A 126,341-nucleotide genomic window follows, 5' to 3' on the forward strand; every position below is an offset into this window, starting at 1 on the left:
AGCGATGCTCCATCAGAGCCAAGGATGCAGCACAGGAGCATGGTCCATATCACTGCCTTCCGGTGGGGACGGTTTGAGGCACAGAAGGGAGGGTCAGGCTGAGGCTGCAGCCACTGCCTTGTGATCATGTTCATTCCGGAGCTCCAGTTTTCATTCTCACTTCCATCCTCACCCTTTTCCCCTGCAGGTCCCACACCAGCCTCGGATGAGGATGCGAGCAGCCCCTGTGGCAGATGCCCCATTGCTGCTGTGCAGTTCTGCTGAGCCCTGCTGCTGGGGAAGGGCTCCCCTCCCTCGCTGGTGAACGGGTCTGGGCTCTCACACACCTCTTCTCAAGAGCGTTTTGCAGCAGCCGGGGCTCAGGGTCTGGAAGCAGAGCAGGGAGCTGAGCATCCCACCATGCAGGAACTGGATCTTAGCACGTCCCCATGCCTCACTCACAGGAAGGGCACCAGCATCCAGCCTGCTCCTGGCTGTAACGACGGCAGCAGCACCTTTCAAGGCCACACAAACCATGGCACCACAGGCGGGTACCAGCGGGGCCGCTGGAGCAGCTGCACTGGATGCACATCACTCACTGCACTGGATGCACATCACTCCCGCACCCAGCAGCAGTCACTGGGGCTGCATTCCCCTCGCTCTGCTGCAGCCGCAGCCTCTGGTGCTGGGCAGATGCAGAACGTTCCCCCCGAGCTCCACAGGAGCAGGTTTCAGTAACACCGAACACCACCAGCGCTGCCCTCGCACCTCCCCAGGCTGCAGCCGCTGCCATGGCCGCTAAGGGGAAGCAGAGCCCTTGAAGGCTCGCAGGGCACCAGCATTGCCCAGCCCCGGCAGCAGCAAGGGGCTGCTCTGCACTCGTGTAATTCCACAGGGATCCGCAGCCAAACCCCGTGACTCGGAGCAGGAGCAGGGGGAATTCGCTGGCTCAGTACAGCAGCTTGGGATCCAGCTCAGCGGTGTGAGCCCAAAGGAAGGGCAGGATGGAGATGTACAAGCTCAGCCCTGCAGGGCACCGGTCCTGCTGCCTGGCTCACGCTGGGCAGTCAAGGTACAAAAGGGACTGTCCCAAGTTACCAGAGCAGCAGGACCAGCATCGGGCACCAAAGAGCCAGTTCCCACCTCCAGTGCTGCAGCCGGGGCTGTGCATATGGCAACGTGCCCTGTGCCAGGCGGAGGCCTCCAGGAAACACAAACATTTTGCAGCTGCTACCTTCATACTTTCCGTGGCCTGGACCCTGAGCTCCCAGACAATTCCCACTGCCTTCAACTCCATCCCCACAGCAGCCGTTCTATGCATAGGAATGACTTTGCAGTGAAAGAAGAGGTTGGAAGAATGAAAAAGGAGAGTTCAGATGTTACTTATGAGGGGCTCAACAAACAGGAGGCAACCCCCTGGAGCATTGGGGTTCACCAGAACAATGGCAGGCAGTAAAAGAAGACCCAGACCTACCTCCTACATCCAAGTCCACCTTATAGTTGATGAAATGGGTGTGTATCGTACCCAAAGTGTGCTCCCAAATCCTATTGCCGTATCGTAGGCCATCCCCATAGAAGAAGGAGGAGCTCGCGTACCCCGTGGCCTGGACCTTGCCTTCAATGGCCCCGTTCTGGTAGAAGACGAAGTCCCAGATGTAGTCGTAGTTGCCCACGGTCGCAATGGAGCGAAGGACCAGAGCGGAGTTGACCAGCCCCCCGTAGTACAGCGCCTGCAGGTTGGAGTAGTGGCGCCTGAGCGGGGACCCCACGTTCTGCTCGAAGATGCAGATGGCTCCTTTAGTGACTTGAGGCACCTGGGACTGAGCGAGGAAGTGCACATCCAGGTACGTTGCTAAATAGGGGCAGTCGACCCCTCGCACCAAGGGCGAGCTGTAGCGCCCGATGCCGAAGCTGCCGTCCATGTACCTGGTGGACATCCCTGCGGGGCAGTTGGAGCCGTACACGGACATGGCCTCTTGGATGCTGATTTCATAGGCAACCCTCTCCCCCTTGTGCCGCACGTCAAACAGGCGCAGGCCTGTGCTCACGCTCATCCCAAAGGCAAAGCTCCATGCCTGGTAGAGGACGTGGTTGTTCCTGACGCTGTAGCGGGGACCCTGCGGCTCATACTGCAAAGGGAACGGTGCGGCCGAAGGCGCTCGTGGCTTCATGGATGAGAAGTCCCCGTCCCGCGGCGCTCTCCTCACCTTCTGCACACTGATGCGGCCCTGCACGTAGCTGCTCTCCAGCTGCACCATGTCCCTGTAGTACTGCCCGTTGTAGAAGACCCTGCTCACCGCCCAGCGGGAGATGTCCAAGCTGCTGTGGTCAACCAGCACCTCCAGCCCCACCGGGTGCACGAAGAACCCGCTCACGTTCTGAAACAGGGCGAACCAGGTGATGCGATCTCCAGATCGGAAGCCGCGGGGAGCAGCCGTCAGGGCTGCGAGGCTGCCTCCATCATACTCCATCACTTGCCGCATGAAGGATGGAGCTGCAGGGAACACTTGGCTTTTTAAAAACCCAGCCAGCTGCTTGTATTCGACAGCCAGCGTCGGTCTGCGGTGGTACGGCACCTTCCCCCCGTACCTGCGCACCGTCACGTCCCGGTGATACACCGGTGTCGGCAGCGGCCCCACCACGTACTCGGTGACGTTGGGCTCTGCCTGGGCCCCAAAGTAGAGCACAGCCAGCGCCTCGCGGGGGGGACGAGCCCCTGCCCCGTCCAGGAACCGCAGCACCTCTGCCTTGGCTGGGACCTGCAGGGCCACGGAGGCAATGCAGTTGTCAGAGGGCTTTGCCCATGCAGCATCCACCAGCGGCAGCCCCAGGTGTCCCTGCAGGTACCGCACCACTTGGGCCAGCTCTGCGGGGGTCAGGTCTGCAAAGACCAGGCTCTGGCTGCTGTCAGCATCCTCCTGTGCCGGGGGCTGGTGCAGGCAGGCACCGGGGGCCCTGCCCCTGGTCAGCAGCACACAGACCAGCACCAATATAGTGGCTAAAGCCAGAGCGAGGAGCACGAGCGCGGTTCTCACGTTCATGGCTCTGCTGGTCCCTGTGCTCTCGCAGCAGTGGCGTTTCCAGCTGCTCCTCTGTCCGTTGAGGCTGCCCTGGATGGATGAGCAGGGTGAGCACGAACGACTGGGAGAGGCCAGGGGAGGAGATCTGAGCTTGGTGGTGACCAGAAGGGGCAGATCTCTCACTGCAGCCTCCTCTGTCCTCCCCAGGCTGTGTCTGAAGGCAGCAGTGGAGATGCAGGGTCAGTGACTCAGACAGGCTCCACAGAACTCCGGGACTTGTCCAGTCCAACCTCGCTTCCTGCGGCTGCCTGGAAAAGCGCAGCTCCTGTCGTCAGCCCGAGGTGGCTGCAACCTCTGAGGCTCTGACAAGCTGGGAATTGTTGCCATGCTGTACAATTCCACCTCTGCAACTCACGGTGTTTCCTCGTGTATGAGGCTGCTTCCTTGTAAACATTGTCCCAGGCTGGCAGTGCCTTTTTATTTAGTTTATCTGAAATCCTCCCCACGGAAGCCTTTGCAGAGAACACCTCACTTGTGTAGCGCTAGAGCAGCTCTGGCAGGCACAGGGAGATGTAGCTCAGGATGGGATCCAGGCACCAGTGCGCTGGGAACAACCGGCTCTCAGTCTGCACCTCCGAGCAGCCATGAACTCATTCATTCCACTGAATCAAGCCCTCGCAGCTTTGTCTCTGCTTCCAGTGCACAGGCAACTGAAGCACAGCTCCTGAGAAGTGGACAAAAGCCACCCCAACCTGTGGCATCCAGGGCTGGGGCTCAATCCTGCCATGCGGCAGAGGCTGGGGGTCAGACAGCTCCAATCCCTGCCTCTCCCCACTGGTGCTGGGAAGCAGAAGGCATCCAAGAGAGCCATGGCTGGAGATTCAACCCAACATTTCCACTCCTGCTGCCAGCCTCACCTCACCTCACCCTGGCCCTTCTCATCCTCCTCCCGACCGCTTCCCGGCCGTGCTCACCAGACACCACAGCCGCAGGCAGGAGGCCACATTGCCATAGGACACACTCCATTATCCTCACCACCACAGGCAGCCTCAGCCTTCTTTAGCCCAGGCTGCAGCTGGGCAGGGTAGGGACACGCATGCCTGTTCCCTGCCAGCAATGTGTCATTGCTGCCTCACAGCCCACTGCGCCAGCACCGGCAGAGCCATGGCTGTTGCTTCACGTGGCGGCAGTGCCAGAGGAGGGCATGGACACAAGGGACGGGGAGAGATGGGACACCAGAGGACAGAGCCTTGGCTACATGGGATGCTGCAGGTACAGGTATCAGAGGTACCCTGCTCTCCTCAACTGGCCTCTAGTGGCAGGATGGCTCTGAGCAGCCACGAATGAAGCAAAGATGCGCTGACGTCCAAGTCAACCTTTCAGTGGAGGATGTCAAGGCTTTGAGGATTACTTGAGGCTAGGCCTGAAAGAAGAATTCCCTTTTCATGTTAGCCTGCAACAGGGAATCTGTTTCACCCAGCATTCCACAAGTGCTCTGCACCAACACACACCTACAGAGCTGAGCCAAGAGGATGCACAAGCCCCTGAGGCCGCAGGCACAGCACTCACATTGACACCCCCCTGACACGCAGAGCAGAGCCTCCGGTTTTCACTTGTCCTCTTGGTTCTGCATCCCAAGTCCCTAAAGGTCAAGGCAGAGGCTGCAATTACAGACGGTCATTTTCTACTTTAAAGACCTGGACGAGCTCCACAGGCTTTAGTGCCCCACAAATCACAACTCAACCCTGCAGCTCGCCTGGGAGACGTCTGAAAATACAGTGTAGTAACAGCCCTGGTTCTGTGCATGGTGGGGTTTGGAAAAGAAAAAGAAACGCTGACCTGGAATGACATCCCCACGACAAACCAACGCTCAGCACACACCCAGGGCCGCAGGGTGTGTGCCGTGGGTGCGTGTCTGATACCACACTATCAAACACTGTCCACTTCTCAAGATGAGGACTTGCAAAGCTTCTGACAAGCAACACAAGAATCAGCCTGCACTTGCTGGGAGCAATGGTTAGGACAGAACAGCCCTAAATGCATCTACAGCTTGCTGTAGGAATTCCAGGAAGCAGAGTAACTAACGGAGCCTGCAGAGCCAGGAAACCCGTGTCAATACCTTCCTGATGGAAGCACTCCCGGGTCTTTAGGGGCCACATCACTGAGATGCTTGTGTACCTTCTCCTAAAGGAGCCTGAGCAGCTTAAGCCACGTCTCTCAAACAGCAGCATAACTTGTTCATGGCTTGTTTGGTTCATGGTGTTTGGTGCCCTTTGCCCTGACCCACACCTGATAGAGAGAATTCACATCCTCCTCCTGGTGTCTGTTTTGGCTCCCAGTTCTTTTGGACACTGCCCACCAGTGCCTCTGCTGAACTGCAGACATCTCCCAGACAAAGCAAGGAGAGAGTTTGCTGGGGTTTGCTCGCACAGAGATGTGGAGGGAGCAAACAACAGCCTCTCACAACTATAGACACCAAACCCAGAGACAGGGCAGACACCTGGGAGAGAAGAGCACAGGAAACCCTGTGCCAATGCTCCCGACACAGGCAAGGCTGAAGCATGCCCAGTCCAGACCTCAGCCTTTGGAAACCTCCCATTCCCTCACCTCACGGGGTCAGCTCCTGGACAACAGAACAGCAGGAATTGCCTGACCCTTCCCAACGGCGGCTGCGAATGGGAGCGTCTGCATCTGCACCCGACTGCTGTGTCTTTGTTCTCCACTCCCAGTTTAACAGTGCCCGGGTAGGGGCTGGGATGTCAACCGTGAAGGGCCCCAACAGTGCAGTGCCACCTGCAGAGCAGAGCACAAACCCCTGCACTGAGGAGTGAGGGTCATGGACAAGAAACCCTCCCCTGCTCCTGGCTTCCAGTCCAGCTCCTGTCTCTCAGGCCCCAGCAGGGCTCTCCCAGCCCCAGCAGCACAGGGAAGGCAGGAGCATGTCCTTGAGCCTCCCCCAGCACGAGACACAGAGGCCAGGGACAGCCCTTCCCTTGGCACCACTCACAGGGAGCAGGCAAGAGAGGAATGGAACACACACAGCAATGGATGCTGCAGTCTCGAGGAGACACCACACAAACCACACTTGGTGCCCGAGTCCCATGCACTGGGCTGAGGTGGGACAGAGCAGCTCAAACACAAAACCATGGGCTCAAAGGCAAGCTGCAGTAGAAACAACCTACAAAGCAGTGCAGAGCAGTTTACAACAGAGAGGAATGAGAACGCAGGGAAGGAGCAACTGGATGTGAGAAGGGCACAGCCACTGGCCCTGCGCAGCCTGGGAGCTCAGCATCACACACAAGGGGCTACCTTAGAAGAATTCCAAGTACCTCATTTTAATTTCTTGACATGGTCAAAGTTTACACACGTTCACCTGGCAAAGAGAGCCCAACAACTGAAAAGGAATCAATACAAACACAAGGGGAAGTGCTGCTCCCAGACAGCAGCCAGAATGCAGTTGGTTTGTTACTGAGCATTTATTAACGGGAAGACTAAGAGGTGACTTACTACAAACAGCAACAGAAGAGTCTATAGCGAGGGCCAGCAGCCCTCCACACTGGGGGCAAATCCCTGGGAAACCAGCAAGAGACACCATGGCTCTTAGAGGTGGAAGCAGAAGTAACAAAGAAACTAAGTAAAAAACAAAGGGAGGGAATTCATTCCATTTGTCACTGTTGTTACAATGGGGGGAACACAACTATTAAGGCTACTGCACAATGAGAATATACAGGTGTACCAGCGAGACCTGGGCAACAGTGAGGTTCCTGAAACAAATGATTTCACGTTCCCTGAAGAGGGGACTTAAGTAGAAATACTATAAATAAGAAAAATTTTGGAGCCTGCAGTGTTCTGGGCCCATTTGCCACACACAGAAACTGATGCAACACAACCAGTCATTCCCAAAGGGGTTTGTAATGGACCATGAAACGTTCCGGCGGAGTGCCCAGGCACACGAGCATGTCCTCTGCAGGGGAAGGACTACAGGGTCTGCCATGGAACCAGGGAGGTGGGCACCAGCCATCCTCACCCCAAGCACCAGCTGCACGGGAGCACTGCCAGGGGACAGTGGGGCTCAGCCTGAGCACATGTGGAGACTACCAGGAGTTAGTATCAGACCTTGGGCCCTCCCTCCTCTCATGCTGAAGGGGCAGCAGGATGCGTGTGAGTAACGTTGGGTTTAGCCAAGAAAGTGGCTCTAAGTCCAATCACAACCAGGGGCAGAAGCCACCCGTGCTCCTGACCAGCTGGGACAGTGACCAGCTGAGTTTCAAGCACCACCTTGTGCTGCTCTGCGCTGATCTAGCCAGAACTGACAAGGCAGAGGGACACGGGGCAGGTTCTGCTGAGTCAGGAAAGAGCCAGGAGTGCAGAGCAGGCAGCAGCACCAGGGCCAGGAGGGGCAGGCTCCCCTGTCCTTGCAGAGCACCAGCAGCAGAGGGACCCAGCAGCAAAGAGCCAGCTTCTCCCTCACAGCACCACCATCCCAGCATGCTCTGTCTGCCCCACTCCCAGAGACCCCAGCTAAGAGATGGGGCAGGACAGGGGCTTGGTCTCTAGTGTCGCTCCTACTCAGGTAGGAAGAAAGGCATGAAGGAATGTTCCTGCCTGGCTGGTGCTCTCACTCCGAAGTAGCTTCTAGGGCACCCCAAAGCAGTACAGCCTTCTCGGTACCAGTTACTAGAGGGAGGGAGAGCTCCTGAGACCTGAACAAAACCAATCACAAAACTAGGCAAGAGTTTCTTTAGAGTTTAACTAAGAATGCGATACTATTTCCAGCCAGTTTCCCATCTCGATAGTCACGTAACAAACCAAGGCAATGACGGTCTTTAGCTGACTGAACAGTTCTCAAGTTCAAACGTTGACACTTAATAGAGGGTCTCAGCATTGCTGCTCCGAGGCCTCTTGATCTTCTCGATGTTTTTAAGGATCATGTCATGCAAAGTGACCTGCAAAAAGGGAGAAGAGAAGGACTCAGAGAGGGTGAGGGGATGCAGCATTCAGCCTTCACAACGAGCCCTGGTTAAATCAGCCGCAGAGCTCACGCTGGCACTACCCTCATCCCTTGCATGCAAGCACACCCCTAGTTTAAGGTAGGGGCTTCCTGCAGCCAGACTGTGCAGAAGTCACTACATGTAACACAGAAATGTAACATCTCTAAGGACCCCAGGGATAGCTTGGACTGCAGGGAGAATCCAGGAGGCGGAAGGGGTATCCTGTACTAGACACCAGCACCCCCAGGAGAGGTGAGAGTCAGCTCCTCTCATCAGAGCCAGAGCAGAGCAGGGAGGAGGCAGGAGCGGGTGCACCCCAAGGGCAGGAGGGTCACTGGGGCTCTCTCCGGTTGGCAAGCTCCAGTTTTCCACTTACATATTGATTCCTCAGCTCTGAAATGATCAGGCGCAGACTAATGTACTCCTTCTCGTCGATCTCGGTCACGGTGCGGCGATAGTCCTCCTGCAGGGAGCAGAGGCTGAGCCCAGCGCTGCCTCCCCAGCACCAAGGGAACACCCCCTTCAGCTGCTCTCCTCTAATGCAGATGTCCTGCACATCCCTGCATGGTCCTTCCCTGACCCTCAAAACCCTCAGCCCAAAAAGGACAGTGAAGTGGCCCAAAGAGTCCCAGAAAGCAGCAGCATGTACCATGTACATCTCCACTTCCCCACTCACCACATGAGGGTACTTCGCTATTTTGGAAACCAATTTTGCTCTTGTGATATAATATCTGGTAAGAAAAAGGAGAGACTAAAGGTCAGATTAACAGCACCGACATCTTTTTGAGGCCCAAGGTGCCCCAGGGAAGCTGAGGGACCTTTCCCAAGCACCTCCCTTTCCCAAGGGGCTCCCACAGACGAGGCCTATCCTTGCATGCCTACCTAGAAATCTGGTCCAGGTAGGATGCTGCCTCACTCTCCACAGTTCGAAGCTCAGCAACTGTTTCCTCCTGCAGAGAAGAGGAGGAAGCCATTAGCTTCACGAGACTGCTCACTAGGGCTCTGCAAGCAGCAATACCATGTCAGGCTCAGGCTGGGCTTTTAAAACTTGAGTGAACACTATCAGATGAAAGATTCAGAGGAAACCAAGAGATCCGTGTCCCTGGAGCACAGCTCCTCCTGCAGCAGGGCAGTGAGTAGAGCCAGCAGTGCCTCACCTGAATAGAAACACCAAAGTTGTTTCCATCTTCTATCCTGGGAATGAGAAGCTGCACCCACATTTTGACCTGTGGTGGAGAGATGACAGCACTGATCACTAGCGACATCTCCACAGAGACCGTGCTCAAAAAGATGTGGAGAGGGACCAGGGAAGGGCCACGAAGATGATCCAAAGCTGAGAGCTGGGCTTGTTCAGTCTAGGGAAGAGAAGGCTCCAGAAAGGCCTTACCCCCACGTTCTGGTGTTTAAAGGGTGGCTACAAAGAAGAGTGAGACTCCCTTTTGCCAAGGACTCACATGGAGAAGAGGAGGGATGATGGGCACAAATTATTCCTGGGGAGATTCCAGCTGGACACAGGAAAGTTTTTCCCAATGGGAACTATCAGCTGCTGGGATAATCCCCCCAGGGAGGTGGATTCCTCACTACTGGACACTGTTAAGATTCAGCTGGTCAGAGTGCTGGGATATCTAGTGTAGGTCATGCTTTGCCTAGAAACATTGCACCAGATGATCCTTGAGGTCTCTTCCAAGCTGGGATTCTAGGACTATTTCCTTACACCCACCCCCAGCCACTGCAATACAAATCCTGCCTTTCCTCATCCACAGAGTACAGAGGGGTCGGCTCCTTCCACCCCGAGCAGCTTTGCCTCCATCCTCCTGCTTCCACTTGCTCCAGTGCTCATACCCACCGTATTACACTTCTCAATAAGCAGCCTGATTTCTGGTTTCACTTTCTCAATGATGTCCACCAGCTGCTGGTTGCTCTTCAGCATCCCATTGGGCATCACAAACACTTTGGTACCTACCAGCAGAGGAGAAAAACACCTCATCAGGACACCCAGGAAGAGCTGCACCAGCAGATCAGACCAAAGGTCCACCTGAGCATCTGATCTCCTGCAAAGGCTTGTGGACACTGAGTCAGGCTATAGCTAACTCGCATGGAAGGGAAGATCTGACAGGGGATGACAGCAGTTACCACAAGGGAAGGTGAGAGAATGGGGAGCTGAAGAGCTCCAGGCTGCTGAGCCTGGGCACAAGGGATTTCCTGCTCCCGTGTGTTTTCTGTGCCTCAGCTTAAGCCAAAGCCTGGTATCTTCCTCCAGACAAGGAGAGCCACAGAGAGATGAGCTGCCTCTGTCAGCAAGCGAAGCTCAAGCAAGTACTACTTGTGGCTATCAGAGAAGTCCTAATTATGCTTCTGAGAGCTGGAACCTGACTCCTCCTCAACAGAAGCTTGGAGAGGTCGTGGGGACAGGCCTGCATGAGCAGCAGCTGTTGTCAGGGCAGGGCAAGTGGGATTCATGCCATTTCATATCCCCAGGGCATGGCGAACTGGTTCAGGGTGCAAGCAGCAACACAAGGGACATGGGGACTCTTACCCTGAAAGGTCTCCTCGCGCTCCTCCAGCTTCCTCTTTTTCATATTTGGCTAAAACATACAAAATGTTTTACTCACAAACTACTCAGGAGCTACAGCAGCGTCCCAGAGGAACCAAGGAAAACTTCAGAGCCTCTGCTACACTCCTGGATCTAAGCATCCTTCTTTAAAAGCAAAGGAGGTCTGCAGAGCACAGGACAGCCTTCAGCAGACTCCCCAGGCTTGAGAGACCAGTTCCTAAAAGCCTTTGGGAGAGCCATAGCCTTTCACTGAGTGAGAATATACCCTACTCCAGCACAGGGCAAGCCATGCAGTTTTAATCAAGAGCAGCAGGGAGCCCAGCCAAGTGAGTAACCTTACCCCATCCAGTCCATCGTGGCTATTTGTGAGAAGAATTGGGTCAGGCACTGGGAGATTCATGTCCGAATGGATCTGAGTGAGATCATGAATATTCAGGATAGGATCCTGGAAAATAAAGCAGATTTGTTATTTAATGATGAGTGAAGAACTTCTGTCCCACCAAACACAATGAGAAGACAAAAGATTCAGCTCTCTCTCATATCCGACTATAAAATAAGGACAAATGAAACAGAAAGGGTCTAACAATAAGCCTGTGAGGAGCCCTCCCTCCACCCAGGAGCAGCGTGCCAGCTCCAGCCTGGATCAAAGCTATCAACTGCCTGCAGGGCTGGAGCCATGTGAGAGCACAGCACAGCCCCACATAGCAAAACATGTAAGAAAGATAAATGTGGTGATCGCACAAAGAAAACTGGAAGGGGAAGCACCCCCTCTAGAGCCAAGAGCACTCAAATGCATGCAAGCGACTGAGCTTCACCCCCCTGCAACACAGGGAAAGACACGAGAGGACAGAACCTGCCACGGGGCTACCAGCGCTCAGCTTGCACATGGAAAAGGAGAGGGAAAAACCTCACCTTGAGGAACCCATCGAGTTCTAACAGCTTCTTTGGGAAAAAGTTTGCCACCAGGTCTTCAGCCTGAGAGAGAGAGAACAGACAATGCTGTGAACAGCACTGAGAGGATCCCGCTGCTAGAGAACAGCAAGGAACCGACTGTCCGAAGGCAGGAGCAGCAGAGCACACGAGTGCGGTGGCTGCAGCCGCACCAAGGCAGGGTGCGAACGGGCCGGGAGAGCACGAGGCTCAAGGCCTTCGCCGTGGCTGATGGGCTGCAGAGCCCCCGGAGAGGCTCAGACCGCAGCGGGTCCCTCAGGCCGCAGCCGGGTCCCTCAGGCCGCACGGACCCGATGTGCTCCTCCCTGCGGCAGCAGGGTCGGTGCAGGGGGGGCCTCACCTCGCTCGTGATCCGCTCCCGGAAGGAATCCACCTGCGGAAGGAGACAAACCGGAGCTCAGTCACTGCCGCCGCACACCGGGCGCGCACCGGGGGCAGCCCGAGCCGCGCCTGCGCGGGCCGGGCCCGGCGGCCCATCCGTTAGCACGAGGGGAGCCCAGCACCGCGCAGCTTCCGCCCGGGCCGGCGGCGGCACCGGGCGCGGACGGGCACGTTCCAGGCCTCGCTGGGGCCCTCCCGGTGCAGCGGCCGGGCCGTGCTCAGGGATCCAACGGCGGCGGTGGAGGCAGCGGGTCCGCCCCGCCCCGAGGTCCGGGCCCTGAAGGGAGGGGGGGAGGCCGCGGGCGGGACGCGCACCTTGAGCTTCACCTCCGGGTCCACCTTGAGCAGCGAGGCCATGGCGGCGGCGCGCGGGGAGCTCCGGTCCGGGTGATGCCGCGGGGGCCGCTCCCGACACCGGCGTCGCCGCCACCACCGGAACTGACCTCACGCGGCGCGCCTGCCCTCCGCCGCGCGCACGCGCCGCCGCCCGAGGTCCTGGCCGCTCACGGGAAAAATGGCCGCCCCTTTCCGCACGCCTCACACACACACCCCCCCCTCCGTTACACCCCTGCCAGGACCCCGCCCCGCGCCTGCGCGGCGGCGGCGATGGCGCGGGGCTGAGCGGGCATGGAGGGCAGCCGCGCGGCCGGCACGGCGCAGGTCAGCTTCGTGTGCCAGCGCTGCGGACAGCCGCTCAAGCTCGACACCTCCTTCAAGATCCTGGACCGCCTCACCGTGCAGGAGCTCACCGGTACCGGGGCCGGGGCCGGGGGGGGGGGCGGGGGGACGGGCCCACACACGGGTAACGCCTCCTCTCCCGCAGCCCCGCTGCTGGCCGCAGCCCCTGCCCGGCCCGGGGACGCGCACGAAGAAGAGAGCGCCCTGACGGAGGTACGGGGGGGCGGGGGCAGCGGAGGGGGTGTCCGCTTACGGCTCCCCCCCAACGGCCGGTGACGGTGTCCGCTTGTCCCGCAGGAAGCGTTCGCGGAGAACCGGCAGGATGGAGTGTCCAGGCGGTTCATCCCACCGGCCAGGTACGGCCCCAGCTGTCCCTAGCGCAGCCGCGGGGAGGCCCCGGGAAACGGGGTCCCCTCCGCAGCGGGGCCCTGCACGTAGCAGCCAGAGCTGTGTGACCTCTGTTCCCCCGGCACTGCCTGGAGCTGCCCCTTCCCTGCGGGTGAACCCAACTACCGTCCCCTAGAGCTCACCCACAGTCCAGCTCCTCCTGGCCTGTGCTCCTCCCTTCTGCCTCTTAACCCAGCCGCAGGTTTAAGCCTGGCCCCTGAGCACTCAGCTCTCCATTAAATTCTTTCCAAGAATGATGTCGACAGAAAGTGCCAACAGCTTCACGCTGATCGGGGAGGCATCGGATGGCGGCACCATGGAAAACCTCAGCCGCAGGCTGAAGGCAAGTGTTGTGTGAGCTGGTAAGTGTGGGCACCTCCGAGCCACAGCAACGCTAGTTCAGGATGCCCTGGGAGATCCAACACGGGTCTCCTGCTGGTACTGGTGGTGAGTTTTGGGTGAGGAGCCAGCAGCAGCCGCAGCTTCACCCAACCTGATGGCAAATGCTTCCTGCAGGTCACCGGTGACCTCTTTGACATCATGTCCGGGCAGACAGATGTGGATCACCCTCTGTGTGAGGAGTGCACAGACACGCTGCTGGACCAGCTGGACACGCAGCTTAACATCACGGAGAATGAGTGCCAGAACTACAAGTGAGTGAAGTGAAGGCAACCCAGGACAAAGCAGCTGTAGGATGGGGAAAGCCCAGTGGCCATTGGGATATCCCTGACTTGAGCACTTGGAGTTTTCTTTGAATGACATGAAACCTTCACTTACAAGTGTCCTTTGGTAACAGCTTCTCCAGCTGAGGTCCGTGGCATTCCAGTGCAACACAGGGCTCCACAGAGACAGCTCCTGTCAGGCAGCAGCAGCTCTCAGTCACCATCTTGCTCCCCTGTTCTGTGTGTTCCTCACTCATGGTGCAGGATCAACACAGCTTGGGAATAACAAGAGTGGGAGATCCCAGTCCCCATCTGCAGTGCTGTGAGCAGAAGCCTCCCAGCATCCCTGGTTTGGTAATCCTGGTGCTCTCCTTTAGGAGGTGTCTAGAGATCCTGGAACAAATGAATGAGGATGATAAGGAAAAGCTGCAAATGGAACTGAAGGAACTTGCACTGGAAGAAGAGCAGCTGATCCAGGAGCTGGAGGATGTCGAGAAGAATCGCAAGGTTGTGGCTGAAGACTTCGAGAGAGTCCGGGCAGAGGCGGAGCGGCTGGAGCAGGAGGAAGCTCAGTGAGTGACCCACAGCTCAGCCTAGGGCAGGGATTTTAAGTAATAGATAAATGGGATTATAATGTAGAGGAAGCTGTAAGTAACAGTCAAATGCAGGTGGCTTGGTCTTTGTAGAACTGGAGCTGGCATGGCCAAATAAGCCCTGAAGTACCAGGAGAGCAATCGTTTGTCTGTAAAAGCACTTGACATTTGCCATCTTGCTCTTGTTCAAAGGTATCAGAAGGAATACTGTGAATTCAAGAGGCAACAGCTGGAGCTGGATGATGAGCTGAAGAGTGTGGAGAACCAGATGCGCTATGCCCAGATGCAACTGGATAAACTGAAGAAAACCAACGTGTTCAACGCCACCTTCCACATCTGGTACTGTGGGACTGCTCGGAGCAGGGACAGCACTAATGGGGTCACATGTACCTAAAGGAGGCTGCAGAGAGGCTGTTGATAAGGGCCTGTAGGGACAGGACAAGGGGAATAATGGTTTTAACCTGCCAGAAGGGAGACTGAGATGAGCTCTTAGGCAGAATCTCTTCCCTGTGAGGGTGCTGAGGCGCTGGCACAGGGTGCCCAGAGAAGCTGTGGTTGCTCCATCCCTGGCAGTGCTCAAGGCCAGGTTGGACACAGGGGCGTAGAGCAGGCTGCTCCAGTGGGAGGGGTCCCTGCTCGTGGCAGGGGTTTGGAACTGGATAAGCTTCAGGGTCCCTTCCAACACAAACTAGTCTGGGATTCCATAATAAACAGATAACAAGGGTTTGCTATTTACATACACTTTGTTATCAGAGCCCCAAACTCACTTTGCTGAGCTCCTTGTGCACCACAGCCATCACACTACTGCCAGAAGCTGTTCCTGCTCCAGCAGTTTATTTCTCATTCCTCCTATCACAGGCACAGTGGTCAGTTTGGCACAATAAATAACTTCAGACTTGGCCGTCTCCCCAGCGTTCCTGTAGAATGGAATGAGATCAACGCTGCCTGGGGGCAGACTGTGCTGCTGCTCCATGCCCTTGCAAACAAAATGGGCCTGAAGTTTCAAAGGTATGTGCCATATAACCTTTTGCTTCTGGCCCAGACAGAGGCAGTTGGGCTCATCTGCCTGTGAATCCTATCTCCTTTCAGATACCGTCTTGTACCTTATGGCAACCACTCATATTTAGAGTCCCTCACAGACAAATCAAAGGTAAGAGACCCCACACAAGTCACATTGACCTCGAATGCCACAGAGCCCTGGTCACAGAAGGCAAACTTAGCTTTTTATGAATCCATGGCACAGGACAACTGTGTGCTACAGCTTCTCGAACAAAGTAGCTAATGTAATAACTAGTATCTAATCTAGTAACTCCATATCTTGTATCAAGCTGCTCTTCCTGCCACCTGGTTAAAAACAACAGGACTCTGGAGCCAAACACTGGCCAGAGGAAGATGGTTTGGGCTGATTGTTGGTGATTAGGAACCCAAGCCTGCACATAACAGGCACCAACCACAAAACAAGTCACACTTGCTATGTGCCACAAACCATTTCTAAGGATCCCATCACAAATTTAAGTCTCACACTAAAGAGGACTAAAGAGCTGCAATGACTATACCCAAATGGGAATGCTTGGTGTGCTTGAAACCCACCTCTTTTCCAGGAGCTTCCCTTGTACTGTTCTGGAGGCCTGAGGTTCTTCTGGGACAATAAGTTTGACCATGCGATGGTGGCTTTCCTGGACTGCGTGCAGCAGTTTAAAGAGGAAGTGGAGAAAGGGGAAACCCGGTTTTGTTTGCCCTACAGGTGAGTACTGCTGTCTAACATAGCAAGTTTTCTCTTAGTTTAATTGGAACTTAAAGCCTGTTCCTCGGGTGAAGACCTAGGGCTTGCTAGATTTCAGTTAAAACCAAAGTATTCTTACATAAAATAACATAAATGTCAGGTTGAAATGTCACATGGAAATGAAATGCTCGCACTAGTAACATACTAATGAAGCTTTGTATGGTCTAGGATGGATGTGGAGAAAGGCAAGATTGAAGACACAGGTGGCAGTGGTGGCTCTTACTCTATTAAAACACAATTTAACTCTGAAGAGCAATGGACAAAAGCACTGAAATTCATGTTAACTAACCTGAAGTGGGGTCTTGCATGGGTCTCATCCCAGTTCTATAACAAGTAACCATGGGAAGAACTCGTCCTGGCAGCTGCAGGATGTCTGCGTCCCGTCAGAGAAAGTCGCATTAAGATGTCTCTTAATATTAACCAGTATAAAATGTTTACAATACCAAAAAACCACAAGACACTTTATTTAAAAGACCATTATTACAAGTAGTATATAGAAAAGCAATATGTAAAGTTGTGTCATGGAGCTGAACAGAATAAAAAGCTGTTAAATCAATGCTAAACTGGTACTTTGAGGTTTATAGATTGAAATTACTGCAGAACTTCAAACGGGTGAGTTCAGTACCACTCTTACAGCTGAACACAGGTTAGAGAAGTGAAATGCTACAAACACAGGAACATGGAGGAGCTCACGGTAGCTGCAGTCTGAAATAAAGGATTCTAAGTCATGTCAGTACTCTGTGCCACTCAATGTAGCAAGGTTTGACACTGCTTCAAGTACTGTTAGCTGGGATGATACTTCCTGCAGCCTGTTCTCACTGGAGGTGCACCCAGTAAATCATAAAACACTGTTGTACACAGAGAGCGCTTCCATGTGACATGGGCACAGCTCCCAGCGACAGGCTCAGCAAGCCCCTGCTATCGCAACAGTCACATCGCTTTCCAGACTGGGGGAGCTGTCCCTTTGACCACAGAGGTGGGCAACTGCCTGCTGGGGTGGGAGCAGAGGGGGGACACAGGAACATCCTGGCTGCCTGAGACAAGAGTTAGTTTTAAAGCAACAGCAAATAGAGAAAGCAAGTACAGCTCTGTTTGTAATGGGGTTGTGAGCTGCTCCTAGTGCCATTACCGCACCATGCGCCTCGCTGCCTTTTCAGCACATGACTCCTTAGAACTTTCTCCTTGTTCAAGGAAACTTCTATTCATAACTAAGCTGATGTAAGTCTCACAATACAGACTTTTTCTGCTCAAAGAGGTGCCTCCCTTCACAACACTGGGATGTTGCCTGAAAGGAGCTTTTCTAACTTAACACTGGTGTTCCAAACAAAAGCAAACCAACTTGCATGGGGTGCTCTGGGCAGTGCTTTGCTGCCCTGGGCCAGGCATCTCTACTGAAGAGGCCCAGTTCTGTGTTCCAGAGCTTTTGTTCCACAGCTCCTGTACCACTGCCTCGGAGTGGTGCTGCCAATGACCTGTTCCAGTACTGCGTAAGAAAAATCTTGTATGCTCTGTGAAGTGATGCCAGTGATACAGTTCAAATGCTCCACAACCTTAAAAAAAACCCAAGAGAGCTACTTACTAACAGTGCCTAAGAGATGTTCCTTTACAGACATACTTCTTAATCCTGCAAACCTAATGGGAATAACGGGAATAACTGCTCCATGGCCACTCTTCAACAAATGTGAAGCCTCTCAGTGTGTTTTCTATGTGGATGGAGGTTTGCTTGCTTGGGTTTGGGGGGTTTTATGTTTATTTTGCATTTTCCTTTTTAATCACTTCTACTGAAGAAGTGAAAAAGCTACAGGTTATGAAGTAGTCCCATGGGATTACTTCACCTGTATGGGGTTTTTTCTGGCTGCGGAGACGCTGAAGCACAAGGACATACACTAGTGCATGCAGGAGCCTTCCAACACCCTCACACATGCTTCCTGGTGCACTTCAACAACCCACGTAGAGCCAACACCTTTAGAAGTGACTGTACCTGCTTCCAGTGCCCACGGTTTAGTACGAACACGCTTGTGCTGATGATTCCTACAGCCAAGAGCATGAAATCTTCCTTCACTGTCAAAAACTTTGCTCTGCAGAAGTAAAAGTGTCTCCTGGTGTCATCAATGCCAGCTTTGCAGTTCAAAAGCACCTGCTTATGGCAGGGCTACAAAGCACATGTTCACTTACTCAGTCCAAACAGAGCCTGATGCTGTTGACTTCAATGGACAATAACAAAGCTGGGGGTTTATGATTACATTGAATATTTCCCTAGCTTACCCCTAAAGCACCTGTGTAGAAGCACATTTCTCTGAACATTAAGCTCAATAAATGCTGAAAACCCCCCAAAATTATTGTTTCTTAAAAATATACCCCCCAAAACTAACATCATGGGAATTATGCTACTATTTCTTAAGTGTTTTTTAGGGTTTTCATTTCAAATAGTCAAAGCATCAGGCAGGGAGCTACTCACACTTGCAGTTCGCTTGGTGTGGAGTTTTCGATGGCCATCTTCAACAGAGTGTCGTAGATAGCATCTCGTGCAAGGTAGGAGAAGTCAAGGAGCTCAATACACATCTGATGTAAGGGCTTGGTGGGAAGCAAGCAGCCGTTGTACCCTAGCACAGAGATCACACAGGATCAGCACCACATCCCAAGGCATGACACTGGATTAGAAAGAAGCTGTGAGCCACAGATTGAGATTCCTGGTGCCAACTGCCCCTTGTTTCTGAGTGCCACAGACTTTCTCAAGCTCACTATCATCTCACTGATAGCTAAATTCAGGTTGTTAGACCTTGGCTCTTGTAGAAAACATGTTCTTACATTAGGTTTTGGGGGTTTTAAGCTCTTCTACTGAACACATCATGTTCAACATGCTGTCCAACAGCACTCATCAGATTCCAGTAAGGACAAAGTTCTCACCCAAAAAGTACAGCCCTGCACAACGTGAATGCACCATATGCCAAAATCTGTAATAGGAGAAGTTCTGGTTCAAACCAGCAATGGCTCTATTCCACCTTTTGAAAATCCTTTTCCCATCCTCTCCTCTTAATCCTCTTACCCAGAACCTCCAGGAGCAATTCCACGTAAGCCAAAGGAGTCGAGACGTTGACCTGGAAGTGCAGAGTTTTTAGAACAGTAAGTTCTGACTCCAGCAGCTCCTGTTTGGTGTAAGAGTACTTCAGGGACTGCAGAAATTTTAAAGCTACGTCACTGGTAACTCTCTGAGGAGGAAAAAGGGGGAAAAAGACAAATGAGCTCCTGGGCAGTGGGGAGAAGCAAGCACCTCCTTGGTTTACTCCTCCCACTGGATTTCAGCCGCAGCCACTGCAGCTCCCATGGATCTCTAACCGTGTCTAGCTCCTCTATTGAGCTGGAATTAAAACTTCAGTTCAGACCTTCTCTCCCCAAGGTTTCCTCTACCCCATGATCTTTCCCCCTACAGACATACAGCTTTCGACAGCCACAGACTGACTTTTCCCCATTGCCTGCACTTTTCCCCCCAATATTGGGAATGTTTCCTGACAAACTGCTACTTGACAAGTGACAATTCATCTGCCCTACATGTTTAAACCTAAATTTAGATCTCCATTTCAATATACTTTGCATTTTAGGATCAGTAATGGCTTTCAAAGAGGAAATAATAGAATAGAAAATAAATGTGGGTTGGAAAGGACCTTAAGATCATCCAGTTCCATGGACAGGGACACGTCACACTAAACCATGTCACCCAAGGCTCTGTTCAGCCTGGCCTTGAACACTGCCAGGGATGGAGCATTCACCACTTCTCTGGGCAACCCATTCCAGTGCCTCAGCACCCTCACAGTAAACAACTTCTTTATATCTAACCTGAACTTTCCCTGTTTCAGTCTGAATCCATCACCCCTTGTCCTATCGCTCCAGTCCCTGATGCAGAGCCCCTCTCCAGCATCCTTGTAGCCCCCTTCAGACACTGGAAGCTGCTCTGAGGTCTCCATGCACCTTCTCTTCTCCAGGCTGAACAGCCCCAATGTTCTCAGCCTGGCTCCATACAGAAGGTGTTCCAGCCCCTGATTGCTCTCATGGCCCTCTTTCTTTCTAACTTATTTTTAAGAGACATAAATGTACCACACAGCTTACTACACTGCTAAAAACCACGACAAGATCAGGTCCATTGGCTTACGTTATAGTGCAGGGACAGTTTGCTCGCGAGCTGAACACATGACACGAGCCGCAGGACAAACGTGTTGTAGAGCTGATCCTCCAGAGAGCTGCAGCTGCTGCCTCCCCTCTGCTCACTGTGTTTAACACTCTTGCTAGAGGACTTAGAGATCTGTTCCACCTGCTTGATCATAAACCTACAAAACCCAAAAGTGCTCAGAAAACAGTTCTCTTCTGATAAGCAAAAGGAAAAGCAGCAGTTCTGAATGTAGTCAGCTCGAAATTGAGCTAAATGAACAAAGAGATAAAGAGAAAAGCCCATCACCGGTTGGTTGAGCGGGTGGTCCAGGGCACACCCAGCAGAACCACATGAGACAAGGCACACACTGAGCACTCGGGATGCTCGCTACCTTTCGAGTAACTCCACCGCCTGGTACCGCGCCGGCTGCTCCAGGCGCCACTCCTCAGCCAAGAGGAAGATGAACTCTGCAAGAGATGAGCAGCGTCAGCCCTGCCCCGGCCCTGCCCGGCACAGGCCGCGGGGCTGGGGCTCACCCACGATGCGCTCCTCCTTGAAGCACCCGGTGCCCTCCGGCAGCTCCCTCAGGTGCCACTCGTTCTCCGTGGCCAGGCGGATCAGCGTGTCCCCGATGACCTCCGGGCCCGCCCTGCCGAAGGCAGGCCCCGGCTCACGGTACCGGGACTCTGCTTGCGGCCCGGAGCCCATGGCCCGCTCCGGTGAACGGCACCGCCGCGGCCCCTCAGCGGGGCCACACCTCAGCACGCGCGCGGTCACGGGGCCCCGCTCCGCCAATCAGAGCCCACCCCCGGCTCCGGCCGGGCGCGCGCCCGTGCCGCAGCCAACCACTCGAAGCCCCTCTCCCAAAGCCACTTCCGATTGGACGCGTACCCCTTGCTGGATGTGACGTCAGCACGCCGTACGGAAGCGGCGGGGAAGATGGCGGCGCAGGAGCCGGGCCGGGAGGCGCCGTTCGCTCGGCGGATCGACCCCCGGCGGGAGCCGGGGCTGAGCCCGCAGCAGCGGCTGCACATGGAGCAGGTGGAGCGGACCCTGCGGAGCCGGCTCCGCGGCCGCAACGTGCTGCTGGCGTTGGGCATCGGCGCCGTCACGGCCGGCATCTGTATCCTGCGGGGCCGGGGCGGGGAGGGGCCGGGAGCGCTCCGCGCCCGCTCTTGTCCTTAACGCGGCCCGCAGACGCGTACACCTTCTACTCGGTGTCGCAGGAGCGGTTCCTGGACGATCTGGAGCAGGAGGCGGAGGCGGCGAGAGCCCGGGCCCGGGCACGGGCTGAGAGCGCCGGGAGCTGACCGCGGAGCGCCCGGCCCGGCCCCGCTGAACGGCGGCGGCTGCACCCCCCGGTGCGGTGCAGGGAGAGGCGCCCGGAGCAGCCCCGCAGGCGGCTGCCTTTGCCAGGGACCTGCTCCTGGGAAGGGCAGCGCTGCCCATCACTTCCACTAATAAACACCCGTCTGGAGCCTGCGTCGGTGCCTCCTGAAGTCGCTGCTGGTCAGAGTCCGGCTCCGGTGTCTGCTGAGATGGGGCAAGTTTCTGCTTTGCTCTTTATCATCTTAGCTCGGTTTGTGCTCTTACAGGAGCAAGGTCACGAGTGCCGCCAGACAGACACAACCAGACCCGCGCCGTGTTTGATTTGTATTTATGAAACACTTTCCAGGCATCAGTTCATAACTGGGTGCACCCGCTGCTGGTCCTGCTCACGTTACAGAGCCCAGGAAAGCTCCTTCTGGCTCCACTGTGCAGGATGAGCTGAGGGGGGCAGCAAGCAGGGCAGCCCGGGGGCCATGGGTCCAGCCCCACACATCATCCCACCCAGAGCAGGGCTGGCTCAGCCCCGGGGCAGAGCTGGGATGGACTGAGATCACTGGGGGAGAGGGTGGTTCTGCCTGCAGGGGTCCATGAGGGATGGCAGCGCCTTGCACATGTCCTGCAGCAGGGATTGGGCTGGAGAAACAGACTGGGAACGGCAGGGAGGGGCCCAGGGGGCACAAGGAAGGAGGAGATGGGAGGCAGATAGAGAGGGCTGGAGTGAGGGGCTGCAGGCACCCGGCTGGCTCGGTCCCACGGCGCTGGCTGCTCCTAGGGCTGATACTGCCCTCCCGGGGGCAGCAGGCACTTGGTTGAGGTAGTTCACAAGGTCGCTCCTGGCCGGGCGCTTACTGGGGAGAGAAGCAGCCGTGAGCAGCGGGAGCCCCGCGGGGCCGCCGGGGGCAGCACCAGCGCTGGGCTCTCACCACACGGCCGAAGTCATCGGCGAAGGTCACCCCTTTGCTGAGGCGCTGCTCCTGCGAGCCCGTGCTGCTGCCGCTCAGCGAGTTCCGGCGCATGATGCCTGCGGGGACACGGAACCCCTGAGCGCCCGAGCTCCCCCCCGCAGGCTCCGGGGCTGGAGGAGAGCAGGGGTCGGCACCTTGGGGCTGCGCCAGCTCCAGGCGCTGGAGGCTGTTGCGGCGCGAGGGGTTGAAGCTGCCCTTGGAGAGGCGGCGCTGGCGGCTGGAGAGCATGGCAGCAGGGGACACGATGCCCAGCGGCGGCTGCTTCCCCATGCGCAGGTACAGCTCCTCGATCTCCTTCTTCTGCGCGCTCTGCAGCAGCTGCACCTCGGCCAGGTGCCTGGGGAGGAGGCAGGAGCTGGCAGCCGAGCCCTGCATCGTGCCCGGCCAAGCTCAAGCAACCCCTGTGCTGCCTCCCAGCTGCAGCCCCCCCCAGCTCTGCTCACTTCTGGCGCAGGTTCTGCAGCTCCTCCCAGATCTCCTCATCCTCGCTCTCGGTGTCGTCGCTGCTCAGGTAGGACAAGCTGCGGGAGTAGCTCAGCCACACCTGGTTTATCACCGCCTGTGGCGCGCTCTCACCACCGTCCTCGCCAGGACCCTCCCGGTCACTCTCCGCTGCCGCTGCCGTGCCCTCCTCAGCCAGCACCTCCTCAGCCTCACGGTCCTGCTCCGCCATCTCCAGCACTGAGTCCGAGCTGCTGCTTGAGCTGCCCCTCGTGTCGGGGGCTGCAGGCAAGGGGGAGCCGCTGGCTCCCGGCTCTGTGCCGTGCTGCTCACCCTCACTGCTGCCCAGCACCGGAGATGTCACTGCCAGGTCCTTGGTTGGTGTCACCTGGAACCGGCCCAGGATCTGGGGCTTGGCCTCTGCTGGGGACAGGGGCAGTTGGTGGGGTTCAGGGCACGAGGGTTGTCGGGGGTCTCACAGTGCCCTGTGCAGCCTCGACCCTTCCCCACCTCACCTTCATTGATGGGTGAGAGCTGAGCCTTGGGCTCACCAGGGGCTGGTGACGCTGAGATGATGAGCGAGTGGCTGGGCCTGGGGGAGCCAGGCAGCACCTGCAGGCACTCAGACACTGTCAACCACCCCACCCGGGTCCCCCTGCATTTCCTGGCCCCCACTGCTGTTCCCATGCCCTGAGACCCACTGCCTGCTCAGCCCTCCCTGCATCCCAGGGGTCCCCACCCCATCCCAGGTCAGCATCTGCAGGGACAAGCCAGCCCCCTGGAGCTGAGCCCCACCTGAGGAGCCGTTGCCACCCCAGCACTCACCGCGCTGCCCTCCAGGCTCCCTGGTGTGGATGTGCTCAGCGATGGCAGGGGACTCCCCCCAGCACTGCTGCTTGTGGGGCGCAGTGGGGCTGGTGCCGGGGATGGGAATGGCACAGGCCCTCTGACAGGGGGGACGTCAGCCCCTGCTGACACCAGAGTCCCTCTGGAGGCTGGCGCCGGCTTGGCCATGCTGGTGGGGTCCGGGTAGACAAAGCGCGGGGGCCCCAGGACCAGGCTCTGTGGCCGTGGCAGTAGCGGTGGGTACACGTGCCCCCCGGAGCTGGCGATGGAGGAGACACTGGGCAGCAGTGTGTGCGCCACGCTCATCACTGCCAGAGAGAAGACATTGGCCAGAGAAAGGAAAGGGGTGGTGGGGGACCAGGGTGTGCTGGTCACAGGGGGGCTGAGGGGGCTGCTGGGCTCGCTGGGGACAGGGGATGTGGGGAGCAGCAGAGGGGACAGGAGGGGTTGGGGCAGGGTTGTGGGGATGGGCCCGCCTGGGGGGCTCTGTGGGAGCACCGGTGGTGCTGTCAGCCAGGAGGGAGCCACCGAGACAAGGGGCCAGGTCTGCACGGAGCCTGCAGAGAGAAGAGCATCAGGAGCACCCCGGCCCCCACAGGCCCCCTCCTGTCTCTGCCCTGACACCTTGGAGCCCTGAGCTGCTGAGGGCACCGGCCCAGGCGCCAGGATGGACGGGGCAGGTTGGTACCTGCAGGGGAGCCCAGCAGCGCTGGCTGCAGCTCACCAGCTGCCGGTGCCTCCATGGGGCTGCCGGGGTTGTTCTCTGATTGGGAGCTGCTCAGCAACGGTGGGACTGGGGACTGGAGTGAGAGGCTGGGGCTGGTGCAGCCCAGGTCTGCGGCACAGGGGTGACAGACGGCACTCAGCCAGGGAAGGATGTGCTCCATGGGCTTGGCCAGGGCCATTACCCACCCTGCATGGGTCGTGGGGAGGGATGAGAAGGGTCTGCACAAGGCAGATACCTACCACTGAGTGAGGACGAGGAGATGGAGCGTGACAGCTCCTGCAGCGGCAGGTCCATCTGCTGAGGGGATGCAGTGAGATAGCACTGGGGCAGAGGCCTCACAGGCTGCTCCAAGCTCCCTCCCCAGCCCCAGCACTGGGCAGGGTACACCACAATCCATTGCAGGAGCAGGCAAGAGACCTGGAGCCACAGCCATGGGGCAGCTGCTACCCACGGCTAGAGGGCTCTGCACCCTGGCCCTCTCCCGCTGGGCTCCCTGGGGTCAGCAGCACCCACACCTATACTCAGTGTGGGTGCCCACCCTGGGCACTCACGGAGCTATGCTCATTCTCAGGTGTCTGGGGCAGCTCCGCAGCGCTGCTCCCATCCTTGTGGAGCAGGGTCTGCACACGGTGGATGATGTCCCGGATGCGGTGGATGAAGCCATCCCGCTCCGACTTGAGGATGAACTCGTTGTGGACCTGCGGGCAGAGGGGTGGTCAGCGCCCAGCCCGGCCGGGCACGCTCCGGCCCTCCCCCTGCTCCACAGTCACCATGACGGCTGCAATCTCCTCTGGGTTGTCCCCGTCCAGGTCGAACTTGAAGGTCACCATCTTGTTGTTGTAGGTCTGCAGCTGGCACTCCACCACCCGGTCGTTCTTGTCCGAGATCTGCGGGCAGCGCAGCCAGCTCAGCCCGGGGTCCGATCCTGCCCAGCCGCCCGCTGCCCGCGGCACTCACATTGGTAATGCGGAGCCGGGAGCGGGCCCTGCGCCGCAGCAGCTTCCCCGCAGCCCTCTTGGGGGGCAGCTTGGAGCTCTGCTCTCCGGCCGACAGCCCCTCGCAGCCGTCGCTCATGCCCGAGGCCACATCGGACGCGTAGCTGCAGGAAGCCCCGAGGGGCAGCGTCAGCGCCGCCGCTCGCAGCCGCCGCCCGCTCCGCCCCACCGGCCCCGGGGCCTCACCTGTCCACCGGGGAGGAGAAGCCGCTGGCCGAGGGCAGGCGCTCCGGGGGCAGCTGCACCGCGATGCTCTGCGGGGAGAGGACGGTGTCAGCCGAGGCCGCGCCCGCCCCGGCCTCAGCGCCGCGGGGCCACGCTCACCGTGGGGAAGCAGCGCGCAGGGCGGGCGGGCGGAGGGCTCGACGGGGCCCCCACCGGGAGGCTGCTGTGCGCCAGGTCCGGGGAGTCCAGGAAGCCGGAGGAGCTCAGGTACCCATCGGTCTCACCGTCGGCTGCGGGAGCATCGCGTGAGCAACGGCCCCACATGGGCTGTGGGGCTCGGCCACGGCACAGCTGGAGGTGGGGAGAGACCCCCCCACCCGCTTCCCACCCCAGGTCAACGCCTCTGGTCCCCCCACCGCAGCCCACGTTGCTGCCCCACTCACAGGTGGCCGAGGAGTAGCTGGTGTGCTGGTAAGTGAAGTGCTGGTGCTGGTCGGCCTCAGGCTCCTCAGGCTCGGGGGGGAAGGGGCTGCTGAAGATGGACTCCCCAGAGCCGGGTGTGAGCAGGGTGGGCACTGGGGCTCCGGGCGGCAGAGGGGACTTGAGCTCCTCCAGCATCCGCAGGACCCCTGGCGGCTGCTCCGGCTCCGCAGGTGACAGCATCTCCCGGGAGCGCTTCAGCTTCTCCCGCTTGCGCTTGATGGCGACCACGCGGTCCCGCACAGCCTTGGCCACCAGCTTGTAGTCAGCCTCGCAGATGAAGCCCAGGACCACCTGTACGGGAGGGTTTGTCACGCTGGGGTGGAGGGACCCTGCAGTGACCAGGGCTCCTCCATCCTTGAACCCACCATCTCCTGGGCCACCTCCTCCGCCACATCCTTGTAGAGCTCAAAGAGGAACTCGATGGCGTTGTTGTCCTTGTACTTGCCGTGGAGCTTCTTCGTGTCGTCCATGCGCAGCCAGAGCTTGAGCCCAGACTTGACGCCATCATCCTCCTCCGCCAGCTCCACGTGCACCCCCGTGTCCTCCTGGAAGAAGGAGTGCTCCAGCAGGTCCTGGATGGTGTACCTGTGGGGAGCACAGCTCAGCATGGGGGCAGAGAATGGGGGGGCTCTTCCACCCAGGCCCCAGTCCCCTGCTACCTCTCGTCCTTATCCATGCGGATGCAGCCCTCGATGATCTCCTTCAGCTCTGGCACCTTCACCTTGTAGAAGCTGCTGGGCTTCAGGCCCTGGGGGTGATGTGCATCAGCATCTCCTGTACTGGACCCTGCCACGGTGCTGGGTTTCCAGGGCCCAGGACTGAAGCCAGGCTCTGCAGGACCATGATGCCACCAGGCACAGCCCCACCGGCAGCAGGGACATGTGGGGACAGGGCTCCCAGCCCCACCAGCCTGCATGCCCCGGGGTGCTGGGTTTCCACTCCAGTGAGCAGGAGCCAGCCAGAACTGTGCGGAGCAGCCACAGTGCCCCAGGCGAGGGGTGGCTGAGCAATCCTGCACCCGTTCCACCCCATTAACGTGCTGGCAGTGCCTGGCGCAGGGTGAGGGATGTGGGGCCTGGCCAAGCCACCGACCCCCCAGCCCCATCTCACCACCCAGACTGGTTTTAGCTGCTGCAGGACCTGCACAGTGACACATTTTGGGGAGCAGCAAAGCCAAACAGCCCCATCTGACCAGGCCCCCCTCACCCCCTCACCCAGCTCAGCACCAGCATCAGCCCAGCTCACCGAGGTGACCTTGCGGTAGATCTGGGCAGCGTTCTGGCACTCGGAGTAGGGGTACTCCGAGGTAGCCATCTCCAGCATGCACATCCCGAAGGCATAGACATCCACCGCCTCGTCGTACTTCTCCTCATACATCTCCGGTGCCATGAACTCGGGGGTACCTGGGGGCAGGAGCGGGGCTCAGTGACCCCCATCACCGCCCCACTGTGGCAGCCGCCAGCCCTGTGCCACCAGCACCCCACCTATGACACTCTTGGCGAAGGAAGCTCTCTTCAGCGTGGCCAGCCCCAGGTCCCCGATCTTGACCGAGCCGGTGGGACCCGTGATGAAAATGTTGTCGCACTTGAGGTCACGGTGGATGATGGGGGGCGAGCGGGTGTGCAGGAAGTGCAGCCCCTTGAGGATCTGCCGGCTCCAGCGCTGCAGCACCTTCAGCTTCATCTCCTTGAACCGCTTCAGATACCTGTTGGGGGACACAAGGGGGCTCAGCCCCAGCCCAGCCTCCTCCTGCTGCCACGCTGAGCCCATGCGGGCACAGGAGCCCAGGCAGGGCCAGCAGCAAAGAGCATCTTGGCTGGACTCTGCAGACACAGCACAGGAAACAGCTCAGGAGGAGCTGAGCTCCAAGCATCAGTGCCAGGAAGCAGCCAGTGCTGCTGGGGTGCCGGGGCCACCCCATCCCCATGCAGGGTGGTGCCAGGGAAGCTCCTGGGTGTCCAGATCCCACCTGAGCCCACCAGAGCCTGTTGTCCCACCTCAGCACCCATGTCTCCCATCATTGCAGGGACCCCATTCCCTCCCATAACACCCCAAACTGCACTGGGTCCTGCTCACGTTTTCAGGGTGCCAGACGTCATGAGCTCTGTGACCAGCACGATGCAGAGCTGCCCTTTGATAGACGACTTCCAGGAGTCATAGAAGCGGACAATGTTGGGATGCTGCAGCCCCTTCAGCATCTCCACCTCCTCGCTGAACCGCTGCCGTTCTGTCTTTGACAGCTTCCGCGTCTGTGGGGGCAATGGGGAGAGGTGATGGGGCCATCGTGGTCCATGGCAAGCACAGGGGGATGCCCTGCTTTATAAGAGACCCAGATGCCCTCATCCCTACGTATGAGGTACCAGGGGCTGTTGTGGCTCCAGTGCAGAGCTGGGATCAGACCTGCTGTCCCCATCCCCATTGCTCTTATCCCCCATCAAAGGATGGGGACCCCCCACTGCAGGCACCCAGCCCAGGGGATGTGCAGGGGCTCTGCGATGGCTGCCCCCAGCACAGCCCCTCACCGGGGCACCACCAGTTCCCAGCGCTGGGCACCGGCATGGCCGGTGTTGGGCCAGCCTCAATGAGGCCTTTGTTGGGGAGAGCAGGAGGGGGAGGCTCCAGCTCAGGTTTTTCCATGTTCCTCCTGCTCGAGTTAATTAAAGTGGAAACCGAAGCTGAGGGCACTGAGCAGAGCTGGGGCTGGGGCCAGCAGGGAGGACATGGACCCCTCTTCCCAAGGGACACGGCCCCACAAGGGGGGAGCCACCAGCCGGACCCAGCAGGAGCCGGGTCCTGCCCCAAGCCCAGAGAGCTGCAAACCCTGAGCCGCAGGCAGGGCAGGGGCAGGAGAGGGACCGGGAGCAGCAACAAACACCACAATGAGGGACCCCAAAGGGCCCAGCCACTGCCGAGCGGGGCCCCCAGCCAGGACCCCCATTCAACCCTGTGGGGCCAAGGAAACCCCATTCAACCCTGTGGGGCCAAGGAAACCCCCCAGGCTGCTGCTGGCAGCCACGGCGCTGCCACCACCAGCGCTGCCAGAGCCGAGCTCGGCTCCTTGGCCGGTGGCCGCTTCCATCAGCACAAGCAGCTTTCCCAACACCTCCATTGCATCACAGCGGCCCCGCGCCCGGGCTGGAGCCGCTCCATAATCCCCTCCGCTTTTAACACACGCTCGGGGACCCGGCTCAGCCCAGATGAGAACCTGAGCCCTGCTGCAGCCGATGAATGGGACCTTTCATACCGGAGGAGGAAAACAGCAACCGAAGCCTGTGCATGGCCCAGGGCACAGGGGCGGCCCTGCCCAGCGCCGTGCTTGCCCTCACACCCCGGCCCCATCCTCACCGAGGAGCCTGGGGGTTCGCTGCGCCCCAAACCCGGCACGGTGAAGCCAAGAGGGGCTACGAACAGCTGCAGGGAGGGAGTCCCAGCAGCCACGGCTCTCCCAGCTTGGCAAGAGGGGTCCCCGCAGCCCGGGTGCCTGGAGGCAAACCTGGGGGAGCTGCGCTTGTCCCCAAGCCTGCACCAGGGCTCACCCGGCTCCGTTCCTCCCGCACAACAAAAGCAGCAGCGGGTCCCTGTCCCCGGCATCCTGCCGAGCACCCAGCGGGTGCTGGAGCGGGCAGAGGAGGTGCTGAGCCCCGGGCAGCGCTGCCAGCCCCGCACGGGGACACCGCGTCCTCCCGCAGCAGCAGCTCGGGCCGGGCAGGGCAGCGGAGGACGCTGGGGACGGGTGAGGAGCTGGGTGGCTCCGGTCCAGCCCCATCTCGTGCGCCAGGAGCTGGCTGCTGGGGAGCCCGTCGGGGCCAACAGCGGGAGGAGGGAGCGCTGGGCACGGCCAGGACGGCTCCGGCTCTGCAGCAGGAGGATCTGCCCAGCGCTGTCCTCGGGGGCTGCACCCCCGCAGTGCCCTGGCTCTGCAGTGACCCAGGCAGGGGGTGAGAGCTGTGCCTGGAAAGGGGGGATGTAGGCTCACAGTGATGCTGTGGTGGGACACAGAGCACTGGAGGCAGCCCAGCATCCTCCCTGCAGCCACAGCACCACAGCGGGTGCCTGTGCATCACCACTACCACCGCCACCACTGCGTGCTGAGCAGAAACCTTGTGCATGCTTGTGAGCTCACACACTCATGTTCCTAAACCCGCAAATCCTGTCACCCTGCTCAGTTCATCCCACGGAGGGGCAGAGCTCCCAGGCACTGTCCCAGGGCCGCACGATTCCCAAGCACAGCGCAGGCAGGACAGGCTGGTGCGCAATGGACAGGGTTTGAGGAGGTGCAGGGCTTTGGGAAGGTGCCCACAGCCCCTGCAGTGCAGGAGTTGGGGGGCACGGCAGCACCCAGAGAGCCCAAGGGGACCCACAGGAAAACCGCTCACAGACAGGTATTTACAGCTCGATCCTGCTCTGGGCCTCCAGCTTCCTCCCTGCTTCCTCCTTCCCACTGCCCACAGCACCTATCAACAGAAATAGTCCCCAGGCTAAAGCTGGAAAGCACAAACAGGTCACTGGGGGCTGTGGGATGCAGGCAGGAGGCAAAGACAGATGCTGCCTTCAGGACTGGGGGCAGTGGCACAGGGGGACAGGGACGGGCAGGTCCCCAGTGGGGTCCCACAGGAAGGCAGGGGACAGGCAGAAACATCCTCCAGGTCACCGGGTACCCGGGAGGGAAGGGCAGGGCAAGGATGGAACAGAGAGCTGGGATGTGGGATCAGGAGCCATCAGAGCAGCTGGACAAGGCTCTCTGGACCGGAACAGGTCAGGGCTGAGGTCAGGTATTCATTTAGAATTGAAAGGCAATAAAAGGAGAACTGTGAAAGACCCAGGACAAAGCTATTTTTAAAAGGGCAGAACCACAACCAGTTTTATTTGCGGTTCCAAATCCCGTATTTGTGTCACAGAGTCTGATTGTTGCATGATTGCTGAAAAAACAACAAACTGCTGAAAGTCCTTTTCTGTGCTCTCAGACCCTTGTGGGACGTGGATTTTGGGACAACAGACACTGGATGAAGAGCAGTCAGTGGGATGGGGAAGGGAAAGGGCTGGGGCAGAGGGACAGAGCAGGGACAAGCACTGGGGCTGCCCCTTGACAGGCTCATATGTGCAGCCAGGCTGCGGCTCCCCTGGGAGGTGATGGTGGTGGCCCAAGCAGCCAGGTCTGCCAGGCACTGTGGGATACCCATGGGATGCTCCCCAGCCAGAGCTCAGCCTCTCAGGCACACGGCCCCACTGCAGCCCGGCAGGCTCAGGGCCGGCACCAGTACATGCCCACTGGGCTCGGGCACAGCGGCTGCTTCCCAACTCCATTCCCTGCACCAGGGATGGTGCAGCCTCACCCTCTCACAAGACACCAGAGCTTCCCCTGCCTGCTCCGTGACCAGCCCTTTGGTAAACAGAGCTCTGTGTGCCCGTGGGCACTGCCCTGGGCTGCACGACAAGCATCAGGGCCACATCCAGACCCAGTGGACACACAGGAGCTGCTCTGACCCTATGGTATGGGGATAGGGGTCCCATAGGAATGAGCAGCAGGAGGGCACGGAGCTGAGGCACATGTGGATGAGGGGATAAGACTCATAGAGCCAGCTGGTGGGAAGCACTGGGCACAGCTCACTCATCCCGGGAAGGCACTTGGCTCACCAAAGAGAGCCCTTCCCTGCCAGAGGACTCAAATGAGGCTCAGGAGCATTTGGACAGAGCTGCACAAGGAAGGGGAGAACGGAGCCGGATGAGACAATTGTGCAACCCAGAGGCAGGCATAGGCCCAAGACCTCACCTTCCACAGGCAGCCCCTCCAGCATCACCCACTGCTATCGCAGGATCTTGCAGTGCTGGGCCCAGCCCGGCACCCGCCTGCAGCTGCACCAGGGTTCTCGGAACAAGGCAACAAACTCGCAAGACACGTTTTTCTGTGTTGACAAGGACTTGGACCTCCCAGCAGCCACCCCAGGATCAGGAGCCTGTTGGAGACTTTGGACTTCACCAATGCCCCTCCCCAGGGGCTCCATGGGGAAAGGGGAGCTCCATGAGGAAAGGGGAGCTCCATGGGGAAAGCAGAGCTCCATGGCATGGCTCTCCCTGCACAGCTCCATGGACAAGATCAGGCCCATCAAAAGCAACAAGTGGGAGCAGGCATTGTGGAACCTGGCAACACCTTCACCGCTGCCACCAGCGCCCTGCTGTCAGCATCCTGCCGCAGGGCTGCAGGGCAGCAAAGGGGATGGAGGAGCAGGGCAGCAAAGGGGATGGAGGAGCAGGGCAGCAGGAGGAGCTGGGGGCATGCTCAGAGACCTGGAAAACCACCGGTTCTGGTGCTGCCTGCAAAGAGCCCCTGGCAGCACCACAGAAACCACGTGTAGGTGCCCACAGACACCACTTCAGCCAAGGTCAAGCAGCCAGAGCACAGCAAGGTCGCTCCCAACAGACGCCCAGCCCCGGGCTCACTGCAGCACGTGCCCCTGCACACAGCGAGGGCTATCAGAGCAAACCTCCAGCACTGGCACAGGCACAGCACCAGAGAGGGCTCCTGCCCTTGCTGCCCTTCCAAAGGGAAAGCTGCAGGCTGGTGGGCAGTGAAAAGGCAGCGGGTGCTCAGTCCCTGCAGCAGGTCCTGGATCCACCTGTAAACCCCCAGAGCTGGGACTGGCACGAGGAGTGCAGGCACTCCATACCCCTGGAGCACTCCATAGTACAGGCAGTGGGAAGGCAGACGACAAAGAGCATGTGATGGGCAGGGTGGCCAGGAGCAGTGTGTTACCCGGGGAGCCCAGGCCCGGGCCAAGAGCCCCTGCAGCTCCAGGGAAGGATGAGGGAAAGTGAGGGGAGTCTGGGCCCAGTCCTCTCTGCCCTCTCTGCCGCTGCAGCCCCACTGCACCGAGGTGTGGGGCACCAACGAGGGACCTCGGGTCCCTGCCGGGAAGGTCCCGCACGGCAGCGGCAGGCAGAGGGGCTCGGGAGCAGGGGGGGGCTGTCCATGATGGGGAACCTGACGGGGCAGAGCGGCCGTACCTGCAGCTCGCACCAGGCAACCTCCACCGTGGTCTCCGTGTCCAGCCCCTTATAGACGGTCTTGAAGGAGCCGCGGCCGATCTCGATGTCAAACTTGAGGAAGCGGCCGTCGGGGGAGGTGGCGACCGCGCGCGTCTCCACCTCCTCGCTTTCCGTCTCCTCCGGCTCCCGGTGCCCGGCAGCTCCCGGCGGCGGCAGCAGCGGTGGGGACCCCCCGCGCCCCTCGCCCGGTGCCGGGTACCCCAGCAGCTCCAGCTCGGCCGAGCTCCGCCGGTTGAAGCGGGAGGAGGCGCGCCGGGAGTCGCGCCCCGAGAGCCGCCGGTTGCGGTGCGGGGCCCGCCCGGGGAGCCCCGGCTCCGGTGCGGACTCCCCTCCCGGCCGCTCCGCCTCGGGCTGGGACATGGCTCCGGCGGCCGCTGCCACGAGCATCGGCTCAGCCCGGCCCGGGCCGAGCGCTCCCGCAGCAGCTCCGCACCCGGTGGCCCCGCAGCTACCGACGAGCACCGGCCCCGGCCCAGCCCGAAGGCACCTCCCCCGCCCCGCCCGGGCCCGCCCCCCACGGCCACCGCCTCCCTCCTGCGCTGCGCCACCGGGCACGGGCAGCTGTGCGGGACCAGCTCCGAGCGGCGCTGCCCGCGGGGATGGAGGCATTCACCTCCCGCTGCTCCCCCCGCCGGGGCCACTGCTCCCCGGGCACCGGGGACTCGGAGCCCTTCTCTCGCCGCTGGGGCCGCTGAACCGGAGCCCTCCCGGGGGGGCGGCGCAGTCGAAGCCGGGGCGCAGGAAAGCGCCTGGTTTGGACACCTCGGGGCTCTGACTCGGGGTTCCGGAGCAGCGTGTCCAGGAGCAGCCCCGTCCTGCTCCCCACCGCTCCCCACCCTGGCATTAGGGTCTTGCAAATAGGAAGATCCGAACGCGTGTGTCAGCCTTGGGCGAGCCAACAGCTGGGACAAGAGCTTGTTGTCTCTCCAGGTGAAAGGAGGAGGCTGTTCTACCCGGTGAGGCTGTTTACACAAAACACAAAGCAATTGAGTCAGGCGCTAATTTCTTTTCCCTAAGGTCAGATTGTTTCTACTCAGCGATCCTGGAAACGTGCAGGAAGGGATGGACACAGCACAGCCGTGTCCCCCCCAAACGCAGACCTGGCGCATGCAGGGTGACACAGCGCGATCCAAAGCCAGGAGAGACCCATGAAGGCAGGAAAGGAAATTCAGGAGACGTTAGCTCCGATTCCTGCCCTCCCACCCCTCCAAGCTGGAGTCAGCTTGGCCTGAAAACAAAAGCTCCCGCTGGGCAGTCAGGTGCCCATTGCAGCCCTGTGATGGTGCCCACAGCTCCCTTCTTATCAGGGTGACATTTCTGGGCTGCGAGTGCCAGCATTGGCCTCTGCTTTGAGGAACCGCTGCAATCAGGCAACGTAGCCCATTTCTTGCTTGCGTTTGTCTGCCAGGAAGGGAGCAGGGGACTGTGTAATCGCCCTCCTCAGGATTAGATCGTGAATCAAAGCCCTACTCAGCTCCTTGCTCCAGCAAGACCTGCCAGGAATTGTCCATGCTGATTCCAGAGCTTGGGGGGAGATCACAGGGGGTGCAGGAAGGGTTGAACACAGATGGGGGATGCACAGCTCAGGCTGTGAGGCACAAGGTACCCATCTTGGGTAGGATCTGAATGGATGAGAGCTCTGCAGAGCCCCACGGCTCGCAGCCTCCACCTTGCCCTGACACATGGGTTCAGGGAGATGTCACCCAAACCTCAGTCGCAGCTTTAATCCCAGGCAGATAACTTGATAACTCCGGAGGATTTCCTTAGCCCAGAATTACAACTGGAACCCACCTGCACATCCATCCTAACATACACATTTATCTTGTCTCAAACTGGCCACATTAAATAAAACCTCTTGGCACTTTTCCTCCCCCGTGACAGTGGGATCCGAGTGTGCGTGACCCGATAGTGCCTTATCTGGCAGCAACCCCTCTGGCTCTGCCTCGCCCTGGGCAGCAAGTCCTAATCACTGCAGCCAGACGTGGCAACGGCCCCAGAGTGGCCACAGGCCGGGGGCTGCGCTGGCCCCCCCATGGAAAAGGCACCTTCTCCAGTGAGGCCCTTGGTGGGGACAGAGCTTGGACTGTGCCTGCAGTGGGGCATGGGGGGGACACGGAGATTTAGGGCTGGGTATTAAACTCTCCAACACCAAACTCCTATGCAAAGGGACCAGTGGGGATGGGGTGTGCAGACCCCAGGCCCTGGCAGCACAGTGGAGGCAAAGAAGTGGCAGGCACGGAGCCACCTGGGTGGGTTCCAGCCATATCCAGCTCCATACTCGGCTCCTCCTTCACTTTGCCCCAAGAGTTCCCTTCTCCCACGCGGTGTCTGAAGCACCAGGAAGAGGTGAACCTGCTCCCAGTCATGGGAATGTCGTGGTTGGAGGCTGCCACACTCCCTCTGAGCAGTCTAATCATGACTCTTCCATCTCTACCCAGCACCGGAGGGCTTGACGCCAGAGCAGCCTCACAGCATCTCTGGGCTGGCTCTGGTGTCCCCGTGCTGTGATTACACCATCAACCATTATGAAGTGCTGAATAAAGATAAGGAAACCAGGTTCAAAGGGCTCTTGTTTTACCTGCTGCAGGAGCTGAGCTCACCCCCAGATACAGGCTGCACCGTTCCCTGCAGAGGGAACAGCTGCTACTGGGAACTGGTCCCACAGGACCCTATGGGTGCAGCCGGATGCGACCCTTTGGAACCAGCCAAGAGGGTGTGGAAAAGGAAGATTACCCAGTGTCCGTTCTGAAGGGGAGGACTTGCTCTTTCTCCTCCAAGTAAGCAACTAAGTAAGGAGCTGAGACAAGTGAATCACTGCCAGGACTGCATTGGAAAGAAGGCTGGTTTGGGCTTATCTAATGTCACATCAGCCATTTCCTAGGAAGGGAGCAAATTTAATTAAGAACACAGACTGACTCAAGGACAGTCAGGTTACACACAGCACACGCAACACAATGCTGAGCATCGGCATCATGCATACAGAGAGCAAGGAACACAAACATCCCCAGCCTGGCTGCTAAAGGCTCCTCATCCGGAGCAAACCTAGAGCAGCCAGCACAGAAACAGGGATCGCTGCAGGGATACATGGAGGTGCAGCAACCAGAGAGGGAAGGGTCCAGTGTGGGTGGCATGGAGAGGAAGAGGCAGATCTTGGACATGGGAACAAGCTCAGGGCAGCCGGTGGTAGCTGATGGTTCCTACAGAGACTTCGCTGGCTGCAGAGGCAGGAGCCCCATGCCCACTGTGGGACACACCACAGGGCTCTCAGCACAGCACAACCTGTGCCATCCTGTTCACTCACCTCAGCCATCGCAGGGCCAATGGTCTCCAGAAAGGATCAGCCTCCACATTAGCCCAATGTGTCAGTGGCTCACGACAAGTGCTGCCGATGCCTTTCTCCAGTGGACATGTGCTGTCACACAGGAATTCACCAGCAGAGAGGAACCCTGGGCACATGAAACCAGGACACCCACCAAGCTCAGCCCCATGGACTCAGCTCCAAACAGGACATTTCCACATGTCACCACCCCACAGACTGAGCCTGACTGCAGCATCCTGTCTACACTGAGCATCACCCACTGTCCACGAGGGCTGCAGCTGAACCAGTGCCAAGTCATCCTGCAAGGGCAAGACAGGCTGCTCAGCACCGGCTGGGACAGACAGATGCAGCATACTGGGGAGCTGGATCCTGAGAGCCACCACACTGGGAATGACCAAAGGTGGCTGCAGCACAGAACCCCACCTGTGCCTGCAGCCAGCACCCAGGGCTTGGGTGAAGGACAGGGAAGCCAAGTGTGATCCTGGCACAGCTTCCCCCATCAGCAATTCAGGATTTACCGGTCATGGACTGGGTGGTGGCTTCTTACAAGCTGGGCACTTCGTTATCAGCACTGGGAATCTAAGACTGTAGTCATATCCTGCACCAGCCGCTGTTGCAGAGGCTTTACCACACACCTCTGCAGCAATCCCCTCAGCTATCAGCAGTCTGCACATGGAAAATGAAAGTAAATGCTGCCCTCAAGACAGGCAGCAAGGGCCCACACAGCCCATAGCGCTGGTATGTGGAGAAAAGCACTTGTGCTGTCTGCTTCCCACTTGGGAATGCTGCGCAGTGTTCCCAGCACGCTGCTGCGCTCCACTGGTGCAGGAAGAAAACGTGGCTGAAGGGCAGGAATCTGGTACGCTGCTCGGTTTGGTTCCTGATGTTAAAATAAAGATAGACTAAACCATCCAGGCTGCTCTATAAATACAACTCATTTTAATTACTCCAAATGAGTTCCTTGGCAGCCACCCCACCCTCTGCACAGCCTGCTCTGCAGCAAGCACAGATCATCCTGCTGTTGAGGGCTTCCACAGTACAGTGATAACCACCTCCTTGTGCTCACTCCCACCTTGGCAATGCCGTGTGGCTGCAGAGCCCACGCACTGGGCAGGAGGGAAGGGGCTGCCCTGCAAGGCACAGCCTGAGCAGCTGAAGAGGCCACTGTGTCCCTCAGGAACGGGGATCAGCAGCAGGAGCAAGGCCCAAGCATCTCCCTTCTGGGCAGTCCCTCTCTAGAGCAGCTTTAGCCTCTCAAACACAATCAACAGGGAGACAAGACAAGAGGATCTCTGAATGTTTCTAAGTTGTGTCTTTGGGAGGCTCCGAAGGTTCTCCTTGCCCCAGGATGTCCCGAGTGTGCAGCTGCTTCAGCCGTGGCTTGCACCCAGGCCAGGAGAGCAACCCCTCACAGAGAACCGCTCCAGCAGCCAGGGCAGAGCCAGGGGACTCCCATCAGAAGAACTTGACACCTCGGCCATCGTCCAGCGTGATGATCTCAGCCTTGTGCTCTTGCTGCAAGGCTTGCAGGGCACGGAGCAGCATCGCCTCATCCAAGCCGTGGAACTCTAGGGAAGGACAGAGATGCCATCAACAGCGAGAAGAAAACCCCATCAGGAAACAAAGAGGCTTACAAAGCCCACCAGGGGCTGGCAGCAGCAAAGCAGAGGGCTCTGAGGAGCACTCTCAGACCCCAGCACTGTAACTACCCAAATCTGGAGTTACACACTCATCCTGATGCTGCTGCATCGGGAACAAAGCCTGAAGGTCAACAGAGAGGAGGGAATGAGTCACAGCAGTCCCAGAGGCAGCGCAGGAGCCCAACAAACCCAAAGCACTGGTACCTTGGGCCAGATAAGAGCTGGGGTGTGGAAAGGTGTAAATGCAAACAGTGGGAACAAAGGGAGATGTTCATACAGGGCTGTAAAAGAGTCTCCAGAGGGACATTTGCCAGTGGTGTGCAATAAAAGTGGGGGACTTGCATAAGCAATTCAAAAGCATTTAGTCCATAAAACTACAATCTCACTGCCATCAGCATGCTCTGAAAACCTGCTCCAAACAGGACACACGATCTTACCTTCATTCTCTGTATCGTCTCCACTGACTAATTCATACAGTGTGAACACAGAGTTGGTCAAACCGTTCTTTGACACCTGGAAACATAAAAGCAATATACCAAATCTCACCCGGGTGATTTAATACCCTCAGCACAACCTCTCAGTGCAAACAAAATGGGACACAGACATCACCCAATGAGCAGAAATACCCTGGAAACACCTGGGGCACTGGGGAGCCAAGAAACAACAGCTGAGGAAACTCTGGAGGTTCCTTTCCCTGCACCTCTGCTCTCTCAGCCAAGTATTTCACAATAAGGACTTGTGTCATAGGAACACAACCGCACCTTACAGCAAGTAAGGCACTGTTAACGTCTCTGTGCTTCACTGCTACAGCCAGAAACAGGAGAAGCAGCGAGGAAGCAAAAGAATCAGATTCCAGTGGTCCCAGCCCTCCCACACACCACATCTGCATCCTCACCCACTGATAGATGAGCTTCCCCCATTCTTCTGGTCTCCTCCACATGATCAGAAAACTGGTTTTGTTCTTATCCAACCATTCCAGGTTCCCTAAAATCCACAAGGAGAAGAGGTTTAACCAGGGCACAGGCCTATGACAAGGCTCAAACCCCCAGGTCCTGTGACATGCGCTGCCCATGGCCCCCCCGGAGCCGCAGCCTCTCCCCATCCCCACCCCAGCTCCGTGCACTCTGTGTGTATGGGAAGGAACTGAGCCGTCGGGCCCCCCTTCCCCCCCCCCCCCCCCCCCCCCGCCCGACGGCACCCACCGTTCTTGCGGAGCTCCTCCAGCACCACCTGGATGGATTCCAACGGGAGCTTCCCTGCGCGCGGGTTAAGGACACGTGCACCGGGAATGGGGTTGCGGGGGGGGCGCGGGGGGGGCCCCAAAGGATACGCTGCAGGCGGTGGTTGGCGAAGAGGGGGCTGTCCTGCGCCTCCCGCACCGTCATGGCGGACAGCCGGTGCCGCTGGCTGTAGGCGAGCGCCAGCGCGCACCAGGCCGACAGCTGCTTCTGCCGCGTGTCCCCGTTGGGCTGCAGCCTGCGGGGACTCCGGTCAGCGGCTCCGCGGCCCCCCCCCGTACCCCCCCCCCCTCCGCTCCCGGTGCTCACGTGAAGAACGGGGGGAAGCTGTACTGCCAGGGCCACGCGAAGCTCATCGCCGCCACCGGAACCGCCGCCGTCTTCCGCCCGGCCAGGAGCGCTTCCGGCCCGCCCCGTCGAGCCCCGGCGCCCGAGAAACCCCGCCCCCTCGAAGCCACGCCTCCACCGCAAAGCCACGCCCCCTCTGAGCCACACCCCACGTGGCCGCTGCCCAGTGCTCAGTGCCGTGTACTCGGTGCTCGGTGCTCGGTGCCGCGCCGTGCGCGCTCCCCGCCCGGGGCTGCGGGCTCCAGCAGCTCCCAGCGCTGCCCCGCGGGGCTGTGTCAGGGCCGGTGGCAACGAGCGGTGCAAGAACCGGCAGCACGTGTAGGGGGGAAGAAACGTTTAATCCCCATCCGGGAGCAGCGGGGCTGCCCCAGCAGCGGGTGCCGGTAGCCCCGGGACCCCCCCGCGGAGACCACCCCTCAACCCCTGGGCGGGCAGCACGTGCACGGGACACGGACGGCCGCTGCCCGGTCTCTGCCCGCTGAGGACGGGGAAGCTGGAGCCGTGGTGCCCAAGCTGCGGCGCTAGGGCTGGGCCTTGCCATCCTTGCTGCGCCAGATGACAAGGGTGACGAGGAAGGGGATGAGGCAGATGGGGGCGATGATCATGGCCAGCAGCACATCTTCGGGTGGGTCGAAGTAGACCTGGTGCTCCAGGGTGCAGTTGTGGAAGTAGCGGTGGTGGCTCTGGAAGATGTACTGCTCTGCCAGCGCGTTGGGGTAGCCATAGTGCAGGTGGTCAGCCCAGTCCTCCAGGCAGGCCTGCAGCAAGCTGTAGGGCCTGGGGAGAGAGCACAGGGTGCTGGGAGGGGATGGGGACACAAGGTAGCTGCAGGACACAGAGGAGCTGCTGGAGAAGAAGGGGGCCCTGGGTGCTTTGGCCAGGGCTTTGCCCCGATCAAACCCTTCCCACTGTCCTGGGAGCTGGTTCCACCATGTGGCTCCAGGGATGGAGGGACCACAGGCAACACACTCACCAAAGAGTCCCCATATACACCTTCCCCCACCAGGGCCATCCCCAGAGCTGGCCAGAGGCCCCCAGACCCCTGCAGCGCTGCCTGGGGGGGTCTCCAGCCACCCCGTACCTGCTGATGACTTTCCACTCGCACAGCTCTGATGCTGTCACGTTCCTCATCACTTCGACAAAGAAATCCCAGCACTTCTGTGTGAGGTTGGTGTACATCTCCTCTGCAGGCAGAAGGACGGGGTTCATCCTGCTGTGCAGAGCTGGCCCTGCGCCACTGCCCGGCCCTGGCTAAGTCCCAGCACTCACCCACGAGCTGCTCCGTCCAGTTGAACATGGCCATGGTCATGGGCGGGCTTGTCCTGGCATCCTGGCCAAAGCCTTCCACCTCGGCAACCACAGGGGACAGCCTGGTCCCCAGGAGCACTGTGGAGTGGGGGGACAGGGTCAGCAGGAGACGGACCCGACAGAGCTGGGTCTGCAGGAGAGCACTGGTTTGGGGTGTCCCTTGGGGCTGCAAGGGAGCGTGCTGCCAGAGCCCTACAGGCAGGGCCTGCAGGCAGCTGCCCAAGGGCTTGGAGGGGTGTTAGGGGGCTGTGGGCCCTGGGCCACAGTGTGAGGGCGACCATGCCCCTGCCCATGGGGAACCACCACAGAGGCCACCCCATTGCCCCTGGTGGCTGCGTTGCAGCTGGACAGGGCTGGGGCAGGAAAAGGAAGCTCTGGCCGCAGCACAGCACTGCCGGAGAGCCCCTCCACCCGCTGGCTGCTCACACACAGCACTGCCTGCCATGGGCACATCCCGCCTGGAACACCAGAGCCCCACAGCCCGTCCATCTCCTGCCCTCGGCCTAGGGCTCACGGCATGAGGCAGCAGTGCCGGATTTGTGGTGAACTGCCCTGGTGGGCACTGCCATAGGGAGCTCCGTCACAGCCATGGGGTAATTCTGGGCTGGCACAGTGGTAGCAACAAGGGCAGACTGCCACATCCTGGTCTTTGTCCCTGACAGCCCCGTCCAGCCTGTCTCTGCCCGAGCACTGGTGGTGCCACAGCTCCTGTCCCAGCCCAGGGTGTAGCGGCGCTCTCCAACCGCTCTTGTGGGTCATTTGCCAAAAGCTGGGGGGTGATTGTGGTGGGGGCTGCCCCACAGCCCCCATTGCCTGCCACTGGTCCCTGGCCACGCAGGCAATGCTGTCCCCACTGCCCAGGCTGGGATGAGCCAAGACCCTGGCTTCGGGCCCCCGTCCGGGGTGGTGCAAGGCACCGGAGCCTCCCGTCCCCCTCACACTTACCCCAGAGCAGCAGGACCCCTCCAAAGACCCGGCCGGAGCCCATCGGCGTGCGCGGTGCCATCCCGCAGAAGCCTGCGGCTGACGACCGGGACAAGTATTTCAATGGAAATAACAGGAAGCAACTCCTTTCCTCTGACAGGGGCAGTTTGACTACAGGAGACGTGTGAAAAATGAGATTGCTCAGCGCTGCTTTAAAGCGGCTCTCCCGACGGGCTCCCGCGGCCGTGCGGGGCCACCGGCCCCTGCGGGCATCGCTCCCGCAAGCCTGCACCGGGGCAGCCCGAGCCTCACCCGGCAGCCCGAGGCTCCGCTCCCCGCGCCGCACGTCCAGTTTGACGAGGCCGCTGTTTGTTTACTTGTGTATTTCTCTTTAATCGTGTCTGGGCTGGGTTGTGAAATCCCTCGTCCCCTGCGCGGAGGGCAGGCAGCCCGGCCGCGGGGGGAGTGCATGGGGAAGCGCCGTGTCCCCGGACGGGGGCTGCCGCTCGGGCTCCGCGGACCCGCAGCCCCGACACTGCGGCTGCTGCCTCCCCCGGGGCACCTGCCCCATGGCCGGCATGGCCGCGGCAGCCCCGGGCCCTGCCTCAGCCGAGGAGGGTCGGGAGGTGCCGTGACCTGCCCCGGTGCGAGGCCGATGCAGGCGGGGAGGTGAGGACGGGGCAGAGGCTCGGCCGACGTTGCCAGTCCCCGGCCACGCCGCCGTCCTCCCGCACCGCCCTGCCCGTGCCCTTCGCTCCTGGCTCCGCTCCTTCCCCTGGGGCCCGCATCCCCCCGCAGCAGCGCTGCCCTCGGCATTCCCACCCCAGGACCGGGCTGAGGCCGAGTGAGCTCATTTCACCCCCGGCCCAGGGCAGAGCGTGCGTCCAAAGCTTCCCCTTTAACAACCCGCCCATGGGATGCACTGAGTGGAACCGGGCCGGGATGAAGCGCAACTCGGAGGGACCCTCCCTGCTGCAGGAAGCTGATCTTGCCTGGCTGTGCGCTCCCTGCAGAGCAGCCTGACCCTGCACCACCGCCCCGCAGCAATGCGGGACCCCCCATGGGCGAGCGGCTGCATCTGGAAGCCATCAGGGCCCTGGCGCTCCGGGGGCCGCAGGGTTGGAGCCCCCTGGTCTTGCTCTTGGTTGGAGCCGGTGAAGCCTCCGGCTGGGCGGCAGGAGCCTCTGCCAGGGAGACACCCAATGATCTCAGCACAGCCCCGGGGCTGGGACGGCTGCCTTGCTCCTGAGGTGTCCGGAGGGGATGGGCAGGGACAGGACAGTGGCTACCAGCCAAAGCTTGAGGCTCCCCCATCCCCAGCCTGGCATCCCCATTGCTCCGTGCCAGCTGGGAAAGGGGTCATCCCATGCAGGGTCAGGACCCCAATCCCCTTCTCCTAACTCTCCCCTGCTTTCGGGGCAGATGCAGGCATCCGGAGCCCCAGGCCCAGCTTCCCCCTCCCCAATGCCACGGGACCCACTCCATTCCCAGGGATGCCCAGACCCCCATCACTGCTCTGCCCTGTCCCCTGCACCCCCGGCCCACCCCTCAATTCCCAGGACTGGGAATGGAGGGGGCAGCCGCTGGCTGCTCACAGGCATGGGGGCAGGCAGGGGCCGGGGTGTGAGCCCCCTTTGGGGCTCTGCTGAGCACGACAGCTGCTGCAAGGGGCACGAGGCAGCTGAGCCCCATGGCCACAGCCAGAGCCAGCCTGGGGGGCATCACGCTCGGCCGGGGGGGCTCAGCCCCTGTACAGTTGATGAAGTATTCAGCATGAACCTGCAGGAAGAAGGCGTCGAGGACAGAGCTGGGCCAGGGGCAGGAGAGGAGCTGGGCCAGCAGCTGGGTGCAGCCAGAGAGCTCACTGTAGGTGCTGCAGGGGGGGGGGGGGCACCGTGAGGCCACGTCCACTCCAGTGGCCCCACTCTGGGTGTGCATTTGGCACCACGGGGACCGGCATGGACCCACCTGCTGATCTGGTCCCAGCAGCAGCGGCTGCCCTCGGGGGTGGTCATGAGGGTGGCATGGAGAGGAGCCCAGCAGTACAGAGAGATCCAGTCCTGGTAGGTGTCCTGGCAGCGGGCTGCCCCCCCCAGCACCTCCGGCAGTTCTGCAGAGCACCGGCCAGATCCTAGCATGTCCCCCCACCTCTCCCTCCTATTTCGGTTTTGAGGGGGATGTTTGGGGTCACCCATGGGGAACACTCCCAGCTCTGCCTATTATGGGCTCATCTGCCACACGGGAGTTCAATGCGTGGCCCTGGAGGGTCCCCACTGGGGTTGTCTATGGCCATGTGGGCCCTGTGGCCTGGGCCCTTGTGAGCCCCAGAACAGATCACAGGAGGTCTGTGGGCAGGTGGGGAGGACAGCCAGGTTGGCAGGATGGCAGCTCTACTCACCATCCTCATCCAGGTACATGTAGTAACCTGGAAGGAGAGACAGTGCTGTCAGCACCAGCAGGACCTGCAGGACTGTGCGAGGGCAGCAGAATCCATGGCTGTGAGGATGCTGTGGCAGCTGGGGCCACAACCATGCTGGGACTATGGCATCAGGGTCTTACCTTCATCCTCGAGGTCCCCATAGTCTGTGTCCCCACACCCTGCAGCAAAGAGACAGTGGGTGCTAGGGCTGCACTGGAGCATTAGCTGGGATGCTCCCAGCACCTCAGACATGCCACCTCCTCCTCCTCCCAGACCAAGCTGAGCAGAACAGGGGTGACTGTACTGAGGGTAGGGAACGGGAGCAGGAGGCTCCTGGCTCTGCTTTGGCATTGGCAAGAAGCAGAATGGTTTTCAAGCAAGCACCAACCCTGTGGGCAAACCCTGCCCAGAGCATCCTCCAAGGGAAGGGCAGGAGAGGACACGGTGGAATGGAGGAAAGAGATGGGCCAGGGGGCCTGTGGGGACTCATTGCCAGGCCAGACCCCGCGCCCGACCTCTTGGGCACCTCTCTGCAGTCCACCCGGCTGCTACCCCCTCGCCGCACCGCACAGCCCCAGCTCCGGGCTGCTCTTACCGCGCTGGAGCAGGGTGAGGAGCAGGCAGCAGAGGATCCACACCCTGAGGAGCATCCTCCGGCCCCCGAGCCCTCGGCACCCGGACCGGGGCCGTGCTCGGGGGTTTATCCCGGTGCCCGGCCCGCCCCGGGGCTGCCCGCCCGCTCCCAGCCAATGCCCGGTAAGGTCGGGGGGACGCCGCGCTTCCCCCCGTCTGACTCAGCGAAGCTCCAAGGGCATCAGATACGGGCCCGGTGCGCGGCTGCGGGCGCGGGGCGGTCCCGCTTGTCCCCCGAGGTCACCCTGCGGGGCCGCGGACGCAGCCTCCGGTCCCCGTCCAGCAGGGCAGAAGGGGGAGGACGCGACCCTTGCCGGGGCCGGGCCCAGCACCACCCGCTCCGTCCGCAGGGGCCCCCGGAGCAGGAAAGCCGCCACCAACGGCCGCTTCCTGCCCGGCGCCGCTGCAGGAAGCCCGGGGCCCGCCCGGCCGCGGGGACCAGCACCGCCATAGCCGCACAGGGATGCGGCACCCACGTCCCCCGGCTCTCCGGGCCTGGCCCTGGCCGCTGGGGCCACCGGAGCCGGGGTTGCCTCTCGGGGAGGACGGTCCCGGCTCCCGCCGTGCTGGGACTGCGGCAGAGTCGGGACGGGGACGGGAGCTACGGGGACAGGGCCTGGCAGAGCCCGGGGGGAGACGGGGCCAGACGGACCCGAACGTGTGCGGGCACCGGGCTCGGAAGCGCCGGGCTCGGCCCGTTCCCCGCAGCCGGTGCTGGGGATCTCTGGGCCATACCCGGACAACCACAGCCCTCCCACGGCCCTGCCACTCCGGTGCCCGTACGCCCGCGTGCCCGAGCCCTCCAGTACCGGAGGCGGCGGCGCTGCGCGGGGGGCGTGGCTATCGTGAGGGGCGGAGCTATCCAGGGGCGGGGCACCTAGCGGTGGGCGGGGCCATCTCGGCGCATGCGCAGGCGTGCAGGGGCGGCGGGATGGCCGAGGAGTGAGTGCGGGGCCCGAGGGGATCCGCGGTACCGGTAGGAGTGGGTGCTCCGGGGCCCGATCCCCGCTCCCCGGCACCGGAGGCCTCGGTCCGCTCCGGTGCTCGTCACTGCCGCAGCCGAGCGGCCCCGCGGGGAGCGGCTCGGGCCCGGCCGGCGGGGGGAGCGCTCAGACCTGCGCGGCCCGAGGCCGGGCTCTCAGCGCACCGGCGGCTCCGGCTCCGGCCGGGTCCGGTCCGGTCCGGTCCATCCCGTCCGTTCTCGGGTGCGGGGGCCGCTCCAGGCCGGGGGTTCCTCGGGAGCCGGGGCCGGGCTCGGTCAGCGCACGGCGCCCACGGGGCTGCTGGGGCCTCGGTGCGCTCTGCGTGCGCGCAGACAGGAACTGGTGCGGGGTTACCGGGCTCTTCCCGTCCGCGGTGCCGTGGGGTCCGTGCCGGCAGCGCTCGGACGGGGTGAGCTCACCGTTATCTGATGCTCGTTCCCTCCGCACTTCTGCAGGAAAATGGAAATCGCTTCTCCTCCAACGTCCAAGTGCATCATTTACTGGAAGAGGAAAGTCAAGTCCGAATACATGCGCCTCCGGCAGCTCAAGAGGTTCCAGGCGAACATGGGAGCTAAGGTGAGGACTGCTCTGGCTGAAGGGGAGTCTGCTGGGTGCAGCTCTCAGGTGGGGATTGCTCAGCTGTACCCCAGTTGTAAGCTGGGGAGGCAGGAAGGGATCCTGCTCTCCTCGTGCGCTGTTGTGTGTTGTGCTGGTGAGGTCCTTGTGCAGCTGCAGCAAAGGGGACTCATCTCCACTTGGTCTTTAAAGTGTTCCTGCTGGGGGTTCAGGGGGTTCTGCTGCTCCTCTCCTCACAGGCAGGGTTTTAGAGGAGGTCGGCTGGGATCAGGAGGTACCAAACGCTGCTGGTTGTTGGGAGCGTTTTCAGCAGGGTTTTGTACCAATGCTGAGTTTAACTCGAATTCCTTCTAACAGGTAGCATCAGTTTGAGAGGCTCTGCCTTGTACATGCGTCTGATATTCAAACCAATAGCTTGTGAAGGGTTTTTGTGTTCTCAGTGTGGTTTCTTGAGCTCTGAGTGCTGCTTTCCCTCACTGCAGGCTCTGTTTGTGGCCAACTTTGCAAAGGTTCATGAGAAGACTCAGATCCTGAATGAAGACTGGAAGAAGCTCCGTGTGCAGCCGGTGCAGCTGATGAAGCCTGTCAGTGGGCACCCCTTCCTCAAGCAGGTGGAGAGGCAAAGGGGCTCAGCAGCAGAGTGTGGAGTGGAAGCAGGGCTCTGCAGGGAGCTGTGCCCCCAGGGTTGGTTGTTTCCTCACTGCTCCTCTCTGTCCTCCTGTTCCAGTGTACAGTTGAGAGCATCTTCCCAGGGTTTCCCAGCCAGACGCTGTACATGAGGACCCTGAACACGGTGGCACTGGTGCCCATTATGTACTCCTGGTCCCCTCTTCAGCAGAACTTCATGGTATGTAGGGAGGCTCTGGCACAAGGGCTTGGGACAGTTTGTGTGTAGTTGTGATGTGGCTGTGGAGTGATTGGGCCTTCTTCAACCCACTTGTTTTAAACAAGTTCTAAAGATGATGGAAACTGTTCATTTGGCTGTCTGTTCTGTTGTGTCCCATAAAACAGCCTTGCATCTGTGCTGTCTTACCTGACTCCTTGGTAGGGTCACTGTTATTTCAGAGGATCCACGGAGCAGATATGGTTTGTTGCTTGATGGTTTGGTTTTGTGTTCCCCTTAAGATTTTTCTTCCTTTCTCAATGAAGAGTTTATTTCCTAGGCAGGTCCTTCCCTTTGTGGCTGGATTACCCTGCTGGTCTCATTGTAAGGGTGCTACTGAGGGTTAGCTCCTCTGTGGTGGAAGAAAGGCGAGTGATTTAATGCAGGTTTTGGTGGGATGTTGTTAAGATTACCTGTTAAGCAAGCAGTTGGCCTGTGCCCAGCCTGGCTCTTTGCCTGCTCTGGGGTGTGGATGTGTTCCTGCACCCTGCGGTGCAGCTGTCACACCAGGGCACAGCGTGAGAGCAGTGACTGTAACGCAGAGCCAGCCAGTGGTGCCATGGTGATGGAGAGCCAGTGTCCTTGCTGCTGTGGTTAACATGAGAACAGCTCCTCAGCTTTGGCTGTGTTCCTCTGGGAGCGAGTTACCGGTTTGCCTTTTGCTGTTCCAGCTCTGTGCTCTGCCTGAACACAATTTCTCTGGCATTTTTTGGTTGTTATTGCTGGCAGCGTGTGTTGTTCTGGGTTTCTGCAAGCACTGGAGGCACTGCTCTTCTTTTTTAAGGCAAATAGCACTTTCAGGGGTCAGGTTGATGCTGCTGGCACGGGATAACAATGAAATATCAGGGATGAGGCATCTGAAATTGCAGCTTGGGAGGGTAAAGCTTTGCTTTGTGCTGTGGGTCTGCATGGGCAGGAGGAGCCTTGACCAGGCTGCAGGTGCTGCTGCTCTGAGTTGTATCTGACCTCTGCAGGTGGAGGATGAAACTGTTCTGTGCAATATCCCTTACATGGGAGATGAGGTGAAGGAAGAGGATGAAACTTTCATTGAAGAACTCATTAATAACTATGACGGGAAAGTCCATGGAGAGGAAGGTAAGAACAGTCAGCACTGCCGGTTCAGTCTCCTGTGAATAACATCTCAAAGTAGTTAAGAAGTCAAAAGGTGGCAGCAGTAACCAGCATTGCTGTGGGAGCTCGTAGAGCAGAAAACCAGGAGCATGCCTGCTGCTCTAGCTTGCAAGGATGTGGTCCTGCCTTTCAATACCCTGTACTGTTCTAGGCTCTTCTTCTGGAGCTGTTGTTCACAGGAATTCATGGGCTCTGAGATGCTGAACAATTTGGTAGAAGGAGCTCAGGAGCTTTGCTTTGCTTGTGCCCTCAGTCAAGGCTCTACTCAGGCTTTTCAGAAGTGCAAGGCAGCGCTGCCTACCCCATCATAAAACTGTGTGGAGCGAGGAGAGCAGTGGAAAGCTGGGGTGTCCTGTCTTCAGATGGCACAAATGATGCACGCTGCTCTTGTGACTCTCTAGCGTTAACATCCCTCCTGTCCCTTCAAAACTGAGTGGTCCTGGCTTGTGATTTACCCCCTTGAGGATGGTGGAAGAGGATGGCACTGCCACGAGCTGGCTGACATCTCTGTGTTTCAGAAATGATTTCAGGGTCAGTCCTCATCAGCGATGCAGTGTTCCTGGAGCTGGTGAATGCGCTCAACCAGTACTCGGACGAGGAGGAGGAAGGACACAATGATTCTGAGGTTAAACAGGAGGATGGGAAAGAGGAGCTGCCAGTCACAAGGAAAAGAAAGCGAATTGCAGTGGAAGGTGGGTTTGGCTGCAGTAACTGGGGTTCCTGTGGTCACATTTCCATCCTGCCCTGCCTGCTGGTTAACATGTTGCTGAGGGTAGTGACCAGCTGGGCAGGTTCTGGTCCTTGAAAGCAGTGGTTGCAGTTGGTTCTCACCATCCCCTTGGACAGGATAAGAAGTTGCCAGTTTAGAGTGTGGTGAGGAAAATATGAGTCATCAGGAAAACCCTGTCGGGGTGAGATGAGCAGCAGTGGGTGTTATCCAAGCAGGCTGTGGGAGCTCAAAGTGCTGGCCTGGCAGGCACCTGCCAGGGAGTTGGTAGATCCCATTCTGCTGCAGACAAAGGCAGGCACTTTCAGATCCCTTCCAGACCCATTTTCCATGTATTTGTTCCTGTTCCCTCTCCTGTGCCACCTGGAGTTCTTGTTGCACAGAGATAGCTCTGGTCTGTGGGATTTTTCTTGTGTCCTGTGTGACCTTAAGAATGCTGACTGCTATTTTTGTCTTTGGTTTATAGTAATGTGGGTAGCACAAATACCAGGACCCTTTTTAAAAGTAGAAAAGCATTGTCTGCAAATCCTGTTTTGGGAAAAACAAGCACTGATAACAGTCCTTAAGAAGTCATTAAGTGCTCAAGGAATTGCTAGTGATGCTACAGCTCTAAAGTGCATCTGCAAGTACCTTGGCCTAGCTGCAGGACGAGAGGTTTATCCATTGTATATGGGATTACATTTCTGCCTCTTAAAATACAATGCTGAACACCTACTGGAATCACTGTAGAAGAAGGAAAGCCATGGTCACATCTGGTTTAACTGAGGAATTGTCTCTCCTCCTCTTCTTAGGTAACAAGAAGTGTTCAAAGAAGCGCTTCCCAAATGACATGATATTCACTGCTATTTCTTCTATGTTTCCTGAATACGGCTTCCCAGAGGATATGAAAGAGAGGTAGATCTGTGCTGCACTTGTCTGTTCCCTGCCTTGGTGTCAGTTGGAATGACCATGTCAGCAAACAGCGCTGTGCCCTGATCCCGAAGCAGGGCTCAGCCGGCTGCAGGCACCGCCAGCAGAGCAGCGTTCAGGTGTTAGAGGCTTTGGTTTAGCCTCCGGGGCTCTGGCTCAAGGTGCTGCTGCCCCGGATGGTCCCTGCTGTGTGATGTGTCCCACAGGAGGCAGGGGTGCAGCTCAGGGTGTCTGTGTGTCCGCAGGTACCGGGAGCTCACGGAGGTGTCGGACCCGAACGTGCTGCCGCCGCAGTGCACTCCCAACATAGACGGGCCCTGCGCGAAGTCGGTGCAGCGGGAGCAGTCCCTGCACTCCTTCCACACCCTCTTCTGCCGTCGCTGCTTCAAATACGACTGCTTTCTGCATCGTAAGTGCAGGCTGGGCCGGACGCTTCCCTAGAGCCCTTCTCAGTTTTCCTCAGTGCTTCATGCTCTGCCCGCCGTGCTTAGTGTCTGTGCCGCAGGCTTTAGAGGGTGGTGCCTCCCCGGAGGTTGCAGTGAAGCCTTAGGAGCTTCCAGGTGCCCAGAAGCCTTTTACACAGACGGCTCCACTTGGCTCCTCAGACGGACGGGACTGACCTGCGTGGCCGTCCCGCTTTCAGCACTGCTCCACGCTTGAGCCTCCGGGCATCTGTGCCATGACCAGACCTCACTCTTGCTTTGCAGAAGCTCATCAGGGAAGGCCGTGAATGTTTCGCTTCCAAAGTCTGGACATGCCCCTGTGTTTTGTTGCTTCACTGGAACTTACAGCTTCATCTTAGTCATGTTCCTGCGGTTTGTCCTGCCCAAAGCCTTTTGGATGCTGTTGGACCTGCTGTTTCCCAGGTCTAAGGGCTTCTTTGGAAAGTCACAGGACTCTTTCCAGTGAATTATTTATTAAAAGATGTAATATTAAGATCATGTGGTCTTTTTGTTTCAGTCTGAAAGCCGATCTTTTTCCTACGGCCTCTCCTTCCCAAGTGTTCCCCCACTGCTGCCGAGTCCCCATCACGGGTTGGAGCATGGGTTGGAGCCCTGCCACCTCCTTCCCCGCTGCCAGGAGAGCTGCTCGGGGCTGTTGCTGCCTGCCTCCGGCTCCCACTTCCCTTTGCTGAGCTCGTGCTGCCCTGTCCCTTGCAGTGTGTGGGGAGACTCTTGGAGGGTGCTAATAATAAAGATAACTATTACTTTTTCAGCTTTTCATGCTACTCCTAATGTGTACAAACGAAAGAATAGAGAGACCAAGATCGAGCCAGATCCTTGCGGAGCAGACTGTTTCCTCTGGCTGGTATGTTTCTGCATTGCTGCTTTTGAAACCCCAGGAGAAGTGGCTTGTCCAGCCCAGCCCTGCAGAGCCCTCTGGCTCCTTTTCACAGCTCTGATCTTTTGGAATTAGTTCTAATCCTCATTGGATTCCGGGAATCCAAATGCAGACCTTACCAGATGTGTTATCTTAGCAAATCTCCAATGAAGACTAAGCTCGTAGGTACCAGATGGGAAATTGTGATGACAAATGATTTTCCTGGGCCCTGTGGGGCATTTGAAGAATGGAGCCCTGGTTAAAAGGACTGTGGGGGGGGAAAGCTCAAGCTATTTGAAATGCTCTTTCAGAGCTGCAGCGCAGCCATGTTATGGGGTGAGAGCTGCAGGGATGTGGGTGCCCGTGGTGGTGTCAAGTCACCTCCAAGATCTGGGCTGTTCTGGACAGCCACGGAGCTGGAACAGAGGGGAGAGGCCACGAGAGCTTCATTGCAGGGCAAGGGGTGAGGGAGTAGGGCCAGGGCATTTCTCCCAACCAGGCTGCGATGCTGAAGGAAGCAGGAAGGTGCAGTGTGGGCAGCTGCTGAAGTGAGCACGAGGGCAGGTCTTCACCTTGGTGTCCCAGGCCTTGTGGCAAAGCCTTTTCTGTGTTCCCTGCTCACCTGGCACCCGCCTTGTCTTCTGCTCTGCTTGCAGGAAGGAGCCAAGGAGTTTGCTGCACTGCACAACCCCAGGTCCAAGTGCTCGGGCCGGCGCCGCCGCAGGCACCACGTGGTGGGTGCTTCCTGTTCTAACACCCCAGCTTCCACCGTCACCGAGGCCAAGGAGGGCGACAGCGACCGAGACACCGGCAACGAGTGGGCTTCCAGCTCCTCAGGTATGACACCAGCCCCGGGGGCTGTCCTGGGACGGTGGCTCCGGTGCTGCAATGCCAGCAATGGGCCAGTGCCCCCATGCCAGCAGGCACCGGGCGCTGCTGAGCTCTGCTGCCCACGGTCCAACATCTTCCATTCCTGCCAGAGGCAAACTCCCGCTGCCAGACGCCCACCAAGCAGAAGCAGAGCCCGGCCTCCTCCCAGCTGTTTGCGGTGGAGACGCCGCAGGAGCCGGTGGAGTGGACGGGAGCAGAGGAATCTCTCTTCCGTGTCTTCCATGGGACCTACTTCAACAACTTCTGCTCCATTGCCAGGCTGCTGGGAACCAAGACCTGCAAGCAGGTGGGGGCCTGGGGAGCGCAGCAGCACCGCAGCTTCCCTGCTGGTTTGTTTCTGTGCAGTACATCACCCCGAGGGAGGTGTTGCAGCAACCCTTGGTGGAGCTCAGTGTTACTTGGCCCTTGGCAGGACCAGCCTGGTTGGCTCCTTGCAGGGGGTTGGGTGCTGGCAGGAGGAGTGCTCCTGAATCCCAGCCAAGAGAAGCAGTGGCACCCGTGGTCCGTGGCACTGGGCACTGCTTACTGGGGCTGGGAGCCCCCTTGTGTGTGTCCTTGCACTCCTGTTTGTGCTTTACATCAAAACAACTTGAGTGCATTGAACTTTAGTTGTCTTTCTCCTTCTGTTCCCTTGCAGGTCTTTCAGTTTGCAGTGAAAGAATCGCTTATAACAAAGCTGCCAACGAATGAATTAATGAATCCATCCCAGAAGAAGAAAAGGAAGCACAGGCAAGTGTTGGACATGCTTGTTTTGTTCTTAAAATGCAACCAGATCCACTGCTTTCTGTGCCAACGCATTCCTGGTAATCCCCATCTGGCTCCCATCTGCGCACACATCCTGCTGTCACACAGGGCTGCTGGTGCTGCTGGCCCCAGGCTGTCCCTGATGCTGGGGGCTCTGTGGCCCCAGGCTGGAGCCCCACAGGAGCAGGCAGTGCCACTGGAGGGCTGGTGCTGTGCCCTCCCAGCAGCCATAGCTCCCCGGTTCATAATCTCCTTTGTGTGTGCTGATCCCCCTGTGTCCAGTATTATTCTGGCTCTAGCATTTGCCTTAAGTAGCTGCAGCTGCATCATTCTCATCTTTCTCCTGTTTCTGGCTGCCTGGTGGTTGTTAATGCTTGAGGCTGGACTTGCCTGTCTGCTGTGCTGAGTGCTTGTGTCAGCTCTTCCCAATGGAGGCTTCCATGTCCTCTCAGCCCCTCTGTGCTTCTCTTGCAGGCTGTGGGCTGCACACTGCAGGAAGATTCAGCTGAAGAAAGGTAACGTTGGCTGTGGCTGTGTCCCACTGGGTTCCCAGGGAGCTCCCTGGTCACACAGCCCCATGGCCTCACATCCCAGCCCTGCTCCTTGGGCTGCTGTGGTGCTGGGGCTCCTGAGCCTGTCCAGAGCCTCTCCTGGCCTTGCTTCCACCACAGTGGAGCTGAGGTTTGGTGTCTGGCCCTGCTCTTAGGGGCAGAGCACCTGTGGGTGTTGGTGTTCCAAGCTGTGTGCCTGTGGGTGCCGGATGGCATTGGGCTCCCTGCCCTCTGCAGGCACATGGGGAGGTTGCAGCTTCCCTGCTCCAGAGCCCTGCATTTGCTGCTTGTCCTCCTTCCTGTGCCATGCAGCTTCTGATGGGGGCATTTCCCCTCTTGCTCTAGATAATTCGCCTACCCAGGTGTACAACTACCAGCCCTGCGACCACCCCGAGCACCCCTGTGACAGCTCCTGCCCTTGCATCATGACTCAGAACTTCTGTGAGAAGTTCTGCCAGTGCAACCCTGACTGTAAGGAACAGCCTGGGAGGGGGGGTGGGAAAGCATCCGGCTCTCCAGGCACTGCCAGGGGAGGGTGCGGAGCTGCTGCTTGCCAGAGGCTTCATTCCTGCCCTCACTGCCCATCTGCAGCAGCTCCGTTTGCTGCATCCAAAGGGAAACTGTTCTGTGCTGCCCCAGGACAACAGCTGATTCACTGATTGAACTGAGATTCACCCTCTTGTCAGGGAACACCCATCTGCGTTCCTGTATCCAGCATCAGGAACCGTGGGTGATGCTGTGGTCCCTGCGAGCAGGATGTGTGGCCAGCAGTTAGGGTGGGAGTTGGGTCACTGCTCTGCCATGGTCATTTTTCTTCTCTGGGCTTGCATTCCAAGGTCTGCAATGGAGATAACTGCACTTGTCCACATTAGTGGGGCTTCTGTGGGTGGATCTGTTAAGGGTTATGGCAGAGCTTGGGGCTGGAAGGACCACAGGGGGACAGGAAGCCAGCTTAGGCTCCAGGGTTCCCTTTACTGCTCTGTTATGTTGATATTATCAGAGCAGTTTACTTTCAACCATCATAAGTAGTCCCCTGAGGTGAACCAGCATTACCAGCCATGCAGATGGGAAGGACCCTGTGCATGGTGTGAGCACACCTGGTTCACTTCCAGCTCTGGTGCCCAGGCTGCCTCACATTCACCTCGACTCCTTGTGCTCCTGGCAAGTGCTGTCCTGGTCATTCTGGGGGTAGGAAGGCTGGGGCCTCCTGTCTGCTGCTGCCCAGAGCACAGTGGATGTAGTGCTCTTCATTAGCACAAAGGCACCTTCCTTAATGTGTGCACAGTGGTGGGCAGGGAGGAACCATGGCCCTTGGTCACAGGCAAGCTTAGTCCTGGGGCTGCTAGGGTGAGACCTGTGGGGCAGGGACACTGCATGGCCCCTGGGTGCTGAGCCCTGTGCTGTGCTGCTGCAGGTCAGAACCGCTTCCCAGGCTGCCGCTGTAAAACCCAGTGCAACACCAAGCAGTGTCCATGCTACCTGGCTGTGCGGGAGTGTGACCCGGACCTGTGCCTGACCTGTGGGGCTTCAGAGCACTGGGACTGCAAGGTGGTCTCCTGCAAGAACTGCAGCATCCAGCGCGGGCTCAAAAAGGTACTGCCAGCATCAGCTGAGGGGGCACTGGTACCAGCAGAGCTCGGCTCTGTGCCACTGGGGAGCTCTGGAGCAGAAGCTGCTCTGAGGCTTCTGTGGCACTTAGCCTGCAGTAGGGACTATGGATATGGGAATCAAGAGAAGGGAATTGCATGAGGAAGGGTTGAGAGCAAGGAAGTGTAAATGTGACTCCAGAGAAAGGCTTGGTCCTGAATTGAGGACAAGGGACTGCATGTAAAAAACACCAAAGTTCAGAGAAAGGTACAGACTGGTGGGTGTCAGGTAATGTGCAGCTCCAGTCTAGTGGTGCTGGGACACCTCAGTCTGGAGGGAGCTGTGCATCCCCTTAAACCAGGGGATGCTGCATGGAGACTGGTCCCACTTCACTCTGTGATGCTGGGACCTTGAGCATGGCATTGGCTGTTCCCTGGTGTGTGCTGGGAGCCGGGGCAGGGTGGGATCTGTGTGCTGGGAGTCATGGGCCTGCTGACCATTAACTGCTTCCTTTCCTCCCTGGCTCCAGCATTTGCTGCTGGCACCATCGGATGTCGCTGGCTGGGGGACCTTCATCAAGGAATCTGTGCAGAAGAACGAGTTCATCTCCGAGTACTGTGGTGAGGTCAGTGCTCCTGCCCATGCCAGGGGCTGTGCTGTGTCTGACCAGCTTTGGAGGCTGAATCTTGCACTGTTTGGGGCCTATCGCAGTGTTCCTTGGGCCCTCCACCATGGAGCAGCATGTCAGGTTCATGCTGCTCCTTGGGACCCCAGCTCCTCTCTCTGCTCCCTCCCTGGAGCCCTGGTGAGCTCTGGCCACTGGGATGGGAGGCAGGAGGGAGATGAGTCCCACTCCTCACAGCACCTCTTGCTGTGCCTGGGGCACTGGGTCTCAAGGTGCTCTCCTTCCCCAGCTCATCTCCCAGGATGAGGCTGACCGGCGAGGGAAGGTCTATGACAAGTACATGTCCAGCTTCCTCTTCAACCTCAACAACGGTAACTGGCCTGGGGCTGTGAGGGTTGGATGAGACCCAGGCAGCCTGGCAGGGGCTGGTGGCCGGGTGGCCATGGCAGCCCCTGCAAACAGGCCTGGCCATTCTACAGCCTGGGGCTTTTCTGGTGTTTCTATAGATTTTGTTGTTGATGCCACCCGCAAAGGCAATAAAATCCGCTTTGCCAATCACTCGGTGAACCCCAACTGCTATGCCAAAGGTGAGACATCCCAGCCCAGTCCCACCTCTGAGGGCCTGTTCAGCTCTGGGGTTGCAGTGCATTCTCTGGGGTCCCTGGACAGGGGTTCCTCTGTGCTGTGGGTCCCATTCCTGCTGGTGTGGCCAGACTGGGCTGCAGCACTGCAGCCACAGCCCCATGTCTCTGGTGTCTCTTTGTTGCAGTGGTGATGGTAAATGGGGACCATCGGATCGGGATCTTTGCCAAGAGGGCGATCCAGGCAGGAGAGGAGCTCTTCTTCGATTACAGGTACCTGGGGAGCAGCTGCTGAGCATGGGGGTGCACGGTTGGCCCCACTTCCTTGTGGGGAGCATGGGGGGGCCACTGCAGCAGCTGTGACTTTCCTGTCTCATAGGTACAGCCAGGCCGATGCCCTCAAGTACGTCGGCATAGAGCGGGAGACAGATGTCATCTAGGCTCCATGTGGGGCAGTCCCTAGCACACCCTGCTGCTGCACCCCGTAAGCAATGCCATGTTTGCTTCACGCCGACATGACTGCTGCTCTTCCCCTTGCTGAGTGTGTCACAAATGCTACTTCCCACCCAGAGAAGGACTTGGGGCAGGAGGGTGAGTGGCTGCTGCCAGGGGCAGCTTTGCCAGCACTGGGCAGGCACTGGAGCTCTGCTCTACCCCCCCAGGCTGGAGGGAGCCATGGGCTGAGGCTGGGGCTGGAAGCAAAGCTGTGCTGCAGGAGCAGAGACAGCCACAAGCTCTCTGTCCGGTTTCCATTGACTGCTGGAAGCACAAGAGCGAGTGTGGTACCCCCAGCCCTGTCCCCTGGATAGGCTCCAGTCTCAGGTGCCTCCTCTCGCTGCTCTTCCGTCCTGTTGATGGGGACAGCGAGCGGGTTGAAGCCATAGAGCTGTGGCTGCAGCAGGGGCTGGCCTGCTGTGGCTGAGGCTGTTTCCCCTCTGCCCCAGCTGGCTGGGGGACAGGAACCACCTCACCACGGGTGATGTGATGCAGGGGGACAGGGAGCAGCACTATGCAAAAAGTCACTTTGGGTAGTGGAATACCACTGAGCTGGTTGGAGATGATGTTATGGGAATGATGTTATGGGAATGCTGCTGCCAGCACAAGAGGAGGCTGGAGGCAGCAGAGCCCCACGAGCTTGAGGATACCCTTGGGCATGTCCGTGTGGTTGTTGGCTCATACTGGGGCTTGTGCACAGATGCCTCTGCCCTCCTCTGGTGGACAGTTGCTGTTGGAGGAGCATGGGCCTGGCCCTGGGGATAAAGGGGAAACGTTCTCTGCAGGGTGAGGTTTGGCCTTAGCACCACATGCAAAAAGAAAAAGCAAAGCACTTTAAACTGCTCCTCTCGGCCAGCAGATATATCCTGTCTGTGCTCTGGGGGTGTGGGGACCACAGAGGGCTGAGATTGCTGCTCTGCAGCTCCATTGCAGGGATGTTGGGATGGGGTATTGGGCAGAGCCCCCTGTCCCTTTGTGGGGGTAGCACTTGGGGGCTTGCTGGGTCCTTTCCTGGTTCCTTGGGGGAGCCCTGGAATCCCCATGGCGCAGCTCATCCCTGCTGGCCCATGGATGGAGCGAAGTGTTGGGTCTGCCCCAGGCGCCAAGCCCTGCACTGCAGGTTGTCTGTCTGTCTGTCCGTCCATCCTTGTGCTGTCCACGCTGCCCTCCTGAGGCTCGGAGGGCTCTGGGTCTGTCTGGAGCTGTGCTTGTAGATGCCAGTAGAGCCTGGCCTGCCTGGCTCCCCCCGACTCTGCTCTCAGCTCAGCGCCCTCGCCACTTTGGCCACATCTGCACTAGGCCAGGCTTGTGTCTGTGGTTTGTTGACAGTGGATAACAATGATGCACTTTACAAATACTGTGGCTTGTAGCCTTTGTCATAATAAAGTGGTAGCGAACCCAAATGATTGTGCTCTACTCGCTCTGCTGCTGGGCAGCCAATAGTGGGCACCAAGGATTTGGGCTTGAAATGGACTTTTAGGTGGAAAACGAGGAGTGACAGCAATGTGGGTGGCACCGTTGCGATGCTGACTGTGCAGAAGAGGCCCAGCACCAGCATTCCCTCCTGGCTCTTCGGCTGTGGGAGCAGAGCCCCCCCCCCCCCAGGGCTCTCTGTCCTCTGTTACCCTGGGGGACAGCTACTGGTGGTGTCTGTGTCCCTGCCCCTCCTCTGCCTCCCTGGGCCCCCTCGGTGGCAGGTGGCACCTGCAGCCCAGCGGGGCTTGTGAGCAGCTCCCGGTGCCACCACTGGCTCAGGTGGGAGGAGGCAGAGGTGGGAGAGCAGAGTCTGTGTGTGCAGGGGCACAGCAGAAGCCTGAGCTGCCGCCAGCCTCTGCTCCTTCCATCCCGCATCCCACTCTGGGCATGGGAACTGCTGTTGTCCATGCAGCCGAGCCATGGGGGGGGGGGGGGGCGAGGAGGTCCCAGCTGCCGAGGGGAAGGCTGGGGAGCATCACCCGCTGTCATTCTGCCTTTATTTGAGTATCTTCACATCTCGGTCAACAAAACGGGTGTTGTAAACAGAAAGTGCCCAGTGGAGCTCGGCCTTTGGGTGGGTAAATGTGTTTCTGTCCCGTCGCCTTACCCCAACACAGCGAGTGAACGGGAGCGCCCGGGCTGGCCGGGAGCAGCTTCCCGTTGGATTTTATACAAACGGAGAATACAAAAACCGGGTCTGCAGAGGAGAGCATCGGAGCGGATCCGTTCCCGGAGCAGCAGCGAGAGGCGGTGGCAGCATGCGCGGCGGCGGAGGCAGCATGCGCGGCAGCGGGGGGGCCGGAGCGGCGGCTATTGCTGGGTGCGGGGCTGGGCCGGGGTCCTCGTGGCTCTGGCTTAAGCGAGCAAAGCGGCTGCTCAGCTACGTGTGAGCGGGGTCCCGGGGCTGGGCACTGGGGCCCGGCCGTGCTCCGGGGCTGGGGCCGGTCCTGCCCCGCGGCGGTGTTGGCAGTTCAGGAGCGCTCGGCCCCTTTGGTCCCGCGATGCTCGCTCGGTCCCAGGGCTGTGGGGCTGCGAGCGCGTCCCACCCCCGGGCACCGCTAATCCCCTTTGGGCTCCTCCAGGATCTGGGGCAGGTTCTGGTCCTTGCGTGCCGGTGGTGGCCTGGCAGCGCTGCCGTAGTCCTGGATGGCTTTGGGCTCGTTGGTGTGGTAGGAGCCCTTGTAGCGGTGGTGGTAGAAGTACAGCAGCCCCAGCAGCCCCCCGAGCAGCAGGAGCAGGAAGATCACAACTGCAGGGAAGAGGCATTGGTGAGGGGCTGGGGGGGCACCCAGGGCAGAGGTGGGGGCACCAGTAAGTGCTTCACTTACACCCGATGATGATCCCAATCCATCCATCATCGTGCACGTGGGGGAAATCTGCAGAGGCAGAGAGGCTGAGCCCCACTGCAGTGGGGCCTTGGGCTGCAGCATCCCCTCCACAGCTGATGCTTGCTGGAGGGGCTCACCACAGCACCTACCTATGTCCATGTACCAGGGGTCCATCTCGGGAGGGATGAGGATGGTGGTAAGGGGGAGCATGGAGGCACAGTTGGACTCCACCAGCTCCCCACGGATGCTGTAGGGCTTCAGGACACTGGTGGGGTGGAAGATGGCTTTGAGGGGGACGAGAGTGTTGAACTTCACTCCTGAGAGGCAGCCTGAGAAGCCGGGTGTGTTGTAGCGCTGGATCTCGGGGTCGATCACACCGGTCTCTGTGGGGGCACAGAAGGAGAAGGCTCATCCCCTGCAGACAGCAAGGATGGTGCTGGGTAGAGAAGACCCCAGAACCCAGCATGGGAGTGGGCAGCCGAGGGCAGGACCCAGCTCACCCATCACGCGCCCCAGGTACAGGTTTTTGGGTGAGTCCAGCTTGCTGTCCACGAAGAGGGAGAACTGCTGCTCCATCACCGGGAGATAATCCACCTGGGGACAGGGATGGTGCCAGCTCCTGCCGAGCCTCCTCTGCCTCCCACACCCTGCTTGTGCCCCCTCCCAGCCTCACCTGAGCCCCACAGCCCCCCATACCTATACCTGCGTGTACAGCGTGCGGTGCAGGCGGGTGATGTTCACTCTATGGGGCCTCCCGTCTGTCACTGGCTTGGTGGTGAGAGCGAAGACGTAGGGGCTGGTGCCCAACTGGTAACGCAGCTGCAGGCTCCCTGTGGGCAGAGTGGGGCCATCAGTGGGGCTGGGGCTCTGGGCAGTGGGTCCAACCCCTCCGCAGCACTAGTGGCTGGCACTGGAAGGGAGGAGGGTCCCGTGCGGCCGCGGTACCCAGGGAGGTCCCCGCAGGTTCCCTCACCATCATCCTTGATGAGCACGGCCATGTAGTCCTTGACGAAGGTGCTGACATAGAGCAGCACAGCGGGTGCTGCGGTGGTGCTGAAGCTGAAGCTCACCTCCTCGCTGGTGAGGTTGTAGCCGGGCAGGGGCTGCCAGGGGCTGCTGATGATGCTGGCAAACTCACGGGCAGCGTACAGCGACATGGGCAGGATGTTGTACCGCACCCAGGTGCCCTCCTCGAAGTACCCACCGATGTCTGCGGGGCACGCACAGGGTGATGGGGGCACCGGGGGCACACCAGGGAGCCCCAGCCCCGGGGAGGACCCCGCGCTCACCGTGGTTGCAGAAGGGCCCATCGAAGGCAGAGACGCTGCAGTTGCAGCTGTAGTGGCTGTAGCGCTCGACGCAGAGCCCGCTGTTCTGGCAGGGCACGGGGGGGTCCTGGCAGTGCCCGGTGCAGTTGACCCGCACGCCCTCGGTCTCGTTGGCTTTGCCCTCCAAGTTGAGCGTCACCCCATTCATCCGCAGTGCCCGCAGGCACCCCAGGAACGGGCGCATCTTGTGCTCCGCCGCACCTGCAGCGGGGCCAAGAGTCAGCACCGGCGGCACACGGGCACCGGGCAGCGGGGATGGGGCCGCGGCTCTCACCGACATAGAGGGGTCTGTCAAAGTCCAGGCGCACGAAGCTCTGCGGCGGAGCCTGCCGCACCACCCACGGCACTTTGTCCACCCGCAGCCGCGCCAGCTTCACGTTGAGCTCAGCCTTCACCTGGTGCCACTCGTCGTCATTCCAGGGCACGGCCGAGCGCACCGTCAGGTTCTCATCCCCGTTGCCGATGTCGTAGGCAAACACCACGTCCCTGGTGGCTGTAGGGACACGGCGTTGGGAGGAGCTCCCGCTCGCGCCACCTCTCGCCCCCCTGCCTGCCCATACTGTTGAGCTCCACGCGGATGTAGCTCCGGGAGCCGGGATTCTCCAGGAAGACGCCAGACTGGGCGGTGGTCTTGAAGTAGAAGGAGATGTCGAGGCTGTGGTTGGCCTGGAAGGTGGGGAAGAGCAGGGCTGTGCCCTTGTTGAAGGAGATGGTGTTCCAGGTGTTGCCTGTGGGGAGCAGGAGCGGTGAGGGATGGGCATGGACCACCCCAGTCACGGCACCCCCGGGACCCGCTCTGGATCCGGTCACTCACGGTCTCCGTAGCACCGCAGGGGTCCCAACAGGAACTGGGCTTCGGAGCCGGTGCGGTTGGTGTCCCCAACCACAACCTGTGTGACAGGCAGGTGGTCCACGAAGGTCAGCAGACCCTTGTCCGTCCTCCTGCGCACAGCACACGTGTCAGAGGGGCACGAGGGGCTTCTGCCCCCTCCCCACCCTGCTCCTGCCTTAACCCCAGTGCCTGTGCCCCCATCCCACCGCACCAGCGCTCACCACAGCGCATGGTCAGCATCACAGTTGCAGAAGTACTTGGGGTCAGCGCAGTTCTTGTCCAGGCCACAGGCGCAGCGCTGGATGCCCGGCCGGGAGCCCCCCCAGTAGTAGTGCCGCTCGTCGTGACGACCCATCCAGAAGCTGTAGGGCAGCCCGGCTGGGGGCACAGGGGGGGTGAGGACGTGGTCCCACACTGTGGTCCCACCGTACGGCCCCGCAGCACAGCCCCACACTACAGCCCCACTGCTCACAGGGGGTGTTGAGCAGGCGGGAGCTGTAGCAGTGGAGCTCGATGCGCTGCTCGCAGTACTCGGAGGCGTTTGCCAGTGCCGAGACCTCGGCCCAGGACGCGTTCCAGTACTCCACAATGCCCAGGTAGGGCTGGTCCACGCTGGAGCCTGTCACCCGCGTGGCGTAGTGCCGGTTGTGCCGGATGATGGTCCATGCTCGGTCCTCTGTGGAGGCAGGAGGATGCTGGGTCCAGGACCCCCTGCTCCCTCCATCCTGCTCCAGCCCCAGTACACAGGCAGAGGCTGGGCCCTGGGGGCACCTCCCTCTGCCCTCACCTCGGATGTCGCAGTACACGGTGAAGGGCTTGAGCGGCCCGCTGCCATCCGGGTCAATGGTGTAGTTCCCTGAGGTTTTCCCACTGACACGGTAAGCATCGCACGACTCCTTGTAAAGGGCTGCAAGAGGGAAACAGTCAGCGTGGGGGCAGTGGGGGGCCTGCAGGGGCCCGTGCTGCCCCCCCCGACACCCCAGGCTCACATTTGTGGCAGGTCTCTCCCTTGTACCCTGTCAGGTCGCAGATGCACATGAAGTCATCCCAGGACTGGATGCAGCGGCTGTCGTGCTCGCACAGGTTGGGGGTACACCTGAGGGCGCAGAAGGCTCCTGTCCTGGCACCAGCGCAGCCCCCAGTGCCCGCCTGTGCCCAGCCAGCACCCCTGCCTCTGTTGATACCTGTCTGTGATGCCACAGACGTTGAAGAACACATTGAAGTACTGCCCCAGCCGGTGCTGCTCCAGCAGCTCCATGTCCACGGGCTGCATGTCCACGTTCAGCATCTGCAGGCAGCCGTGGAAGGCCGTCTGGTTCGAGCGGCAGCCAGTAACCGAGGCCGGCTTGGGGCAGCCTGCAAGGCACAGTGAGGTGAGCAGTCCCCAGGCACCCATCGCCCCGGTGCCCCCTGCCACCCACCTCCAAAGAAGTACTGGCTGCCGGTGCGGAGCTGGAAGGGATGCGCCACCCGGAACTCGGCCCCATCATCATCGTCGATGGTCACCACGGCTGATCCATCCCGTGCCACCAGCTGCACCGAGTGCCAGAAGCCGTCGTTCAGGCGATGCCCTGTGCAGGGACAGGGGAGTGCATCAGAGGTGCTGCCATCAGCCTGGCACCGGCCCCATGCTGGCTCCACAGCCCACCTGCGGCAAACTCCAGCTTCTTCTTGCCGGGCTGGGCAATGGAGACGTTGATCTGCCCCTCGCTCAGCACCACCTCAAGGGAGCCCAGGCGGTCGGCGAAGCTGGTGTAGAGCAGGAGCCCGGCGGTGTCCCAGGAGCGGAAGCGGAAGCTGACGGACAGGCGGTTCCTCCGCGGGATCCCCGGCACCCGCACGTAGTTGTTGATGCCGGCGAAGGTGATGGGGTTGTACAGCTGGTCCCGGCAGTAGTGGCCCACGTTACCCTGGGGGCGACCACAGGAGGTGGTGAGCAGCGGGATGCCCCCTTCCCATCCCATCCCTTCCCCTCCCATCTCATCCCATCTCAAATCACCCCACAGCCCTGGCCCCAATCGTTCCCAATCAATCCCATTGCCTGGCAGAACCAGGCAGATGCCCCAGGCCAGGAATAACCTCCCATGGTCAATGCAGTGCCGCTCGGCTGAGCACAGCTGCTGCCTGTCCTCACATCACCCCACAGTGGGGCTGAGGACCAGGAAAAGGGTCCCCCCACAGCAGGGATAGGGCCCCCGGGCAGGGGCTACCACTCAGGGTTGGACCTCGAAGCGGATGTTGGGTCTCCGGTGCCGGGCCAGCTCGGCAATGTTGACCCCATTGAAGATGATGTTCTCCACACAGCCCCGGAAGTTTTGCCGGTAGGTGAGGTGCTGCTTGTCCTGGTCAATGACGCCCCCAAAGAAGAGCTGGGAGGCAGAGGGGGAGGCTCAGCCCCTTGCTGGGTTGTGTGCACCAGCATCCCGGCAGCTCCGCGCCCACTGCTCCCACCTCCGTGTCGAGGTCGAGCTGGTCGAAGGTGCCATGGCAGCGGAAGCGCTTGACCTCCCCGTCTAGCGTGAGGTTGACGTGGCGGCCGTAGCGCTCGATGTGCAGTGAGTGCCAGTGCTGGTCGTCCAGGAGGCTGCCGACCGTCACCGTCGTGTGGCCCTCGGAGGCATGCACCGGGCTGCTGCCTGGGGATGGGCAGCCTCAGCTGGTGGCTCCCCAGCCCCATATCCCCCAGCCCCACAGCCCCCAGCCCCAGCTCACCTAAGCTGATGTGCAGGAAGAGCTGAGCCTGTTTGAGCTCCACTGTGATGTAGTCGCCCTGCGCACCCTCACTGTGCATCAGCACCCCATCCTGCTCCAGCGTCTTGAAGTTGAAGGAGATGTCATCCTCCATGGTGCTGATCCTCTTGGCCCGGAAGCGGTAGGAGATGGCATCATCCCCATCAAAGTAGAGCACGTGGGACCCTGGGGAGAGCAGAGTGGCCCTGGTCATGTCACTGCCCACAGCAGCAGGCGCCTGGCATGGGGAATGCTCCAGCCTCTTACATTTCATGCCAGAGCTGATGGCTGCAGACGGCTTGGACACAACCCCTCTGGGCAAGGGTTCTCCAGATGTGCTGGAGCCAGGGGCCAAGTGGAGCCCCCCCATGGAGGGCTGCTGGAGCCCCAGCTCGGTACTCACGGTAGGGGCAGCCGTAGAGGCCCAAGCGCAGCCCAATCTTCCCGCGTGGGTTCCAGGCCACTGGGATGATGCGGATGTAGCGCGCGAGGATGGGGTAGTGCAGGTCGTGCCGCACCACCCCACTCTCATTCACGTTCCCAAAGAACGTCTGGGGATGAAGGGTCACCATCAGCACCTCGCTCCAGGCTCCTCTCAGGGATCTCCCTCCCTCAGGGACCCCGGGCAGCCCTTACCCAGTTGCTGCCCTGCTGGAAGAAGGGTTTCCAGCTGGTGGGGTGGTCTCCATAGAGCACGATGTAGCGCGTCAGCCAGTCGTAGGTGTTGAAGGTCCCCTGCGTGGCCACTGCATTGATCCGGTGCTTTTGCATCAGGTCGATCTGGAGCCAGGGTTGCTTGTCCCGGGGGTCAGGGGACCAGCCGCTGGTGCCTGCAGGGGGAGCGGCTCAGCCCCACTGCAGCACCCGGCTGTGGGTGGGAGCTGGAGGCCTGCGGGGCTCACCCCACCCTGGCTGAGCATCCGAGGACCCTCAGCCCCACGCGAGGCAAGACCTTGCAGGGGACACCCCCTGCCCCCGACACCATCTGCACCCCGGGCCCTGGGCACTCACTGTGCAGCCGTGCAAAGGTGGGCGAGTAGAAGATGTTGTATCTGGAGGAGGCTCCGAGGGACCAGGAGTACAGGGGAGAGACGAGCTCATCGTAGCAGGGTCCTGCGGGGAGAGCGGCGCTGGGGCCGGGCTCGGGGCCCGGGGGTGACCTCTACAGTTCTGGGACCCCCGGGACCCCTCGGGAGCAGCTCCCGCTCTGCCCTCCCACTGCAGCGGAGCTGACACACCCCTGCGGGCCCTGCGCCCGCACCGGCCGCCCTGCACTGACGTGAGCGCCGGGACCCCCCCGCCCCGCCCCGCCCCGGGCAACCCCCCCCGAGACTGCTCCAGCGGGGCCCAGAGCCCCGAGCAGGGCCCCCCCCGGCCGGGCCGGATGGAACCGGGGAGCCCAGGAGCGTTTGCTGCACCCCCGACCTCACTGCGGGGCCAGGGCAGCGGCGCTGCGCCCAATGCTGCATCACCCCTGCCTGTACCGTCCCTGCCTGCACCGTCCCTGCGTGCACCGTCCCTGCCTGCAGCATCCCTGCCTGCACCGTCCCTGCCTGCACCGTCTCTGCCTGCAGCATCCTTTGCCTGCACTGTCCCTCGCCTCCACCCCCCGCAGCCCTCTTGTCCTCACGCCACCCGGGCCCTTGGGGAAGGGGCCAACGGCTTCGGCTCCGAGGGGCCGCAGGGACCCGTCCTGGGCACCGGTACCGGCGGCGGCAATGGCCAAGGTGCTGGCGGTGCTGGCGGAGCCCGGGGATGCGCCGCAGCGGGCCGGGTGCTTGGGGCATCCCCGCAGGCTCCGGACCGGTGCGGTGCCACCAGCGGGCGGCTGCGGAGGAGCGGACCGGGGAAGGGCGGGGGGGAGGGCGCACGGGCGCCCGTGTCCGGGGGTGACCTTGGGGACGATGCGGACCGGGGCGTCGTGGGGCAACGGGGGATGCCGGGGGGAGAAGGGGGGATGCCCGTGAGAACGGAGGTGAGGGGAACGGTGCGGCTCAGGGGTGCGGGGCCAGGCAACGGGTGCGGTCCCGCAGTGCGGAGCGGCCGCTCCCGGGGCTGCGGCCCCACTTACGTGCGAGGCAGCCGGGCCCGGGGCGCAGGAGGCCGGTGCAGGCGGCGAGCAGGAGTCCGAGGAGGCGGCGAGCGCTCATTGCTGGAGCGCCCCGAGCGCCCTCGGCGCCGCCGCTCCCGGTGCTGCAGCCGAGCGGCGGAGCGGGGCCGGCGGCTCCGCCCACGGTGGAGGGGGGGGGGGGGGGCGTCCCCGGCACCGGGATGCTGCGCAGCGCAGAGCCACGGCCCCCCCACGCTGTCCCTTGTGCCGCGGCCCCGAGGGATGCTCCTCGGGGTTCAGGTTGGGGATGCCAATAAGGACGTGCAGGGAGCTCCGGGTGTTACCGGGTCCTGGTGTCGGTACCCAGAGCCCGCGGCAGCCGGGAAGGGGGGGCTGGAGCGGCACCCCCAGCCCACCCGCAGCAGATGTGGCAGCAGTTTGTAATGAAGCCGCAGATTAAGGTCTGCGGGTCTCGGGGCCGCCTGTCTCTCTCCAGTGGTGCAGAAGATGGGATTTATCCTGTCTGTTCCCAAACATCCCCAGACACCCACAGAGGGGACGGGGGGGGGGGGGTGGCAGCCGCGTGTCCTACTTATGCTGCCTGCCCCACAGACCGTGCTCTGTGCTCCCCTGCTCCGCAGCGAGCCCCACAAACTCAGCCCCGAGGATGGGGTGCACCGGAGCTCCCCACCGCTGGCGCCGGCTGCTGCCCGCCCGTCCTGGGCACCGCGGGGCAGGGCTGCGGGTGCCGGCGCCGCTTCCTCCGCAGGCAGAGCCGAGCCTGGGCTGGCAGGAGAAAGAGGGAACAGAAACCCGCAGGTGGAGCGAGGCAGGGCCGGGGCTGGCAGGGACCCTGCCCGGCTGCAGCGGCAGGAGGGATGAAGGCAGAGCTGGGATAAGCCACGACAGAGGCGGCTGCAGCAGGGAGAAAGGGGGATTGAGGGATTACCACAGCAAATGGATGGAAGCCCGTTAAAGCTGGGGATCAGTTTGTTCCTCCCTGGAGAGAGGAAAGTGGGGCCTGTGCCCTACAAGAACTAAGCTGCTCCTTAATGAGGAGCTGGGAATTTTGTTGTCAAGAACCAGGAACAGAATAACCCAGTGCTGCAGGGCTGTGGGGTCCAGTGCAGGGCTGGGCTGGTGCTCAGCTCAGCTCCATGGCCCTTGCCCTCCAGCAGGGAGCCAGGCAGCCCTTGTGGGGCAGGACCCACAAACAGGCCCAGTAGGGTCGGGGTCTCCCAACACTGGATGCTCCCAGCAGACCACACTGTCCCAGTTTGTCCCCCAGCCCCACGGGACTGGGGCTGAGCAGTGCTGCTAGCTCAGGTGGTAGCTGCACAGTAAAAGATGCAGGATGTGCTCCAGAGCAGGGTCACGTTTGTCTCCCCACCTTCCTCCCTGGGGCTGGGCCTGCGAGCTCTCAGTATCGGGAGCTGCACGTGGTCAAACCACAGCCTGCAGAGTGCGAGACACGGAGGGCTCCAGACCCACCAGCCAGGGCAAGGGTCCCATTGCGCCATGCAGGAGCAGGTGAGGGCTGTGGGGAGCGGGGCTGGCTGGAGCCGGGGGGACACCCCCTTCACTGGCTTTATTCGTTGTGTTTAAATGGCTCTCGTGAGCTGTGTGGGTTTGGGCTGAAAGGCAAAGCCCCAGGAATGGAGGGCAGTGCCCAGTGCCCCAGGTCCCCAGGGCCTGGAGCATGGAATGGGCTGCAGGAGCTTCTGGGGAGTGAACCTCATGTGGCACTGAGTTCACATCCCACCTGCGGCCCTGGAATGGGGAGGGAAGTCAGACTTACTGGTGGGAGCTGGGGTGAAACTGCTGTCATGAGGCTGCTCTGAGCCAGAGCCATGCTGGATCCTGACCTCCATGCAATGGGGTCCCAGGAGCAGTGCTGCCCCTCTGCCTGGAGCAGGGCCAAGAGGCAGGGAGCTGGGAGCACTGTGCACAGCTGCCTGCAGGCTGGGCAAGGCAGTGGGACCCCCGAGACCTCCCTGGCTGGGAGCAGGACTGGGCACTTGTGGGGCTGTCAGCACTGGGGTCCCCAGGGTGCTGCATGGGTGCTCTGGGCAGGTCCATCTGCACAGGGCAGCAGGGGCTGTGGGCTGGGCCCCTGGGGAGCAGCATGTTTTGTTTGTGGGATGTGGAGCTGCACTGGGGATGCCATGGCCGAGGTCACGTCTCCACCAGCGGCCGCTCCTGAAGCTTGTGGTTGCTCTCACAATGACTGAGCACACGGTGAACCTCTGTCTGCTCTGGGTGGGTGTGAGATGGAAACTGCCTGAGTGCAGGGCCGGGTGGAGGAGGCTCCCTGGGTGTGAGCATCCCTGACACCCTCCTCTGCGCAGGTGACCCCCAGCCCCGTCCCCATGGAGCTGACGGCCACCACCGACTTCTACCCATGGGAGGATGGGGACTCCTGGGAAGGTGGCATCCTGCCCGAGCTCTGTGAGAAGCAGGCGGTGCAGAGCTTTGCCCGCACCTACCAGCCTGCAGTCTACCTGCTGCTCTCACTGCTGGGCACGGTGGGGAACGGGCTGGTGCTGCTCACGCACACCCGGTACCGCCGGGCACACAGCATCACCGACGTCTGCCTCCTGCACCTTGCCCTGTCCGACCTCCTGCTGCTCCTGACACTGCCCTTCGCTGTCACCGACACGCTGCAGGGCTGGTCCCCCGGCACAGCCACCTGCAAGGCCCTGCAGGGCCTCTATGCCCTCAACTTCTACAGCGGCTTCCTCTTCCTCACCTGCATCAGCGTGGACCGCTATGTGGCCATCGTGCAGGTGCCGGCTGCCTGCCGCCTGCGCCCGCGGGCTCGCCGCCACGGCTGGCTGACGGCAGGGCTGGCCTGGCTGCTGGCCACGCTGCTGGCACTGCCACAGTTCATCTATGGCAGAGCAGAGCAGCACCAGGACCTCCGGCTCTGCCGCGTTGTCTTCCCCCGCGCAGTCTCGCGGGCGGCACGAGGGGCCACCAACCTGGTGCAGGTGGTGCTGGGCTTCGCGGTGCCCTTCCTCGTGATGGTGAGCTGCTATGCGGCCGTGGCGCGGACACTGCTGGCGGCCCGTGGTGCTCAGCCCCACCGCGCGCTGCGGGTGCTGCTGGCCCTCGTGCTGGTGTTCGTGGCCCTGCAGCTGCCCCACAGCCTGATGGTGCTGCTGGATGCGGCCGAGCTGTTGGCCAGCTGGGAGGTGAGCTGTGCCCAGAGCCGCCGCAAGGACCTGGCGCTGCTGGTCACCGGTGGGCTGGCAAACCTGCGCTGCTGCCTCAACCCCCTGCTCTATGCCTTCCTGGGCCAGCGCTTCCGCCATGAGCTGTGGCTGCTGGCCAGTGATGCCGGCTGCGTGGGGCCCCTTGACCCACGCTGCCCCAGCTGTCCCAGTCCCCGCCGGCGCACGTCGATCTCCACATGCCCTGATGTGGTGTAGGGACGCGGTGCCCATGGCTGGGACAGGGACCAGCAAGGCAGGGCTCAGAACCTCTTGGGACAGCCCCGTCTGTGCATAGCAGAACCGATGTCCCACACAGTGCCTGTGCACACACAGCAGAGGGAAGAGCAGCCCCACAGAGCCCGTGAGCCCTGCAAGTGCCTCTGCTGTGCAGTGAACTGCTGGGTGCTGGGGACCCTGCAATGTCACACGTGCTCCAGGGGACCACGTAATGTCGTATGTGCTTCAGGGGATCATGTCATGTCACACGTGGTCTGGGGTGCCGTGCAATGTCACACGTGCTCCCGGGGATGATGAGGTGTCACACGTGCTCTGCGGTGCGGTGCTGTGCCATACGTGCCATGGGGCTGTGTGGTTCCGGTGGGCCCAGGCTGGTTCCCACCCTCTCAATAAACCCCGGTCTGATCCCGATGGGTGAGCGCTGCCTCCGTGTGAGCCGGGGCTGCCCGGGGGGTTCTCAGGCTGTGCTCACCGTTGCTGGCCGGGGGGGGGGGGCTCCGTGGGGGGGCTCAGTCCGTGCCCACCGGTGCTGCCCGGGGGGGGGCTCAGGCCGTGCCCACCGGTGCTGCCCGGGGGTGCCTGCAGGCGGCAGCAGAACCTCGCGCTCCCTGCCGCTCCCTGCCCGTTCCCGAGCTCCCTGCCTGGGCTCTCCGGCAGCCGTGGAGCGGGGGGGGACCCGCGGGGTGCACCTAGGGGGGAGCGGGGTCACCCCCAGCGCAGCCCCTTGCTCAGCTGCAGCCGCTGCCCCCGCGGTGCCGGAGGGGCTGGAGCCCCGGGGCTGGCACCCTGCGAGGGCACCGAGCCCCGGTACCGTCCGGCTGCACCAGGGTGCCGGGATGGGGCCTGGCTTTGGCACAGCCGCCCATGCGGTGTCCATGGAGGAGCCAGGCATGGGGGGAGCAGCTCCTGGTCCTGCCGGGCTGGAGGCTGCTTCCTGCTCACCCCCAGGTCCCACTCGGGATCAGCCCAGCATTCCGATGGGAGAAGCTGTCCTGGACCCTTCACCTCCTGCTGGGCCGGAAACACCTTTACTGCTGACTCAGCATCCGCATCCCTACAGTGAAGGGCCTGGGTGATGGGCCCTCATTCCCACCGCCCTCAGCTGACCCTGCTGATGGTGGGGCCAGATTCAGGCACTATCTCCCTGCAGTGGCCCCACTGCAGTGCTGGGTTTGGTGGTGCCACCATCTCCTCCCATTGCTGTGTCCCCCAGCACAGCTGTGCCGTGGTGCTGCTGCCTGCCCTGCCTGCCCCAAAGGCCCCGCAGCAGGGCTCAGAACAGCGCAGGCTGTGTGGGAGGAGATCTGGCAGCGGCGCTTCCTGCGTGCGCATCCCAGCACCCGGCTCCCACAGACCGTGGTGACCCAGCAGCTGTAGCACAGCCAGAGCCGGGCTGTGCTTAACCCCTTCTGGGGCTCTGAGAGCAGGGCCATGGCTCAGGCACAGCACCCACGGCACCAGCACCCACGGCCCCTCTGCTGCCAGGCAGGGCCCAGGGCCAAGCTGAGCTGTGCTGCTTTGCTGCGGCACTGGTGTGACCCCACCACAACCCCCCTCTACCCGCTCCCCATGGTGGCAGCACCAGGCCAAGTATGGGGCCCTCCAGCCCATGAGCTGCCCCTGGCACACGCTTGGCACTGTCACCACCCCGGCTGAGCTGCCATCCCGGGACCGGTGTCGGTGCTGGGGCATGAGGGGCAGCGCACGGCGCTGGTGCCGCGGGGCTCGACGTGCAGAGAGTGAAACCCTGGGGGTGCTGCAAGGAGCCCCCTCTGTGCGCTCTGCCTGGCACAGGTCGCGGTGCCGGGGCTCACACCGGGCTCAGGCAGTGCCTGGTGCCCCCAGCACCGGCCCCGGTGCAGCTCCCGGTGCTCCCCCCGTTCTGCGCGCGCCCCCGCCCGGCAGATGACGCAAGCGGCGGCCCCGCCGCCCCGGGCGCGCTGACTCCGCCCCGGGCCGCGCACGGCGATTGGCGGCTGCCGGTGACGTGCCCGGTCCGGCCCGCCCGGGGCGGCGGCGGGGCCGGTCCCGGTTGTGGCGGCCGGTGCGCGGCGGGGCCGGTCCCGTCCCGGTGCCGTCCGGTGCCGGCGGGGTGATGCCGTTCCCGGGCGGGCTGTGGTGGCTGCTGTGCTGCCGGCAGGGCTTCACGCTGCTGCGGCGGGACTACGGCGACGCGGACCGGGAGGCGGACGGCGAGGAGGAGGAGGAGGAAGCGTCCTTCGAGCTCCGCACGCAGGGAGACCAGGTGGGAGCGGTACCGGCGCCGGGACACGCACCGGAGCCTCGGCGGGGCACGGTGAGGCGGCACCGGGAGTGCGCGGCTCGGCCCGGGCCCCGTGCCTGCCCGTGCACGTCCCCGCCGGTTCCGCCGCCCGGGCTGCCCTTGGCGCGTCCCCGCGGGGCGCGGGGGGTCCCGGAGCCCGAGGGCAGAGCCGAGGGGAGCGAGCACCGAGGCCGGTTGGGTCCTGGTGCGGGGCCCTTCCTGGTGCCCCCGTCGGGTGCAGGGGTGCGGGGGAACCGGGGCGCTGGCGGGGCAGCCCGAGGGATCGGCCGCGTCGGATCCGCACCGGGGCCGAGCCTGCCCCGTGCGGCGGCCGGGCCTGCCTGAGGTGCGCGGAACCGGCTCCGCACAGAGCTGCTGGAGCGGCCGCGGCCGTTCCCGGCCCGCAGCACCCCGGGAGCACGTGCGGGGAACGGGCCTGGATCTCCTCGCTCCGGTCTCTTCCTCTGTTTAGGGAAGCGGAGCGGCGGAAACCGGCGCTTCCTCCGGCCGGGCTGCGTGGGGAACGGCGAGAGTGCGGGGGGAGCCCGGCTCCCGGCGCTGCTCCTGCCCGTCCCGCTGCCGTCTGCACCGTCTGGGGGTGGTGAAGCTCTCCCGGTTGCTGCGGCCCCTTTCCCGGCTCGTGCTGTGCGGGCCTGACCCCCCCACCCCCCCGCCTGTCCCCTGCCAACGGGTCCCCTTCTGCCAGTCCCACAGGGACAGGGGACAGCGGCAGGGCTGGAGCTGGGCCCGGTGACACCGGTGGCAGTGCCAAGGGCACGGCAATGGCAGGAGCTGTCTTTGGGCTTCCCGCTTCCCATGGGCCGGGGCTGGCGGGGGCGGCTGTGACGCTGGCTCCTCAGGGAGCCCATCACCGTGGCCAGGGCTGCCCCTTCCTGGGAGCGTGGGAGCAGTTACCCCTACCCTGCCACCGGCTCCGCTCCTGGTTATTTATATCCCTGACAAGGAGCTGCCATGGCCTCATCCTCCCGGGGGTAAGGAGCTGGGCCTGTCTTGGTGCCTACAGCCATGCAGCAGCTTGAGGGGTCCTCCGCAGCAGGACAGCCGCTGTCCCCATGCAACAAGTGCCCTTAATGCCCTGGCTCAGCTGTACCTGCAGCGGCTCCCCCCTCCCTGGCACTATTTTTAGCTGCCGTCTCCTGTCCCGGTGCTCCATGATGCGCTCTGGCCTGCCCTGCCCTGCCTGCGGCTGCCCCGATGGGCAGTGCCGGTGCCTGCCCGTGCCTGGGCTCTGCCTCGTGGCCCAGCACGTGCCCCGGGGTTGTCACGTGAGCGGCACCGTCCATGCCCGGTTGGGCTGCACGAGGAGGAACCGGCCCCTGTCCTGCTGCGGGGCCAGGGACTTCCCTGCGCCCGTCCCACCGCCGCGGGCAGGAAGTCAGCGGCCCCATTACAATGGGACTTTGTGCCCTGAGCGCATTACTCAGCACTGACCTTGTGCAACTCTGCACGGTGTTCAGCCGGCAGGGTCAGCCGAGGACACGGAGCCGGAGCGCCCGGCGCCGGCCCCGCACCCTGGAGTGCCCCTGCGGCTGCCATGGGGACACCGGGGCTCCCGGCCCCGCAGCCTGTCCCTCTGGGCCTGGAGCTGGGCTGGCGAGGAGGCAACCAGACACTGGGTGCCAGGCAGTGACTGTGGGGCTGAGACATCTCCTTCCTCCCTAGGGGTCCCTGGAGGTGAGCCTGAGCCAGCCCACCCGCAGAAGCAGTGGCTCGGAGCGGTGAGTGATGCCCTGTGTCCATCCCGTTTAGGCATCCCATCCATTCCATCCCTTGCATGGTGCTGCAGGAACTGGGGGTCTGGCACACACTGGTAGGATGCACTGGTGATGGTGTGTGCTGCACCATCCTGCCCATGGGGTCAGCATCAAGCTGTGCTTGTCTATGGGCTAAAGCAGAGGCTGGCAGAGCCAGGATTGCCATGCTCTGTCCCCATCCCCAGTGGATCATTGGGCACATCTCCATCCCTCTGCCGTGTTGATGGCTTGGCTGCCGCAGGCTTAGCCAAGAGGGGCTTTGCCGGAGCCAGGAGGCTCTGCCTGGTCATGTCCACCAGCAGAGGCCTTGCCTTGGGGTGGTGCGTGCCCAAGGATATGGGGTGCTGGGGCACAGGGGCCTGCTCGCTCCCTGTCCTCCCAGCGCTGACACGGCCGCCAACATTCCTTCCTGGTTGTTCATTTTCCGAATTCCTTGGCAGGGCCACGACTGCAAACAGATTATTTTTAGCCAGGGTCATCTGCACCCGATGGCTTTGCTGCGTTCCCACCATGGGGTTATGGGGTGCCCAGAGCCCCTCAGGACCCGGATCCTCCCAGCCCCCAGGCCAGGTCCCTGCTCCAGGGCTGTGCCAGGTTCCAGTGGGCACCGGTGCTCAGCCCCATGTCACCCTCAGGTCCCTGCTTGTCGCGGAGGAGATGCGCAGCCTCATCGTGGAGAAGGGCCCAGAGCCAGTGGAGGATGATCCCGATGCCCTCATTAAAGGTGGGTGCAGCTGTGATGGGCACAGGGGCCTCTGCCATGTCTGGGTCCCACCCCAGGGGCACAGGGAGCATTGGGCAGACCCTGCCCTGCACCAAAGGGCTGGTGGGACGGATGCTGCTGACGGCAGTAGAAGCTGAAGCATCATTCCCTTCCCAGGCTGGCTGCAGCGGGAGGTGCGGGGGGGGGTGAAGACTCCCTGGATCCGGCCTCGGAAGTACTGGTTCGTGCTGACGCCCGACTCCCTGGACTACTACAGCAGCAATGAGAAGGGGGCTCGGCGGCTGGGCTCCCTGGTGCTCACCAGCCTCTGCTCTGTGCTGTGGCCGGACAAGCAGACCTTCAAGGAGACGGGTAAGGCGCCAGCACCCATCAGATGGGCAGCACCTTGTGCCCTGTGTCACCCTCCCAGCGCGGGGGTCTCCATCGCCCAGAGGAGGGCAGTGGGTGAGCTGTGTCTGTGCCTCCGTCCCTCGCAGGCTACTGGAGCGTGACGGTGTTCGGCAGGAAGCATTGCTACCGCCTGTACACGGAGCGCCTGAAGGAGGCTGTGCGCTGGGTGTGCGCGGTGCAGAAGGTCATCGACAGCAAAGCACCGGTGCAGACACCCACCCAGCTGCTGATGCGCGATGTTGAGGTGAGCACCGTGGGGCTGGTGTGGGGGGGTGATCAGTGGGGCCTTGTGTGCCCTGGGGTGGTGGTGGTGGTGGGTATCTGTGCCGGGCAGTGATGGTGGGTACCTGTGCTGGGTGGTGATGGGTACCTGTGCCTGGTAGTGTTGGGTACCTGTGCCTGGTAGTGTTGGGTACCTGTATCCAGTGGTGATGGTGGGTACCTGTGCTGGGTGGTGATGGGTATCTGTGCCTGGTGGTGTTGGGTACCTGTGCCAGGTGATGGTGGGTACCTGTGCCTGGTGGTGTTGGGTACCTGTGCTGGGTTGTGATGGGTATCTGTGCCAGCACTCAGCCAGGCAGCCGCTCTGCAGCTGAGTTCATTGTTTCACCCTCTCAGGAGCACTGTGGCAGCCCCGAGGTGCTGGAGCAGATCTACCGCTGCAACCCCATCCTGCGCTACACCAGCAGCCCCCTCTATGCTCCCCTGCTGCCCTTCCCCTACGGCAGCCTGGACCAAAGCGGTGAGGGGCAAGCAGGGGCACAAACCCGGTCCCATTGCCTTGCTGGGTGCTGTGCAGGGCTGGGGGGCACAGGACAGCCCATGGGGCCGTTAACCCCAATGCTGTCCCACAGCCCCCGGCCCCCGCAGCTACACGGCGCTGCGTGATGAGGCCGTGAAGCTCTTCAACTCCCTGCAGCAGCTGGAGTCGGAGCGGGACCCGGTGCCGCTGATGCAGGGCATCCTGCAGACCTGCCTGGACCTGCCGCCGCTGGTGGACGAGATCTACTGCCAGCTGGTGAAGCAGACCACGGAGCCGCCGGCGCCGGGCGGGCAGGGCGACCTGCACTACTGGCAGCTGCTCACCTGCATGAGCTGCACCTTCCTGCCCTCCCCGCCCGTCCTGCGCTTCCTGCGCTTCCACCTGGACAGGTGAGTGCCGGTGGGCACCGGGCACCGGCACAGAGGGTACCGGAGCCCTCACCCGGTCAGGGCTGCTCTGACACCCCCCCCCCCCGGTGCCTCTGCAGGACAGAGAGCCGGTTCCCTGCCTCGGAGATGGCCGAGTACGCCTGCTTCATCCGGGAGGCGCTGGGGAAGACGAAGGGACGGGAGTGTGTGCCCTCGCTGGAGGAGATCCTGGTGCTGATGCGGCGGCAGGAGATGATCTGCACCGTGCACTGCCCCGGGGCTCCAGCCTGCAGCGTGGCCATCAGCTCCCACACCACGGCCCAGGAGGTGAGGGGCACAGTGGGCTTGGAGCACTCAATGGGAGGGCAACCAGCGAGCTCCGGGTGGTGAAGGGCTCCTGTGGCTCTGCCCAGTGGAGAGGGGCTGGGGCTTTGCCCACCTTAATCTGTCCTTGCCTTTGTCTGACCCCAGGTGGCCCAGGAGCTGGTGTCGCGCCTGGGGCTGTCCCAGAGCCCCAATCTCTTTGCGCTCTATGAGCAGTCCCGGCGGAGGGAGCACCCCGTGGGCAGCACCACGCTGCTGGCTGACGTCCTCACCAGGTTTGAAAAGTAAATGTCCTGCTCTGCTGCCTATGGGGAAGGTGGGATGGGTTGGGATGGGATGGGATGGGATGGGTTGGGATGGGATGGGTTGGGATGGGATGGGGCTGACTCCCCTGCTGCCCCCATGCTGATGGGGCCCATCTCTGCTCCTGCAGCCTGGCCGGGGAGCAGCGGGAGCAGGACCCCCCGTGCCGGCTCTGCTTCAAACACTATGGCTTCCTGGACACGGACAACGTCCCGCGGGACAGCCTGGAGTTCGCTCTCCTCTTTGAGCAGGTGAGAGCTGTGATGGGGTCACAGCGCCGAGCTCTGCCATGCTGGGATGGCTGTGCTGTTCAATGGTGGGATGGCTGTGCTGTGCCATGCCATGGTGGCCATGCTGTGCCATGGTGGGATTGCTGTGCTGTGCCATGCTGGGATGGCCGTGCTGTTCAATGGTGGGATGGCTGTGCTGTGCCATACCATGGTGGCCATGCTGTGCCATGCTGCGGTGGCCGTGCTATGCCATGGTGGGATGGATTGCTGTGCTGTGCCATGGTGGGGTGGCTGTGCTGTGCCATGGTGGGATGGATTGCTGTGCTGTGCCATGGTGGGGTGGCTGTGCTGTGCCATGGTGGGATTGCTGTGCTGTACCATGCCATGGTGGCCATACTGTGCCATGGTGGGATGACTGTGCCATGCCACGGTGCCCATGCTGTGCTGTCTCACTCTGCCCTCCCGCAGGCACATGAGATGGTGCTGCGGGGCTATGTGCCCACGTCGGAGGAGACGCTGCAGACGTTGGCAGCTCTGCGCCTGCAGAGCCTCAACAGTGACTTCTCCACCCATGCTCCCTTCCCACGCCTGGAGGAGCTCTTCCCACCGCAGGTGCTCCATGCGCGGCTGCCCCGGCCCCGGCCGCCCCCCAAGTGCCGTGGGGCTCGGCTGCGTGTGGGGCTCCTGGCCGGGGGGCTCTGGGGGCAGGCGCTGGCCAAGCAGCGTGCGGAGCGGGACCAGCGCCTGCGGGGCCGGCTGCGGGAGGAGGGAGCCAGCACCATGGCTGCCATCCTGGAGAAGTGGAAGCTGCTGCAGGGCATGGGCCGGCCCGAGGCCATGGCCGCGTACGTGGCACTGGTGCGCGAGTGGCCTGGCTTCGGCTCCACGCTCTTCGACGTAGACGTGCGTGGGGTGAGGCACTGGGGCCTGTGGGGTGGGGGGGGAAGCTGTGGCCGCTGCAGCTTTGTGACCCCCTCTCTGTCCCCACAGAGCCCCGTGGGGGCAGCACCGCAGCGGCTCTGGCTCAGCATCGGTGCCAAAGCCGTCTCACTCTACAAGCCTGGGGAGCCTGAGCCCTTGGACACCTTCTGCTACGGCCGCATCTCCTCCTTCGGCGCCTCCGACAGCAGCACCTTCCGCATCTCCCTGGGGGACCGGGACCTGCTCTTCGAGACCTCCCAGGTAAGGGGGCTCCATGCCCCCTGCACCCCCCTGCCCCATGGAGGCTGCCCCCCACTGCCCCATGCAGGCTGCCCCCCACTGCCCCATGGAGACTGCCCCCTGCTGCCCCATGGAGGCTGCCCCCCACTGCCCCATGGAGACTGCCCCCTGCTGCCCCATGCAGGCTGCCCCCTGCTGCCCCATGGAGGCTGCCCCCTGATGCCCCGTGTCTCTGCCCGCAGGTGGAGGAGATCGTGCAGCTCCTCAACACCTACCTCGCCTCTGCGGCCGCCCGGCAGCCACCCCTATCCCTGGAGCCAGCCCCCAGCCCTGCAGCCGGGCCCTGGCAGCACCAGCCGCCGGTGGGCTCCTTCCATAGCCAGCCCGGTGCCCGGTGTGGCCACGCAGGCTGCTCGTGACCACCGGTGCCAAGCCGCAGGTCTGTGCCCATCCGCGGTGGCCCCTGTGCCGCCGGTGCCTTTCTGGTGACTCCCTTAATTTATTTGGAGCCCCCCACACCTCCCAGCACTTTCCCTGGAGGGCAGCAGGTCCCTGCGCTGCCCCCAGGCCTGTCCCTGTCCCTGCACCCTGGTGCCTTCACCTCCAGCACTGGTGCTGTCCGGCACTGCTGCCTGTGCCGGCGCTGGGCACTGGTGCTGTGCCATCGGCTGCGTCCATCGCTGAGCCCACCCCTCTTGGAAAGCTGCGGGCGGCTTTTGGCCCAGCGCCCTCCGCCTGGTCCTGGTGCAGGGGTGGCCGGGATGGCAGCAGGGGCTCAGCCCCTCGGTGCTGCCTCTGTCCGTTTGTCCGGTCTGTCTTGGGGAGGGGGGACTTGTTTGTTTTTCTAATAAATGCACAAAGGACAGGCTGGGGCTCCTGCACTGATGGGGCTGTAATGGGGCTGCAGTGGGGCTGCAGTGAGGCCGCAATGGGGCTGCAGTGGGGCTGCAGTGGGGCCACAATGGGGCTGCAATGGGGCCGCCCTGCTCCCAGTGCAGGGAGTGCAGCAGGGCTGGGACACGCAGCGAGAGCAGCACAGCGTGTCCTTGGGGGCAGTGCCCGCTGGCCACAGGCTCTGGCAGCTCCCCAGCAGCTCCGGCTCCCCGGCACCCCCTGGCACTGGCTGCGCCGGCAGCAGGCGCCTCGGCGGGGCCGGTGCCAGGAGGCCGTGGGAGCCCGAAGCTCATGGGTATTTTTAGGCTCCCGGCTGGTGCCACAGGGGCAGAGGAAAGGGCTGATTCCCACCTTGGGCTGCCCGTGGGTTTGGGCCCTCGCCAGCGCTGCCCCACACCCGTCCCTGCACCTGAACCACACAGGGCAGGACTGGGCTCGGCCAGCTCCGGCCGTCCCCATTGACAGCGGCCAGTGCTGAGCTCCTGTCCTGCCCGGCAGCACCGTCCTCGGCTCCTGTGCGGTGCAGGCCCCTCCGTGGGCCCCGTGCCTGTGGAGCAGCTCTGCGGGCAGGGGCAGGGCGGCCCCGGTCCTGCCGGTATTTCTGGCTCTGCCGGGAGCAGCTCCGGCCCCACCGGAACGTGCAGGGCAGCAGCAGCCCCGGTCCGAGCGCTCCCTGCCCCGGCACAGCTGCAGTGGGGCTGGACACAGCAAGCACTGACCCCCCCGACAGCATCTGCAGCTGCTCCTTGCCCAGCTGCGGGCAGAGGGGACGTGGAGGCAGCGTCAGTGCAGGAGCAGCCTTTATTAAAGCAAAATAACCTACAAAAATATAGATACAGCCTCGAGCCAGGCCTCATCTGAGGGAGGAACAAGGCTCCTGCCCAGGGCAAGGACTAGAGCAGCCACACAGAGCCCTCTGGCCACAGGGGCTGCGTGCACCCACCTCACCAGGCCAGGCCTGTTCCAACCCCTGGGCTCGCTCTCCTCACCCTCCTCCGAGCGAGCGGTGCTCGCATGGGCAGAGCTTCCCTCCCAGCGCAGCGCGCAGCTGCCCCAGTCCTGTCCTGGGCCAGGGCAGGGGGGAGCAGGGGTTGGCCCCTGCCGAGGAGCGCAGTGCATGGGTGCAGCCGGTGCCACCGGTGCCGCCGGTGCCGCGGCCGGGCAGCGCTGAGGGATGCTAAACGTGGGCACGGCAGAGCCAAGCCCCACCGGCATCAGGACGCTCACTGCTCCTGCGTGCCCCAGGAGATGTAGTCGGGGCGCGTGGCCGCGTGGTACTCGTCGATGAGCTGCTGCACGATCTCCCGGGAGTTGTCCAGCTCGTCGAAGTTGTCCTTGAAGATGTCCTCCTTGCGGAACTGCTCCAGGAACGCCTCCCGCTTGCGCAGCTTGTCGTACTGCCGGCACGTCCGCTCGAAGAGCTGCGGGCCGCACGGGGATCAGCGCCGAGCCCATCACCGGCACGGCACCGGAGCCAGGACAGCGGCACCAGGACCAATGGGACCCCAGCCCTGCTGTGCCCCCCACCCCTCGGCTGCTGCGGCTTTGGGGACTATGCAATAGTGAGGGAAGGGACGTGAGAGCTGCAGATGGAGCCCCAGGGGTGCAGGGGGAAGCGCTCACCGAGGAGATGTTGGTGTGGTTTGCCATCATGAGGCCGCTGACACGGTGTGCCGAGGGCAGGTAGGGGGACTTGCGGGATAAAGCCACCTGGATGCTGGCAGGACCCCAGGGGATGAAGTTGGCTAGTTTCCTCTCCCGGATCCGCTGCAGACTCTTGTGAACCTGGTGGGATGAGAGCAGCGAAGGGCAGCAGGGTCCCAGCAGACCCAGATGCTGCTCCTCACAAGGGTATTTGGCTGCAGGAAGGTGGATTCCAGCAAATGGAGCTGCTCAGGGCCAGGGGCGAGTGCCTTCCACAAAGCCAGGGCCCACAGGAGCAACTAGGAGCCACTTCTCAGGTATGGCTGTCTTACCCTAGGATCCCCACATAGGAAGAGGGTGACCATGCTGTCCCCTGGCTGGCCATGCCATCACCACCACCACCTGGCATGGCCATGGGAGCTCACCTGCGTGGGATCCACCTCCCCCTGGATGATGTTGAGGATGGCAATGTAGCAGTGGTTGGTCTGCCGGTCTCGCCCTGTGGACACCATCACATTCTTAGGCTGCAGCAATCGCCTCATCACATCCAGGACTGTGGTTTTCCTCACGCTGGCCACCTGCAAATGCCACCCGGGGTCAGAGGGAGCAGGAGAGCTTCTGCCCTGCACACACACACACAGGAGCAGGGGGCAGCTGCATGGAGAAGCCCTCGCCCGGGGATGGACACACATGCAAACCCCCATGCAGGACACGGACATCCCAAAACCACACAAGAGGCACAGCCAGGCTGAGAACCAGAGCGCTGGCAGAGGCTCCAACACAAGGGTGCTGAGCTGCCCCCCAGCAGGTGAGACCAGAGTGACAGGGCCACGTTTCATGTTGTTCCTAGCAAGCTCCTGTCCTGTTCTGCTGCCCTGGCTCCAGGCCCTGGCTGAGCCCTCCCCACACTCCTCGGCAGAGGACAGCTCAAGCTCACACACTTGGTACCCTTTTCAGAGCCAGCAGTTTCTCAAATTTGCTCCTCTGAGCAACCTCCTGAGGGAATGCACATAAGAAGAGCAGCAGTGAGTGAGGTCCTGCAGCACGGCCAATGCAGTGAGAGCCTCTTACACCTCACCCTAATGAGGGGCACTGCCTGGGGATGAGCTCAACGCAAGCATGTGGGGCAGGAGAGGGGTGGCAGCTCCTCCCCCCCACCCCCAGAATACAGAACATGGTGCCTGGAGCCCAGGAATGACAACACCCAACAGGGTTCTGCCTCAGAGCCTGGGCTGCTGGCCCAGCTGGGCAACAGGAGGGGCAGGGCCAATGCTGGGCTCGCTCCCATGGTTTCTAAGGGTGGCTTCTGTCAGATACTGTCAGCTCTGGGATGCTGCAGCAGGGAGCCCAGCAAGGGCCTGCTCACGCCTGATGCACGTCACATGTGGGCCTGGGCTTTGGAACATGCAACTCCAGCTCCCACCAGGACCCTGGCAGTGATGGATGTTATGAGCTGAGCGTGCACATGGTGAGTGTGGCAGCTCCTGCCCCAGGAAGGGGCATTCCCAGCGGGCAGCATTACCGACTGGTCGGTGGTGAGTGGCGTGTAGCCCGTCATGAGGAAGTGCAGCCTGGGTGTGGGGATCAGCGAGGCAATGAGCCCGATGAGGTCGTTGTTCATGTACCCGGGGTACCGGAGTGTGGTGGTGCTGGCAGACATGATGGTGGAGACCTGGGGGAAGAGGCTGGGGTGAGCACCCGCATCACCCCATGGTCACATTCAAACCTTGCTTCACACAGCCCGTGCAGGCTGCCCCTTCTCACCAGCTGGTTGATCTGAGAGAAGGACGGGTTCTGGATGTGCAGCCGGTCTGTCGCGATCCGGTTCAAGGCCGTGTTGTCCAGAACCACCTGCAAGAGGAAAGAACCGGCTCTGTGAGGAGCCTCAGCCTGGGCAGGGGCAGTCCCAGCCTGTGCCCTAGGGCATCCATTGCCCAGCACAGGCCCTGAGTACCACGGCAGCTGGCAGGCACCAGAACCCACTCGCAGACCCATGTGCAGTGTAACTGACACTGTCGATGGAAGCTCTTCCCTCCCATTATGGCTGAGCTCTGCCTCTGGGCCAGCACCTTGCAGCTCCCGTCAGCCCCAGCAGCTCTGGCAAGCAGCTCCTGCCCTGCTGCATGCAGGGATAAGCTGGGAGATGAGCAGTGTCTTGGTTAGGAGCTGAGCAATGGCCCTGGTGCAGCCTGAAGATGCTGCCTGCCTGGGACGTGTGAGTGCTGAAAGCAAGCAGAGGAAGTGAAGCCAGGGCTGCCATGGGAAGAATGTGCTGGGTCACAGAGGCACCAATGCCCAACTGCATCAGCAGTGCTCAGCACAGAGCCCTCGTCCCTGGAGTCCCCACATCCCACATCTGCCCAGTCCTTCCGGACAGGGATGCTGTGCCTGGGGCACACGGCCCATTGCTGTGGCCCTCACCCCACTGCCCTACAGCACTTGCTCCAGCAAAGGCCACGCTGCTGAGCGGCAGGGACGGGGCTGCCATGCAGGAGCTGCCTGGCACACAGTGACACTCCTCTTACCACGCAGTCAGCGTTCTGTGTCAGCCTCTTCAGGGTCAGCAGAGAGTTGTAGGGCTGGACCACGACATCGCTCATCTCATCCTGGTTTGGGAAAACTGAGTAGGTCTCCACCAGCTTCTTGGGATACCTGGGCAGAAAGGGCAGCCACCTCAAGAGTTAACACCACTGAGCCAGCTCTCTCCTCCCACCGGCTCCCTGTGCAGTCTCCAGGGCTCAGGACAGCACTGAGTCACCAGGGCTGTGTGCCAGAGCTGGCTCCCAGCGAGGGAGGGAATTTGTCCCAGCAGTGCCTACCCCAGCAGTACAGGAGGAAGCTGCCAGACAGCGCTGCAGGCGAGGCTGAGCCATCCACAGGCTGATGAAGCAGCTGCTTACAAGCCTTGTCAAGAGGCTGCAAGCTCAAACAGGCAGCGATGGCAGCTCGGAGCCCACAGCTACAGCCTCCCACCCTCCCCAGCCCAGCCAGGGTGTCTGAAGGCAGCTGCCTGCTCAGTACAGCTGAGAGAAGGCAGAGTTTGAGGCCAGTTGCAGAGCCTCTGAGGCCCATCAGGAGCCGTCCCCCAGTGGGGCAGCGTGCCAGGGCTTGCACAAGGCAGTGTTTGGCTGGGGGTGGTGGCTCTGAGTCAGCGCTGAGCTCTGGCAGGGCGCCGAGGCTGGGCCAGCCTGAGTGAGCACTCACCTGTCATTGAGCCTCTCCAGGAGGTACGAGCCCAGTCCCGAGCCCGTTCCGCCAGCAATGGAGTGGCAAAGCACAAAGCCCTGCAAGGAAGCAGGACACGGGCAGCTCAAGGTGCAGCTCAGCGCCAGGAGCAGGCAGAGCAAAGCCCCCTGTGCCACCACCACCACCTGCAGGCAGGGCAACTGCATCTCGGCGCACACCACAACGTGCAACTGTGGCTCACAACAGCCCAGAAGAGCTCCAACGTCACCTCCAGTCGGTTGTATGAAACAGGTACACATCCCTACCCTTTCCCTGGGCCCTCCATGCTATTCCCCTCCTTCTACAGTGCCCGAGGCCAAACTTGCTCTACCTGACTTGAGGGCAGGGCAATCAGGTCCAGCCCCCCTGAGGTACTTACTTCCAAGCTGTCGCTCCCATCAGCCTCTCTGTCTATGATATCAAATATATCTTCGTGGATTTTTTCTCCCTGCAAGAGACACCAGAGCAGACCTTGTTCCTTCCCCACAGAAAACAGAGAGGAGCAGCTCAAGCCTGGAGTGAACCCGTGTGGGTCCCTGCTGAGGGACAAGGTGGATCTCAGAAACCACATCCTGAGCCTGACATGAGAGAGCCACGATTCAGCCTCACACCAAATGACCCAGGAGCACCAAAGCTGTTACCTGTGAGAAGCCACTGGCCCAGTTGTTCCCAGCTCCCCCACCATGCTCGGACAAGTAGATGTTCTCTGGGTTGTAAAGGTTGGCGTACGGGGAGTTCAGGATGGAATGGATAACTCGGGGCTCCAGGTCCAGCAGCACAGCTCGGGGGATGTAGTGTTCATCGTCTGCCTGTGAGGAGGAGCAAGATGAGTGCAGAAGGAACAGGGAATGCTTGTGCCACCCCCTGGCCGTGGGACAGCGCAGCACAGCCGCTGCCTGACTGGGAGGAGGAGGAGGAGGAGGAAGGACGCTTGCTCCGTGCAACCCATCCTCCCCGCAGCAGCTCCATGAGCCCACTCTGAACCCGGGGCAGGCAGAGCGGGGGCTCTCCCTGTTAACGGGTGGTTACATCAGGAGGTATCTATAGCACCTCAGCTTCGTGCTTCTGCCTCCACAGACGCAGAGCACAGACAGAGCTCTGGCAGCATCCTGCCTGAGGCTGCGCTCCAAGCAGCCGGGGGCAGCGTCAGCCCACGGGTCCCGGGAGGCTGGGGCTGCTGCATCCACCGCATGGCTCACGCCGGTGCCCCGGGCAGCGCACCCGCAGCACAGCGCCCGCAGTACCTGGTAGAAGAAGACGTCCTTGCGGTCCGTGCCCTCGGTGGCGAACTCCTCTACGATGCCCTCGGGGCTGATGCCGTGCTCGGCGCAGAGCTGCTTCCAGAACTCGAACCCGACTGCGGGGGGGGGGGATCGGTCAGGGCCGGGCTGCGGGTCCGGTGCCCCCGCCGGGACCAGGGTACAGCCCGGGGCACCCCCAGGCCCCGCCCACCGCATCAGACCACTCCCACTCAAGAACACGCCCACCTAATCAAACCACGCCCACTTGCCCAGGTCCCGCCCCCTCTCCCTCAGCATCCCGGCCCCGCCCGCCCCCGCTGCCCCGGCGCTCACTCTGGTTGCCGCACTGGCCCAGCTGCAGGGTGATGATCTCCCGCGGCATGGCGCACAGCCCCGGTCAGCCCCGGTCCGCTCCGGTCAGCTCCGGTCCTGTCCGGTCAGCTCCGCTCCTCCGCCTGCAGCCCCGCCGCGGCTCCCGCCCGGCGCCGACCGCACTGCGCGCGCGCGTGGACAACTTCCGGGAAAGCGCCGTTAGGGCCCCGCCCACCTCCACGAAACGCGCATGCGCTCTGACAAGACGGTTACTGCCGCGCCTGCGCCGAAATGGCGGCACCCATGGTTGTGTTGCTTCCGGCGGCGCAGGGCGCTGCCATGTCGGCCAGCGGCCGTGCGCGCGCGTGAGGCGGCCGGATGTTGACGCCGTGAGGCAGCCATGGCGGCGGCGGCGCCGGGAGAGCGGCAGCGGCGGGTGCAGGAGCTGAGCGCGGAGCTGCGGAGCCGCCTCGGGCCCTACGAGCCGCTGCTGAGCTCCGTGCAGGCGGCGCTGGTGTGGGAGCGGCCGGGCCGCAGTGCGCTGTGGTGGGCGGCGGTGCACGGCCTCTTCTGGTGAGCACCGGGGCCGGGCCTCCGCCGCCGCTCGGTACCGGGGGGGGTGGGTGTTGTTATCGCGTATCCCTGAGGCCGGAATCGGGTGGGCGCTGGGGAGCGGGGGCCCTGCCCTGGGGGCGGCCGTCGGTGAGCGCGCTGAGGGCCGGTCACGGCCGCCGGTGGGACCCGAGCAGGCAGCCCGAGAGGTCCCGGTCCTGCCCCGCTTCAGGGGAGCGCGGAGGTGCTGGTGTCTGCTTCGGCTCTGTCCCTGCCCGCGGCTCTGCCGCGTTATCCCAACGCACGGAGCTAACCGGGCAGAGCCGCCGGTTCTGTGCCTCCTGCGGGAATGAGCCGAGCAGATAAGGGTCCCTGGAGCTGCCCGATACACCGTGGGCAGGCTGCGGGTGCTGATTACCACTTGCTTTGCTCTGGATACAGCTGTTCCGAGCGCCTGGCTTGGTGTGAGTGAGGGTGTGTTACTGAGCTGCTGTGTGTGTCACCCAGGGCTGGTCAGGACCTTGTCTTCCTTTCTTCCCCATAGGTTTTTTGCTCTGACCTCTCTTTGCTTGCTGTTCCTGGTTGCGTTTACCCTCATAGTAGTAGTTTGTGTAGATCAGTGGAAGAGCAGAATCTGGCCTGAAATTGGAGGTAAGTTGCAGCATTTGGGCTGATAGCAGCAAAGTGAGCGCTGGGTTTAGCCCCAGAGGTGTAAGCTCTGGAGTCAAATCGTTAAAATCCTGGCTCTTGTGCTTTGTAAGTCTAGAAGCAAGAGGTGTGTTCTTCCTGGAGCTGGAGCATAAAGGCCTTTTCATGCTCATGACACTGGTATTTGTCTCCTAAGCTTGAACCATCAGGTGTACATGGACTAGCGCAGGGGTTGAAGCAGGGATTCACTTTCCCATCATTCAATCCAAGAGAAAAAACTTGGAAGTGTTTGTGGGAAACATCTGGATTGTTCCTCAGAGTCCATCACAAACCAACTTCATGGTGTAGGACAAAGACGAGGTCCAGCCTTGCTGTGGAGAGCTCTTTGAAAGGAGAGGCATCGTGCTGGCTGTTAAGGAAGTTAGTCTGGAGCTTTCAGGAAGCTGTCATTTGATATTAATATACTCATGACTGCTACCCCTCCTCCAGCACAGGGTCTGCATGGACAGCTCGGGGTTGAGCCGTGTGTGTGGTTTGCATGCTCCCAGAGGTGGGTCCCTCACTAACAAGCAAGAACAGCTCCCAGCTCTCTGCTTGAGCCTCTGTTCTCTGTAGTTCTTGGGAAGACATGAAAGCTTTCCCTGGGCTCCAGCAGCAGCTTGGCTCAGGCTCTGTAGCTGAAGCATTCCTGCTTATGAGGAAGTGTCTGCCCCACTCCCGCAGATCCTTGGGCTCCATTTGCCAGGATAACTTTTCAAATCCCAGTCTGGGTGTGAAAGTATCCAAAGGCTTTGGTCTCTGAGGCCTCTCAGTAATCAGCTGCTCTTCCTTCACGTGTGCACAGGGGAAGGGGGGAGATGGAAGTGGTTGGGTTTTGCTGTTACCTTCCAGACAACATCCAACAGATCCCCAGGAGCAGCAGGGAGACCCTCTTGCACCTCCTACTGTCACACATACACATTCAAAGTGTGTTATGGAGTGATCCATCTCTGGTTCTTAATTACAGTTAATGCTTTTCCCAGGTATTCCCCAACTCATTAAAGCTTTACTTTAAATCCCAAGACCTAAGTGTTCTCATGGCAAATTCCTTGCGACTAATGTAGTGTCTGTTCTTAATATTTTAGTGGCAAGACCTGACGAATTAGACAATGAGAGGTAGGAAACTAATTGACTTCTCTGCTCTTGGTGTTTGCTGTGATGATACTGTATCACTACCACCTGCATGTGCTCTTTGAGTGAGGAAGGAAGGGGAAGAAGGGAGCCCTCGACCCTGTCAAGCAGCTGGGACAAGTATCTGACTTGCCTAAGCTGTTACATTACACTTTGCCTTCCTACTAGCCCTTGACGGTGCTTTCTTAGCGTTGTAAAACTTCCCTCGTGCCCTTAAGTTAGAGGTGCTGCCTCAAAAGCAGCTCCTTCTGTATGGGCCTCCAGTAGCAAGAAACCAGCCTTGCCTTGGGAAAGGATGAAGTCTTCTGAGGCTTGACAGGGAATGTTTAACAGCTTGTTCCAGGAGCTGGTACCGCATACTTGGGATCTGACTGCAGCATTAATGATGGCTTGAGAAATGTTGGGGTGTTGCCTTACTAATAACACCTTCCTGCCCTGTGGTGCTGCACTGGGTGCTCAGCTCCTGATTAAATCACTTGGGCTGGGGCCAAATGACAGGTTTGACTTTGTTTTCTTTTGCAAGAGGCCCAGGTACAGAAGGAACTGCTCTTCCTTAACCTCCATACTTGTGACTAGCAGTTAAGAAGCACTAATAGAACTTGCCAAAGACAGTGCCTTCGAAGGAAGTGAATATATGAAGTCAGGTCCAGAGCTGCTTGTAGAGACCTCGTGCTGAATTCTTGGGGGTTGCGGTTGATTAAGTCAGTGCAGAAAAAAGCAAATGGATTTGCTTCTGCACTGCCCTTCAAGTAGCATGGAAACTAGTCCAAGTGAAAGGGTGAGAGACTGGAATTGCTGCTCCTCAGCTGTGGGAGAACTGGGAGAGCAGTCCCTGGAAGTGCTGTTCTGGAAGACAGCTGAGCCTCAGCTAAAGCTCTGAAGAGCTCAGAACTGGGGGAGGAGAGAAGGAAGTGTTGAAACAAGTATCTGTAACAAGTGATTTCTGCACTGGTCGATGCAGTGAGCTCTCTTCCTGCCTTTCCTGCAGTTGGGGATATGTCCACCCTCGGCTGCTCGGAGTGCCAGAGCTCTGTCACCATTTGGCTGAAGGATGGGTGGCTGGGACCAACTTCTTAAGCAATCTCTTCATTTTCAAGAGGCAAAACCCTGGCAAGGTAAGAAAGTACAGACCTCAGCACATAAAACATGTGGTGTGGAGCCTCTGCTGCCCACCAGGATCCTCTTGTGGTGGCATCCAGCGTTGGCTGAATGCAGTCACACATGGGAGGTTACCACGTCTCCCCCACTGCTGTTAAGTGGTGAGGAAGGATGGAAAGCACAGGCAGAACAACCAGGCTGGGGAGGAGGGAGGAGGAAGCGAGTGTTGGCATGTTGGTTGTGAAATGGAGCTGCTCCTTCTGTAGGTTTGCAGCTCTGTCAGTGTCTGTCAAACTCCCGCAGTGGATTTGAACAGTGAGGAAGAGGTGTCAAGCTTCAAGCTGCTTTTTTTGTGTTCCCTTTTTTTGAGGCTTATGCAAAGAGCAACATGTAACATACTGGAACTGTCCTTGTCCTTTTCACTTTCAAGCTTCCTGTCTCTGCAAAGCCTCTCCCTAGCTTTGGGAAGCTCCTCATATGCTGAGACAAGAGGCCTTGGCAGCGCTGCCTGTGCTGGTCCCAGAGGTGGTGCTTGAACACTGGGAAGGTTTTACTGTCATTAGAATCTGCAAGAACCAAGTGAATCAACTGCTTTGGAAACTCACTGTCTCCCCTGTCTTCAGTTTTGCCTTCTAGTGTGTGGAGTCTTTACTTTCCTGGCTGTCCTGGGCCGCTATATCCCTGGACTCTTGCTCTCATACTTGCTGTGTAAGTAGATCTCTGTGCCAATACAGACCTAGAAGTGAAAAGGGGTAGAGATGAGTGGGATCTGAATGGCTGGGATGGGGATCTTCTGCTCAGAAGATAGCTTGTGTGAATGGCTTTACAGTTGAAAAGAATACGTTCTACCTGGAATGTGGTGGTTCCTGACCGGGAATCTGAGGTCTCTGGTCCAGAGAGAACATGTTTGAGTGCTCAGTAACCACACACTAAGAGGTTGGCTTCTCAATTTTGCTGCCCTGGCAGAGGTGGTTGCAGTGTTCTGACAGCCTCCTGCAGCATTGCCTCCCTTCAGATGTGCCATTCTCTGCATCACAAAACGGGCAGGATGTTTGCATTCTGGGCAAACTTCTAATGTGCATTCCCACTTACCTCAGTGCTCTTCATCCTGCTGTGGCCCCTTGCTGTGTACCACAGACTGGGGCAGCGCATGTACGTGAGGCTGGAGCCAGCTCTGCAGCGGCTGCGGTTCAGCTTCCGAGGCTACATGATCCCAAAGCAGCGGGAGAAGCAACGTAAGTTCCTGTGCTGTGTTTGTGACCCTTCCGACACTGATGCTCAGTACCTGAAACAGCCCATGGGGGGAGCCTGGAGTGGGCTGAGCTGCAGCATGCAGCCACTCCAGTACCCTCAGGAAAGGAGGCAAACCTTCCCTGCCTCCCAGCAGCTCCCAGCAAGCACTGACACCTCCCAGAGCCAGCTCCTCATGGTGCTGAGCTGCTCCGTTCCTCAGCTGCCAGAACTGTGTGTTCCATCTTATGTTGCACTGAAAACAGAGGGAGGGTTCAGTGCAAGGCAGCTGCCAAACATGTTCATCTCAGTAAAAGATGTGCAGCAGCACAAGTTGGAAGTGATCATGTTGCTGTGCTGTGGAGCAAAGCATGCTGTGCTGGGTCATGTCCAAGCTGCCAGATGAAGGGGCTTTGTGCTTGGCACAAGGCTCATCCTGCACAGAGCCCTGTCCCAGCAGCAGCATTGAGCTTTGACTCTGGTTTCTGACAGTGCGTCACCGATCCCTGAACCAGGAGTCTGTGGATGATGGGAGTGACAGTGAGGAGGAACTTGCTGCCTTCTGTCCTAAGGTAACAGCAGCAGCTGAATACAATAAACTCGCTGTGTTGTGTGGACATGTAGTGAGTGGGCACATATCCAGCCCGTTGTAGCTGAGTTCTTGTGGAAGATCAGATAAGGATATTCTCCTTTGAGAAAGGTCTTTCTTATTCTGTCTCACTCAGATATGTCCAGAGCTGCTTGTACCAACTACAGTCTCCTAGGCTGGGCTGTAAAGTGTAAAATGAGCTTCCATGAGGGCTGGCTTTCACTGGAGGCAAATGGATCATGTGTTTTGTCTTGAGGCACAGGATAAGCTTCCCAGTATTGATGTTTTCAATGTTATCTCCTCTCTGAAAGCTGGATGACTCCGTGGTCGCCAAGGAACTCACCATCTCCGACTCAGAGCATTCGGATGCTGAGGTTTCCTACACAGAGAATGGGATGTTCAACCTTTCGAGGGGCCAGACTCCCCTGACAGAGGGGTCAGAAGGTGAGAGGGAATGGGGCAGCTTCTGGAAGGTGTGGAATGCTGAGCAGGCGCCAGTGTGACGGGTCAGAGGGAGGATGCTTTGCCTTCTGGCCTTGAGGGCTGCCTCTTTGATGTCTCTCTTGCTGCCTAAGATGAGATGCAAGTACCTGTTTTTTTTTCAGGATGGAGCTTCCTTCATTCCTGTGGTGCTTTACTGAGCAGTTAGAGCTGCTCTCACAGGCAGATCCAGCTCTGCCAGTCCCTGCCTGCAGGGACACACTGCAGCTTGGTCTGCATGGGGGTGTCTGGTTCCGCATCCCTGTTCCTTGTGTGTGAACTGGGAGCTCAGCAGCAACCCCAGTACCTGTGTGAGGGGGGCACTGGGGAGGGTTTGGTCTGTGAGCCTTGATGGGAGCTGTGGCCCAGCTTTCATGGGTCTGTTTAAAGTTCTTTCTCCTCTTCCAGACCTGGATGGTCACAGTGACCCAGAAGAATCTTTTGCCCGGGACCTCCCTGACTTCCCTTCCATAAACCCAGAGGTCACCGGCATAGATGATGAAGATGACACCAGCATTGGGATCCCGAGCCTGGCTTACCGCTCACAAGTGACTGAAGATCTGCACCTCCCGTATGAGCAGGAGGAAGGCAGTGGCCTGCCCCCCGTACAGAACCTGCCTGGCAACATCGCTGGCTTCGTCACCAGAAGCATGATCCAGCTCGCACTGTCAGGAGCCCCTCAGCCAGGCCCCTCACGCAGCGACAATCCCCAGAGGGCTGCAAAGACTTACCTCAGAATGGCCAGCTTGGACTTGGACACTGATGCGGAAGGAGATGACTTTGAACTGCTGGATCAGTCTGAGCTGAACCAGCTGGATCCTGCAGGCTCCCGGGGCCAGTAGGTGAGCCCAGCACTTCCCTCTGGTTTTCTATTGTGCATCGTGGAGGGAATCCTGGCAGGAAAAGCCTTGCACACTTGTCTAGATGCTCTCCTGTGTGAGTCTGAGTGAGGTGACGGCCGGGCCTGGCTGGGAACACCACAGTGACCTGGGACTCTGTAGCCTCGCTTGGATTTTAAAATAAACTACACTGGTAATTCATAGAGCAAAGGCATTGCTGTGATGGCTCCACAGTCACCCACGTGCTGCCCTGCACCCAGGATGCTGCTTGCTCCAAACTGCCTCACCTGAGACCGTAACCCTGGTGTGTGTCACTCGAGAGGCCACTGCTTGGCTCAGCCCAGCATCACCGAGGACAAGCTCGAAGCCGATCCTCTGGGGCTGGTTTCCCCTCAGACCTGTTGTCTGGGACCCAGTGCTGGTCTGTCTTAAAGACAGCCATTCCCTGCTCCTAAACCGTGCACAGAATCTAGGTCTTCTCTCCCAGCAACGTCCGGCTCCAGGCAGAAACAAAGCTGCTGTGGGCACGGCTGTGTGTGTGATGAGCACTCCCCTCCTGTCCCGGCTCTAGTGATGCTGTTTTGTAAGACACCATGGCAATAAGACACCTCCTGTGATGATGATGAGAGTCCTGCAGTGACTGTCTACGTGCGGCAGCTGCTTTGTGTTGTTTCCTAAAACAATGGACTGATGCTTTGCGGCCCCCCCCCCCCCCGTGCTCCTCCCGTGCCTGCTCGGTGCCCATCCTGCCCTCCTCTGCCCGGGTTGGTGGAGGGAGGAGCTGGAGCTGCCCGTGGCTTCCTGCCCCCTGCAACGGCAGCACCGGGGACGGAGCAGCTTTTGTGCCCGGTGTGGTCACAGAGCCCAGCACCCTCCAGGGGCCAGGCCGGCTGCAGCCCTGCCCGGTCCCGACCCCTCTCCTTGCGTGTCCTAAGCCATAGAACCCGGTTGCGGTCGCGTTTGTGCACTAAGAACGGAACGCGGCTGCCGGGACCCGTCCGCCTCTGCTGTGTCTGTGTGGGAGCCCCGGGGCAGCGGGAGCACCGGATGCGGGACCGGGGCTGCGGGTCCTGGAGCGCTGTGGCCCCGCCTCCTCGGGGCGGGGCTTCACTTCCCAGCCAATCAGAGCCCTCCTCTGTCCCCGGCTGGCGGGGATTGGGCGGTGCGCCGGAAGTGCGTCATCGTCGGCAGGCCGGGTGAGGAGCGGGGAGAGCAGAGAGGGAAGATGAGCAAAGGCCGCGATGGCGCCGGGGCTGGCGGTGAGTGCGGGCAGGGGCCTCGCTGCGGGCCGGTGCCGGTGCCGGTGCCGGAGCCCGGGCGGTGACGGCCTCCGTCCCCCGCAGGAGGCTCCGCCGCCGCTGTGCTGCTGCGGTACCTGCGGGAGCAGAACCGGCCATACAGTGCCCATGACGCCTTCAGCAACCTGCAGCGGGAGCACGGGCTCGGCAAGGCGGTGAGCGGGGCCGGGCAGCGGGGGCAGGGCCGGGCCGGGCGCCGCTGACGTGCGCGGGGCCCCGCAGGCCGTGGTGAAGGCGCTGGAGCAGCTGGCGCAGCAGGGCCGCATCCGGGAGAAGGCCTACGGGAAGCAGAAGATCTACTTCAGTGACCAGGTGAGCCCCGGGCCCCGGCGCTGCCCCCGGCGCGGCCCCCGCCGCTGCCCCCGGCACTGCCCCCGCCGCGCTCAGCCGCCGCCTCCCGCAGGAGCAGCTCCCGGCCGCCAGCGATGCTGAGCTCCGCGGCCTGGACGCGCAGATCGCGGCTCTCTCCGGGCAGCTGCAGGCCCTGCAGCAGAGCTGCCGGCAGCTGGAGGCAGGTGAGTGCGGCCCCGGCCCGGGACCGGCAGCGGCTCCGGGGCATGGGCTGAGGGGCCTCCCTTGCAGAGCTGAGGGACCTGAGCGGCTCCATGACCACCTCTGAGATGGCCAAAGAGCTCAGGGAGCTGAAGAGGGACTGTGAGAGTTACACAGAGAAACTGCAGAGGATGAAGTCGGCCACGAACCACGTCACTCCGGAAGAAAAGGAGAAGGTGAAGAGCTGCTGGGGCCGAGCACACTCTCAGGGCACCTTCAGGCAGCAGCTGAGCTGCTTCTTCCCCACACACCTGGGTCACTGCATCTTGCCCAGGCAGCTGAAAAGCCAACAGCTTCCTGGCCTGTATCAGAAATAGCCCAGGCACTGGGGCCAGGGCAGTGATCACTGCAGCCCCCCTGCACTGGGCACTGGTGAGGCTGCACCTCGAAACCTGTGTTCAGCTCTGGGCCCATCGAAGAGAGACCTTGAGGGGCTGGATGGGGCCAGAGAAGGGCAATGGAGCTGGTGCAGGGCCTGGAGCACAAGGGAGATGGGGAATGGCTGAGGGACCTTGGGGTCTCAGATGGAGAAGAGAAGGCTCAGGGGGGATCTGATGGCTCCCTCCAAGTGCCTGAGAGGAAGATGGAGCCAGGAGGGGCTGGGCTCTGCTCCCAAGGAACAAGGGATGGGACAAGAGGAACCGGCCTCAAGCTGCCCCAGGGCAGGTTTAGATGGAGCTGAGGAACAATTCCTGCCCCACAGGGTGCTCAGGCATTGGAACAGGCTGCCCAGGGCAGGGCTGCAGGCACCGGCCCTGCAAGTGCTCACACACCCTCAGTGCCATGGGTTAGGGGTGGCCTTGGCAGTGCTGGGAATGGTTGGAGTGGATGAGCTGAAATGGCTTTTCCAACCTGGTTGATTCCCTGGCTCCATCCTCTGCCCCTGTGTGGGGTGAGCTGGTTCACAGGAGCTCCATGGCCCAGCAGGGCCCTTGGGAGCCACTTGGGCTGTTAAATAACCCCTGGTTGGGACTTGAGGCAGGTCCTTGGCACTGGGCACTTTTGGCACCTTTGTGGGGTGGCTTCTGCCAGGCTGGGTCTGACTTTTGTCTTGGTGCCCACAGGTGTGCAGTGAGCAGAAGCTGTACTGCAGAGAGTGGCGGCGCAGGAAGCGAATGGTAATGATTGTGCCACCAAATGGGGGTGGTGACCATCCTGTTGTGACAGTGTGGGGGGGATACAGGCAGCTTGGGGAGCAGCCCCTGCTTGAGCTGAGCCCCTTCCCACTGCTGCAGTGCTGAGACTGTAACTGTGGAGCAGGCAATGCTGTGCTTGGGGCTGGGGTACCATGGTGCCTGCAGAGCTCTGCCTGCCCTTGGCAACAACCAGCCCTTGTCAGCCGCTGCATTGGCTCAGGTCACCCCTGTCCCTGCAGGCGACCGAGGTGCTGGACGCCATCCTGGAGGGGTACCCCAAAAGCAAGAAGCAATTCTTTGTAAGTCCCAAATGTGGTCTCTGTGGGGCCGGCGCTGTGCTGAGCTTCATGGTGCTGAGCCCCACTGTGCTCCTGCAGGAGGAGGTCGGGATAGAGACGGATGAGGAGCACAACGCTGTGCTGCCAGCAACCATGTGAGGCACTGAGGAGCCTCTGCTCCAGAAGGAGCCAGTGCTGGAACTCAGCTCTTGGGTTGGTTTTTGTCCTCTTTTTGGGCTCATCCTGCACATTTCTAGATGTTGTGGTTCAGAATGGTTCCCAGCAGGGCCCTGGTGGTCCAGCGAGGCCTCAGGAGGGTGAAGGAGCTGGTGTCTGCAGAGCTCCACGTGTGTCTCAGCCATGAACACACGAGCACGGCCCCATTAAACACCAGCATTTGGGTTCAGGTCGTGGTGGCCTCTCTCTGTTCAGAGGGTGTCGGGCAGGGCTTGGGTTCTGGGCTGCAGCAGCACAGAGGGTGGGGAAGCAGAGGTGGGATGGGCACAGCCCTGAGCACCAGAAGGAAACCCAGAGAAAGCCTGAAAACATTCAGCAACATTTACTTCCTTTTCACAATAGAAAAAACAGGTGCAATGCACGTCCTCCTGCAGCAGGAGCAACCCCAGGGCTCCTGGCCATGCCCGTGTCCAGCCCCAGAGCCCCAACCCGGACCTGTGCACCCCGAGTCTGCCTCCACACCTAGCAGGGCTTGGCCTGGGGGCTGCCCTTGTGGTGCATTGACCCAAAGGCAGGGGTTTGATTCTGTATCAAAACCACCCCCCAAGCCCTGATTCTGCACCGCTGCTGGGGGTAGAAGCTGTAACTGAACCATTCCCATGCACTGAAACCATGGAGCTGATTCACCTGTATACCCTGTGTGAAATAAATACCCATCACACTGAGGGGGAGCAACCCCTGATCACAGAGCACAGGCCCCACTGGGACCAACCCCTCCTCACCACGAGGCCTTTGCATGGCCAAAGCCACGACCCCCCTGACACCAGTGCCATGGGGCAGGTTCAGGAGTGTCAGAGCCTGGCTGCAAAGTGATGCTGGGAAGGCTCCAGGGTCTTTGCACTGATTCATCAAACCAAATCCGGGCTGTCTGTGTGTGTGTGGATGAAAGGAGCAGCAGTGAGTGACTGCCTTCAGCTGCTCACCTACCTTTGAGTGTGGCCACAGCAAAACCAGACAGAAGCCAGAAGCAACTCCACAACTCACAAACCCTGCCCCATAGCGGCTGCTGCAGAGGGGGCACCACAAAGCCCCAGGTAGGGGAGAAGCCTCTTTAACAGAAACCAACAGCTTTGCACATGCGTTCTTGTCTCCTTTCCCAGTCCCAGGGAGCAGAGGGGTTGTGGCAGAGGCCGGAGGGGCCAGAGCTGCTGCACTGGTAGCCCAGGCAAACCCCACCACAACTGCCTGAGCTGGAACCTGGGGGTAAATAATGGGGGGGGCACCTCTGCTCCACCCACACTTACCCCATTTTAAGTCCCTACAACAATTCCGTGATCTCAACTGTGCTGGGCTTGGGTTTGTAGTTAATAAATAATCCACAGAAGCTTTAAAAGCAGGTGGAGGGGATGGCCCAGCCCCTGCTTGTGCCCATCACCGTGGCCCCTGGGCGGGGGGTGGCAGCCCCAGGGCCGGGGCGCTGCAGGCCATCAGTAGAGCTGACTCTTGAGCTGGTGCAGGACCCCGATCACGATGTCCTGCAGCGTCTGGGGCAGGGGGAGACACGAGACAGGGTCAGGTTTTCCAATGGGGGAACAGCCCCAGGGCTGGCACCCGCAGCCGCTCCCAGCGCTCACCTGGGGCTTGCAGTGCTCCTCAATCCAGCTGAAGACGCATGCCGAGAGCTCCTGGAAGCTTGTCACTGAGATGGAAGCATTGAAGGACTGGAAGAGGGAATCCATAATGCCTTGGAACACGTTGAACTTCACCTCGTCGGAGACCTGGTTCTTCCCCTCGTTGGGGTTGTCCTGATGAGCTTTCACAATCTGCTCGTAGTTCCTGCAACAAAGCAAGTGTATGGTCAGCAGCAGAGGACAGGGGGAACAGGACCCTGCAGGGAACCAACACTGGGAAGCTGCAGCCTCTCCTGGCACCAGGACCTCGGGGTCACCTTCACACCCCCCTACTGCCCCAGGACACCCATGCTAGGGGCTGCTGGAGGAGCAGGCAGGGAGAGGTTTGGGGCTGCAGGCACAGAGGCTGGGGCAGGAAGAAGAGGGCAGCACCCGACAGCTCTTCCCTTACGCCTTCATGATCTTCAAGGCCATCACGTCCTTCCTGAGGGTGGAAAGTTCCTCCTCTTGCTTCTTCTTTTCCTTGTGCAGGAACTGGATGTAGTCAATGGCTGAGCATGAAAACATGAGAGGGAGGATGTGAGAATGCACCCAAGCATCCCACAGAGCATCCTCTGCCCTGGTCCTCCTCAGGGGCTGGATGGAGGTGACCAGCACTGGGCTCCCCCCAGAGCATCATCACAACCAGAAGGTCCCAGTGTGCTGAACCCCCTGCTGCACGGCTCTAGCGAGGTGGTTTGGGGGGTTCATGGCATCCCCACCCTCCAGACTCACTTTTCTGGAGAACAATGGCCTTGCTCAGCTTCTGGGAGCCTATGGAGAAATCCTGCTGCTCGCAGGTGGGAACGATGGCCTGGAGGTCATCGTAGCCTTTCTGTGGGGAAGCAGAGGCGCAGCACATGCGTTTGGGGTGCAGCAGTGTGCACCGGGCTGCTTCCAATGGCATCAACACCCAGCTCCCACCACACGGGCAGCCAGGGCCTGGGGAGGGCTGCTCCAGCAGGGAAGGTGCTGAGGGCAGGAGGGTGCTGCAGGGCTCTCGGTTACCTTGATGGCATCTCTCCTCTTCTGCTCCGCCTGCGTGTGCGCCCGTCTGCGCCGGTCCTTGTAGGACTCCTTGTAGGACTCTTTGTAGGACTCCTGGTGGTAATCGCTGTCCTCATCGTCTGCACGGAGAGAAGCCGGGGGGGGGGTGATGGAGCTGGGCTGGGCTCTGCACCAGGCCACGGGCAAACACCCCAAGGGGCCCCCCAACCCCTGCCCTCCCCTCGTGGAGCTGGGCAGGAGCTGCCTGCAGCTCCTTGGGAGGGCATCAAACCCGAACCCACTGGTGCCCGGTGCGTTCCCCCCCCGCTGCCCTCGGCACAGGGAGGGGGACCCCGTGCTGGGCACTGCAAACCCCACCTGTGTTGGGCACGGAGGAGGCGCTGGTGGAGCCGATGCTGTTGGCCCGGGACACGATACTGCTCTTCCGGGCGCTCTCCATGAAGAGCGCTGCGGGGAACGGGTCACAGTGAGCGGCACACGCGGGGCCGTGCAGGGGCCGAGGGCTCAGGGCCCCGGTACCGGGGCCGAGCACGTACCCGAGTCCAGACCATTGTCTCCGTACGCTGCGTCCACCTGGAGCGGGAGCGGAGACGTGAGCGGGGCCGGGGCAGGAGCCGCGACCGGAGCCCCCGGACCCCCCCGGTCCCGTGCGCGGTCACCTCTGACCCCGGCGCTCCCCGAGGCCCTCACCCCACCCCCCTGCGCGCACACAACCGAGCCCCCCCAGGCCCCGGCCCCGGGCCCCCCCCCGGTCCCGGTCCCGGTCCCACCTTCCCCCACGCGTCCTCGGCCGCGGCGCACGGCGGCTCCGCCATCTTCCGCCCGCCCCGCTCACGTGACCGCCGTGAGCCAACGGGCAGCGCCGTCCGCCCCGTTCCGCCGGACCGCCAGGGGGCGCCCGCACCGGTACCACCCCCACATACACACAGACACGTGACAGGCAGCGAGCGGAGGGAGGGAGCGGCCTCCTCCTTTACTGGGAACGGGGCCGGGGGGGGGGAGAGCGCCCCCTGGCGGCGGGGCCGGGCCGGGCCCCTCCGGTGCAGGCTCCGTGCTCCGGCAGCAGCAGCGGAGCCCTCAGGACCGGTCCGCACGGGGCAGGCGCTGCTGCAGCAGCTCCCAGGCCTTCTCCACCTGCGGCAGAACACGAACCTCGGAGCCGGGGGCGGCCGCAGCCCCCAGAGCCCCTCACGGCCCCGGTGCCCGGTGCCCACCTGCCTGCGGGTGACCTCCGGCTCCCACAGCGTGCACAGCACCACCTGCGCCTGCTGCACTCGCTGCCTGCTGCTCATCTGGCTCCGCAGCCGGTTCCGAGCGGCCTCCGCGCTCAGCCCGTCCCGAGCCTGCACTCGCCGCACGGCCTGCGGGGACCACAGCACCTCAGGCGCTGCAGGCCCAGGCCCGGCCCCGGCACCGAGGGACAGCCCCGGGGGCATCTCCCACCTCGTCCTCCGGGATCACGGCCGTCCACACCTCATGGACCATGTCCTGCCATCCAGCCTCCAGCAGCACGGCAGCGTCCAGCACACACACGGCCTTCCCTGCGGGATGAGGACACTGCTCACTACCTGTGGGCTATGGCAGCTCCTTGAGCCTGGCCCAGCTCTGCATGCTCAGAGATGGGTCAGTGACAACCTCTGCCCAGCAGAGCAGGCTCTGAGCATGGGGAACGCTCCCGGTGCTGCCCCAGCAGCCGCCCCACCGGGTGCTGTGTCCTGAGGTGCTGTGCAAGCCACGCACTAGCTCCGTGTTGTGTTCAGTTACCTTGAGCTCCTGCCTCCCGGATCTGCTCCTTCACCAGCCGGGCGATCTCAGGCCACACGATGTCTGTGAGGCTCTTGAGCTGCTCCTGGAAAGGACCAAAGCTTGGCCCAGACCTCTGAGGGCACCGGCCCCACATACGTCAGGGATGGAGGTCAAACACTGACGGTGCCTGTGCTGCTCCTACCTGGTTTCCAAACACTTTGGCCCCAAGGACTTCCCTGTTGATTGTCCCATCTTCGTGGAGGATTTCTGCAAGGCAGAACAGGCTTGGGAGGACTGAACCCAGCTCCCTTCCCCGGGGCCAGCCTAGGGCACAGTGACAGCCTAGGGCACAGCGACAGCCTAGGGCACAGCGACAGCCTAGGGCACAGTGACAGCCCAGGGCACAGTGACAGCCTAGGGCACAGCAACAGGCACCCAGGAAGGAGCTGCAGGACCCAACATGCAGCTTGCTCCAGAAAGACAAGGAATAGCTTTTCCCAGGTGAGCAGCAGCCCATAGATAGATGAGCTATCACTGACCGAGCTACAGAGCCCAGAACCCCCAGGCCAGGAGGGCTCCCTGGGATGAAGGCACATCCCTCCCTCCTCTTCCCAGCCTTCCCCACAGCTTTCCGTGGCTCCACCTGCACCAAAGGTGGCCACCACCTGCTTGTAGGCAGGGCCCCCCGGGACATAGACAGCATGGCCAAGCTTGTCAGCATCGATGACGAATGCTCCCAGCCCCCCCAGGAGCCTGGCGATGGACGTTTTCCCACTCCCGGTTCCTCCGGTCAGGCCGATCACGTACGGGCGTGAAGGCAGCGCAGGGTCTTGCTAGGGGAGAAGGAAACCCATTGCCAGCACATGGAGGACACGGCTCTGCTGGAGAAGGATCCCCTACACCCGGCCTGGAAAGGGGCACGGATGGTGCTGGCACCGCAGAGCATGGGTCCCCCAGAACAGCCCCTGCAGCAGGGACATGGGCACATGGCTCCCGAGAGCTCCTGACCCACCCGTGGGGGCTGCAGCAGTGTCCCCAGCAGCCGGTGCCGCAGGCTGGAGGAGCTGATCTTCTCCTCCTCGTTCTCGCTGTGGTCGGGGTCCTGCATCAGGAAGATCTCATAGAGAGTCAGTGCGGGGAGCCCCTGTGGGAGGAGAGCCCCGAGGCTGTCAGCAGTGGGGACACCCAAAGGGACAGGGCTCCAGGCCCCAACGGAGCAGCACCACCACGGCTGCGGCTGCCCCTGTCCCCACGAGGCAGCTCCATCCCCGGGGGGCACATTCCCAGCAGCAGAGGGGAAGGCAGCTCAATGGGATGCCAGCAGTTGTGTGCATGGGCACCCTGCCCTTGTGCCTGGGCTGGGGCACACCACAGCCATTTACATTGTCAAGTCTCTGCTTGTTGACGGCCTCCCCTCCCCGGCGGGTCTCCTGGCTGACCACCAGGCACTGCAGGTCGGGGTCGGTGACGCTGGGGCCGTAGGGGTCGGTGAGCCGCACGATGTCGTAGCGCAGCGACGGCTTCACGTCCTCCAGGAACTCGCGCAGCTTGGCCACCCGCAGCTCGTAGGGCTCGATCAGCTCCATCAGGACCTTGTCTGCGGGCAACGGCAGCACAGAGAACAGGGGAGGGTGTTAACACCGGCAGCTCCCAGAGCAGGGATGGAACGCATCAGACCGGGAGATGGAGGCAGCCCCGCACACCTCCCTCACTGCTATGGACATCAAGCCTTATCCCCACCATCACCCTGCCCCAGGGTGCTTGGAGCCTGGCACCACGGGGCTCTGCCCCTCTCCGGTACCCCCCTGGCCTCAGCTGCCCTCAGCTCCCCCGATCCCAGCACGGACTCACGGCGGAGCAGGTCCCCATCGGCCACCCCCGCCAGGAGCCGCTCTCGGGCCAGGAGGCAGCAGGTGCTGAGCAGCAGCCGGTGGGCTCCGTGAAGGCGGTCGAAGGTTCCCCCGACGGCCACGCCGGAGAACCCTGGAAGTGCCGCATCGGGGCCGCACTCGGGGTCCCCATCGGGGTCCCCCTCGGGGTCCGGCAGCAGCAGCGCGGGCAGGTCCGGGGCGCAGCCGTAGGCGGCGGCAGCCAAGCTCTGCAGCGCGGCCCGCACCGGGCCCGGTGCCCCCCGCGCCTCGCTGGCCGGGAGCAGCAGCACCCGGGGCGGCCGGGCCAGGCTGCGGCCGGGCCCCAGCAGGACGCGCACGTCCAACCCGCTCCGCGCCGCGGCCGCGTAGAGCGCGGCCAGAGCCCGCAGCAGAGCGGGGCCGGCGGGCGGCGGGGCCGGAGCGGCCGCCGGGAGGCGCAGCCCCGGATGCAGGACCACGTACAGCGGCCCCGACACCTCCGCCGCCGCCGCCGCCAGCGCCGCCGCCGCCCGCCCGGGCAGCGCTGCCAGAGGAGCCGTCAGCAGCAGGAGCCCCGACCCGAACGGCGGCATCGCCCCCACCACCCCCGGAAGTCCCGGGCACCGAGGACCCGGAACGGGCCCCGGGCCCCGCCTCTCGTGAGGGAGCCCCGGGGAGAGGCGAGCGGCGGGGCCGAGCTCCGCCCGCCGAGGGAGGGCACGGACGGACCCGAACCCGGAGCCCCGGGGGCGGCAGGGACAGAGCCGGGAGCGTGCGGCTGTGAGGGCTTTATTGGGGGCACGGTGGGACCCGAACCCAGGCCCGCAGGTGCGCACCGCAGAGCGGCTGCCCCGCGCTCCGCTCAGGGTTGGGCCCCGCCGCTCCCGAACACGAAGTCGTGCATGGCCTGGACGTACGCGGAGCCGTCGGTCAAACGGAGCCGTGTGAGCGGTTCCAGGAGCCGGGTGGTGGCACAGCGCAGGGGGGGCCGGGGGCTGCCCATGGCCTCCAGGAACACCTGAACCGCACAGGGGTCAGAGCCACGGCCCCAGCGCACGGCCCCGGACCCCCCCCCCCCCCCGCACCCCCTGACCTGCAGGACCTCGTCCACCTCCTGCGCCTCGGTGCGGAAGAGCCGCTGGCAGTGCCGCAGGTACCGGCGGTAGAGCCCTCCCGTCTCGGGGTCCAGGCGCTGCAGGTCGCGGCCCTCGGGCTCCGGGCGCTGCAGGTTGCTCAGGAAGCTCGTGTTCACCGGCCCGCACTCCACCAGCGTCAGGCTGCGGGGGGAGCCGAGCGCATGAGCAGCCCTGGACCCCCCCATGGCGGCGCTGCCCCCGCGGCACTCACTGGATGTTGAAGGGCCGCAGGACGATGGCCAGGCTCTCACACAGCCCCTCCACCGCGAACTTGCTGGCGCAGTACACGGAGTTAAAGGGCAGCCCTGGGGCAGAGCCGCAGCCTCAGCACCGGAGCCCTTCCCTGCGGTTCCCTGGGCCGCAGGTTTACGGGGTCCCACCTTGCAGCCCCCCGATGCTGCTGGAGACGAGGATGCGCCCGGCCCTGCGGCGCTTCATGGCGGGCAGGAACGCCTGGATGGTGCGGACGGCCCCGAAGACGTTCACATCAAACACGTTCTTCATGTCCTGCTCCGAGCAGAGCTCCAAGGGGCCCATCAGTCCCACCCCAGCATTGCAGACTGCCGGGCACAGCATTAATGAGACAGCACCGCAGACCCCTCAAGGTGCCAGAAACCCTTGGTACCCCCAAACCCAGCTCCTACGCCCCTGCCCCACTGAACCCAGCCCCAGGACCGCCGGCACCCCCCGTCATTTGGCACTTGCCCTGGGGAGGGTCCCAGTGCCCCCCCGAGGACCCCTCGAAGAGTCGTACCCAGCACATCCAGCGCCTGCCCCTGCACCCGGCGTGCGGCAGCTTCCAGTGACCGCGGGTCGGTCACATCGAGCTGCAGCAGCTCCAGTGTGTCGGGGCAGCAGCCCCCGAGGTGCTGCAGCAGCCGCTCGCCCTTGGCCAGGTCACGCATAGTGGCATACACTGCATGAGAGAGCACGGCCACGGTGCCATTGGTGCCGGCCACAGCCATGCCGAGCACCGGCCGCCAGCCTGGGACCCCCTGTGGTCCGTGCCCCCCATCCCCGGGGCAGCATCACCCCTTTACCTTTGAAGGCGCCGTCGGCCGCCAGGCGCGTGGCCAGGCCCAGGCCGATGCCTGAGGAGCAGCCCGTGATCAGCACCGTGGTTCTCCCCATGGCCCCGCGGTGCTGCTGCGGCAGCCGCAGGGTTTATGAGGGCTGGCAGGGGGGTCCCCCCGCCCCATTGTTGTGTCTGAGGCCTTATCTCAAGGCCCCTCCGCCTACCTCCCTGCGCCTTGATGCTGGTGCAGCTGCAGCGATGGAGCCAGGACCCCCCACGGGATGGGGCTGGGGGGGGGGGGAGCCGCAGCCCCGCGGTTGGCACCGGCTGTGCCGGGCTGGGCTGTGCTGGGCTCCCCTGCTGACAGCACTGAGCCCACTCCTCTGCCCTGGTTCCACTGGGGAGAGGGGATGGACACCATGGAAGGAACAGGGCACTCAGCGGGCAGCATTTAATTGCCCCACAGAAACCTCCTCAGAGTCTCTTTCAGTCCAAAAGGCACAAAGTGAGGGGGGGTCCCTGCAGGCACTGGGGTCCATGGAGCACTGGGCCCAGGGAGGACAAAGCCCACAGTGGCAGTGAGACCGGATCCTCCTTTCCTGGGGCTGCTGCAGGAGGGGTCCCTGGGGCAGAGCCTGCCCCCATCCGGCCGCCAGTCCCTCTGTGCAGGAAGCAGGGTCCAGGGGATGGAGGACACTGGGGGGGCTCCATCCCAGTCACAGCCTCCCAGTGCGGATGCTGGGGTAGTACTTGAGGAACAGCTTCCTGGAGATCTCCAGCGCGTCACCAACCGGCACCGTTGGGTACCGCTTCTTGTTGTACACGAAGCCTCTCTCCACCTGGAACACGGCCTGGTTGAACTGGTCCTGGTGGAAGGGGGTGCCCGAGTGGAGGCTCTCCACCAGCGCAGACACGAAGAGGCTCCAGCGCACACCATAGTAATCCAGCACCAGCCCCCCCAGCTGCTTGTTGGCATAGTCCAGGATGTTCCCGCTGGGTCCCCACAGTGTCAGCTGGTTCCGGGCGTTCAGCTCGTACTGCTCAGCCTCCTGGGCACCGGTGGCCATGGCGCGGGCGCCCTCCAGCCAGCGGCCCAGCAGGAAGAGGCTGTGGCTGCAGAGGAGGCTGTCGAGCTCAGGCAGCAGGTCATAGAGCAGGACCCCTCCGGCCGCCAGCAGCTCGGGCAGCGCGTGGCTACGGAAGGCACCGCGGATGCTCTGGTAGAAGCTGCTTATGAGCTGCTGAGCCGCCTGGCGCGTCACATCCACCAGGTCATAGCGGAAGGTGGGGCTGGAGCCCAGCTCCGTGCCGGCGCTCAGCAGCAGGCGCCAGGCCTCGAACACGTCACTGCTGTTGTACCAGAGCTCCGTGTCCATGCGCAGCGACGGGCGGCGCACGAGGGGGCTGCGGTTGTGGTTCACGCAGACGCCGGTGCAGTTGTAGACGCTGCGGAGCAGCAGGCGCCAGGCGGCGGCCGCGGCGGTGTTGGCGGCACCGTAGCGGCGCTCGGCGTAGCGGGTGACCCATTGGGGCAGGTCCAGGGGCTCGTGGCGCCAGCCCAGCTCGTTCATCAGCTCGTACACCATGTCGTTCTGCTCGATGCCCTCCGGCACCACCCCCGTGCCCACCATGGTGGAGTTTGGGAAGCGTCGGGCCGCGAAGGGGCCGCGGTTGATGGACTCCACGGTGCCGAAGAGGCCGTGGTTGCCCCCGAAGTTGTGCAGCATGCACCAGATGAAGGGCTGCCCGTAGAAGGACTCTGTCCATTGGTAGACAGGCTTGGACTCGGCGAAGAGGTCGAGGACGATCATCCTGCCGAGGGGCACCCCATGCAGCAGCGCCCGCACCTGCGCCGGCTGCCAGAACTCAGGCTGGTGCTGGAAGAGCCAGCCCTGCATCAGCCACAGAGCCTCGGGGTCAGCTGGGGACGAAGGGGCAGGGTGAGCTCCCCTGCAGGCCAGGCCCTGAGAGCCACAGAGCGACCTCAGAGTGATGCTGAGGGTCTGGCACCAGCGGCTCTGCCGAGCACGTGTGGGGCTGTCCCAACCTGTAGCCCCCCAGGACCCACCTCCCGTCATGGACCTGAAGACAGCGTTGCTGACCCTCGAGAGATAAGCAGGGTCGGAGGAGAGCGGGGTCATCTCATTGAAGGTGTCAGCGCTGTAGATGTGGTCTGTGCCAAACTCCTGGATCAGCTCCTTCAGGAACAGGGTCCCGATCACCTGGAACATGGGGTCCTGCGGGTCCAGCAGGTAGGTACACGAGTAGGTGCAGTCAAAGTGGCTCCATCCCCCGAGGCGAGTGGCGTTCACACGTGGGAAAACCCTGTGCCAAGGGCAGAGGAGGGATCAGGAGCAGGACAAGAGCAGACAGGGCAGCCAGCACAGGCAGGAGGGCCAGGAGTGATGCTGGCCCCTGGAGTGCCCTGTGCATCCCAAGGGATGGAGGCAGGACCGGAGCTGATCTGCGCCATGGGGGCTGCACCTACCGCAGAACCCCTTGGGGTATGTGGCCTGCAAAGGCCGGAAGCACCGTGAGCATCCCCAGCGAGCGCATCCGCTCCACAATCCGGTACTGGGAGAGAGAAGGAGGGAGGGAGTGGGGGGCAGAGGAGCCCCAACCTCCCCAGGAAGGGCCCGGGGCTCTACTGGAGCTGGGGGAAGAGGATGGTGGCTCTGAGGTGTGGATGTGCAGGACCAGGGGCAGGTGTGTGGTACCTGCAGGTAGCGCTGCTTGAGGTGCCAGGCGGGCGGCAGTGGCCCTGCCCATCCATGCAGGTTCCCCATGCGGTTCCAGGCCAGGAACGCCGGCCCCGTGAAGTACGCGTCGATCTCCGTCTGGTTCAGGCCCAGCGACCGGTAAACCTGCACGGGCAGTGGAGGCTCAGCCGGCCCCACGGCTGCCCCATGGCGGCCCCATGGGTGCCCCACGGCGGCCCCACGGCTGCCTCATGGCTGCCCCACGCCCCTGCCCTGGATACTCAACCCGCTGCCAGGTCGCCTCCTGCCCCACGAAGGCCAGGGCCAGGTTGATGCCGCTCAGCGCCATCCAGTCGATCTCGCGCTCCCAGCGCTCCCAGTCCCACCAGGCAAAGGAGTAGCTCTGGGTGCACACGTTCTGGTAGTACCGGTACCTGGGGAGCGGGCGGAGGCTGCGGATGGGACTCCCCCCCGCCCCCGGCCCCGTTCCCGGCCCCGTTCCCGTTACATAAGGAGCGCCTTGTCCGGGAGTAACGAGGCGTGAGCCGCTCTGGGGCCCCGTTACCTGCCGGGGGCGGCGGCGCGGATCTCATCCCGCAGCCGGGGCAGGGGGTCGGGCAGGCGGAGCTGCGCCCCGGACCACGACACGTGGCAGCCGCAGAAGTCCCGCAGGTACCGGTAGAGCCCTGCGGCCGCGGCCACGCCGCTGGAGCCGGTCACGGCCACGGCCACGGCGGCGCCGGGCGGGGAGCGCAGCCGGTAAACGTCGGTGCCGGCCCCGGCCTCCGCCAGCGCCGCGTCCACGGACAGAGCCACGGCGGCGGCGCGCGGGCCCAGCAGCCTCCGCGCCAGCGCCCGCACCGCCTGTGTCTGCCGCTCATCCCCCGCTCCCGGCGGCACCGGTACCGGTAACACCGACTGCAGCAGCAGCAGCAACGGCCACAGCACCCGGAGCCACCGAGCAGCCATGGCCGCTCCTGCCCCAGCGCCGGGGGCGGGGCTGGCACCGGCGCCTCCTCAGAGCCCCGCTGCGGCCGGCAGGGGGCGCTGCAGTACCGGGAGCGGGGCCGAGGGGAGCGGTGGGAACGGGAGAGCACCGGGAGCGGCCACAGAGCCGCGGAACGGGCAGAGCTGCACCGGCAGCAGCGCGGAGCGGGCCCGGCCGGATCCTCACCCCCGGTACACACGGGCCGGAACCCACCGGGACCTCCCCCCGCTCCTGCACACACAGGAAAGGCCTTGAGCGAACACCGGGACCGGAGCGGGGCGGGAGCCTGGACCGGGCAGAGGCAGCCCCAGGGCCTGGCTCCAGCGCAGCCTCAGCGCTTCCTCCCGTACAGCCCCGGTTTGGTGTTACCGGGGGCTATGGAGGCTCCAGGACAGAGCAGCCCCCACCCGGCTCTGGTAACGCAGCACACGGATGCTCGCACAGGGCACGGCTGCACCGGGCTCCTTCCGCAACCCATCGAGGGGCCGGGATCCCGTCAGTAGGAGGAAGAGGAGCAGAGGAACTAGTGGAGCACAGAGGAAGCAGGAGAGAGGCCAGGCTCGTTGTTGTGCAGTTGGTTTAATGACACAGTGACCGTGAGCAATGCAGGACCAGGGTCACTGCTGCATCCACCACAACCATGGTTCTGCAAACACCCTTGTGACCACACAGCCATTGGGGGTTACAATGACCCTCGGTGTTGTTCTATCGCAGTCACACACAAGTCCTTGAGCTGCACCAGAGTTAAACACGACAGTTACACACAGCACTAACACACACGCACACCACTGCTCCTACAGCTACAGCCATGTGAGGAGGGTGAGGAATTACTCACATCTTGCACAAGAGACAAAGCAACAGCTACTGCGGGGGAATGGCAGCGAGAGCCATTGCCACGGGGCTGCTCTGGCAGGACTCAGCCTCTGTTTTGCCCTAAGGGCTCCTCAGAGCCCCAGCAGGATGACAACACATCAGCAGTACCTCCAAGAGCCGAATCCCTGCCCGGGATGAGCCACAGATGGGAGCAGAGCACAGGCAGGAGCCCTGAGGCTCTGCCTGCTCCCAGTTTGTTTGCTCAGATGCAGGGACGTGGGACCCACACATCCACCTTCCTCTTCCCAAGCAGCTTGGTGCAGGCTGAGGGTGTTCAGCCTGTTCTCCATGTGCTGTGTGGCCCCTGAGCCGTGGCTGGATCCCTGTCCAGCCCCGATGCACGCCCCCAGGACACGCTGCACACCCCTGCTCACACATCGTGCACTTGCTATCTGCAGGGCTACACTTAAGGGATGAGAGTTTCTTTGATCCAGTGTCACTCACTACCCCAGAGACGAGGCTCTGGGTGCTGCAATAAGTTACGTTCACTACGGGAGGGTTACATGCAACGGGACAGGGCTGGCCACAAGGAGCACTGCTGGAGGGGGGACACTCAATCGTCAAACCTCCCCTCACGGATGGTATCGAAGGAGAAAGGGAGAAACTTGAATCCAGTGCCAGTGTAGAACTTGTTCTGGAACTCAATCCTGCAAGGGAAGAAAGAGGGAGAGCTCAGGACAAAGGCAACTCTCGGCCATGGGTTTGCCACAAGCTGAGGGTGATCAGTGCCTATCCAAACTGAAGCTTTAAAGAGAAAAGCTGGGATTAGAACGCAGCACAAAGCCCATGTTTCTGTTTGCTGCTTCCACTGCAGGGACCTTGCTCCTACCCCCACAGGCAAGAAAAGGGCACCAGAAGTGGGCTGAGCTCCCTGCCACAGCACCCCCGGGGAGCACAGAGCCTTCCCCATCACCTTCAGCTGGAGCAAGCCTGGCTCCCTTGATGCTGTGCTCAGCCTTCCCCACCAGTTGCTTCTTGTTTCCATCAGGCTGTTTGGTTTCTGCCCACGCCTGCTGCAGAGGCAGAGCTGTGCCTCTGGCCTCCAGCTGAGCATTAACTGGGCCCAGCTCCCTGCTTCCCCTAATGAGCTCAGCTCAGAGCAAGCAGTGCTCCAGAGCTGCCCAATGGGCAGCAAACAGAACCTGCTCATCCCACAGCACAAACACAAGCTCCATGGGTCAGGAGCCGCGTGAGAAGCACCTTTCCTTGCGTGATGCACTCAAAGCCTCTGCAGGAATCAGGTGGCAGCAAACTGCAGGGCCATGAACGCAGTGCACAGGGTGGAGAAAAGCAGCCTTGGATCCGGTCCGGAACCACAAAGTCCCGTATTTCAGGCAGCAAGAAGTGATTCCCCAGCAGGGAAGGGTTCAGAAGAGCAGCTTGGTGCTCATCCCCCCTCCTGTTCGTGTGGATCTGCAGAGGAATCCCTAGGATGAGCAGGACTTTCCGTGTGGGAGGAAGGGCTCCTCGCCAACCGGCTCCAGTTTGCAGGAACCCTGCTAATCTCCATGAGCATCCTGTGACTAAGGACCCGTTCTGTACGCAAAGGGAAATTGGAGGCAGAGGGTTGGGTATCTGAGTCACACAGAGCACTGCCAATGAAACCTTAACCCTGGTGATGAACTGCTCCAGCTGGCCCCGCATCCCTTTGGCCACGCTCGCTTACAACTGGCCACAACTGGGAGCCTGGAGCTCGAGGGAGGCTGCTCGGGGCTGAGGAAGGAGCAAACCCCTCATTTAACCCAATTACCATGGCTCAAGCATTCCTTGGGTTCCTTCTGGATGTGGCCACAGGAGCATGCAGAACCCAAGGCCCTTTTCCAGTGCAGCACCAGCCCCAGTGCTGAGCATCTCCCACCAGTGAGGAAGCTCTGGGGAAGAGGTCCATAAGCAGCTGGCACTGAAACAATGAGGTTTGGCTGCTCCAGGCTCTGGAACTGACCCCCCTACATCATGGGGCTCCTTTAACACCAACCTCTCTCCTACAGAGTGATGTAAGCCCCACTCTTCACTGCTCAGAATGAACCTGATTTGCTGCTATTATGCCTACTGCTACCCGGTATTTCTAGCTGTGGGCTGGGCATGGCACATATTCTAGGGAAAAGAGCTTCTGGTTCCAAATCAGGCCCAAATCTGCACCTAAAAGGCTGCTTTCCACAGGAAAACAGAACCCCTGAGACCATTCCTGCCTCAACCCCTGAGGCTGGGATTCAGTTACAGACTTGAGCCCAAAGGCTGTGTCTGCTCCCAGCAGAGGCTTCCAAAAGGCTGCTTCAATGCAAGCATCCACATGGAGCCATGTTACTGAGGAGCAAACAGGGAGGTTACTGAGGAGCAAACAGGGAGGTTGGACACTGGGGAGCAGGGATGTTACAGGGAGGGGAGGCCCCATGTGCCTCAATCCTGCTTCCTCCACCCCAGCCCAGCCTGCACAAGGAATGTGTGCTGGGAAGGCACAGCACAAGTGTTCCCCCCCATTTGGGAGTGCCATGGAAGACGCTGTGCTGGTTTCCACATTCCTGCTGGGTTCCACACCTCCAGCATCCCGGCCAGGGGACCCTTGTTCCACTGCCAGTGAATGTGAGCTGCTCCTCCCGGCACAGCTGTGTGCTGTGTGCCCCCCTGCTCCTGACCCACTGCAAACACCCCCGGTTACATCCAGGGCCAGAAAGGAGGAATGTTAACAGTGTGTTCTCTCAGCCCCTGCAGGTGCCTCCTCCTCGCTGTGATATCCCAGCAAAGCCCAGGTCACTGTGTTCTGTCTGAAGCACTGCCTTAAGCTGCCTGCCGGGCTCTAGGCTCAAGCAGGGTCTCCCTTAGAGAGCCATTAACGTTACCTCAACATATTTAGGGGAGAGACAACTTCATTAAAAGCTGCAGCTTCCCCCCCACACACACCTCTTTGGAGCTGGCCTGGCAATGGGAGAGCCACCTCTTGGCTGAGCTGCAGCCCCCAGTTCACTTGGGTACCATGAGTGGGAGCCATGTGGGAGCCTGGCGTTACCAGCACAAGACAGGTATCTCCAACCCTGCTTTATCATCTTAGCCCATCCCTCTGGGTGAAGAGGAACACCCTGAGCCTGCCAAGCGAAGCCCTTCGGAACTCTCCATCTCCTGCAGCTCAGGGATGTGCAGGCCAGAGAAGACTGAGACCCAGCTGATCCACAAGCAACTGCAGCTCAGACCCACCCCACACACATTAGGACCCTGCCTGCGCTAGGACCCTGCCCGGATCCTGCCCACGCTCTGCTCCTCTTGGATGCTGCAGCAGGACCACGGGGCAGCGCTCACAGGGCCCCTGCCCACGGCTGCAGCAGCTCAGCAGTGCCACAGACGGGGATGAGGAAAGAGCAGGCAGGGAGCAGTGAGCCAGGAGCATTTCCAGGCTGGCTGCCAGGAAGGGCAGGAGCCAGCAGCCATTTGCACAGCCCCCGGCTCCTGCAGCACAAGATGGCGACACCGCAGGGACCCCCCCATCAGGCTGGATGCATGTGCAGGATGTAGCCCCTTTCCCAAGCTAATGGGAAAGGGGCTCCAAAAGCATCTGCCAATAAGCAAGGCCAGCAAGAAAGAGCTGCCCTTCCCCAGCAGAGCAAAGGGCAGAGGCAAAGCTGCCCCTGATCAGTGCAAGGTACTGCAAAGAGGAACGAGACCCCGTGATGGTAACTGCAGTCAGCAGCTCCTGCTCACTAAGGAAAGTGAACACTGGAACCAAAAGACAGAAGAAAGCCCTACTGAAAGCCACAGCACGCTCATCTCTGCAGCACAACCATCCCATCCCACTGCCCACAAAGCCCTGGTCTGATTGCAAAGCAGAGAGCAATCACTCTCCATCATTTCTAAGCAATGGTCACACACCCCATCAGGACAGTGATGCATCACTAGAAACAAGCCTGAAATCTCCCACCCTGCTAGAGCCTTCCTGCTGCCAGGCAGGTGTTCAGGCAGGTCTGTGGTGCTCCAGCACTGATCCTGGCTCTGTATCATCCCCAGCCCCAGTTTTAGAGCCTCAGCTGCCTATGTCAGCCCCATATTCGGTTTTCCTGCCCCAAGAGCTCTGCAGCTCCTGCTGCCCCAGGAACTCACCAGTGCAAGCGAAGAGCATGGAGGAAAGCAGAGAGCCCCTCCATGACCAGCAGAATGGCCACTGTCAGGGTAGCAAAAGCAGCAAAGATGAAGAAGAGGCCCAGGCCTCCCGCCAGGCTCCTCACGCTGAGGCCAATGTGGATCACCATGGTCCAGAGCACCTCGGAGAGCTCTGCAGGGAGAGGAGGGGTTGTTCCCATTCACTTCAAGCAAAAACTCAAGTCAAGTCAAGCCCCACTGCAGTGGGGTGGGGAACAAGAGGGACAACAGCTTCTGTAGCCAAGGGGGTGAGGCCATTGCCTCCAACCGTCACACACGGTGCAGGGCAGAGCCTTTGCTCAGCAGCTCTTTGCTTCAGTCAGTGCCTTCAGCCCCATCCCTCCCTTTGAGCAGAGCCCTATGCAAGCAGGCACTGCTGTTCGCCCTCCATCCCTCCCAGCCAGTGCATGCACAGCTTGAGAGCTGAGCTCTGGGAGGCTCCCTGCATCCCCACATCCACACGGATCCAAACCTCAGCTCCACAAGGAATACTCACGTGCATGGGCTAAGCTGAGAGCCCAGAGCCTCAGGTAGGATGCAGTGTTTGAAATGCACCCCAGGCAGTACTCGATGGTGTGGATGGCCTGGTACACCACAGTGTCCCCAAAGTCAAACTGCAAAGAGAACACGGGCAATGGGGAGAGCTGAGCCAGCAGGCTGCTGGGGCTGATACCCAGGACATGGTGCTGGAGGTCACACACTGACACTGTCTTCTCCTGGTTCAGCATGGAGGGGTTTACAGGAAAACCCTTTGGCAGGGTGATGGCTCAGTCTCAGCATCCTTGTTTTCACATTCTAGCATATCAAAGTATCTCAAATTGAGCCATGGGCTTTGCCAGGAAAAGACTGTTCAGCAGCAAGTTGTGTTCACATGAATTCACCAGTACATGATACGTACTGCTACACAAAAGGAGACAGTATTCCAAGCTGATACTGCTGCGTATGTGCCTTTGCTACAGGACAAGAGCATTCTGAAGACAAAAACGTGCCCTTTGGAAAGCAAAAGTAATGCATAAAGCAACTGTGGAAGGCTCACATCTGCCTCCATTCACTGGCCAAACCTCTGGGTCTTGGTAGTTTTCTGAAACAAAGGAACTTATAAGGAAGTCTGCCATGGGGGCCAGTTCCCTGTTCTGCAGCTTGGGAAAGCATCCCCTGCCTTCTGGATTTCATCCATGCTTCAGAAACTGCTCTTATTTAAGTGAAGTGAACACGATGTTTTAAATACATCAAGTGACTAATGCTGTAAGCATGCACAGAAAGCTATTTATATTCCTCTTTCTCCCCTGGTGTATCCAGGGCAAGAACTGTGGCAAACAAGTTAAATCAGACGTCAGAAGCCTCATTCTTCCTGCACAGAACATGAACTGCAAAGGTCTTCACTGAAGCCTGCCCAAAGGAACAGTTTCTGTGCCCCCTCAGCTCCAGATGCCCCTGCATGGAACAGTGCTCTGGGCACAAGCCCCTTCAGCACAGTTCACAGCAGCACCACTGCTGGGAAGCTGCTTTCATTTCATGGCATTTAGAGTTTTTGTACTAGAATTGGTGACCTGAGAGTGCTGATGCCCACAATCAACCCTGCATGAGAGGCCTAAAAACCCCTATTTCTTGAATACTCCTGCTTGCTACAAGTGTTCTCAGAACACGGCTCCCTTCTATAGCGGATGAGCTGCACAAAGCTGGACTGGTTTTGCTGTATTTGCTGACTGGCAACAACCTGGGTTATCCTTAAAATAGCAGAGATTGGGCAGAGGTAGCTCTGAAGAGCTTTTTGCAGTGCACAACAACCAAAGACCCAACGTAAGGCAAATGAGACTCCTGCAGAAGTTTAAAGGCAGAAACGTCTCAGTTTCAGACTTCCAGCTTTGTGGGTAAGCTCAGGAAGATCTGCAACCGAGGGGCAGGCAAACAAGCTGTGTAGGTGAAGTAATTCAAGCTCTGTTAATGGGCATGAATGTATGAGGAATTCAAAATGGCCTGTAGCATGGAAGTAGCCAGATCCTTTGGAAAACAAGATGTTGTGACATGTTTTTAACTTGGCACGTGTTTGACACCAATGGGAAATGGTCCAGATACACATAAAGGCAAAGCTGGCTGTAGTCTTACCACCTCGTCCTCTGTAGGCTTGAAAACATAAGTTTACATTTAGTGCAGGGTCTCCATCACATTCAGCATAAACACATTCAGTAATTCCCTCCTAAACACCATACAAGAAAGCAGTAACACATCACATGCACGACACAGGCACGATACTGCTCAAGAGAGGCATCAGAATACACCCAAACTACACTGAGATCAACTCGGGTAAGGCAAAGCGAGTAATATTATCCCCAGCCATCAAAGTGAACATAACCAAGATTCCACTGCTCTGGAAACACAGCCCTGGGTTTCTGCTGAGCCTGGAGCAGCAGGCACCAGCACTGCTCTTCAACCAGAGCAGAGGCTGCACCAGCCATCCAGGGGGACTCTGCAGCTCCCACTGGGATGGGTCTTTCTAATGAGGACCAACAGAGCCCCATTCCTCTTTATATACAAACTAAACTGCTTTTTCTGGAGTCCTGGGAACAACCAAGGGATAATCTGTACAAAAACTGCTATGAAAACACTTCACTGAGAGCGTTGCTATTTAAACAGCTTGGAAATCAGGGAATGCAGTCAAAAAACTAGCACATTCTGCTCCTGGGAACATTGCCCTGAGAGGGTGGTGCTTACCTCCTCCCCCTCCTCGGAATGGGTAGATAACTGGTCATGTTGAATGATCTCAGCATCCTCCTCAGTCGGGCCATTGCCCACCCGGATCCCACCGAAGTTGTGTGTTCCCTACCACGTGCAGAAAGAGAAAGAGCAAAGTGTTGGTTGTGTTTGCCTGCAAGGGCATGGGTTTCTTATGAGTCCACGTGCAGCAGCAGCTCACAGAAGGAAACAAAACATCAAGTACGAAGGCTCAGGTTAAAGCAGCTGGAGAATTCTATTTCCCAGCTTGGATGGGAAAGATGCTGATTCCTGCTAGGGCTGGTGAAAAGAAGTCTGTCTGAGTGAGTACTGCATACCTTTCTACACAGTGATCGCAACCCCAAGTGAAATAAAAGGCACATCTCTCAAGAGGACATTTGCTGGCACCAATGTGCAACAGAGCAACGTTCTGCCCAGCAGCTGGGACAGGCACTCAAGCACCATGGCTCTTGTCAATGGAACAGTCACATCGTGGCAAATCAAGCAGAAGAGACTGACACAAACACACACACTTGCTCCCCAGCAGCGCCAGGCGCACACTCAGCACGCCTGGGAATTCAGACCTTCCCTTACTTGGGAACTCTACGTTGTGCAAGCAGCTCCTTTTATAGACATTTGTGCTGACATTCCACATCTGCCCTTGGCCACACAGACCCTGTGCTCCACATGGAAAGGAATAGCCCACAACCCGAGCTGGAGCTCTGAAAGCATCGGGAGCTCTTCCCACTTCACTGTGATCACTGCAGTGTTACCATCGGATTCATGGCAGGCTTCCTCCCCATAGCAGCTTGCCACCAAGAAGGATGCACAAACCTGTCCCATCACCTGACAGTGCCCTCAAGCAGGGCTTACATGCATTGGAAACATGCTGGACAACAAATGCACGTCACTACCTCTGGCTTTCTGCTCAGCGAGCAGCACTGTGCACTCTACAGCAGGCTTCCCATCTCCCTCCAGAGACAGGGAATGCTCATGAGTGATCTGAGGGACCATAAATTAAGACCTGTGAGTCTGAAATGCCACTGGGGAAGGGAGCAAGTCCTGCTGCAACCTTCACTCCACCAGAAAGCATTGGCAGTCAAGGGCTGTCTATTGGTTCAGACACAAAGAAGAAGAGACAACTGCTGCTGAAAGGCTTATTTGTGCACACCCACTTCATCACAGCTTCAATCCCAAGTTCCTCCATGGGGGCAGGTGTCCGAAATCCCGTGATTAGGGACAGGAAGTTACTGGGAGGCCATCACATAAACATGATGTTTGGGAACACAAAATGCAAACAGAAATGCTTCACTGAAAAGAATCCTCACGTGTCTTCAACAAATATGCAAGAAAAGGAAAGAAAAGGGGAACTTAACCTGGGGGATGTGGTATTCTCATGCTGCTCTGCAGGGTCTGAGTTCAGCAGCACTCCTGCATTCTGGGCACACAAAACTATTATCCTTCAGCCTGGTAGTTCTTCCAGAATGTATCAATTCTGCTGAACTTTGCTCTTTCCAAGAGAAAGCGTTTTTCACCCTAAAGGTGCAGTTGTCATTCACTTAGGAACTCAGATACATTCCGTGCTCTCTTGATCATTAGATAGAAAGGCAACTCCCATCTTTAAATCCATCAGGTGATTTTTAAATCCACTCACTGTTGCAGCCGCTGCTGCCTCTAGTGCCTGCTCGCTCGGGACTGGGCTGACCTGGGCCTCCACGGGCTGCCCTTCCTGATAGTGAATGGAAGAAAAGAAAGGGAGGAGGAAGAGAACACAAAGAGAGAGGGAGACGAATGGAGGGGACATGGGAGGATGAAAGATGGTCAGAGAAGGGAGAGGGAGTGTCTTTAACTGAACTCGTCTTTGACTCGCTTCACATCCCAAAAGCTCTCTGCCACACTGCAAGTCTCAGTACTTTACATACAGTTGGGCACCTAAGAGGACCCCACAGACAGCCCCTCACACACTGACTGCCTAAGGCTACTTTGGCTTTTGTCCTTTTAATTGTTATTCTTTGCCATCCAACCGGCTTTAACAGGCAGCTGTTAAAACAGCCACCCCAGCAAGGTCACAGCTCTGCATTTACACTGCCAGCCTAGCAAAGGCACAGAAGGGCATCCACCAACCAGTAAGAGAGCTGACAAAGCCCAAGCCAGATCGATTGTTTTTATCATTACCAACATAAAGGGCTTTGAGAAACAGGTTTGATGCTGGATGCAGATCTGAGAAGCAGGCAGGCAACTGTGTCTCCAGTAAAACCCACCTGCCTTCATGCCTAGGAATATGCATAAAACCACTTTGCAGGTCACAACACAGCGTGACCCCACGTATCCAAGCTCAAGATGGAGAACATGGCTTTTCAACCATCACTAGTTTTCATACTGAAAGTAGAGAAGAGGTAGTCACCCACCAAGTGCTTTCTCCTTAAATACTGATGGCGAAGGACCAGGGGTTTAGCTACCAGCATCCAGGGCACACACAGTAACGCCACCACCACAAGGAAACACTGGAGGCCTTGCTGCAAAAGAAACAAGTCTCAGCTCATTGACATGCTCAAACACATGCACAAAACCTAGCAAGAGCTCGCAGGCAGCACTGAACAACTGGAACCCTGTATTTAATGCCTGCCTGCACACCCCAGCTGACTGTGCACAGCATGTACTGCTGGTACTGGGTTAGATTAGGGAATAATCCACAAGATTATGCAGGGAATGAGGATCAGACAGATGTCTGATAGTGCTGGGAGGAAATGGTGCTAGTGCCTTGGCTAAGCTTAGGGGCATCATGGTGCAGATGCAGGACAATATTCCTAATCACTTTCCACTATTAATCTGAATCCAAATGCTCTGGAGCCAGAGCTGACATGCTCAGACTGATACCAAGTCCTAGTATAGGGATTATTTCTTCCTTCTTCAACATTACATAAGTGTCAGGCTTCACAAGTGATGCCACATTTCCTCTATCACAGAGGAAGAACATTTCCTGCTCAATTTCACAATTATCATAGGGTTAAGATACATCATGAAGCACTTCTGATTTTATTTAGCTAGAGCACCTACCTGCCCCTTATAAAGCATCTTATTACTGGTGTCACTATAGGAGAAGAGAAACATGTTGATAAAGTGTATTAAAAGGCTTGGTGCATCCTTGGAGGTGTGAGCATCGTAGGCTGTCCATTTGTAGAAAATGAGAATAACGAGGTATCCAAAGAGGGATGACATGAAAATCATCTCTGGAATAAATCCCAGGTATATGTTCAGTGGCTTCTTAAAATAGCTACGGGGGGGGGAAAGAATGGAGAGTTTAATGTTACATTTGGTCAGCATTAGGTATAGGTAGGGCAAAAAGCTTTTAGCATCTTTAGACCAAAACTGCAGGGGCTCAGCAGTGGCTGGGATTTAAACCCAGTAGCGATGGGACATGCATCGTTCTGCATAGCCAGACAGGAACAACTGCGCTGCTCCTTCAGCTGATGGGCTCCTGCAGCTTAAACTAACACACACCCGAAGAAGCCCCCCACCCCAAGCAGCAAAGCAGAGCAAAAGCACTTACATGTGGTTGAGAAGACTCAGCGTGACACCAAAGAGCATGTGGATAATGCCAAGAATCACAGACATTTTCATCTTAAAGGAGTTGAGGAAGGCCAGCTTATTGCTGGCAATATTCCAAATCTGTGGAAAACAAGGCAAGGTCAACCCAACACCCACCAAAAGGAAACCAGAGGAGGATGAAAACCTTCACTTTAAGCTAAACACTATCAACCATCCAGGAAGTATTAGGCTGCAAGAGCAGGTTTCTTTTCAAGACGTGTTTGCCACACGGATACCTTCTGGGGAAATGAGCAGCCAACCTCTGCTGCTGGGAACACTTACAGCAACTGACCCACCAGCAGAGCAGGCACCAAACCCTGCTTGTTTTTATGGTAGGCAAAGGCTGCAGGAAAACTGGGGCTGTATCCTTGACAGGAAAGAAAATATTTATCCATTTCAATGAACAATGACACATGGCTCTGATTTTCTGCACTTCCTGTGAGTGTGGAACACACCATGTCTTGTATCGAGCAGTTCAAGCAGTGTTACTGATGCAAGTGGATATAAAATGAGGGGATTACTCAAAACTTGCAGCTCCAAGACTGACTGAAAAAGGTCAAAAAGTAACTTCATCAAGTGATTTGCAAGTCTAACCAGTTCTGATGAAACCCCTGCAGGTCAGAGATGGTGAGAAAGAGGCCTTTAATGACCTGTGGACAAGCCTCTCCATCCCGAATCCAGCATTTCAGTGGGAGCTGAATTAATGTGATCATTCAGGAGTATTTCCAACACTGATTGCTAAGGGAATGGCTGGGCTGTGGATACAGTGAACCAGACAGGCCCTTCTGCTGACACAGGGATGTTCTTTAAGGACAGCAAAGGAAGGAATGGCTCCTACCGGGTCAATGCCGAAGGGGTAGGGGCCACCGAACACGCCGGGAATGGCAGGGTTCAGCTGCAGCAGAGGAGTGGTCTCTAGCAGGGCATCTCTGTTTGGGTAGAAGGAGATCATACAGACATTAAGACAAGCAACAGTGTCCTCTTTCTGTAAAACTAACAGTGTTCTTCCCTTGTGAGGGCAATGAGCATCTCAAACAGAGGGAACTTTGAAGGTTCCTGCACGATCCTAGCGATTTTCCTGAATGAACAATAAATCTGTTGCCAAGTCACAAGGAGAAAGATGCAGGGGGCAGGAATGTCTGTGAGAAAGGGGCTAAACTGCATCCTCACAAGTTTTCTGGGAGAAAAAGAAGCTGGTTTGAAACTCAATGAAGAGCATGTTTACACTCTCCTGCAGTGCTGCTTGAGACTGAGCTCAGGTTTGGCGTCCTGAGCACGGAGGACAATGGGGACAGATAAGTCACTTGCTTATCGCTCTCACTCTTTAGTTACCAACTATCTACTCACGACCAGTTGCCTGTCATGAACATGGGCCGGACGCTCCATGATGAGCCAAAGAAATTCAGGGACTTGGAGAAACAGTCATTGTATATGAGGCCGGTGTAGGTGGAGAACAGCCCCATCAGCAGGATGATGTATCGGCCACTAAAAACCATGTTGAACATCTGTATGAAAACCAAGCCAGAAAGGAACAAGGGAAGTCCATGAGAACAAGGAAGCTGCCTCATGACACAGTAAAATCAGTCAGCTGCAGGACAAGAACACCGTCATATGGACTAAAAGCCCAAAGGTTCTGTTTCCCCATGGCAGGGGTTAAGGGTGCAAGAGGCAGCACTGCAGAACAGAACCTGAACTGAGAGGCTGCAGAAGAGCATGGCTGTGCACAGAGCAGCTGGGAGGAGCTGAAGAGGACAAACTGATGCACACCCTGATGCAAACCCCACTGGCAGCACAGTTTGTAACCAGGCAATGCAGACCCTGTTCAGCTCTCTCAGTGCAGCTCAACTCTGGCTCACCTCCTGTCAGCCGAAGCCCTGACCAAGCAAAACCCACCTGGATCAGCAAACTGGAAGAATCTTGGAGATCTCCACATATAGGAAGCGGGAGTTCTGCAGTGACTGAACCCCTTGAGGATCCAACCAAGCTTTGGGGGATCTGTTTACAACAGCTTATCTACAGCACTGCCTTCAAACAACTGAAATCATTCCCTATAAATAGCCAAAAGGAAACCCAAAGGAACTTGCTACGAAATTATCCCACTCAGTCTGTGGTCTACAGGCTTCCCAAATTCCAAATGAAAGGAGTTAATGGGCATTGTCAGCTGAAGGGGGAGGATGGAGCAAACCAGCTACAACTCTGCTTTAAATGCAAAGCTCAGCATGTGTGGCCACCTCACCTCATTGTCACTCTTCTGGGAGAGAATCCGACTTTCCCTAAGCACCATCCAAACAGCAATCAGAGTCATCAGGATTCCATGGCCAAAATCTCCAAACATCACAGCAAACAGAAAGGGGAAGGTAATGATCGTATAGGGTGCTGCAAGAGAGAAGAGGACACTCCTCAGGTGCTGTACTTGGGGAAGCCCTGATTTAGCACAGCACAATCCATGCCATTTAGCACTGTAATTCCCTCTGTTCGGCATTTTCCACAGAGGGAAACAATACAGACAAACACTATAACCACAAAATTGAGAGGGAGGTCTTGGACTTCCCCCATGTCTGAATGTACCTGGATTTATCTCCCGATACGTCCCAATGCCATAAGCATCAACAATGTTTTGAAAGCCACAAGTAAACTTGTTAGTTTTGTTGTATGTTGGTGGGGTCTGATTGGTTTGCATCCTGTTTAGAATGGATGGGACAGTGGATCCACTGTGCTCCTGTTTAAACAAAGAGGAAGATTAGAAACCCCACCCTCTGAGCACTGGAGGACAGAGCACAACACCACTTCCTTGTTAGCACTGGAAAACCACAAGCCTGGATGTCTGCAGTGTGCTTCCACCATGAGAAATGGACTTGAGCAGCTGAGGAAGGCTGCCAAGTTTCCACTGCTCTCCACTTAGTGTAGCAGGAGAAGCAGCACTCATAGTAAGGATGAAGCCTTGGGTGATGTGGTTTAGTGTGAGGTGTCCCTACCCATGGCAGGGGGGTTGGAACTGGATGATCTTAAGGTCCTTTCCAACCCTAACTGTTCTATGATTCTATGATTAGGACAGACAAGAAAACCCACACAAAAGTGAGTTTGGGTTTTCTAAACAGCAAGTGAAAGGACTTCAAGGCACCCAACTCTCATGTGTCTGAGCAGAGGGTGAGCTTGCTTGTGTCCTGTAGAGTTCCTTTCAGTAACTTGCACTATAGATCCAAACAGCAGGACTGCAGCACAGCCAGGTTAACTAAATGGACCAAAGACTTGAAGCCCAGGAGAATGCCTCAGCCTCACAGCGTTTCCCTGAACTTACAGCTTCCCACCACATCCCTGTGACACAGTTTAGCTCCAAGCCACGATTCCTGCATGTTAAACACTGTCCTCTGTGAGGACTGACTCCCACAGCCCTAAGGGATGGATCCCATTTGGAGGAATCAATCCCCCTGCTGTGGATGCTGCAGTTCAGCAGCTACTCACAGTGCCTCTCCTGAGAGCAAACTGGATGGAATCGAGGTCAGCCACAGGGCACCAGACTTCAGCAATGAGGCACTTCTGCGTGACATCGATGTTGCAGAGGTTCAGGGTGTGGTAAATGGCCTTCATCTTGCGCACCTTGATGAACCACACGCGGATGGTTTTGGCAGCTGCCTGCAGCACCCGCTGCCGATGATCCTCCGTTTGGTTCAGCACCTTGCACAGGGAAGCAGGAGAAAGATGAGGCCACAGCATTGGCCAAACCAGACGTGCACAGCAAACCGGGGCTGAGCAAGCCCTACCCCCATCCCATGCACAAGACAGCCCCAATGCTCACAATATATGCTTTAGGCTCTGCATTAATATAGTTCTGCTAAAAGGTTTAAAGGCTTCTTCCAGGGCTACTTTCTGACTCCTTCCCTCCTCCAGCGCCAGGGTGAGTGGGCACTGCAAACAATGAACTGTGCAGAGAGCACAGAAAACACTTTTCCCTCCACCCAGGTTAAAAGAGCAGAGTTCTACAAATGAGGCATACGTTGCCTTAAGAAAACACAGAGATTACAATGAGAGAGGTTTTTACTGAAGGGAAAAGGAGAAAGTGTTTTCCCAACTGGAACACACCCAACTCAGGCCAAGTCAGACTGGAAAGCCTTAGACTCAAGGGAAGGGGAGGACACAGGGCACGTGCAGCTTTGCATCCTACTCATTAAATTGCTTCTGAGTTCTTGTCTACTTCAAAATTGCTCAAGAGCTGCACTCCACAATGCCAGCTCAAGGCAGTCTATGAAAGCAGCACTCCAAATTCAGACAGTTTTCCTTTTACTTTCTGAAGCTGTTTGTCTCCAATCCCTTTAATTTGTCTGCATTATAACATCAGGCTGCTGCACAAGAGATCAGGTGTAAAGCAGAAGCTCTTCAGGACAGCACAATGTGAGAACACAGACAGGCAGAAAGAGAGAAGAGCTACGTTAATGGCAGCATTGTTATCTCAGCTTGGAAATAAGTGGAAGTGCTCTCAGAGTTCTGGCAGATGAAGCAGGCAATCAGACAAGCATGCTTTCAGAGCTGGAAAACACAGTATCTCCTTACACTCCTCTCTGCTCCCTGGTGTGCAGTTCTCTGTCAATGCTGTACTTATACATGTGTATAATGAACTCAGAAACATCAACCCACCCCATCATCCTAACCCCCGACAAGGAAAACTGAGCAGTCTCCAAACATCTGTCTTGTACTGCTGAGCTGCTGGTCTCAAGCTACCTGGAGCTGAAAATGCAGTCACCTGATAGGGCCCCAAATGCTCACGTTTTAGCAGGATTCAAAGAAGATTTCAACTAGATTATAAAAAAGAAAAAAAGGGCAGTGACCCCTTATTTTACCATCTGAAGATCATCAATTCTGGTATTGACACCAGAAGCCATTTCCTTCCGTTCCTGGGGTGTTTCGGGGCATGGGTAAAGGGAGGCACGGAATCTGAAAGACATGCAAGCCACCTTAATAACAAAGATGGGAAGAGGCAGATCAGTCAGGGAAATAGCTGACTGAGGCTGAACAAAGCAAGAAGCACCTTAAGAGAAGCTTCTGATCCGCAGAAACTGCCAAGCAGAGGTTCAGCCTTTAGCTCAAGTGGATACAGGAGTTTGCTTTCAGCCAAAACAGAAGCTGAACACTTAAGGAAACAGAAGTGGGAGAAAGCCCTCTGTTCCCTGTGGTGACAAGTGCCTCAGGGGCACTGTCACACACCCATCAGCCACCCCAGCTCAGGCTGCTGCTATCATGCCAAGGCAGCTGCTGCTACAAGTACTCACTGCTGGTCTGCCCCATGAGCCTATCGCCTGCTCACAGCCCCCTGGGACTGTCTGTGAGTCCAACACTTGAACCTCTTTGGTCTGAGGCATTCTCTAGCCAAACACTCATCTACTTTGAGCATGCCAAGCTCAGGGAGGGGTTAGTCTGACTGTAAAAGAGGTTTCGGCTGCTTCTGGTACATTTTATTTGCTGTCAGAATCTGTACTCCTACAGTCACCATGAGAGCAGACGTTGAACAATCGCGGTATTAAGTCATGTCAATGTGTATTTAAGAGATGAAAGGCTTTCATACCCTTCACATATCTTCTTGACTCTGTTCTTCAGCTGGTCGCCTTGGAAGAAGATGATAAACACAGACTTGTGCACGTAATCCCCCTAGAACAGAAGCAAGGGCACAGTGTAAGGGCTCCAGAATCAGCACGACAGCAAATTACAGCACAGTTCTACTTTCCCTTCCTCTGCATCCGACCACACAGAGCTTGTGTCTGCACAGTCAGGCAAGAATGGACCTTACAGCACTAAGAGTCCTAAGGAAAGCCTCAGAGTGGAACACCCCTACTTGTGTTACTGATATCCTGGAGTCTCCATTATCAGTTCTGTGTAACACACAGAACACGGAGCATGGATCAGCTCTTCCTGCAGGAGCTCACCTCAGACCAGCACAAAAAGCTAAAGAGTGAATGAGAACAAGACCAAGAGGAGTTTAACAGCCCTGGCTCTCCAGGGAGGCCAAGGGCACATTCCTTGCTCTGGAGTGGGTGGCCAGGTCCCCTTCCTGCGTTTGTTGACAAGTTATTGTTCTACCTTACTTAGGAAACTTTAACATCATGTTTCAGGAATAAGGACACGAGGTGTAACCTCCACTTGAGGAAGTGTTGCACAATAAGAACAAAGTCTCTCCTAGTAGACAGATAATCCAACAGGTCAACTACCAGCAGTTGGTGGGACAGGAGGAGGATCCGCCTTCCCTGAGCAGCAAAGGGGCAGTTACTGGGTTTCAGCTCTGCTTTCTTCCAGTGCAGCCTTTTCTTTTAGCAGTTAAGAGCAACAGCACCCAAAGTTTGGGCACTCTTTGGACTCAAGTTTGGGCAAAGAAGGACACCAAATGTAAAACCAGGCCCAATCACAATGCCTGCTATTTGTATCTAGAAGAAAGGCAGCAAACCTCAGGTGGATGTTCAAATTATTGATTAGCACAGTAAGAAAAAACAATGGGTCCCAGCTCAGGGGAAATGAGCTACAGATGTTACAGACTGCTCCTGTCCCTAAGAGCCTCTCTCAAGGAGGATTAGTACCTATTCAGACAGCACACGTGAGCTGTTGTTTGTGCCAGAGAAGCAAATGTGCCCTCCTGCAGTCCAGAGTTCGAGCTGTTCTTCCCTCTTTCAACAGCATTCACCATCATCCTGCTAGTTTAGTTTGAATACAGCATTAGTCACTAAAGCCTCAGAGGCTGCAAGTACGTGCTGGAAAGGAACACAACCCAAACATCTGCCTGCATGGAGCTCACTGAAGGCCTGAGGTTTAGATGGACAGAGCTGAGACCCTTCTGCTGCTGCAAACAGGAGCTCCTTTTACCGTCACAGGGTCCTCCAGGGGGTTCTCAATCTCTGCCTGGCGCAGGAACACGTTCCCTCGGCACACTCGCCACAGCATGCGTTCGAACGTGGGGATCCGCTCCCGGTTGATCACACCGGCCACAAACCTGCCCAGGGCACAGCAAGAAGATGAAGTTCTGCACCTAAAGGGGATCCCAGCCTAAGACCCCTAGTGCTGAGGGCAGCTGGAGCTCAGCAGCGCATGGAAAGTGATGAAAACCTTGCTTTAAAAGGGTTCTTGAAGCAGAATGGCAGGTC

At 60.1% G+C, this 126,341-nt stretch overlaps 21 protein-coding genes across 31 annotated transcripts in view; 7 read left to right on the top strand and 14 right to left on the bottom strand.

The window, feature by feature from the left end:
• The window catches only part of LOC101869791 (membrane primary amine oxidase), a 7,827-nt gene extending 4,792 nt beyond the window's left edge, over window positions 1–3,035 (bottom strand). Inside the window, exon 1 of the mRNA XM_034070235.1 lies at window positions 1,454–3,035. Within this exon, the coding sequence (XP_033926126.1) occupies window positions 1,454–3,020 (1,567 nt within the window). The 5' untranslated portion in view covers window positions 3,021–3,035. The remainder of the gene's footprint in view (window positions 1–1,453) is intronic.
• A 3,278-nt stretch (window positions 3,036–6,313) lies between these two features.
• On the bottom strand, window positions 6,314–12,355 carry PSME3 (proteasome activator subunit 3). The gene is made up of 11 exons (XM_034070242.1): window positions 12,192–12,355; window positions 11,836–11,868; window positions 11,457–11,519; window positions 10,885–10,989; window positions 10,527–10,575; window positions 9,837–9,949; window positions 9,148–9,216; window positions 8,873–8,940; window positions 8,667–8,721; window positions 8,367–8,453; window positions 6,314–7,945 (listed from the first exon to the last, which is right to left on the bottom strand). The coding sequence occupies exons 1-11, from the start codon at window positions 12,231–12,233 to the stop codon at window positions 7,865–7,867; spliced, it is 765 nt and encodes a 254-aa protein (XP_033926133.1). The 5' UTR covers window positions 12,234–12,355; the 3' UTR covers window positions 6,314–7,864.
• A 107-nt stretch (window positions 12,356–12,462) lies between these two features.
• Window positions 12,463–16,535, top strand: BECN1 (beclin 1). Its single transcript, XM_034070238.1, has 11 exons — window positions 12,463–12,627; window positions 12,700–12,767; window positions 12,852–12,910; window positions 13,194–13,284; window positions 13,458–13,594; window positions 13,981–14,175; window positions 14,389–14,535; window positions 15,055–15,204; window positions 15,286–15,346; window positions 15,798–15,940; window positions 16,148–16,535. Exons 1-11 carry the CDS (start codon window positions 12,504–12,506, stop codon window positions 16,314–16,316), a joined length of 1,344 nt encoding a protein of 447 aa, XP_033926129.1. The 5' UTR covers window positions 12,463–12,503; the 3' UTR covers window positions 16,317–16,535.
• CNTD1 (cyclin N-terminal domain containing 1) lies at window positions 16,437–21,031 on the bottom strand. Of its 2 annotated transcripts, none has more exons than XM_031045198.2 (7): window positions 20,660–21,031; window positions 20,515–20,590; window positions 20,127–20,301; window positions 19,026–19,077; window positions 18,438–18,582; window positions 17,961–18,057; window positions 16,437–17,529 (listed from the first exon to the last, which is right to left on the bottom strand). In XM_031045198.2, exons 1-7 carry the CDS (start codon window positions 20,829–20,831, stop codon window positions 17,368–17,370), a joined length of 879 nt encoding a protein of 292 aa, XP_030901058.2. In that variant the 5' UTR covers window positions 20,832–21,031; the 3' UTR covers window positions 16,437–17,367. The 2 variants fall into 2 exon arrangements, with proteins under 2 accessions (XP_030901058.2, XP_005139927.2); XM_005139870.3 differs by having other exon boundaries at window positions 19,026–19,188.
• Window positions 21,032–21,037: 6 nt separating this feature from the next.
• Window positions 21,038–21,605, top strand: COA3 (cytochrome c oxidase assembly factor 3). The gene is made up of 2 exons (XM_034070244.1): window positions 21,038–21,246; window positions 21,321–21,605. Exons 1-2 carry the CDS (start codon window positions 21,063–21,065, stop codon window positions 21,431–21,433), a joined length of 297 nt encoding a protein of 98 aa, XP_033926135.1. The 5' UTR covers window positions 21,038–21,062; the 3' UTR covers window positions 21,434–21,605.
• A 164-nt stretch (window positions 21,606–21,769) lies between these two features.
• WNK4 (WNK lysine deficient protein kinase 4) lies at window positions 21,770–33,557 on the bottom strand. 5 transcript variants are annotated; one of them, XM_034070230.1, is made up of 19 exons: window positions 33,077–33,557; window positions 28,151–28,323; window positions 27,559–27,779; window positions 27,320–27,477; window positions 26,734–26,822; window positions 26,440–26,659; window positions 26,035–26,365; window positions 25,751–25,881; window positions 25,613–25,680; window positions 25,389–25,530; window positions 25,202–25,318; window positions 24,983–25,129; window positions 24,671–24,728; window positions 24,393–24,539; window positions 23,684–24,012; window positions 23,374–23,470; window positions 22,861–23,281; window positions 22,552–22,754; window positions 21,770–22,473 (listed from the first exon to the last, which is right to left on the bottom strand). In XM_034070230.1, the coding sequence occupies exons 1-19, from the start codon at window positions 33,503–33,505 to the stop codon at window positions 22,298–22,300; spliced, it is 3,657 nt and encodes a 1,218-aa protein (XP_033926121.1). In that variant the 5' UTR covers window positions 33,506–33,557; the 3' UTR covers window positions 21,770–22,297. The 5 variants fall into 5 exon arrangements, with proteins under 5 accessions (XP_033926121.1, XP_033926120.1, XP_033926119.1 ...); XM_034070229.1 differs by having other exon boundaries at window positions 22,861–23,278; window positions 23,684–24,261; XM_034070228.1 differs by having other exon boundaries at window positions 23,684–24,261.
• Window positions 33,558–37,354: 3,797 nt separating this feature from the next.
• Window positions 37,355–39,735, bottom strand: VPS25 (vacuolar protein sorting 25 homolog). The gene is made up of 6 exons (XM_034070364.1): window positions 39,625–39,735; window positions 39,408–39,553; window positions 39,280–39,333; window positions 38,973–39,061; window positions 38,515–38,590; window positions 37,355–38,005 (listed from the first exon to the last, which is right to left on the bottom strand). Exons 1-6 carry the CDS (start codon window positions 39,669–39,671, stop codon window positions 37,893–37,895), a joined length of 525 nt encoding a protein of 174 aa, XP_033926255.1. The 5' UTR covers window positions 39,672–39,735; the 3' UTR covers window positions 37,355–37,892.
• A 267-nt stretch (window positions 39,736–40,002) lies between these two features.
• Window positions 40,003–42,296, bottom strand: RAMP2 (receptor activity modifying protein 2). Its single transcript, XM_034070001.1, has 5 exons — window positions 42,208–42,296; window positions 41,917–42,066; window positions 40,933–41,049; window positions 40,745–40,847; window positions 40,003–40,440 (listed from the first exon to the last, which is right to left on the bottom strand). The coding sequence occupies exons 2-5, from the start codon at window positions 41,975–41,977 to the stop codon at window positions 40,185–40,187; spliced, it is 537 nt and encodes a 178-aa protein (XP_033925892.1). The 5' UTR covers window positions 41,978–42,066; window positions 42,208–42,296; the 3' UTR covers window positions 40,003–40,184.
• Window positions 42,297–43,386: 1,090 nt separating this feature from the next.
• On the bottom strand, window positions 43,387–49,751 carry LOC115945762 (receptor activity-modifying protein 1-like). Of its 2 annotated transcripts, XM_034070000.1 has the most exons (5): window positions 44,910–49,751; window positions 44,455–44,493; window positions 44,294–44,320; window positions 43,864–44,005; window positions 43,387–43,768 (listed from the first exon to the last, which is right to left on the bottom strand). In XM_034070000.1, the coding sequence occupies exons 1-5, from the start codon at window positions 44,962–44,964 to the stop codon at window positions 43,444–43,446; spliced, it is 588 nt and encodes a 195-aa protein (XP_033925891.1). In that variant the 5' UTR covers window positions 44,965–49,751; the 3' UTR covers window positions 43,387–43,443. The 2 variants fall into 2 exon arrangements, with proteins under 2 accessions (XP_033925891.1, XP_033925890.1); XM_034069999.1 differs by having other exon boundaries at window positions 44,455–49,751.
• Window positions 45,842–58,353, top strand: EZH1 (enhancer of zeste 1 polycomb repressive complex 2 subunit). Of its 3 annotated transcripts, none has more exons than XM_034069996.1 (20): window positions 45,842–45,889; window positions 46,386–46,506; window positions 46,989–47,117; window positions 47,234–47,353; window positions 48,364–48,484; window positions 49,039–49,212; window positions 50,039–50,141; window positions 50,402–50,565; window positions 51,373–51,464; window positions 52,133–52,313; window positions 52,457–52,653; window positions 53,005–53,096; window positions 53,586–53,626; window positions 54,008–54,133; window positions 55,077–55,255; window positions 55,779–55,874; window positions 56,164–56,245; window positions 56,381–56,461; window positions 56,644–56,728; window positions 56,835–58,353. In XM_034069996.1, exons 1-20 carry the CDS (start codon window positions 45,879–45,881, stop codon window positions 56,893–56,895), a joined length of 2,256 nt encoding a protein of 751 aa, XP_033925887.1. In that variant the 5' UTR covers window positions 45,842–45,878; the 3' UTR covers window positions 56,896–58,353. The 3 variants fall into 3 exon arrangements, with proteins under 3 accessions (XP_033925887.1, XP_033925888.1, XP_033925889.1); XM_034069997.1 differs by having other exon boundaries at window positions 45,888–45,923; XM_034069998.1 differs by lacking the exon at window positions 45,842–45,889 and adding an exon at window positions 45,940–46,152.
• Window positions 58,354–58,912: 559 nt separating this feature from the next.
• Window positions 58,913–66,794, bottom strand: CNTNAP1 (contactin associated protein 1). The gene is made up of 24 exons (XM_034070326.1): window positions 66,716–66,794; window positions 65,656–65,757; window positions 65,281–65,474; window positions 65,048–65,195; window positions 64,627–64,830; window positions 64,366–64,550; window positions 64,140–64,283; window positions 63,563–63,824; window positions 63,336–63,485; window positions 63,099–63,270; window positions 62,904–63,010; window positions 62,702–62,821; window positions 62,387–62,590; window positions 62,136–62,292; window positions 61,897–62,024; window positions 61,643–61,810; window positions 61,357–61,575; window positions 61,044–61,283; window positions 60,728–60,964; window positions 60,457–60,584; window positions 60,255–60,348; window positions 59,904–60,137; window positions 59,755–59,802; window positions 58,913–59,675 (listed from the first exon to the last, which is right to left on the bottom strand). The coding sequence occupies exons 1-24, from the start codon at window positions 66,792–66,794 to the stop codon at window positions 59,485–59,487; spliced, it is 3,915 nt and encodes a 1,304-aa protein (XP_033926217.1). The 3' UTR covers window positions 58,913–59,484.
• A 1,418-nt stretch (window positions 66,795–68,212) lies between these two features.
• CCR10 (C-C motif chemokine receptor 10) lies at window positions 68,213–70,125 on the top strand. Its single transcript, XM_031045132.2, has 2 exons — window positions 68,213–68,224; window positions 69,043–70,125. Exons 1-2 carry the CDS (start codon window positions 68,213–68,215, stop codon window positions 70,123–70,125), a joined length of 1,095 nt encoding a protein of 364 aa, XP_030900992.2.
• Window positions 70,126–72,167: 2,042 nt separating this feature from the next.
• Window positions 72,168–79,312, top strand: PLEKHH3 (pleckstrin homology, MyTH4 and FERM domain containing H3). 2 transcript variants are annotated; one of them, XM_034070350.1, is made up of 13 exons: window positions 72,168–72,391; window positions 74,093–74,148; window positions 74,820–74,908; window positions 75,065–75,259; window positions 75,385–75,542; window positions 75,917–76,040; window positions 76,153–76,450; window positions 76,549–76,756; window positions 76,901–77,037; window positions 77,187–77,307; window positions 77,755–78,198; window positions 78,277–78,468; window positions 78,690–79,312. In XM_034070350.1, the coding sequence occupies exons 1-13, from the start codon at window positions 72,242–72,244 to the stop codon at window positions 78,864–78,866; spliced, it is 2,349 nt and encodes a 782-aa protein (XP_033926241.1). In that variant the 5' UTR covers window positions 72,168–72,241; the 3' UTR covers window positions 78,867–79,312. The 2 variants fall into 2 exon arrangements, with proteins under 2 accessions (XP_033926241.1, XP_033926242.1); XM_034070351.1 differs by having other exon boundaries at window positions 76,901–77,028.
• An 812-nt stretch (window positions 79,313–80,124) lies between these two features.
• Window positions 80,125–85,949, bottom strand: LOC101868443 (tubulin gamma-1 chain). Its single transcript, XM_034070116.1, has 11 exons — window positions 85,785–85,949; window positions 85,455–85,567; window positions 84,852–85,019; window positions 84,590–84,658; window positions 84,190–84,269; window positions 83,511–83,637; window positions 82,750–82,836; window positions 82,508–82,657; window positions 81,411–81,563; window positions 80,965–81,126; window positions 80,125–80,762 (listed from the first exon to the last, which is right to left on the bottom strand). The coding sequence occupies exons 1-11, from the start codon at window positions 85,831–85,833 to the stop codon at window positions 80,565–80,567; spliced, it is 1,356 nt and encodes a 451-aa protein (XP_033926007.1). The 5' UTR covers window positions 85,834–85,949; the 3' UTR covers window positions 80,125–80,564.
• Window positions 85,950–86,127: 178 nt separating this feature from the next.
• RETREG3 (reticulophagy regulator family member 3) lies at window positions 86,128–92,992 on the top strand. Its single transcript, XM_034070117.1, has 9 exons — window positions 86,128–86,336; window positions 86,860–86,966; window positions 88,088–88,118; window positions 89,122–89,248; window positions 89,855–89,939; window positions 90,329–90,466; window positions 90,954–91,033; window positions 91,362–91,494; window positions 91,939–92,992. The coding sequence occupies exons 1-9, from the start codon at window positions 86,164–86,166 to the stop codon at window positions 92,370–92,372; spliced, it is 1,308 nt and encodes a 435-aa protein (XP_033926008.1). The 5' UTR covers window positions 86,128–86,163; the 3' UTR covers window positions 92,373–92,992.
• A 618-nt stretch (window positions 92,993–93,610) lies between these two features.
• On the top strand, window positions 93,611–96,039 carry PSMC3IP (PSMC3 interacting protein). Its single transcript, XM_034070283.1, has 8 exons — window positions 93,611–93,628; window positions 93,706–93,822; window positions 93,890–93,979; window positions 94,071–94,182; window positions 94,250–94,395; window positions 95,284–95,337; window positions 95,595–95,654; window positions 95,733–96,039. The coding sequence occupies exons 1-8, from the start codon at window positions 93,611–93,613 to the stop codon at window positions 95,790–95,792; spliced, it is 657 nt and encodes a 218-aa protein (XP_033926174.1). The 3' UTR covers window positions 95,793–96,039.
• A 134-nt stretch (window positions 96,040–96,173) lies between these two features.
• MLX (MAX dimerization protein MLX) lies at window positions 96,174–99,451 on the bottom strand. The gene is made up of 8 exons (XM_034070118.1): window positions 99,259–99,451; window positions 99,025–99,061; window positions 98,846–98,935; window positions 98,489–98,607; window positions 98,216–98,315; window positions 97,893–97,992; window positions 97,445–97,646; window positions 96,174–97,354 (listed from the first exon to the last, which is right to left on the bottom strand). The coding sequence occupies exons 1-8, from the start codon at window positions 99,301–99,303 to the stop codon at window positions 97,298–97,300; spliced, it is 750 nt and encodes a 249-aa protein (XP_033926009.1). The 5' UTR covers window positions 99,304–99,451; the 3' UTR covers window positions 96,174–97,297.
• On the bottom strand, window positions 99,428–102,716 carry COASY (Coenzyme A synthase). The gene is made up of 9 exons (XM_034070119.1): window positions 102,086–102,716; window positions 101,617–101,831; window positions 101,247–101,378; window positions 100,878–101,067; window positions 100,437–100,501; window positions 100,253–100,337; window positions 99,932–100,029; window positions 99,703–99,849; window positions 99,428–99,622 (listed from the first exon to the last, which is right to left on the bottom strand). Exons 1-9 carry the CDS (start codon window positions 102,675–102,677, stop codon window positions 99,566–99,568), a joined length of 1,581 nt encoding a protein of 526 aa, XP_033926010.1. The 5' UTR covers window positions 102,678–102,716; the 3' UTR covers window positions 99,428–99,565.
• A 62-nt stretch (window positions 102,717–102,778) lies between these two features.
• On the bottom strand, window positions 102,779–104,417 carry HSD17B1 (hydroxysteroid 17-beta dehydrogenase 1). The gene is made up of 6 exons (XM_005139860.3): window positions 104,261–104,417; window positions 103,975–104,136; window positions 103,601–103,780; window positions 103,432–103,525; window positions 103,178–103,361; window positions 102,779–103,102 (listed from the first exon to the last, which is right to left on the bottom strand). Exons 1-6 carry the CDS (start codon window positions 104,349–104,351, stop codon window positions 102,947–102,949), a joined length of 867 nt encoding a protein of 288 aa, XP_005139917.2. The 5' UTR covers window positions 104,352–104,417; the 3' UTR covers window positions 102,779–102,946.
• A 255-nt stretch (window positions 104,418–104,672) lies between these two features.
• NAGLU (N-acetyl-alpha-glucosaminidase) lies at window positions 104,673–107,916 on the bottom strand. The gene is made up of 6 exons (XM_031045225.2): window positions 107,500–107,916; window positions 107,221–107,368; window positions 106,953–107,099; window positions 106,724–106,809; window positions 106,304–106,560; window positions 104,673–106,156 (listed from the first exon to the last, which is right to left on the bottom strand). The coding sequence occupies exons 1-6, from the start codon at window positions 107,901–107,903 to the stop codon at window positions 104,952–104,954; spliced, it is 2,247 nt and encodes a 748-aa protein (XP_030901085.2). The 5' UTR covers window positions 107,904–107,916; the 3' UTR covers window positions 104,673–104,951.
• Window positions 107,917–108,482: 566 nt separating this feature from the next.
• The window catches only part of ATP6V0A1 (ATPase H+ transporting V0 subunit a1), a 24,548-nt gene continuing 6,689 nt past the window's right edge, over window positions 108,483–126,341 (bottom strand). For both annotated transcript variants that reach the window (XM_031045214.2, XM_005139849.3), the window contains exons 7-21: window positions 126,064–126,190; window positions 124,778–124,860; window positions 124,056–124,149; window positions 122,683–122,895; window positions 121,789–121,939; window positions 121,457–121,596; window positions 120,568–120,725; window positions 120,059–120,149; window positions 119,183–119,301; window positions 118,690–118,906; window positions 118,041–118,148; window positions 115,633–115,740; window positions 113,417–113,534; window positions 112,882–113,053; window positions 108,483–109,442 (exon numbers count right to left, since the gene is read on the bottom strand). In XM_031045214.2, the coding sequence (XP_030901074.1) occupies window positions 109,349–109,442; window positions 112,882–113,053; window positions 113,417–113,534; window positions 115,633–115,740; window positions 118,041–118,148; window positions 118,690–118,906; window positions 119,183–119,301; window positions 120,059–120,149; window positions 120,568–120,725; window positions 121,457–121,596; window positions 121,789–121,939; window positions 122,683–122,895; window positions 124,056–124,149; window positions 124,778–124,860; window positions 126,064–126,190 (1,993 nt within the window). In that variant the 3' untranslated portion in view covers window positions 108,483–109,348. The remainder of the gene's footprint in view (window positions 109,443–112,881; window positions 113,054–113,416; window positions 113,535–115,632; window positions 115,741–118,040; window positions 118,149–118,689; window positions 118,907–119,182; window positions 119,302–120,058; window positions 120,150–120,567; window positions 120,726–121,456; window positions 121,597–121,788; window positions 121,940–122,682; window positions 122,896–124,055; window positions 124,150–124,777; window positions 124,861–126,063; window positions 126,191–126,341) is intronic.

The sequence above is a fragment of the Melopsittacus undulatus genome, chromosome 17, assembly GCF_012275295.1.
Source record: "Melopsittacus undulatus isolate bMelUnd1 chromosome 17, bMelUnd1.mat.Z, whole genome shotgun sequence".
Classification (NCBI taxonomy): domain Eukaryota; kingdom Metazoa; phylum Chordata; class Aves; order Psittaciformes; family Psittaculidae; genus Melopsittacus; species Melopsittacus undulatus.

Bases quoted from the DNA above. Each gene is read 5' to 3' on its own strand.
- PSME3 (XM_034070242.1), bottom strand. From the start codon at position 12,233: ATGGCCTCGCTGCTCAAGGTGGACCCGGAGGTGAAGCTCAAG. The intron at 10,990-11,456 runs GTGAGGTTTTTC...TTTATTTTCCAG, and splicing joins AACTCGATGGGTTCCTCAAG to GATCCTATCCTGAATATTCA. The intron at 9,217-9,836 runs GTGGGTATGAGC...TCTCCACCACAG, and splicing joins TTATTGAGAAGTGTAATACG to GTCAAAATGTGGGTGCAGCT.
- BECN1 (XM_034070238.1), top strand. From the start codon at position 12,504: ATGGAGGGCAGCCGCGCGGCCGGCACGGCGCAGGTCAGCTTCGTGTGC. The intron at 12,768-12,851 runs GTACGGGGGGGC...CTTGTCCCGCAG, and splicing joins AAGAGAGCGCCCTGACGGAG to GAAGCGTTCGCGGAGAACCG. The intron at 14,176-14,388 runs GTGAGTGACCCA...TCTTGTTCAAAG, and splicing joins CTGGAGCAGGAGGAAGCTCA to GTATCAGAAGGAATACTGTG.
- CNTD1 (XM_005139870.3), bottom strand. From the start codon at position 20,831: ATGGGCTCCGGGCCGCAAGCAGAGTCCCGGTACCGTGAGCCGGGGCCT. The intron at 20,591-20,659 runs GTGAGCCCCAGC...CATCTCTTGCAG, and splicing joins CAAGGAGGAGCGCATCGTGG to AGTTCATCTTCCTCTTGGCT. The intron at 18,058-18,437 runs GTGAGTAGCTCC...TTACTTCTGCAG, and splicing joins ACACCAAGCGAACTGCAAGT to AGCAAAGTTTTTGACAGTGA.
- COA3 (XM_034070244.1), top strand. From the start codon at position 21,063: ATGGCGGCGCAGGAGCCGGGCCGGGAGGCGCCGTTCGCTCGGCGGATC. The intron at 21,247-21,320 runs GTATCCTGCGGG...CGCGGCCCGCAG, and splicing joins CGCCGTCACGGCCGGCATCT to ACGCGTACACCTTCTACTCG.
- WNK4 (XM_034070228.1), bottom strand. From the start codon at position 33,505: ATGCTCGTGGCAGCGGCCGCCGGAGCCATGTCCCAGCCCGAGGCGGAG. The intron at 25,319-25,388 runs GTGAGTGCCGCG...CGCTGCCCGCAG, and splicing joins CCCGGCTCCGCATTACCAAT to ATCTCGGACAAGAACGACCG. The intron at 23,471-23,683 runs GTGAGTGCTGGG...GAGTGCCTGCAG, and splicing joins GGAGCCTGGAGGGCAGCGCG to GTGCTGCCTGGCTCCCCCAG.
- VPS25 (XM_034070364.1), bottom strand. From the start codon at position 39,671: ATGAGCTTCGCGTGGCCCTGGCAGTACAGCTTCCCCCCGTTCTTCAC. The intron at 39,554-39,624 runs GTGAGCACCGGG...GAGTCCCCGCAG, and splicing joins AGCTTCCCCCCGTTCTTCAC to GCTGCAGCCCAACGGGGACA. The intron at 39,062-39,279 runs GTGGGTGCCGTC...TGTGGATTTTAG, and splicing joins GGAGGAGCTCCGCAAGAACG to GGAACCTGGAATGGTTGGAT.
- RAMP2 (XM_034070001.1), bottom strand. From the start codon at position 41,977: ATGGCACCGCGCACGCCGATGGGCTCCGGCCGGGTCTTTGGAGGGGTC. The intron at 41,050-41,916 runs GTAAGTGTGAGG...CCCACTCCACAG, and splicing joins AGGGGTCCTGCTGCTCTGGG to TGCTCCTGGGGACCAGGCTG. The intron at 40,441-40,744 runs GTACGGGGTGGC...CTCTCTCCCCAG, and splicing joins GAGTGGAAAGTCATCAGCAG to GCCCTACAGCTTGCTGCAGG.
- LOC115945762 (XM_034069999.1), bottom strand. From the start codon at position 44,665: ATGCCAAAGCAGAGCCAGGAGCCTCCTGCTCCCGTTCCCTACCCTCAG. The intron at 44,006-44,293 runs GTGAGTAGAGCT...GGTGCTCTGCAG, and splicing joins CATGTACCTGGATGAGGATG to AACTGCCGGAGGTGCTGGGG. The intron at 43,769-43,863 runs GTGGGTCCATGC...CCCCCCCTGCAG, and splicing joins TGCTGGGACCAGATCAGCAG to CACCTACAGTGAGCTCTCTG.
- EZH1 (XM_034069996.1), top strand. The intron at 50,566-51,372 runs GTAAGTGCAGGC...TTACTTTTTCAG, and splicing joins ATACGACTGCTTTCTGCATC to CTTTTCATGCTACTCCTAAT. The intron at 55,875-56,163 runs GTCAGTGCTCCT...CTCCTTCCCCAG, and splicing joins TCTCCGAGTACTGTGGTGAG to CTCATCTCCCAGGATGAGGC.
- CNTNAP1 (XM_034070326.1), bottom strand. From the start codon at position 66,794: ATGAGCGCTCGCCGCCTCCTCGGACTCCTGCTCGCCGCCTGCACCGGC. The intron at 62,591-62,701 runs GTGAGGGCAGAG...CTGCCTCCACAG, and splicing joins CGTGTACTGCGACATCCGAG to AGGACCGAGCATGGACCATC. The intron at 61,811-61,896 runs GTGAGTGACCGG...TGCTCCCCACAG, and splicing joins CCTGCGGTGCTACGGAGACC to GCAACACCTGGAACACCATC.
- PLEKHH3 (XM_034070350.1), top strand. From the start codon at position 72,242: ATGCCGTTCCCGGGCGGGCTGTGGTGGCTGCTGTGCTGCCGGCAGGGC. The intron at 75,543-75,916 runs GTGAGCACCGTG...TCACCCTCTCAG, and splicing joins TGCTGATGCGCGATGTTGAG to GAGCACTGTGGCAGCCCCGA. The intron at 77,308-77,754 runs GTGAGAGCTGTG...GCCCTCCCGCAG, and splicing joins TCGCTCTCCTCTTTGAGCAG to GCACATGAGATGGTGCTGCG.
- LOC101868443 (XM_034070116.1), bottom strand. From the start codon at position 85,833: ATGCCGCGGGAGATCATCACCCTGCAGCTGGGCCAGTGCGGCAACCAG. The intron at 82,837-83,510 runs GTAAGAGGAGTG...TTCCTCTTGCAG, and splicing joins CACAGAACGCTGACTGCGTG to GTGGTTCTGGACAACACGGC. The intron at 81,564-82,507 runs GTAATGCTGCCC...TGGCATTTGCAG, and splicing joins CACTCACCACCGACCAGTCG to GTGGCCAGCGTGAGGAAAAC.
- RETREG3 (XM_034070117.1), top strand. From the start codon at position 86,164: ATGGCGGCGGCGGCGCCGGGAGAGCGGCAGCGGCGGGTGCAGGAGCTG. The intron at 86,337-86,859 runs GTGAGCACCGGG...TCTTCCCCATAG, and splicing joins GCGGTGCACGGCCTCTTCTG to GTTTTTTGCTCTGACCTCTC. The intron at 91,495-91,938 runs GTGAGAGGGAAT...CTCCTCTTCCAG, and splicing joins CCTGACAGAGGGGTCAGAAG to ACCTGGATGGTCACAGTGAC.
- PSMC3IP (XM_034070283.1), top strand. The intron at 93,823-93,889 runs GTGAGCGGGGCC...GGGGCCCCGCAG, and splicing joins AGCACGGGCTCGGCAAGGCG to GCCGTGGTGAAGGCGCTGGA. The intron at 95,655-95,732 runs GTAAGTCCCAAA...GTGCTCCTGCAG, and splicing joins AAAGCAAGAAGCAATTCTTT to GAGGAGGTCGGGATAGAGAC.
- MLX (XM_034070118.1), bottom strand. From the start codon at position 99,303: ATGGCGGAGCCGCCGTGCGCCGCGGCCGAGGACGCGTGGGGGAAG. The intron at 98,316-98,488 runs GTAACCGAGAGC...GCTTCCCCACAG, and splicing joins AGAGGAGAGATGCCATCAAG to AAAGGCTACGATGACCTCCA. The intron at 97,993-98,215 runs GTGAGTCTGGAG...TTTCATGCTCAG, and splicing joins GGCCATTGTTCTCCAGAAAA to CCATTGACTACATCCAGTTC.
- COASY (XM_034070119.1), bottom strand. From the start codon at position 102,677: ATGCCGCCGTTCGGGTCGGGGCTCCTGCTGCTGACGGCTCCTCTGGCA. The intron at 100,502-100,877 runs GTGGAGCCACGG...TCTGCCTTGCAG, and splicing joins GGTGGCCACCTTTGGTGCAG to AAATCCTCCACGAAGATGGG. The intron at 99,623-99,702 runs GTGGGCACCGGG...GTTCTGCCGCAG, and splicing joins CGGAGGTCACCCGCAGGCAG to GTGGAGAAGGCCTGGGAGCT.
- HSD17B1 (XM_005139860.3), bottom strand. From the start codon at position 104,351: ATGGGGAGAACCACGGTGCTGATCACGGGCTGCTCCTCAGGCATCGGC. The intron at 104,137-104,260 runs GTAAAGGGGTGA...TCTCTCATGCAG, and splicing joins GGCCGACGGCGCCTTCAAAG to TGTATGCCACTATGCGTGAC. The intron at 103,362-103,431 runs GTGAGTGCCGCG...CTCCCCCCGCAG, and splicing joins CTGCGGCCCTTCAACATCCA to CCTGACGCTGGTGGAGTGCG.
- NAGLU (XM_031045225.2), bottom strand. From the start codon at position 107,903: ATGGCTGCTCGGTGGCTCCGGGTGCTGTGGCCGTTGCTGCTGCTGCTG. The intron at 107,369-107,499 runs GTAACGGGGCCC...CCCGCTCCCCAG, and splicing joins CGCGCCGCCGCCCCCGGCAG to GTACCGGTACTACCAGAACG. The intron at 106,157-106,303 runs GTGGGTCCTGGG...CTTCGTCCCCAG, and splicing joins CTTCAGGTCCATGACGGGAG to CTGACCCCGAGGCTCTGTGG.